Raw genomic sequence first — 144,179 nt, 5'->3', positions numbered from 1 at the left:
TATATGAATTATTATAGCTACATTGGAGACAAAGGGATAGATCATAGGAATTGCAGTAATTTACAACCGTGAATATAAATTTGTCTGTCCTGATACCATCAGCAAAGAACCAGCTGAGACTCAAACAGAGGGATGGATCTGACACTGTGATGCTGCTGGAAACCTGCCAGTTATTCTCCAATTTCTCTGGATCTGCCAACTGACTCCATCTCTAGCATGAGTGCTCTCAGGACAGGGATCTTACAAGGATACCTCACTACTGTAGAAAGAGAGAATGGTAAATCAACAAATACAAAAGTTTGCTTCACATTCAATTGCGGGAATAAAACCCAAGAACAATAGGCTAACGCAGCTACTCCTGGCCAGCCTGCAAACACCTCATACCCGCAGACAAGTGCTTATGCAAGAAAGCATTTCTTTTTGGAGACAGTACTGTCAGTAAATAAGGATACTTTGGCAGGGGGTGGGGAGAGTCTCTTTTGGATAAAAATCTCACGGGCAGCTTAAAATAAATATATTTAAAAGTATTAAAAATATGCCAGTATTTTAGAGTGTGCTTGTGTGCATGTGTAAAGTCTTGTTCCGATTTTTTTTTTTTTAGAGTAAGGCTCTCCCTGTTTGAAATGTTACTGAGTTTTTCTGCAGTTTTTGAAAAGCTTACTCAAAATTACTCTAAAACTGTCTGGTTGAACTGTGCAAGTCATCCACCTTGAAATGTTTCACAGCCATAAATTCAACGCAGCTCTGATGACAGCCAAGGAGGATTTGAGTTCTATCCAGCCTCCTGCCCATCTAGGTGCTCAGCCAAGCAGCAGCACAGCGAGCAGGCTTCTGGGGTCACCAGGGTACTTGCTCCTCGTCAGCCACTCCAGCATCCCCAAAGCAGGGGAATGCCTCTCTAACAGCACAGCCAGCATCCGAGATGCCAGAACCAGAAAGATGAAATCGGACGTACAAAAAGTAACAAGATCTGGTGATGATTCAAGATTCCCCTCAAGAAAGTGAAAGCAGCCGAAGTAAGCAAAAAGAACCAAGGAGGGTATGCAGCAATTTGATTATCTAAAATATTTTACAGCAATAAAATGCCACGCTTTTTATAGTTTTCAGTAGAAAACAAACTCAGTATCACCATCTGAGAAAATATTGCAAATATTTTAAAACAGCTATACTTTATAGTGCCTATAGAACAGAAGTATTTGCCAAATTTTATCTGCCCACGTACTTATACTTAATCGAGCATCTTTTAATACCTATCAACGTGTGAAAACATGCTTTACAATGAAAGCAAAATCAGAGCAAACACTTGGGATATAATAGGCCAGGCCATCACTAAACCTTTAAAGAGCCTTGATAAAAAGTTCATCAGGTTATTTCAAAAAAATTTCATTGTCTTTGTCAAAGTAGATACAGATATCCCTATGGTACAAGCTAATACTAACCATAGTGGCATTACAGTTAATAAAGAGAAGTTATTATTCATTGTTATTGATTAAATACAAAATGTATCTATTACAGCTATATTAGGCAGGCTGTGACCACCATAAATGCACAATTACCTGCTAAATATAAACCTTATTAGAAGAGTTTCCTACAAACAGCTCTAAGGGTAGATTTACTTTTCCTTCAATTATCTTAGGTATGAAGTTGAGAGTTCAGAGAGGCTTTCAATAGGAAATATTGCTTAAAATTCTCCACCAGTCCTACACAGCTATTCATTTTAAAACTGTCATTTTCACCGCTCTTGTCTTTAAATTATTTTATTCTCTTTTGCCTAAGAGACTTTTCATACTAATTTAGAGCTCTACTTCTAGAGGTATTTTTTTAATGGAAAAGTATTTTCAGGAGTTTATTGTCCTATATTTAGAAAGACTGTATTTGTAGTCGTATGTTTACATATTGCTACTACTAAAACTACCATTTTACGCACACCCTCACAATCGTGTCATATAGTTAAGTATAAAAATAAGTGTAAAAAATGACATTCAGTAATAAAGAACATTTATCTGTGTATATATCCTTTTGAGGAAGGTAGTTTCTCCACTGTTTAAGTGTGATTATTGTATGTTCATGATTTCAAAGGCAAGTTAAAGAAGCATCCACGGCTTTCCCAACCAGCCACCTTTCTAGTCTTCAGAGTTTACAAGACGGAGGCCTTTATAGCTTCCTCCATGACAATTCTGTTGTACAAGGCATACCTGCTTTCCCTGAACAATGAATCCTCAGAGATTTTAAGTATGATCTGCTCCAAGAAATCAAACTGGGTTTTAATCTTTTACCATAAATGGCTATTATGCCATATATATGCATACAAATGTGTGCATATCTAACACGTATATACCTGGATGTGTGTATAAAACATACGAGTCATACATCCTACATGCGTACCTAAACATACATATTACAGCAGCTACAAAGGAGCTCAAGGACTGAGCTACAGGCAGGCTTGTGGACTGCCTGTACCTTCCATAGCTTGTTGGCTCCAAGGACTGCTTTTGGTGTGATGGCAGCCCCAAACCAAATGAGGGTGGACTGAACGATGTTACCATTCTCCACCATTCTGAGCTGACCTGTATTTGAAGCACTGAAAATCATTTTGGGAATGTCATTCTTTTAGCTGGCCAGCCTAGATTCCACACAAAGAACCAGGCCATCCCGGAGCTGCAGAGAGGGGAAGAAGGGTGCAGGGTGGGCAGGCAGCAGGCCCCCGAGCCCAGGGGTCTGGTGGCACTTGGATAACTGAAGGCACCAAGGGTGCATAGGTTTGAGTGCTCAGAGAGGAGGAGCTGCAGTTCCGTCCTGCCAGAAACATCAGCACTCAGCACAATGAGAGGTAACAGCTTGGAAGATCCAGCTAGTGTAACAAAATGGAAAATGCCAAAATGTTCTTGGGGATGGCTGCTCAGGCTGACTTGCAAAAACACTGGACAGTCACAAAGAGATTTCCAGCTGTCCAAGGAAGATTTTATCAAGGGCTTTAAGTCAAAAAGAGGAGGAAAGGAAAGAACCAATTGTTAAAGCTGAAGCTATACGAATTCAGATTAGAAATAAGGCATGTGCTACTAACAGTGAGGTTAATTAATCATGGGAGAAACTTGCCCATGTTGTGATGTATTTCTCAACATTGCATAATTTAAAAAACAACATGCACTGTTTTTCTAAAGCATATGGTCTCATTCCAACAATAAGCAAAGTTAGTGGATATGAAGCAAAATAGAAGGGAGTTGTATGACCTGTGTTATGCGGGAGACTAAACTTGCTGATCCAAGCAGCCATTCTTAATTTAAACTTTGTGGGAAAAGGGATGGTTTCATAATGTGCAATTAATCAACATCTATTTACTGACTTGACATAAAACCTTTCTATACAAATGCCATAAAATAATGTTACTGAATTGTTTTCCATCTAGGAAGTTTCTCTTTACTGAAATGTATTGGATTCTTTTTCATTAAACTTTAAAGAAACAGCAGGAAGTTCACGACACAAGAAAATTCTCCATCAAGTTAAGAGGTGGATTTTCAGCAGGATGATACAAGACTTTTTTTTTTCTTTTTTAAAAAAAGATAATTTCTTTTACAAATGAAGTTAAATTTTACCAGAGAAAAATATGAATGAATAATGGAGCAATACTTGATTAAATCCAGTAGAATAAAGAAACATTGGAATGGGCAGAATAATATATTCGGGATCAGAGCATATGTATGCCATATTGTAATAAATATGGCAAGATATTAAAGGGGCAATGGAAGTGGTTGAAGAAGCGTGAAAGACAATCTGTGATAATTTTTTTTTTTTTTCAGGAGTTATAGTACATATAAAACATCAGCTCTACTGACCGACAGAAGAGATTCAGACTGGAGTTATGTGCAGAGGGAAATTACAAAATGCAGGAGGCACAAATGGCAGGAAAGGCTGCAGCCTAAGGGCTTAAGACAGGTGAAATGTTATCAAGCAGATAAAAGAGATGGGTGAAAGGCAAACATCTGAGAGGTTTACAGCATAATTTGCTGCAAGGGTTGGTAACATATGAAATGAGGCAGCAAGCCTACTACCGTTAGTACCGTGTCCTAATTGTCAGTATGTTGTTTGGTTTGGAAAAGAAAGAAAATAGGTTTTTAACAATTGATTTTGCATTACATCAATCAAACAACAAAGTCCATGGAGAGGTCATTTAATAGATCTTTCAATAACACTCGGCCATCCTGAGTGAGCATCTACTGGAGGAGCATCCACACTGGTTTTCACAACACCAAAGAAGGACAAAACTGTTCACCACTTTTAGTTAGCTCTACTCAGCTAGTAACCACAGCTGTGGAGGGAGAGTGCAGGCTACGCACTCAAAAGTGTCCTGCTGCAACTTATGCTACAACGTGGACAACAAAATTTTCTCTTGTTATCTAAGCTAGCTGCTGCATGAAGGGATTCATGAAGGGATTAAGTATTCTACTTCTCTAGGACAAAGGAAGGAATCAGGATTTAATCCTGTGCCTCAAGCAGCACTTATACTGGGACGGACTATAAAGTTATAGCCTGGTCCTACCCAGTGGCAAATGAATTTTATTTTTTTTTATGGTGGAAAAAAACCCCACCTTGCTTCACGTTTCTAGCTTCTCATTAAATACAGTCCACTTGTCAGAATAATAAAGTTTAGTAAATTACCACTAACCATGTTATCTGAACAGTTTCATTTTATGGCACAAGGAACACTTGCATCTGCTGATTAAGATCTGCCATTCCCCCTTAGAACCTCATGACAGAAGTTACCTGGAGCTATACGACAGGCTGAGAACTTCTTTTAATAAAATATGAATATGAATTAATTCAGTGGTAGTAATAATTGTTACTGAGTTCATTCTTCAGAATTCCAGTTTTAATTCACTGACCCAGTGCTTTATTACTGACTTTTTACAAACCTTGTGAAATGAATTATAGCAAAATCTCCACAGGACAAAAAGATGTACTGTGTGAATTACTTCTCATCATTGTAAAAAAATGCTCTGTTTACAAAATTGTACCTGATGCTTCCCTGTGTCATCTATAAGCCAAGTAAATATGTACTGTAGTTTGAAATAAGATTTCCTGTTATAATGTGAACATGAGTAACAACCAGTAAACACTGCAGTTTTGCATAATTTTTAAAAAACTAAAGAAATCATATAGTAGGTTAGGGTTTTTTAAGTATGTTGCACATGGCACTGACCTCCTTCAGGCAGCAACGGACTTGTCCTTGACACTCATTCCCTCCTCCATCTCTTCCCTTCTCCCATCATCCAGGTATGCACACATCAAGAAGGGCAGTTCAGGGCAGGTTATATGCAGAGAGGTGACTCAGTGACTCACTGATACTGATTCCAAACCACCACACAGGCTGATGGCTAGAAGCAGCAATCAGATTTGGCTAGCAACAGCTTCTGCTACATTAATGAGTCCCAGTTGAAGTTAGTTGGAGAAAGGGTGACCAGACCAGTGCATTTAAGTAATCTGCATCTGTGTTGTGTTTGCTGTTATGTCTGTAAAAGTCCTGAACCACAGCTTTTGCTCAGTCTGTCTTATCAGAACTGGTGGTTTCTTTTATCAGTTCTGTCACTGACTCATTGTCTGACTGTGGAAAATTAATTTAGTTTTTGTCTGTACTTCAGTTTTCTCAGTTGCAAAACAGCAATAAACTCCTTTATATATGTGTGTATACCAAACACATGCACACGCTTCTACCACTTAAAGAAGGTTTTTCAGCATGTCTCGCATGTTGACATCCTAGCATCAGCATTTTACAACGAATGCAATATTTTAAACTTCTTGGCATACTTTTCCATATACTGAAAAGTTGTCCGATAGCAGCGGTCTGACCTTTTAAAAGCATCATCAGATTCTAAGCTAAAATAAAGGTTATTTGAACACTAGTTTAAGTACAAAAGTGACTAGGATATGAGGTATATCCAGATCTAAATAATCATACATGTAATGTTTTTGTTAAATGTAACATCATGTTATGTACGCATCCCCAGGCACTCTGAAGACAGAGTACCACATTTAGTCTTTCAGCTACATATAAATAGAAACTTTATGCAAAATGTTCAGTAGGAGAATTATGGTTACCACTGCTATTTCTTCTTTTAAAAAAGTAATTAACCCTTTTTCCAAGCTAAATGTTTTATTCATTGGCCATGCTGTTTTGCAGCTTGTAATAGAGGTTAGAGAAGAGATGCTACACTAAACTCTTGTTTTTTCTCAAATTATGGAAATAATTTAGAGACACTGTTTCTAAACTAACTGATCTCATCACAACTTCTCAATTTTTACATATTTCTTGCATGTCAGATCTGAGGGCAATTATTCTGTGTTGCATATGCATTTGGTGGAAACTTGAGAAGTGATTAAAAAAATTCTAGACATTCCTTACAACTTAAATTATTCTACGATAATGTGAATTTAAAGTCAATTAGAAACACGTTCTGAAAAGTCAATAATTAATGATCCTGAGAAAGCCAGATAGCCAGGCAAATTCTTAGATAATACTTGCCTAATCTATTTTATTTATTTGGGTATTTATATGGCAGTGATTAACCCTGACATCATTAATCTTGAATGAGCAAGGAAATGTTTAATTTTCATTATTTTGCTTTCAGTATTTGCTTCTGCTTCTACAAACATCTCAAGACATTCAGCATCCTGCAAATGCTTTGGAAAATAATTTGTTGCTAATGACTTAGATTTTTTGATTTGTCTCCATTAATGAACATTGAAGCTACAAAACAAGGGCATCTTTTCAATGTCACTGGCAGTGCTATGTCACCTAAAGCACCTCCCATTTGAGTTCACAATTGGAGAAACCCAGATATCCTTCAGGAAATACTGCAATCTGATGAGTACTCTAAAATGCACCCATCCCAGATAAACAGGCAGTGCCCTACGCGTAAACTGTACCACCAGGTACCTTCATCAGCTACACTACCTGAATAACCTTTGAGCCTTCCAAGACAGCTGCTTTCCGCTGGCCTTTGGCTTCAGCCCAGTATTTTTTTCTGATTATTATTACTTCACATTATGTACTGTGTATTATAAAGCTTCCTGTCTGAAGGGGATGGGTCTGTAAGTATTCTCAATAGATTTGATGAAAATCCCACTGAAATCAACCAAGAAATTCCCATTGACTCTGTACTGGATGAAGGCCAGGAAAACTGCTCTGTGCTGTTATTTTTGGTTACTATCCATGTTGCTTCACCTTTTATTAAACTGCATATTATTCATTCACCCAGGAACTTTAACTACAGAATTCAGTCTCACAAACAACTCCAGGTGTCCATGAAACTCAAAGACAAGAACTGACACCCTGACTTTTCACAGGAACTTGTACAAGATACTAAACTGCTTAAAATAAAACACAGATGCAGCAAACTTTCAGCTCTGCAGTTTTCATGAGAGCCAGTTGTTGACATGTGTAGACCTAATTGCACTGGGATTCACCTTCCTAGTATGGTGGTAAGGAAAAAAAAATCCTGTTAAGTAAGGAATGCAGCTTGCAGAAATGCTGCCTCATGGGACAGGAGTATGAAGGAGAAGCTAGAGTCTGTATATGCACAGAGGAAGGGGTAACCAGAAAGAAAGGAATAAGAAAGAGCAAAGCTGGAAGTGATGAACATTTGAGAGAGAAGATAGGGACTGAATGTGAATGAGTAAAAAGTACCTGTAAGAATAAATGGAGTATTACTCCATTTGATCTTCATCCAAATGCTCCCCACCTCCCTCCCCAACTAACAGGACTAGGCTTTGTGAAACCAGTCCTGTCATTCTATGCAGGTTGAAAACTCTGGGAGTAGTTCAGTTGTTGTATCTTCCTGGTAGAGCTCACACACAGCTGTGTTTGGTCCCAACTGCATTGGATCCAGGCATGTTCAGCAGACTTGCCAGCTCTCCCAGCGTGGATACTAGTCTGTTGCTTACAGCAGGAAATCTCTTCTCTGCTGCTTTGAGCAGTGAATGAATAGATTTGTCCAAATGCTGGATGTCTGGATATCCTGAACAAATGGCCATTCCACAAGAATGCTGAATCACATATGCAGAGAGACGGTTGCATCAACTTCATTGCCCATACATTATAGCGTCTGTGTGCAAATGTGCAGTGTGTCTGACCCAGCTGGGATGTGTCAGGTTTGCTCTGCACAGATACATCAGCTGTGCAGCAACCGTCACTGAACCTAATGCTTTTGGACCTGCCAGCTTTGGCAGGTACATCCAAGCTTTGCTTGGCCTAAGGGGACTCTGGTATTGCTTTTACCTTGGCCTTTCTGTAGCATGTGACTCCTCCTCTGTATATACTTTCACCTCTGATTCACAAACCCTCTTCTTCTGCTGTCTAGGCAAGCGTTTTCCCCCTTTTTCAGCTGGCCCTACAGCTGAAAATACCCCTTCTACCAACAAGGTACAGCCCTCTGTGTCTGCTCCCTTTCTCAGAGACTATGTGCATTCCCATCTAGAAGGCATCTGTGGTACTGAAGACCAAGTCTTAACACACAGCCTTGTAATCTAGTTTCCAGGGAAATTCCCACCTTCTGAACAGCTGACAAAGCTGACAGTCGTTTATTTAACAGTCGGCTATTGCACTGTCCATTGCTCAGACTGGAGTAGGTTCTATTGTTTACTGAACCCCCGATATCACCAGCCTGGTGATATCAGTGCATAGCCTGTGGATGATTACACACCCACGCAGGAAAATACCATCAGACAGTAGCTTCATAAACTCAGACAGAACTCATAAGTAAATGCAACCCTGAAAATACCATGCTATCATTACACAAAACACCAAATGTCAGATTATCATTACCCTATTATAATAATTCCTCCTAGCATGAGATCTTGTCCCACATAAGCCAATTTGAGTTTTGCTATTGAATTCAACGAGTGGAAGATACAAGCCAGAGAGGGAACACAACAACAGAAGGAAGGGGAAGACAATTTACCACTGAACACATAGGAAACCCTTACTTTTTCCTCTGTTTATGTGTAAATGCTCAGGATGGATATTCAAAAAACACATATGACCTCACGGAACTTCCAAACTCTCTGGATGCCAGAAGGATGCTGGTGACCAACTGGAACATCCCAACTGCTCCGTGGGTGTTTGCAGGAGTTCTGTTCCAGCCTTCTCACACTCCCCTTGAGATTCATCTGTCTCTGACATTAGCAACAAGGGAGACAGAGCAGCTGGGGAATCAATAGGGACAAGCTGAAAGTTATTTACAGATGTTAGCAGAGAAAATGGGAAACCCACAGAGCAGGGTAGCGTACGCAACTCTGTATCTCAGAGAAAGTGTTCTCCTATAATTAGAACCAGAAATGTTTTCTACTCATTCTCAGTTTTTGCTGTGAGCAACAGCACCTAATCTCAGCAACTGCTGTCCCAATATTCTAATATGCCTGACATGGAGACTGTAAACTCTCAAACAAAAAGCAAGGAAAAAGCACTATGGCACAGTTCCAGTTATCCACAGAGACAAAACCCACAGCATTTTCTGCATGTCAGTTTGCCATAGCACCACAACAATGGTTTCAGACAAATATAGGATGTTTATGAAGATTGGAAGAGGGCAACTGAGTTACATTAGCCTTAATGCCATCTTTAGCAAGCTCAATTAAATCCTGATTTTTTTTTTAATTTACTGATGAGTCTGTCAAATATCTATCCTTGCTTCCCCCATTCCACTGGACTCCAGCCAGCCTGTGATCATTTAACCTCCTCACAAATAAACAAGCAGAACTGAATCATAATTATACTAACCATCATTATCACCATCCCATCCTTGATGTCAAGTTTGGGAGTATGACATACCAACACAGTCCACAGATGTCTATTTGTTCCTAATCTTATAATTTAAATTGATCACTTGAGTAAAAGAACATGAGAAAAAACAAGAACATATTGTACTTGCAGAATGAAAGAAGCACTCAGCAAATCTATGAATACTATATCCTCAAAAAATTGCCTATCAATTAGATTTGTAACATCACACTTCTTACTACAGCCCATAATTGAATTCACACTTTGGAAAAATACTCCCTGTTATCCAGTTCACAAAACCTAGTGTAATTTCTATTTTAATAGTTCTTCTCCTGCTCGTAGAAAATAATTAACTCAAAAAATTATGACTCCTTTCTTCCGACAGGTTGAAACAGATCATCTTTTAAATTTATCCCCCAACTACTTGCTGGTATATTCCAAATGCAGTTTGTTCATATATACCATAAATCTGCACTGGTTTCATAATGACCAAACTGAAGAACAATTTTGACTAAAGGAGACAGCAAAACATAAAAACATGTCAGAAAAACAAAACTTAACATTTCCATAGAAACAGGCCTAATTTTTAAGGGAGTTGTGTATAAAACTGGTGTGATTAACTGATCTTAACACAGAAAGTAAAATTCAAGTATCAATTGCAAGTCAGAAATCTACTGGCCTCTGGTACACACCTTTCCTTTGTATATGTGGTTGCATAACTCCATGCTAGGTTTCTGCACCAGCATTTTCACATGTCATTAAAAGAAAAAAATTTTTTTTTGTTAAGTGTTCTGTTTCCAAGACTGGCCTTAATCAGCCCTGTAATGCCTTCACAGCAGGCTCTTGCTCTCAGCCTTCTATTAAGGCTATAATTAATTCTTCAGTTCTAAATGTTCCATAGCTATAATTTATTTATGGGTCCAACATTTTCCTCATATCTGAAATTAGATTTTCAGCTCTTTACTTTTTCCTAAACCTTTCCTTGATCCTTCTCAGTATATATGGCTACTACATTTAGTATTTTTCTCCTTCTGACATCTTCAGAAAAGGCCTCTGGTAGAGTACTTTTCTAGTCAAGTGCGTTGTGATAGTGTCACCCAGAGTAAAGGTCTGTACTAGTTATTTGCTCTGAAAGGCTGACTCACCGCTATCATTTGCCTTTCCCTGTTTTAACTTGTCTTGAACAACACACTAGTATTTCTATTATCACCAGACACTGCTCATTTTCATGAGTCTCTTTTCTAAAAATCAGAAAACAATGTCAGAAATGCACCTTATGGCTTCTTGAACTTTCTAAGCAAGGGAACACCAGGACCCTGATATTAAAAAAAAAAAAAAATCAGTAAAGAATTACTGTGGTGGTGTAGATATATTTATTTTAGACACTACATAAACCAATCATGGTAAGTGGTTTAGGACTTTATACACACTCACAAAAAGCCAACGTATCATGACCAAGCTGTCCACACACACACATCCCGACACAGCTCAAAGGCATTGCTGCAGCCCTCACTGCTAACCAGGATACTCACAGTGAAATAATCCCCTCAGATAATCTACTAACAAAATGAGTCTTAACTGGTGGGATTTTTTTAAGATTAAGAGTGTGTATGTCTATCAGTGTTTCAAAAATACTTATTTTGCAAACAGTTTTAAAGATGTAGGAATGGGAACCATCTATTTTTCAGGCGTTCATTTCTGCAGCCACTGTTTACATGCAAAGATAGCATGGCTCAGGGGAGACATGAGGCAAAAAGCCTGCTTTCTCTTTTCAGTTCCCTCTCTGGCATGTTGTGTGAAACAGCACGTTTTGCTTTAACTTGGTCATTTGTGCAGTGCCTAGCACAATTACAGCTGGAGACTCTGGTAACCGTTCTTATCTTATTATCTGTATAACTGTTATAGCCCATCTAGCAAATGCTGCTTGTATCCTGCGTTCCTGTGACAGGTACACTAATGCTGATCCATTACTATCTGCTCAATGCAGTTGATACTGGAAAGCTAAAATGACCGAAGAAACAGAGGAAGAAACATCATGACCTTTTTTTTACCTGATAATAGGTATTATTCAACTCCATCTGAAGCATTTCCTTGGAAGTCTCTCTTGTCTCCATACATGCTTTCTCTGTTCTGAGAATGGAGAACAGCATCTCCTCTGGTGTTCTACCCTACCTAAAAACCACCCATCCAAAACACCCATACAAGCACAGCTTCTTCCGTTTCAAGGGTGGGGAAAAGAGATCTAGTATGCCAGTGCCTGGCTGTCAGAATACCTCTCATCCTCACCAGCTTACATCTACTGAAGAAATGATCCGCTGTGTCTTTACACATTATGTCAGGGCACAACTGACAATATTATGGGAATTATGTATGTACTGTAACAAGAGTTATGTTTGCTGATCATGTGTGAAGAAAACAGGAAAGTCACTTGGTTCAGTTTCAAGTGTGTAGGCAAACCAAAAACCTATTCCTAACTGTCAAGGAACCATATCATAAGCAGTCTGCCACACTAACAAAACCATGCAATGCCACAATGATCTGGAGTCTCCTTTCCAGGTTTATGTCACATTTATTCTCTCAGCTCAGAAACACATTTGGTTCACAGAAAAAAACAAGGAATGGCTTTAAATGACTCACTTATACCTCATCCAAATTGCGCTGCTCTGCAATGTACTGCAATGCTTCTTTTTCCTAAACGCAGCCACTCCACTCGACTCAGCCTGTTTTATTCACGGCCCTGCTACAGCTATTTTCCTCAGTGAGAGCAGAGCTCCTGCAGTACATTTGTGTCTTCAATCTGAGCAGACATTTCCATGATGAGTGAACCACAGTGAAGGAGCGGGAGTAGTAGGTGGGTGTCAAAGCAAACCAACGAGCTATCTTGAATGCACACTGAGGCCAGGAAATGGAGTTGGCTGTTCCTCAGCTACGAGACCTCGTTCGTGACACAGTGGTGAAAAGGAAATGAAATGAGAGTGTTGGAGGAAAAGGAACATGATACTGTGATCCAAAATTAAATGACTTTATTGGAAATTCCACTCAGTGAATGGGATCAAGAAACCAACCCAATGAGGGCACAGGAGTCTCTGAGGAACAGGGCTGATTTAGCTAACAAGCCAGTAAAAAAAGGCTCCAAGACAAATTCAAAAGAGAACAGGTAGAGTGGTAAGAGTTTCTAGATACCTGTGTGTAACACATGTAGCGGGATCAATGAAAACACCGAGTGCTTTGAAATGCTGAATCACCTCTGATGGTCAAGCTCCAAGTCCCATGCTTACTTCAAAAGGAAATGGAAAAGGAATAACTTATTGAAAAAAAAACTAGAACTAGACTATGGGTAAATATTGGCTTCAAATAAATAAGTCTATTCATAGATTTAGAGAGGAAAGCATATCTAAAGATAAAAACACCCTCAAGTTCAGCCTTGGTTCAGGAAGTTGTAGGGAACCACAACATGATTTCTAGATACTTATCAGTTCTGTACCTGAATGTCCTGCCGGGTTCTCCCAACCGAACCTCTCTGCGACCCCAGCACCTGAGGCAGGTGAGTTCCTACAAAAGAAAAAGGAAAACAGACTAAATCTTTCATATTTTTTTCATTTATTTCAATGTTATTCAGTTCTTTAAACATCTGTGATTGAAACTCCTCACAATCACTTTAAATTCAAGTAGCAAGAAAATGATACTTCTGCTTAGAAAACTAACTTGAAATACAATTAAAATAATTAAATGTGAAAACATGTATTAACTATAGTTATTTTTCACATGGGAAAAATCAGTGCCACCTGAGAACTAGTGTATCCAGCCATTCAGAATACATCAATTCTCCAAGCCAGGAATGTCAAAAATAATCTCCCCACACAACTCAGCTACACAGACTTTTACATAAATCACTGAAGATATCACCCCAAGGGAACTGAGGATGAGTTGCCAATTTAATTCTGTAGGCTCACAACAAAACTGTCTCAAAACTAATTTTGTCAAATCATCAGATCAAGGGATGCTTTGAAAAAGCATAGAATTTTACTGTATTCCTCTTTTTCCACTTGTGCCAAAAGAGGTTTCCAGAGAATACAAGTTAGATAATAGTTGCACCTGAATTGATTATCAATGCCAAAGCCCACTGAATTAATCTGACCCGTGACAACTAAATCAAATAATTTTGCTACCCACACAGACACATGGACTCAATCAGGAACCAGATTATCTAGTGCAACATCGTGCTGTCAAATCAAAGCAAACAGGTTTTGTTACATACACTACAAGAAAAGCCAAACTACTTCAGCTAACAAGTTTTAAAGGACTGATTTTCAGGATGCTCAGTAACACATGTTAACACCAGAATAAGCAGCCTAAGAGTAACTCAACATGCCAAAGAATAGCAGAATGGGGGAATTTACCACAGTGCATCAGTGAGTGAGGAAAAAGCACTCAGCAAAGAATCCCAAACAAATGCCACTGAACTTTCAAACAAATCTGCTGTGACTGCATTGCAACCTTCTGTGATTACTTTCCATTAATATTGTATCAAATGAAGATTGCTCACTGGAACACTGAATTTTAAAGGAATCTTGCACAGTATCTGAGGAAAGCGAACTATGAATTTTTAATTTAAGTATTCACATCAGAAAGAAGTCTCTAAAAGTTTTCGGTCTTCCAATGAGATAGACATTTGGTGTGGCCTGTGCATGCAAGTCATAGAGTTTTAATTTCAAATGCCAAATAAGAACAATGAATCCTGACAAGCATCAGACCCGGGATTAATGACACGTGGCTTGCATTTTTCCTGGCACTAATATATTTGAATTTTAATAGCATAGTATTTTGTAATCTTTTTATTTAGTTTTCAGAGGAAAAAAATACAAAGAGAATTAAAATTCTATCCTCCACTGTCATCCACATGTAGCAATTAATGCAACTCCAACCCACTCTAACTCCTACTTACACCAAAAGAAGTTGATCCAGCTGATTCAAGCCAGCTGACTGAAGAGGAGGGGGATCCAGCTGATAGCATTCTTGGAAAAATAACAGAACTGCAGCTCCTCGGCTAAATCCAGTAACAGGGACTTTTTTCATTCTACTGAGCCACAAATGATGTCCAAATTTCACTAGGCCTTAATAAATCCTACTGAGTCATAAACTTACATGATAGCAAGTGTATCAGTTTTTCCCTATTTTGAACTTTGCAAGTTATTTTTGTGACAGAAAATTATTGTGTATCACACACTACAAAAAATATGTATTAACTAGATATTGCTTAGAACTTCCCTAACAAGTCACATTTTAGGTTTCTGCAGAAGTTTCAGCAGAAGAGCAATTTAATAAAGAATGCTAAGCATCTAAAGCCAGGGAGCTATTACAAAAGCATCAATGAGGCACTGAAGACAGCCATTACTAATTAAGAAAATAATTAAGAGAACATGCGTGCAGAACATAATATTTCCATACATTGTACAACTGATACAAGAACATATTATAAGCTCGATACCACTCCTGTTAATAATAATGGCTTACTATTTTATCAAGTACAGCCAAGCCCATTAAGTTACTGTATAGCTCACTGAAAGTGTTCTTCTCCACCACCAAGACAAGACAAAAAAGAACAAGAGGAGAAGATGACAGAGAAGGGGAAAAGGAATTGCTTTTTTGGTTTTCCTTACTTTTATTAATTTATTTTTGCCTTCTAGTTTTAACTACCAAGTAGTTCTGTGTAATGGGAGGGGAGCAGGAATCCCCTGGGAACTAACTGATAACCACAGTCCCATCATACACTGGCATCATTGGTGGCAGCTGTAGTTGAGGTCAGCTTACAAGGATGCAAAAAGACACGTAGGAGCAACCACCACCTATGCTCTAAACAGCTCAGACAGAAGCCATGCTTCATGACCAAGCCATGGAGCTGTTCTTGCAGAGGTTCTGCTGAGCTGGTAAGCCCTGCTCCACATCACTCCAGAGAAGTGATCCTTGTGCCCTACTGGGGCAGAACAGCACATTTTAAATAAAACATAGGGGCAAGTTAAGTTTCAGTTACTTTTTGCAGCTGTGTCTCCAAAATAACATGCTCTGTAGACAACAGCACCATGGCATAGGGAGGAGGAAGGGTTAACAGTGATCCAGCCAGCCAGAGTTGAAGCCAGTAATCTGTAAAACCCCAAAGGGGTATCAGCTGCAAAAAAGACCAAAAACCACTGTGACAAAATGTGTGGAAAATCTAGGCCAGAAAAGGGGGGAAATGAATTGTCCATGTGCCAATCCTCATAAGTGCAGTCTGCTCTTCAAGTCTGGGCTCCTACAGGCACTAGTAAGTTGGACAGCAGCTTTTACATCATTTAGTGATTAAAAAATTAGATGGATTGTCAGTGGCTGGACAGGTATGAATCAGTGCATAAACAAGAAAAAGTCCTGGTGAAAATCTCATACCCTACCAGGCTTCAAGATTATTTAACATACCAAGACATATGTCATAGACTTCCAGATTAAAGCTTTCATGACCTTTACTAAATACCAGCTTTTGTTCTCTTCCTTTATTCATGTGGTGACCCATGAAAACATCAGACCTTTCTTCCGTAAACAGCAAGTGTATAATACCTGCTTTCCATTGCCATGAATGTCTTCTTTAACTGTCCCTCTTAAAAAAATAACTAAATCATCTTTTCTCTTCCTCAATCTCCTACAATATATAGCCTGAAAAATTGTTTGCTAAGAGCTACAATAATCAAAACCATTTCATGCTAATACTTCATGCTCTGATTATCTTTTTTTCCAATGCATTACCTTAAAAAAAAATAAAATAACCTTTTCAACAATACTATATACAGTCCATTTCTGTTCTGTGAATGTTTTGTGCTTATTCATGATACTGTTCTTTATTTCTTTGGTTGATGACACTGTCATCTGTCACCTCATCTGTCATTTACATCTCATTAATATCAATTGTGCCCTCGGGGATCAGTTTTGTCATCAGAAAATGGCACAGAGGGTCTGCAAATGGAAGAAATACCCAGAATCAGTGCCAAAAATAGTAAAGAGACATCTCATCTCTCTTTCTCAGACCCCACAGATGCTCCTGTATATAATCACAGCATGTTGACATTGTTCTAGTCACTAAGGTATAAGGAAGTTGTATTTAATGATCACATTGTTTTTAATGGAAAATTAGCTAACTAGCAGAACAGCAAGCTGGCACTGACAGCAACCCACAGTTTCCTGCTGCCCAGGACCTTGCCTACGCTGAAAGAGCAGCTACTGAAGATAAGGCTTGATGATGCACACTGGGTGAGAAGCACCAGGACAGAACCACTGGGGCTACTATTTAGGTCTTTATTTCCCAAGAAAAGATGAGCGGCCTGTGATATAAGTAAATTTTCAGCAGGGCAGTAAGGGTAGGCAGAAATACCATTTCTCTGAATACCACACACACACACACACACTTTTCATTTTTACAAGCCATGAAAGTCTCTACAGTGTTATATAGTCATGCTCTTTGGAAAGAACCTAAAAACTAATCTTCCAACCATGCCATCACAGCAGTGCTGCCAATCCCACCCACTGGAAAAAGTATGGGACAGGCTGCCAGGATCATTGGACTGGCTCAAGTCTCATGACAGATATCTCATGGGCTGAACACTGCAAGTTTCTCTAGAGAAGAATTTGGTCAACTTTCCTGTAGGTTAAAGCTTTGGGGTTTGTGCATCTGTATGACTTTGGAAGACAAGGATTTAAGTAAACACTGTGAAACATCCGATAAAACTTTGCAGCCTGCTGAGTTCTCGTACTTGTATGCTCTTCTTCAGTGTATTCTGCTGTGCAGGCGTAGATCTATCAGCATGTTCAGCTCCTCCTTTCTGCTGATTTCTGTTGTTGAAACATAGATCACAGATGATTTTCTGTTTCTCTCTGACCCTTCTCCTGGAAGCAAGTCATTCTTTTCTTTTTAGGCAACCACCAGTTGCCTTTTCTGTGATTAAAAATCTCATTTACCTTATGTATTAAAAATTCCATCAGCTTGCACCCACATAGATATTTTTTCCAAATTACACATTAAGGTTCAGTATATGGACATTTTAAAAGTTCTGATACTATTTACTTGTTCTTTGCAGTAGGCTCTGCCTTTCCTAAGACAGCAAATTCCCAAATCAATGTCCATAAATGTGGCTTGTAGGCCTCTCTAAAAATCACAGCTGTAATGGAAATATTTCATGTTCTATCAAATCTACTGTAATGCCACCCTCATTTCAAGTTGGACAATGCTACACTCACTATTGCCACATAATAAACTAACTTTTAAACTATTTACATGCTTGGTTCATTTGCTCGCAAATATATTTAGGAAAAGATCTCATAGTGTCGGCTGCTCAGTCACTTGATTAGTCTTAGCACTGGGAGAATCCTCCACTGATACACACATAATGCTGAACAGCAGTCTGTACAGACACCTGCCTAACTGCATAAAAATGAACTTCCATCCTATTTTACTGCAAATAATCTCTATCAGATTTTCCAAGAGGTATGTATTTCATACATACTCTGCTACACTTACCTACACCCCCAAAACCTTTATCCTAATTTCACTCGTCAGCTTCTGATGTCTTTATATATCACATTAGCATCTAGTCTGCCTCATCTTTCCACTTCAGCAGCTGTATATCTCCTTGTACTGTTGCAGTTTATCCAAGAGGCCCACACCTTCCATGCTGCAACATCAAGATGACCGCTCATCCAGATAATCCTGGTCAGTACTGTCACAGCTTTGACAACAGACGACTGTACCTGTCACATTAGATAAGCTATCCCATTTGCTTCCCATTAAACAGCAGGGCAATACATAGATATCATCTGTCACACGAGAAGCCTTGGTGAAAAGACAGCTCTATCACACACAAAAAACACGAAGAGCAGAAAAAGCCTGGCAGCTGGAGGCACAGTATTTTAATATTTAAAAGATTCCCCTTCTGAATGAAAATAAATTACGAGGGAAAATCACACACATGTATATAGACGAAGTCACTTTGCTAAGAGATGGCCTATTCTTACCCTTGATCTCTATCAGCCACCTTGTTTCCATCAGAAACACTCTTAATATGATAAGAAGTTAAAAAAAGGCAAGGAATTAGATGCAAATCTTCAACCAAATGACAGGCTGTGCTCCTTACATTGTTTTTAACAGAAAATGGAATGATAAGGGTTTGAAAGTCTGTAAGCGTACTCAGAGGAAAGATGCATTAGAAACACTCTCTGAAATATGAACATTATTCACCTTTGCAGGAAATAAATTGTATGGCGGTGATACCATTTATGATGTTTTATCCAAACAGACTGATGTGAACGGTATGTATGTAAATTGTCATCTAGTTGCAGCTTTTCATTACCTAAGTAGACAGGATCCTATTACCTTAGACACTGGAAACACAGGAGCTCTTCCAGCAAAAGTCTCTGTAGCAAATGCCTGAAATAAACAGGCAAAGGCAACCAGGTAGGGTGGTGGACATCTTATTGAACAATAAGTATTCACCTATTTAATTTTGGTTTTGTTTTGATATTTTAAAACTGATTTATGTTGTGAAATATATGGATTATTATCAAATTCCAAATGAGGTGCTAAAATCATTCCTTGTGTGCAAGCAGCAATGAATTTGGGATATTTATTCTACACTTAGGAGACCTTACTATGTAAACTCACCTCCTCTACTACGTGACCTGTCCTTACAAAGGATCAGATAAAGGAAGTTTACAGTCAATTAGTAACAATAGTGATTATTAAGGTCTGATGGCACTGTCCACCTGGTTGAAAATCTAGAAATAAAGTTCATTTTTAGAAAGCAAAACCTGTGAAGGTCTCAACACCACCACACATTTTTTCAAAATTCTTCTGGGTGAATTTGGCCTGCAGTCCATAGCTGATTCCACTCCAGCTCTCTAACCAAGGGCTGCAGGATCAGCTCAGGATCTCAGATTTTATAAGTGGTCCAAAACTGCATGTATCAGTTTATATGGCTGAAAATACCATGAGAATTTATGGCTCAGAATATTAAGTATTCTTTAAAGAGAAGTTAGTTAGAAAGTGTCAGAATTGCTATATTCTCTCTCTCTCCCCTGGTCACTAAAACTGTAAACTTTTGTCAAAAAAAATGAGAACTCTCAAGTTATTCCCTTCATTTTACCTATTTTGATAATTTTGCTTGCAGTTATTTTACTGCATTAAAGCTGTAACATTTTCACTTAGTAAAAAAATCAATTTTATATCTAGAAAAGTATTTGATATAAAATTTTCAAGAAGTTCTTTCAAGGTTTAGTTTATATTCACTTGTTAATGAGGATAAAAACAACTAAAAAAGTCCTAGGAGAACAACAAGCTTAGATTCAGGAAGTGCAATCTTCAACCCAGATTGCAGCAGCCTGCCTCAAACCAAATGTGAGTTACTAGCTTTAGTGAAGTTCTGTGCTACCACATCTGAAATGCTTTTCCATTCATGCTACGCAGATTATTAGCAATCATACATTTGACTGGAGTGTGTACATACACAAAGCCACTTAGCTTTTAACCCAAGCAATAATATCATCTCAGCAGGAAGCTGAGAGGATAGAAACATTCAAGATCCTGCAGCATCCATATATTATAGCAGCAAAAGAAATACAAGAATCTCAACAGAAATCTCTGCCTAACACCAACATATTTACCCATTAACTCTGGGAATGCAGTGAGCCCCACAGGTACAGGGCAGCATTTTCAAAACCCTCAAAGTGGTTTAGGAATTCCCACAGAATTTGGGCTGAGTCACTAAGGAGTGTTAAAAATTGCATGCAAAAAAATTTAGCCCAGGAGCATGTTTCCCACACAAAGGACTTCAGCTGGGTTCCAGCCCAGAAAAGACAGAGACAGACAGGAGTATGTGTCCTGGGAGGTAAGTGGTGACGCTCGGAAGAGAAGGCCTTAGATAAACTGAAAGATACTGCTGCCCAACTCCAGAACAGAGCAGAGAGGCAGTTGGTGTATTCAGCTGCGTTATCCTGCTTGGCTAGTGCAGCTCTTGCTGCAGTGGCCCCAGTGTTCGTTGTTTTTCGATGCCTGGAAGCAAGATGTACCTGCTTTTCCAACAGCCCTTTAAAAAAGATCCGTTGTTTTGTTTGTGCAAATACCAAAAATCATGTATACATATCATGACTCTAGGTGTGCTAATGACCAGCTAGATACTAATAACTGTGACCAATTACAGATCCAGTAGAAAACTAGATCGAGATGGTAGAATTCACAGTAAAAAGTGAATATCTGAACAAGGGTTGTTTTTTGCTTTGACTTGATATTTTGATTAATCTTAACAGATTAGCATCCTCTTCTGTGAATTGGGGGGCATTCTGTGATATATCTGTGATGGTAGTTATTACCCGCTCTACAGGAGAACTGTCAGATTCATTCCGTTTATACTTAAACGTTCTAGAGATGGAAATCCTATGTCAGACCAAAGTATTACTATTGCTTAAGTACTGTAAAGCAGGTACAGCCCTCCAAATCTCAGATGACTAGAAAAGACGCACTTTAAAAGCATAATACAAACATTTCATGGTTGGGGCTTCTGCTGCTATGCTGCTGTTATTATTTTCTCTCATTATGTAAATTCAGTGTTGATAAAAAGTTCATACTGGAAATTTCTGCTTAATATTTTAGGAACTTCACGGGTTTTTATCTTTTTTTGCTCCTTTGTTTATGTACTTGGAGTAACCGTTGTCTTTTTAAAAGGATGGATTAATTTTTAAATATGAATCACACAGTATTCTTACAAGGGAGAAGAGAAATTAGTCATAAAAACAACTGTTGAATGTGTAGAGCAGGATAGCGGGGGGTGGAAGGCTGAGGTAGACACAAAGCTGCCATAGCTATTTTAATCAGCAAAAATAATACTGTGGTGGAAAAAAAAAAAGTTAAGCCAGCTTCATAGCCAGCTTCATAGCCAGCAGAGGGAGCCAGGAAAAACCCTTAGTATCCAGAGTTAAAAGAATAAAGACAAATTAAAAAAAGATGATGCATCTTTTTTCACATCTTTTCTCCCATCTTCATCTTTGTTGAAAGTGACACACTCTTGACACAATACACATGATCAGTTTCCACTACTGCAGAGGCATACTAAACGGGATGAACTGTCTTTAAATGTTTCAGACTTACTTTCCATCAGAGACCAACAGGATTTACACAACCGACAGAGAAAATGGAGAGCTCCGCATGGACTTGGATGACTTGCCTTCTGTGCGCTTCAATCCTGACATCAGAGACAAAAGCTCCCCTGCAGTATTCTGCAGAGCTGAGCCACAAAGAGGACGCATGCACTGATCCATGGCTTGCGCTTCTCCCAAAATACCTTTCCATAGACATTTAACCCTGAATCAAGTAACCAAGACACTATACTGCACCTGAGTGGAGAAAAGATTAATATTGGATTAGCAACGGACTCCAACATTGCTGGTATTCATCAAAGAAGAGAGCAGACAATTTTAAGCCTTATTCAGCCAGCAACATAAATGATGGAAGAAGTTACTGGATAGATTAATAATATCACATAAATCACTTTTTTTTCTAAGTGAACAGACTAGATCACCATGTGTTGTAGGAAAACCCAGCCACACTTTTTTCACTGCAAGTTGTCTTGTTTACGCATCTTGGAAAATCCCACCTAGAGCTGGGGAAATACTCCTTCACAACAAAATTCAGAAAAATTCCTTGGAGGGAGGAGTGGATGTCCCCTATATTGCATCACTTCAGCATTTCTTGGGTGCTCATTTTGGGCCCTGCTCTTCAGCTACATAATCACACTGGTAACTTTATGTAAGTGAGTAATCCAGAGTCCAAATGGTCTGGTCTTTCAAAGAGATGCATCAGCACTTTCTGCAAGTAAGAATCAGGACTGACTTTGGGCAAATTGTACATAACTCCTTTTTTTCCAAAAAAGCAAAATACTTGTTCCAGAACATCTTAATTTTCATTTAGACCATCAGAGTAGCTCCACTAGTTCCAGTTTCACTATCACTTTATCTTGGCTGGTCAAAGACAAAGGTTTTGCAGGGAACAAGTGATGTCACAGGCATTTTTCAAATTAAGTTTTTCAGGGTTTCTGAAAACATGTCTTTCTCTAATACTGACAGGAAGGTATATTCACATTCATAACCCCACAGGTTTACAAAAAGCATTTGAAACATACCATAATATTCAGGATAGCATCGCTTGACTTATCCCGTCTGAAGGACTTTGATCAACATTAGGCACTCACAATGCATTGGCTATAGTAAGCCATGGAGCAGGATTTTTTGGGGAAACTATTATGTTATAAACAATTCTGAAGTGCCACTAGAATCAAGGAAATATCAGTGTATTCATGAAAAGGCTGTTAACAGAAAAAGTTGAAATATGATTAATAAAACCTAACTCCTCCTAAAGTGACCATATTCTTCTGTGCCCTTTGGACTGCCAGTACAAAAAGTAGAAACAGGCATTTTAAAAGTCTGTAACTTGGTTATGAGTGCACTTTGGACAAAAATGATTTACTGAAGCTTACGTCATGTTATTTTCCACTATGACACAGAATCATAGTTGTTCGCCCCATAACAGTGATATGCAAACATCTTCTGTCCCAAGCATTTGCTCCGTGGCAAGGAATACAGAGCACATTATGTTCTCAGCTCTCAGAGCAACAATAGGGGAGTATTCTGCTGGCTGAGCAGATAAGAAGGGAAGAAAACTATGATCAGGAGCTTGTATTTATAGTCTTCTGTAATGATATAAATGTTGCACGTTCAGCTGCACACCTTGAATTGCAAATGCTGCTTGATCTACCAGGCTTACCCTGAATGCGAAGGTATTTCACTTAGCCCTTGCTGTTGCATATTAGTATTTCTCTTTGGTTTTTTTTCCTGAATATTAGCTAAAAGTCTTGTTAAAATGCTTTCCAATGCTGTAACAATGGTGATAAAACTAAATTATAAAGAAATACTTAGCAAATAGGTCTGAACTTCTTCTTTTACAAATTCAATGATTATAATAGTTGTGGTGGTTTTCCCCTTCACAAAGTGTACTTGTTCCTAAGAGATACTGATATGTGTGCCTTACCAATGTTCTTTATCTTAAAAATAGCATTAGTAATACACAATATAGCAGTTGCTTTGGTAACTGATTTTTCCCCTTTTAAAGTCTGAATAAATAGTTGTGTAATACACATGTAAATTATCAGCGTGTATGTGATTGCACTTGGTCTGAAGCAACCATAATTTTTTCTTTGTTTCCATGAATATGCATAAATGTGGAGGTATGACATGCTTACTAAGTAAATAACTTGTGTCAACATAGCATGTTGTGATTAAAGGAGAGTATTTGGAAAACCATGATTTTGAGTAGAAACTCCAAAATTAAAAAGTGTTGTGGGAAATAAAACTTTAACTACTTTCACTCTACTGATAACCTTCACCTTAATGAGAGTCCCAACTGTACAGGTACTTGGGAATGAAACAATTACATCATGTGTATCTTGAGCCGATATCAGTAGCAGAATCCAAGCCTGTTGCTTTGTGATGCTGAGGCAAAGCAACAAAAAGAACCAAACTTCTTAAACTGCACAAACTATCCCTGTCTGGCCTGCAGTCTGCTTACATTGCAGACCACTGATCTTTTACAGCAGCCACAGCTCCTAGCAGTGCATCCTGCACTGCACCAGGTATACGGGACATTCACACTGCAATATCCCCAGAAAGCAGATGAATCTCCCTCCAGTCAGATACAGGGACAAACTAATCATGGGTCAAGCAATTCCAACTGACTTCATTACCAAAGTTCAAATGATCTCAGTGAGAGGGAAGAAGACAATGTGTGAGCCCTGGCAAAATGAAACACATGACACTAAGCAATAACACTTCCACTGAAAAAGCACTTGTGACTAATTTAGAAATGCAAATTATGTTTACATATGTATGGGCACTTGGACATAGTACAGAAAAACTGATAAATCATGCACCTATGTTATACCTGGAAACAAGATCATTTCTCTCCCTAGCATGAATGCAAATATATTTGATCTCAACTATTATAACATCTTTCTAGCGACTTACTTAAAATAAAATACTATTTTATTACTGACATTAAAATGCCATGTTTGTATAGGAAAGATTTAATTAAAATTCAGATTATAATAATTTAACAATTGAAGCATAGAACTGAATTTCTTTTACTATAAATTGAAAAGGATACATTAGCACAGACATATGTGTCAGGAATATGCCACATTATCACACTTGTGACTTAAGTACAGATTAGAGCAGATGACCTTGTTCTCGTGTCTGTTATTGAATGGCCAAGTATACCCATCCAAACACAGTGAATGCTGCCTGGCAGTACCAGAGAATGACTAAGTAAGGGTAAATATTTTCTAAGAATGATTCCTTACAAAGATGTACTCAACAGATCTAATGTTTCTAAAACCAGATGCATGGGCTACAGAGGTCAACTGAACAATTCTTATTAATTTTGGCATTAAACCCTAAGAAAAGAGGTTGCTTTTGAAAAGAGATAGTCCTGCTTTAAGTATTTTAGGCATATAAGGACAGCGGGGTAAGGAGCAACTTCAGCCTTGAAAGTCTCAGAGGCCCTTCAAGAGTGACAACACGGTAAAAAAAAAACACAAAACAGGCATAAAATTGTATAAAAAGAGGCCTATAAAAATGCTATGTTTTATCAGTGTCATTTGTAAATTGGACACAAGTAGTAGCCGATACAGCTGACAGGAGTGACATTGGGCATCAGCTCCAGAAGATTTTTAATCCTCCTGCATTGCTTAATACTAAGAATTGACTTTTTTCTTCAATCTCTGAAAAAGGCTGCCATTGACACCTGAACAGGCAATACTTCAAAATGAAAAGAATCACAGTTTACTGTCTCCAAATGCATAACCAGATATCATCAAATATCATCCTTTCTGTGGTCACTTTAGAGGAAATATGCAAATTGGTTTTCAAGGTGCTTAATTTTCTCCTTACAGGTCCATACTTACACCTTGGTCTGCGCAGGAATTTAAAAAGAATTTTATTCACTGTCATCAATTATTTCTCGTGTGTGTGTGTGTGTGACAGTGCATCTTTTTTTAATTGGTTTCACACTTCCAGGCACCTATGATAAAGATTTTGATGTTTTCAAACAGCCACTTCATGCAACCTGATGTCCAGTGGGACCTGCGCTCATTTAATGCTTGTTACATGTGATTGTCATGTCTCCTCAACTCCTGTTTCTAACATTCCAAACTAATTTAAAACACGCAGTGTCACCAAACTGCTCTGATGCCTTCACGTAACTAGCAGTTTTACCAAGTGAAGTACTTCCCTTTTATCACTATAGGCAGTGAGTTTCATGTGATCTTATTTTCAACAGCAAATTACTTCCTGTTGTGATTTCAACTGTTTGAAACACTCTGCAAAGAATCCTACACTGCAGGAAATAGTCCTGTTCTATTTAAATATTTGCTAGTTATACAAATTATTTCCTTTCCAAATTGCTTTGCTTTTTTTACTTTTTAAATTGTTCAGTTTAATTATCAAACTGCTTTCAAGTACAGGGTAGCTTGGGTTTTTTTCAGAATACTATTAGTTTTAAGTTATTTCTGCAAGTAATACATGTTTTTACTACATGCTTTTCAGCTCTCACAGAAGTAATTTGAAAATAACTACAGCATCAGAAAAAGTAACACCGGGATATTTAAAGTTTAAAGGATAAGGTTTAAGTGACAACTAAACAGTGATTTTTCCATTCTGATGAAGAGACCTTGTCATTTCAACCCTTAAAAAATCAAAATAGCTAAACATTTCCTTTCTTTTTTTTCACACCAAAGCCAAAGTATATTATGATTTTATTTTAAATGAGAAAGAAGATAGTCTCATGTTAGGTTACGTGCATTAAACAAGTACTAGGAATATACTTGATCAAATGTTTTGGAGGCAAATGCACAGTGACATGAGCCTAATGAACTACCAACAGCTCTGATTTGATCCAAATGACACCACTTTCAGGTTATTTAGAAAGGTCACTGTAAAAATAACGATGCATTTTTAGGATTAGCTTTGATACCTGCTTGCTCAGTAGACCAACACGCATCAAGCAATGACAAAAGCAGTTTTAGGAAAGTTGAGTAGTTACGGCTTAACTCTGTCGTTTACATCAGGATCTAATTATAGAAGGCTGGGTCATGCCGCTGGCTCTGCCTGCTTCCTCCAGCACACCAGCCTGCGGGGCTGCGTCAGGGCAGTGAAGAGGGAGGCCAGTCTACCGCTGATAGAGGCTCTCCACCTGGCAGAGGCCATGACTCCACTCCTGCTCACAAAAGGAGGTACATTCATGTCTAATTTCAAGTGCAAACATATCTAATACACCCCGGCTCCAAAAAGAAACCAAAGAAAAATTGAAAGGAATTATGGGAAGTGTAACAATCGTTCGGCATTATTTTAATCTTTAACTATTCAAAGCCCCAAACACAGACTTTGTTCACAAATACATTTAAAGAAATGCAATTAAACGTGTGAAATAAACTATTTCTAGGGTTGCCAGGTTTTTTAACACCATCTACTTGATCATCTCATTGCCAAATAAGGGAAAAGTCCACAAACAATTTTCATCCACAAGAAGTCAAATCTTCACAGAGGCTAAAAGTTCAGACTTCCAGGCTGCTTTCTAAATTACACCAAAGACCTGCATTATTTGTCAATTTATAGCAAGTTTGTCTGCTGTGCAATACAACTGTGAAACAACTAAATTGTGTAGGAGGAAGACAGCATTTTGTAAAAGAGGAGGATAGCTCTGAAAATGAATATAGAAACCTACATTCCAGAATGCAGGAAACTCCTTAATTTTCTTGTGCAGAAATTGATATATTAAATTATAGCTTCTTGAGAAGCCAATGCCCAAAATGTCATAGTAGTGTCAATACAATTCACCTTCTATTTTTTATTTACTAAGCTTCAAAAATTTAGTCTACCCCCGTTAGCTAATCTTTTAACTTCAGTCCATTTATCGAGTTTTAATCTCACAAGGGCAACAGAGAGAAGGCTCTGGTCAAATGGAATTTTCTACAAAATGGTTGGTAATTATTGATAGCAGAACTGCCATGTGGTTTTGGTATATTTTTTGTAGGCATCACCACCAACCTTTCCCAAGACTATTTGTTCCTGACTTATGGCATACTGGGACTTTTACGATCATGCTAAATGTTGCTTTTTGTATAGCTGTCAGTTAAAGATTACAATTGAAACAGTTTCTATAGATGGAATGTGAAGCCAAATCTTCATTAAGAAAGAAGTACGCAATCATAGCTAGAGGAAGGAAGTGTAATGAATTTATAAAATCCATGTTTACTGATGAGTGAGCTCTAATTCTGACTGTGATAAATAATTCCAGTCAGAAGGAACGGGAAGGGTTACTAAACTGACTATAGTGCAGTATGAAAGAAAACACAGTATCTTCATTCAACAAACCAGGGAACAAGAGGGTCCTCAAAATTAAGCAAAAGGCCAAGTGATTACAGTTTTCCCTTTAATTAAGGTGATAATTTTATATGGCTGTATTAAAAACAAAAGAAGGTGCCTAGTCATTGCTGAGAAAATACTGCTTGAAGGTCAGATTCCTCTGCGGCTGCACAGAGGTCACCTGCATTTCACATAAAGGGCAGAACTGGCCCTGTGGTAGGAAAAGAAAATACCTCTAACATTTAATCTGATTTTTCCTCAGCTTCAAGATACTTAGTACATGATTATACTGAAGTTATTCCATACATTTATAAATCTGATGGGCTCAGTCTTTGAATAGACAGTCTTCCAGAAGAACTACTATATAACCAAAAAAGAAGGCAAGCATTTAGAAATGTTAGCAAGCTTTGTCCATACAGGTATTTTCTGGCAAATAAGTCACTTCATTATTTTAAAGGCTGATGAAGTTAAATGATGGCAAAAGCTAAATATCTCAAATACACAATGATTCTCCATATGTTCAGTGCAGGATTACCAGTCCTGCATCAGTCAGCTGAATGGTCTCATCATGCTGCCAAATTCTTGTAGGTTAATATTTACAACAGCAAATACCCTTGCAAAAGGATACATCTTCTACTGGTATAAATGATGAGACTGACTCCAAAGGAGTTACTCCTTCAAATGGAGTCATCTCATTCCGTCGACACTGGGCCAAAGTGAACTTTATTTCTTTCTAATAAAGGATATTAAAGTAAGCTTTGCATCTTTCCCTCTTCAAATACATGTTAATAGTGCAGTCATGTTTAACTGCAGAAACTGATAGCTTAATACAAGTTGGAAGAGTCACATTAATGGTACTGTCCACAAAATAAGTTCCAGAGAGCTTAGGTGAACAGCATTATACCAGTGAAGGAAGGAATTTTTATCTGCTTTTTAAAATACAGTAATGGAGTATTTAATAACTAATGGAGATAATGACTTTTTAGTGCTATATCTGCTAGGTATCTAGCTCAGGAATATTTTGAAAACCATCTTGCCTTGTTGTTTATAATTAACTACAATCCAAAACAATCTCTAAAAAACCACCATGTTGCTTCAGCTTACTGGAAAGAAGAATGACAAGTTGACTCAACATCAATATTATTACCAGACAATGCAATACAGTTTAGCATTCTCTCTCATTTTTCCAGAAAGCTGCTAACGTGAAATATTTACACAAACATTTCCATCACTAGTACAAACAGCAGAAACTAGTCTTGTTATAAGATTTTTGGACCCCAATTTTCATACACTGAATATAAAGTTCACCTTTGGGGCTTGTCTCATGCCTCTTCATTGCAATCTCACTACTACATGCCTCTTCATTGCAATCTCACTACTACGTACATTTTCAGGTCAATGTCACTGCCTTTTTCCTGCTCCAGGATCCCATAATTCAGCCAAAAGTGGCTAGATCCTTTTTTAGTTTTCAGCCACATTTGGTATATGGGATTCTGGAGCAGGAGGGTGGCCGTGGCAGTGCACCCAAGCAGGTTGCCATACGTCCTAGCACCAGGCTGTTGGTGTAGGCCTTCTCTGCCACGCCACCCAGCATAGCCAGGTGTGGTCAGGATGTGATTAAGCATTGCTGTCACATCACCCAGCAGGCTGGCACACTGGGATCCGCAACTGCTACCTGGTCTGACATGTGAAGTGTCATGATTCCGGTGGGGACACTGAATTCTGGTTCCTTAACAGATCTGGGCTTCATGCCAAGTTCTTAATAAATCGTAATTAGGAGCTCAGATGTTGGGAATTGGTATGACGATCAGATCCAAGCAGGGAATTTGGTTCCAATCCCATCACTTCATCATGCGACTAGAAGAATGACCACCCAGCACTGAGAAATGCTCAATTTAGCAATGCATATTGCTCAGTTTAACAAAGTGAATTGCACTTAATAATCTTCTGCTCTCAGAGCAATCTGTCTCCTGAACAATTCTACTTCATCATAGTAAACTAGTTCAAGAAGAAATTATTTTAACCTTGGCATTAGAATTCTGGATAAGATATTTAATACTCACAACTGGACAAAGAATAAGGTCACAGGAGACGTACTGTTCTGAATGTTACTTTTCCCTTTTTACAGATTTGCAATCGTATTGGAGACCTAGAAATGTAATAAGGAAACTATTGGACAAAAACGGATCCTCTCCTTCATTAGAGTTCTCCTTGGTGCAGAAGACAGAGCAGATATTAGTAAGGATAGAGCTCCTGGGCTTAGCTCCAGCTTTGAAGCCCCAGCAGGGTGTCCTCCTACAGTAAAGGATTTCTCTTCCAGCCGGCTGTGACCAAACCCCATGCCCTTTGTATAATGGAACATACAGACCAGAATGTCAGAATCCATTCCAAGAATTGTGCCAGATATCAGTTAACAACGAGACTTATTTTTACGTCTTTTATAAATGCTTATGGCATTTATATGAAGGCTTTGGGCTTTGCTGGAGAAAAGTATGAAAGAGCCTACTTTACTTTCTCCACTCAGGTTCCTTTTCTAGTCCCAAGCAGCAGGACTGCAGCAGAGTCAAGATAAAAGAGTAGGTTGTGCAGAATTAAATATTAATTTCTACCAAGTTTTTAGAAACGCCAACAATATTATTCTCAGTATGTTTGAGAAATGGACTATTTCACCACTTTTTTTCTTGCTTTACTTACACTAACCTCTTAGTGATATTTTCAATTATATACATTTATTTTTACTTTTTATAATTAATAGATTATCTACATAAGATACTACTGTTCTTAAGCTGAGTAATTTTCCTTACAAAGTTAGTCTAATATTAAAAGTAATTTTAGACTGACTGCATATTTTGGGGGAGTTAACGTTTTCTTTTGGTAACTTTTTTAAAGGAATTCCATGTTTGGATGCATTCTGCTAACACTGAAATCAGTGTATCCTACCACTGACTTAGGTGGGGGAAATTAAAGCAGAAACGGTATTTTTGGCAAATGCCATCCTCTATGCTTGGTTTTGAGCAGGCATCTAATTTTTTTATCGGTTATAAATAGATGTGATATCTAGCAGAATCACATTCCTTGTTGTTAGCCAGCTCTTTAATAGCAAAATATTTGACCACTGCAACATTCTTCTACTGGAGAACTTAATAGAAACCTTAGTATAGTTCCTATTATGTATTCAAACTATTTGCCAATTTCTTCTCAGCATGTGAAAACCCTGATTTGTGAGCAACGTGCTTCATATTCTGGGAGTATCCTAAAGAAGGCAATTACTGGGTAAACCGTGGTTACGGTGTAACGTTTTCCAAAGTATAAAAGCATTAGGCAAAACAGATGAGAATAGCTTTTATTGCTACCAGAGTCTGCAAAGAGCTACCCTTTAAAACCAACTGCACCAAAGGCTGACCTTTCTTAAGGTAACTCAGTCACATTCCAGTTGGCAACACAGTGATTTTATCAAAACACCTTCTGTTTTCATAATGAGCCTCATGAATTTTGGCTGAATTTGTTTAAGTTAAATTTTAAGTCCAGGTATAGCTTCTCTTTTAGGAAATAGAGAATACTGAATCATTGGTTCTTTAGAGTAGAAATGTTCAGGAACAGATTTGCACATATCAGTGATGTTTCCCTAAGTTTTATGGACATCTACTTTTCTTTAAAATACCTAGCAGATGGCTCACAATCTTCCAGAAACGATCACAAAAGTCAAGCTTATAGGTCAAACCATGTTCTCTGAATATTAACAATAGAAGTAGCTGTTATTTAAAAACCAAAACCCCACAGTCCTATTGAAGTACTCCAATACAAAAATAACATGGGCAAATTAAAATACACTAACACCTCCTCAGAATTCAAACCGTTCATAGAAAGAGTGGGAAAACCAAAAACTCTTACAAAGGGAAAGGAAAAGGTGTTAGGGTTATACAAAAAGGAGTTCAGGAACAGTTGTTCAAGCACCTTTCAAAGCAGGGATATGGAAAAAAATAGGAAATAAAATTTATGTTCTCAAACACAACATAATCATCTTGCAAACTAAAAACATGATGGCAAAATTCATGTCATATGATCAATGTTTATATACAAAACTCAGGAGATGAAGCTAAAATAAATCAGTGCATCTACGATTCCTGTAATGCCAAGACAACACCTTCAGCCGAAACTCAAAACTTATTAACAATCATTCCTATCAAACACTGAAAGCAACATTTTAGAAGTCAAGTTCAAAATGACTCTCTATGTTTTGGAAGTGTTTTGCGTGATCAAACTCCATAATTCACTTACAGAAACAACTTCACAGAGCTTCTCAGTTCATCAGAAATTGTGCCTGAGTTTAAGGTCAGAGGCAGTTTTCCACACCCAGCTGTGTGATTCATCCCAGCTCCACCAGGCAATAGAAAGTTTTTTGTTTTGCTTTCTTATTCACGTCTTCAGTGCTTCTCGCATCACAAAGCGCAGTATATGCTCAGCTAGAGAGAAGTGGTTCTTCATTGTACTAGATTTCAGCTGAGGAGTGGAGCGCTCTGTCATCAGGACTAAACATCATTGTACTGGTGGAGCCTGCACTGTCAGCTGCCCTACAAAGGAAGGTACAAACGTTTCTTCATCTTTGGAGCTGACCCTTTCTAGGTAAGTAACTTTCTCACACTGCATCTCCTTCTTTCTTTTCCTATTGAAACCTTCTTACTCCTTAAACGATTTCTAAATTAATTGGCCTAATCATATGTAAAGGATGGGCTGGGTACTGGAATCTTCCTGCATACAGGGAAATATCTCAAACAGAAGTGATAAGCATCACATTTTTTTTCTGAAGGCTCAGCTGAAACCAGAAGTGAGTTCAACATTTCAAGCTGGCCACAAGGTGTGGCACCCATTTTAAACTAGATGGCAATGCTTGGAATGTAAAAACAACTGATGCAGACTAAAAGACACTGTATTCTACCTGGGTTTTTTCCATTATAGATCTGATTTCTTAATGATTGGTTAGACGTTAATATTGCTGTATGGAAACATTATTTTGGAAATTTAAAAAAGTCTTTTGATGCTTTTACAGTTTTTCCCCAAAAAATCCTACATAATTTTCTTGAAAGTTATATCACTGCTACACAATTTTATGAGCTATTTCAAAAGTCTATCTAAGGTATCACTTACTGTTTAGTTCTAGGGGTAATTTTAAAAGTTTCTGTGGGACTTTGTTTAATTCTCCTAGAATCTTACTATTCTTGTTCCTGTTAAATTTCATAGGATTTTTCCACAGAGGGTTGCAGCAAAAGCCTGGAGTCAGTATAATCTAATTTGGACACTCTGATGAATGAATTTAAAGGGAAAAATTGAGTCATTATTAATTTATAACACAGTGCCAGACTTAACAGAAAATACTGATCACCATAGTTTTGGAAATATCTATCACAAAGCTTATGCTTCAAGTCTTTTACTAACTGGTTTGCTATCACAAACAAGCAATCTCAACAATTTCATGCTGATGTAGACTGCTAGGTATTTGCAATGATCCTAAAACTTTATTCTTGAAAAGATAATTTTAAAAGTCAAAATAGTTTAGCTTCTTCCCTCAAATATTTTTATAGAAATAAACAAGCAAGCAGAAAATACTTTACTGTTATCTAATTGGAAGGCATAGACTTCAGTCTGAAACAAACACGTTTCATGACTATCCAAGATGAACAAACAAATTGGGGCAGAAAGCTAATAACTTATGCCAGCATTGCTCCATGCATCAAGGATCTTATATGCTCATGGGAGGGCATTACAAAAATTAGACTAATGTAGCAGAAAGAATGAGTTTGATCTTCCATTACAGCATTATTCTATCACCATTGTTTTGCATTTCAGGCAACTTCACAACGAACATCTTCTCAAACAGTGAGAAAAGTATACCTGCTGATTGGAATTCACCAGGCTTACGTCAGACCGTAAGACATTTGAAAAATATGTAGCACATGAGCAAAGCTGTATTTCCTCTGTGCTTGCTCCTTTTCGTGCAGATGGCTGTATATTTGATGAGAGCATTTAAAATCTTCTCCAACCTCTTTGATCACATTGCTAATCATTGTTAATCAGCTCCATCCCTACCTCAAGAGCATTTATAGGATTCTCTCCCCGGCATATGAGCATCATAAGGGGACCAACCTGAAGAATCTTAACTGGCAGGTGGGAAGATACTGTGAAAATACTGCGACAAGCAGCGAGAGGTCATGAAAGTGAACTCAGGATTCACAGTTTGGACTAACTCACTGCTTATGCATTCATTATTATTAACAGAAAAGTAACTAGGCAGAACCCAACTTACAGGCATTATGCATAATCTGTTTTGCAGTGACCACAGAAGTTAGCCACCTTCAGCAAAATAACCCAAGAAATGCCAGGGATGATTTACAGTACTCTTCTTCAGATATCAGGATCACAGTTTCCAAAGATGGTAAGAAATCAAAATAAGAAGTGGTCTGCAATGTAAATATTGTACTACACTCAAGGCAAGCCATATCCTGTATCTCTATCTAAAAATAAGACTATCTGCAGAAGTCTACCAGAATATGGAACAGCAGTGTTTTGTAGGAGATGTTGCAGTAGAAACTTTTCTGCAAAGTCTCCCCTTGACAACACAAGATTAGGAAAGACTTCAAGAAACTGCTCTTTGAAAACAACAGAAAGTCTTCTAGTGACCACCAGTTTCTTTCATTACCTGCTAACTCAGCTGAAAATAGGCATATTTACTGCAAAATAATAAGCAATGACAAACTGGAGGAAGTTCTATTACTGAAAAATCCCACGCAGATTTGCCTTTCCATTTGACAAGAAAGTTCACTGGTTGAGTAGTCACTTCACAATACTTTTTTTTTAACGTGTCTATATATATCAATATATAATAAAAGCAACTTCTCACATATGTGATACAGAAGCAAATATAAAAATTTTGTACTTCATACATTTTCTCCATTCAGTGTATATTTTGCGGACAAACCCCTGAGACGCAAACCCTAGTAATTCATTAGCATAACAACAGTGTATTAATAACATCAATCACATAATAAAACAATAATAGCTTAAGGAACATCAACATTTTGTCACCCATGTATCTCCCACGAAAAAGAATACTAATATAAATGCCACTGATAAAAGCATGACTTCATTCTTCTGTCACACACAAAATATCACTACCATATAATTAATGCCAGTAAACTCACAGGCTGCACTCATGCATTGCTTTTATTCCCCTTGGAAGGAAATAATTCCAATGGTTTTCATCATATGCAAGTCAGTTTTACTACAAGTCTTTTCAATCCACAAGAAAAGCATTGTTTAAAAATTCATTAAATACTGTACTTTCAGTCCAGACTCCTGTACACAAAAGCAAGGGGATTCACTGTAAGGGAAGGAGAGCTCCTGCATCAAAGGGATCCTTGCCTGTGGTTGGTTTGCTGTCACTCTGTGACGGACTGAATTCACACTATCACTTGCTCTGGCTGATGAACTGCTACTGCTTAGCAAGGGCCTAAAAAATATGCATGGAACAACCATGGGCCATCATTCATGCACACTGATATGGGAGTCTACATAAAAAATCCTTTGAAGAGGATTTTAAAAACCATAACCCAAAAACTTTCAAGAGAGTAAATAAATTCTTCTTTATATATGTCTCCAGGAAGTTATCTGGCTTCTTAAAACAGTCTTTATGCTTATGGAAGTGTCAAAATCCAACTAGAAGTCTAGAACATCAATTACAACTGAGTCCTTGTGCTTGGTCTACAGATCAGCACAGGTTTGGACAGCACATAAACAAATATAAAAATATGTTCATAAATATATTCTAGTTTTCCTCTCTCCTTCCTCTTTCATTTTCATTTGAGTGTGGAATTTAAACCTTAAACAGGAAAAAAAAAAAAAAAACAAACCACCCACCAAAATACAAAAATTCTGCATTTGGTGAAACACAAAATTGCAACAAGTATTATGAATAACAACACCTTTTTTCCTGTTAATACAGCAATGTAAACTACTGTTTCTCCTTCATTTAGTAATTTATTTAAATGTCTTTTCTCTCCAGTACTGGATATAAACTGTAGGTTAAAGTTTTCATGCTGTTTTTCTACCTATCTCTTTCAATATTTTACAGATTCAGAATGAGTCAAGTTTGGATATTCTCCCATAGACTATGCAATTTAATGTCAGATGGTTTGGTACAAATAAGCACTTCTAATCATTTTACTGATACTGTATTTCTCACAGGTTGTGAAAGGAAGATTGATATTGCATTTTTGAGTCATCAAGGAAGTGTGACAAAATTAGCTCATGATAAAAATTATATTCAACAATCAAATGTCACTTCTGAGTGCAAGCTCATGCATTTAAAAGCTCTGACCTTACACTAAAACAGATGTGTTTATTAAGATACCTTCTACGTTTCATTATCAATTCTAGAGAACAACTGTGTTTCCTGAACAGAAAACCATCATTATTCATGGCTTTTTACTTGCAAACACCTTGCTTCTATTTGCATATGGGTGGAGTCCTGCTTCTTAAACGAAGGGAAGGAAGAAACTATGTAGTATTGTTACTTGTGAACACCAGTTCCAATATTCATTGCTGGGTACGAGGCCTCATTAAAAAAGATCTTGCAAAGCTGAGCTATTCTTTGTGTTCTTCTGCACAGTTAAGACCATGCATCAAAAGACAGTCCCATATCAGAATGTGTTTCGCTGGAAGAAAAAACTCTTTTCCATACAGAAGAGAATATGGGAAACTTAAAACTCTGTGATAATTGCAAAAAAATCTTCAAGAGTAAAAAAGAAAGAAATACAAGCTACTGTAGCCCCTAAACTCTGCAGCAGCGCTCTGTTCTAACAGTGTGAAAGGAGGAGGTGGAGTAGACAAATTATGGTAAATTGAATGAAGTAGAAGGTTGTAAGGGAAGAAAAAAGGTTGTACGTCTTCTGGAAGTAAAATTGCAGGAAAAGACCAGAAAGTTGGAAACTGAAAACAGAAGTGGAATGAAACCTTTATATGCTGTGTGAATCACCATTTGGCTAGAAACCAGGAAATAATTGCTGGAACAGGCAAACAGTGAAAAGCCATTATAAGACCCTCAGCAGGAAACAAGCACGATGACTTGGGAGAAGCTGCTGGACCGGCTCCGGACCATTTCCATTGACTACGCAGGTTAACAGAAAACAGTGAAAACAGTAATTAAGGAGTAGACCACAGCTCATTGTGAGGTGTCATAGGACAATGGTCTGATCTGATAAGCAACAGGAAACACTGCAGGCAAAGAATCACAAATTAACTTGGTAGGAATGAATCTGCCTAAGTTCAAAGGGTTAAAATACCTAGAACAAAAGCAGAAGATTTTCCTCCAAGCTTCCATAAAGTCGATGGTTGCATCTGGGTTTTAAAAGGGGTACATTTTTTTCTGCTAAAAAAAAAAAAAGTGTTGGCTTTCCTTGAAAAAATGCTGATTCATTAAAAAAAACAAATATCACTAAGAAATACACAGAAGGCTTTAAGTTTTATTATGGTTGTGGATCACAGCTGTAGTTTGAGTGTATTGTACTTCCATGAGAGGAAGACTGAAGTGTAGCTCTAAGAAGGCGACAGCAGAAATAAGGTACACTGGAAGCATTTCCAAATTCAAAACTTGTGGTTTTAAAACAAAAATTTTGGCTGAGCATTTTTGGGTTTTCACAGTTTACTTTTCAGGTTTTTTTACAAAACAAAATCAAAAATATTCCCAGTAGGTTTAAAGGCAAACTTTTAGAATAAACAGCAGTAGATACTTACTTAGCTTGATAAGTACAGTTGAGTAGGACATTTCTTTGAGAAAGAGCAGGAGGATCAGATTGTGTTATCCTGGTTTTAGTCAAAAAAATGTTATTCTCTCCCACAAGATTATCAAAAGGTTAAAGCTGAAGACATTACTCCACTATATTTACAAAAGTATAATGCATAAACTTTTGCTGAAAATATCGTTTCTGTGAGGTTAGATATCAAGTTACTAGTCAGAAAATGGCTGTGATTAGGAGCCTATTGCAATGTGAATGAGCCAGCATTCCTGTCCAGTCCCAGCGCGTGGTCCCAGTAAACCCTCTTTGAAAAGACTCTGGGTGACCAGAGGTACATCTGACTGCTTGTGCAATTAATAAAAACATTCAGTCCTCACTTTTCACAAGTCTGACTTCTGGGTGGTCATTAAATATTACAGTATTCAGCCTTTGTAACACCCATGAAGACATACTCATATGAAAGAGAATTTAGCCCTCAGCCATTAACTTAATTAGTTTTTATTCTGTTTTTTCAGAACACTACCAGCATGTACAATTTTCCCATTTCTTATGGATGACACTGATCTGAGCAAATTGAAGGATCTCAGAAAACATGTATCTTTTGGTGGAAATATACATTTCTTGTGTCTACTGATGTCTTTATAATTTCACCCTCTGAAGCGATAATAGTGGTCTCTTTCTTTTCCCCAATGTAAATTAGAAGTACCCTTATTAACTCAATAAAATAATAACGGTGAAAGAGAACAAGTATCAGGCCCATCATACTATCATACTCTTGCATTACCTAAAAATTCTTCAAAAGAACCTTTCACTGTGACTGGTCTCTAGAAATTAAAGGTCTAAGGAGAAATAATATTTACACAGGATTTCAAGATTTTGAAATCTCACTTCATTCTAACTGAAAAACAAAAGCTTTGAAAAACTGTGCACATTATCACACAAAGAGTGCAAAGAAGAAGGTTAGTAGGAAATTGTATTTTCCCAGAACACTCTTTCAGACACCCAAGACTGAGTCTCTTATTAAATAGCTGTTTTGAACGTATGAAAACTTTTGTTATCCACAGCATCCTGTGGCAGAGAGTTCCACAGCTAAATCCCTTGGGTTTAAAGGAGCATCTTCTTTTGCTTTTCTGAACCGGCCTGCTACTACTTCCATTTCATGCCCCAATCTCCTCCTCACTTTTTCCATGCCATTCTGATTTTATGGACTTCTATCATATCCTTCATTTACAGGCTAAAAAGTCCTACTCTTCATTCATTCTTCAAGAGGAAGCAGTTTCATTCCTTTGACTTGGCATGCTGTTTCCATGATTTTCCATCTTCTGGAGTTCTACTGTATTTCCTTTGAGGCACAGAACCGAAACTTTATATACAGTGTTACAGATTAAAGTGCACAACTGTGTCTTTATGCATGCAGTGACATTATATTGCTTTCTGTTTGTTTATATTTTTTCCTGATTTTTCTCAATATCCAATTATTATTTTTTTTGGACCACTACTGAGTATTAAGCTGACATACTGTGCTGACAGATATCCAACTGACTGATACTCTGACCCTGCTTTGAGCAGAGGGGTTGGAGTATAATTTCTCCAGACGTCTCTTCCAATTTCAACAATTCAGTGAGTCTGTGATTCAAGCTTAGGGGACAGCAGGTGAAATATTTCTATTTTGCCACTATGCAAGATACTGGAATCACTCCTGTCCCAGTGTTATGCACAGCCTCAGCAACTCCCATTCAAGAAAAATGAACACAAACTGGATCAAGCACAGAAAATCATTACTAAGATGAATGGGAAAGGCAGAGCTTATCTTCCACAAGAAAACTAAATGAACTTAGGTTCAGCCTAAGACACTGAAGCCTGAAAAGATTTATGATTGATGTCAGTAGTACATTAGAGAGCTAAATAGGGTGGATGTCTATTTAAGCTATATGATAGCATCGAATTAACAACAAACTGTCCAGGTGTATTAACCATTCTTGAAAAAATTCAAGCTAGAAAACAGGAGAAAGATTCTACAAAGGTTTTAAACAACATTTCCATCTGCCAGTGATTCTGGCAGTACCGAAGCCAAAAGCTCATTATATTTAATATGGAGTTTACTGAGTTTTGACATTTTTGTGAGCTCTTTCTTTCTTGAAACTAAATGATGGAGAAGACAATGCAATTTTTCAATGTGCTTTAGCTTTCATGGAATTTCACACTGTAATGGAATATGACACTTTTGAAATTTCTCTATCCACATTTATCTCAAAGGCAATATATGCAGTTTGAAACCATTAGTTATAGCAACAAGTATGAGATAGGCTTTCCACCAAGCCCAGATAAAACTCTTAACAATTTAATGAGGAAAGACTTCAAAACTCTGAGAACTGTCTATACTGAAAAAGAAAGCCAAGCCCACAGAAATACAGCTCTTGGAAAAAGCGATTAACGACTTAGAAACTACAGTTGCTAAATCTTTCTAAGGAGACGTGACAAATCTTTACAGCGCTAAAGCAGCAATTGTTCCATCACCTCACATGAAGTCCCTTATTAATGACTGGGAACATCAACAAATTGCTTGTCTATCAGGTCAGAAGATTAAAGACAACAGCTTGTATTTTGCCTATTAAAACAGAAGAAGAAAGTACGATCAGATTTACAAAACTAAACAGGCTTCTAAACTTGCTTTTTAAAACCTTATGTTCTTTGACCTCCCTGTTCATGACGCATTTAAGCTATACAACGGTGGGGTGAGCCTGGAAACACACTGGTCTCAGCCTTTTAGAGATGTTTAGCTGCTGATGTGTCAGAAGACCCAGTATGTCAGATTTTATTTGAGTTGCAAAAGTCAATCTGGTAGTTAGGAAGCACAAAGCATGGGACATTATACACCTCATAAAATCTTTTAGTCAGAGTATTCTACACAAAGGATTTTAAGTCACTGGCTTTTTCAGGACTTGTTAAGAACATAAAGGCATATCTGGTGGATTGCTGCTGCAATGAAATGTCTGCCACTCCATTCAGATGGCTTACACCTACTCATAAAGAGCTTTGTGTAAGATGTCCTCTTCTTCCCAGGCACAATACCCATTTGGACACATATGTACATGATGTTTGGTAGAGCATGACATGCAGAGGCAAGTAGAGTAAGGTGAGAGACTTGTTCATTTTCTGAAGAAAAAGCAACAAGATTCTCTCTAACACTTCACAGCTGAAAAAAGTTCTTTAATTTTAAACAGGACAAAAATTTTGTTACTTCCACATTTTAGAAAAATAGTGTCTCTGAGGATCATTTTACTCTTCCTTTCACAGTGCAATGGTTACTGCATTATTTCTGGAGAGGACACAAGTCTCCCTACAATTCACATTGTAACTGTGATTTTAATCACTCTCTCTTACCAAGTCTTAACCCCACTAAGGGAAAGGGACACATGTCACCAGCCCCAGAGGAGTCAGTTTGAGACACTTTTTGTATGTAAATTATTTCTAGAATATTTATGTAAGACACATGAAAGTGTGTAACACTTAAATGTTTAATTACTATTATTGCAGATTAAAGGAATCTCCCTCTTATTAAGATGGTGAACTTCTGACAGGCTTTAAACAAATTACTCTTTGTGTGATGAAACAGATCGCATCCACCAGCAGTCCAGTAAATCACCATTCTGCCTAAGAAGCAATAGCAATGGCAGCTACCTTGCAAACCTTCCTGGGGATTAGAAAACCTGGGTGAACAGGTTCAAGGTAGGATAGGTTGTCAGTGTTCGCTCATGGGTCTTTTCTACTCTTTTAGTTTTATTGCTCAACAGATCTTGTTGGAGAGTCTTTTGGATACCTGAGCTGATTTAATGGGATAATTAGGTCATTTAAACTTTAGTTTTCTGATCAAAAATTTTAATTTGAAGGTGAATACATGTATCTGTCCCAAGTACATTCCCATGCCTTTTTTCTATGTAATTCTCCTGTCACTTATTGAAAATTAGTTCTTGAAGAATACACTTAAATATCCCAGCCAAAGCATCTGGCTCAATCCCATCTCATTTGATGGGAAGTCTTTCAAAGACAGCTGGAAGTAGATGGGTTTGTAATGGTTCCCTGAACCAACACCAGGTCTAAGGGGCAGCCATAGTAATGCTAACTGGATGCCATCTCACTTTTTTTCACAAATATTTAACCATGTAGCAATGCATGTTTTATATTCTTCCTCAGTGTCAACAAACCTTGAACATTAAACAACAGTCTACAAACTAATACAAGTTAAAGAAAACTTCCCTGGACTTTCCTGGCATTCTGGATTGTATTGGGTTTGCGTGGCAAGGTTTCAGTAGCAGGGGGGCTACAGGGGTGGCTCCTGTGAGAAGCTGCCAGAAGTTTCCCCCATGTCCGATGGAGCCAATGCCAGCTGGCTCCAAGATAGACCCGCCACTGGCCACTGCTGAGCCCATCAGCAACAGTGGTAGCGCCTCTGGGACAGCGTATTTAGGAAGGGGGGAAAGTTGCTGCACAACAGCAACTGTAGCCAAAGAGCAATGGCTCTGCAGACACCCCAGTCAGTGCAGGAGGGGGCAGGAGGGGCTCCAGGCGCTGGAGAAAAGATTCTCTTGCAGCCCCTGGTGAAGCCCATGGTGAGGCAGGCTGTGCCCTCAGCCCACGGAGCTCACCACTCCATGGTGGAGCAGTTCATGAAGAAACGTAGCCTGTGGAAAAGGACTTATGTCGAAGTTTGTGGAAGGGACCCCACACTGGAGCAGGGGAAGAGTGTGAGAAGTCCTTCCCATGAGGAGGAAGAAGCAGCAGAGACACCATGCCATGAACTGACTGCAATCCCAATTCCCTGCACCGCTGGCAGGGATGAGGTAGAGAAATTGGGAATGAAGTTAAGGTCAGGAAGAAGGCAGGGGGTGTGGGGGTGTTAGGGGGTGTGTGGGGGTGCGTTTTTAAGATTTGGTTTCATTTCTCATTTTCCTACTCGAATTTGATTGGTAATAAATTAAACTAATTTCCCCAAGTCAAGTCTGTTTTGCCCATGACGGTAATTGGTGAGTGATGTCCCTGTCCTTGTCTCAACCCACGAGCTTTCCATTATATTTTCTCTCCCTTGTTCTGCTGAGGAAGGGAGTGTTAGAGCGGCTTGGTGGGCACCTGCTGTCCAGCCAGGGTAGACCCACCACATGGTCGGGTGTACCTGAAGACTTCAGCTGCAGCTTCACTACACTGCCATTTTAACCATCCACCTTCTTTAGCTCAAAGATTTATGATGATCAGAGACCGTTCAAAGACCATAGCTATAATGCACATGTAATCCTCAGTAACATATATCTAATAATATAAAGATGATGAATCTTAATTAACTTAGATTCTACAATTTTAATATTCTGCAGCCAAGATTTACTGACATCTTGCAACCATTAACTAGTTATTCTTGTACTAGCCTGTATGGAAGAACTAAGAGAAATTATATATATTAGCCTTGTCTCTGCAATGTACAAGAACTTCCCTTTATACATAAACGGAATCATCAGGACTCCATCATCCTAAATACTAAAGTAAATGTGGAGCTAACACTATCATCTAGATGCAACTCTACATATAGCTATAACAATATGTGCCATATTCTACTTACAATAAATAGCTCTTCTCTTTTCATGAGCCACATCTATAAAAGTCTGGTCTTAGATGAAACAAGCTTATTTCAGAGTTATCAGTTATGGAATATTAATTTACAAAGTTAAGATTTTCACCTTTTCTGTAACTTTCGAAGTTGACTTAAGCATTAGTGCATTAAATTGTGTCTATGGTCTAGATAATTGATCTAAACCTACTTTAGCTAAAGATTACTCTTATATTAACACAAAATTTTAATTGAGTTCTCATTCAAGTGATCAAAAGTCACAAGACTATAGCTGGTGCTGCATCCATCCTCTATTTTAGCATCATCACTTCAGTTTATACCATCAGTCACATCACTTAAGGTCAGACTGTGTTAAACATGATGGAGGATCGATTCTATATAATACAGACCTCTGTAACATAATTTAGATTTACTCTGATGCAATATTGTAAATTACTTTTTTTTATATGTTCAAATAATAAAATTAATGTAGCTTATAATAGGGTTTGATATTATTATTCTTATGTTAATATAATAGTGAACACATTAAAATGTGACAGGATGCAAAGAATCTAGCTTTTACTACTTCACTTCAGCAGGATTAAGATCTCTGTAACCAAGAGGCAGATCAAACCCAAACCATAAATTTTACTATCTACATAGTTTAGAAACGTAAGATAGGAATAAGTTCAGTAGGGCAAAAGAGTACAAAGTAAATTTAGTACTGAAATACATTTTCCATAGAACAGACTGACATTTCTTTGAAGGTTTGCAACAGACACTTTATGACCCATTAGGAATCAAATGTAATATTTGTGGTACAAGTGCCTATACTGTAACATTTATTGAGTCTATTTATCTGAGATAAAATACATAGGATACAAAATGTGAAAGCCATTATAATATTTCGTCCCCATTTATTTACCTGGCCAGGATACACTATTGAATTTCACAACTCATTTATGATGGAGTCATGGGAATATGGCTATTGCATAAATAACACCCCAAGTCAAAATGCAAAGCTGTTACCATTGAAAAAGTTCAATTGCTTTTGATAGCAGTTCTTAATCTGCTCTTTCCTCACCACGGAAATATAACACATGAACCATTTATTGATCTTTGATGTCATCATGTGACCTTTAAAATGAAAAGGCGTGGACTTAAACAAAAATTCTGTTCCATAACAGATTAATGCCGTTGGCCTTTCTTGTGACATTGTTATAGCTTCCAGAGCAAGTGTTTGTGACACTGGATGCCAAGTGCTATAATCATAGCAAGCACAAAAGGAAAGAGAGGCACCACGGCTCAGAATCATTGGTTTAGCCTGTGTAACGAGAAGTAACTCTAAACAGAAAATCCTAGGATACATCTAAAATAAATTATGCTGTTGTCGGAACCAATGATTAAAATACATGAAACTAGTCATGAAATTAGTTTCCAACTTCCAGCTAGGCCATACCCAGATCATACACAACACATACAAATATATTCTAGTATACACACATCTCATAGCCAAATCACTTCAAGCTAGGAGTGATGGAACCTCCATACACAAGTGATTAAACGGACAGGCATGAACTCCATTTGGGTGCACGAGTCTTCCCGTCTTGTGCAGACAAATGAACAATAATGCTCCCAAACACGCCTGACATTTGTTTTTGAGAATTTGCGTGTGTGACCCAGGCTGAGCTGTTTGGCAGAAAGCAGTGCTGCAGGAACTGTCACTAGAGATACAACATGGCAGATCGCAATCAAAGAATCAGTACCGTGAGATCGGAGCTGGAAACACCCAAATAACTGATTCCTCTCAGTATTTTGTGAATGCAGAGGACATAACAAATTATGGATGACATGTTACCTGCGCTGAGGAGATGAGTCCTAATAATGAAGTCATATACTTTCATTTTTGCCGCCTTTTCTTTTTAATTGCACCAGTTATGTTAGAATATCCCCAGTCAGGTAACTGCTGAGTCATGCAGGATGCACTGCTGACTCATGACTGTTTCAGTTTAGTTGTATGAAAGAAAGGCCTGACAAAAATTGTTTTGGTTAAAGCTGCAGCTGAATTAAAATTTTCTACCCTAGTACTACTCACATAGAAATAACCACAATATTTAAGTGCATAACTAACTTCTTGCCTGCCCAAAAGCTCAATGAGAGATTTACTTGCTAACGGGGAAAAAGAAAAAAAGGAAAGGTATTCAGCATATCCTCAAACAACAGTCTTCTGAAACAGAAAAGGTGAGATAAATTTCACAATTTTAGAAAGGAAAGTTAAGGTTTTTTGTCAGGAAACAAACAATGTCTACCATTTATTTGGTCTCAGAATTTTACCACCATTTGGAAAGCTGGAGCAACCAATGTAGAGAGCTGTTCTTCAGGTTGCAGATGCCTCCCCAGCCATTACACTCTCCCCCAACAACTGTAGTTGACGTTCTACATCTACTTGATATTTCCACAACAGAAATAATGGGACATATGTTTTCCAGTTACAATAAGAACAATGTGCAGAGAGATGAGACTCTCAGACAACGCAGTGCCAAATACTTTTCTGTTGCAACGATGTGGCCCCACTGATTTCAAGATGTGGCTTTAAGGATAAAAGAAAGAATGGAAATGCAACTACATCACAGGCCAGCTTTTGAATGGAGACAGAATATAGCGGAGTATAAGCAGCATTATGAGTAACACATAATTATGTTTTAAAGCAAAACTATGAATCAAGATACTTATTAATGGAACCCCTGAATTTATTAATTTTGCTAAAGAGGTAAGCCACTAAACTGTCTTCAAAGTGGTGTTAATATAAAGGTCAGTCGGCCATTAACAGCATAAAGTATCCTCCTGCACTTTGGAGAATTCGAATATTTAGTAATGGATGTTAAAAGACAAGCCAGAATTCTTTCAGCACATTTTAGCTGAAAATTGGAATATTCTTCACATAGAAACATAACATACAAAAAAGGTAACCTTTTCACTACAGAAAATGCCAGTACTATACTACAAAACAACAGAAACATTAAATTTCTATTGCTTTTTTTGAAATGTGACTTTGTAAGCGTTGGCTAACACTGAGCAAGGATAGACACTCAGCAAATATTACAAGTACTTTTTACCCTATTTATTGCAGCTGTAAGGGATTCAAAATTCTCCCAGACAGACTCCACCTGTGAAAACCCAAACAGTATAGAGCACAGGCAGATGGGAAGCCGTATTTTTTCTTCCATGGAAAGTTTTAATCAGAGACGAAAATATTTTATTAAATTTGGGAAGGGGGTCTGTGTAAAACATGCTTTTGATTATCGGAATTGAGAACATTTGTATGTTTTCAGATTTTAAGTAAAGAAATAAATGTACCAACAAAAGTTCTTCTTCCATCCCAAAAGTGCTATTTAATTGAAAAGCTATTTTCTTTCCAGAAAAGAAGAAAAAGTTTCAATGAAAAAAGTTTAGATGAAGAATGTCCTGCTCGCAACTTACTAGTTTTAATGTTCAGACAAAGAGTCTGGAAACCATTGACACTGATAAATTTGCTAGCAGTAGCAGAGCAATGCTGCAAGCTTCCTGCAATCCCCACTCCCTTCAGGGACCCAGAAATAGCTGCTGAAGTCCCAGAGTGGGTTTAGCTGATTCACAAGAAATGCAATTAGGCCAGGAAAAAAATGCACTGATTAGTTATTTCTCAGACAGGTTTTGCTGCTAAGATTGCAGGTGAGAACTGCAGCCTTGGACAGGCTTTTGGCTTGTAAGAAACTCAGCCACACTAAAGAGGCAATACCAACTGTCCTCATTAACTGACTCTTAATCCACACGTATAAAGTAATTCGTGTTCTGCTTGAACGGATTAATCTAGGCCAAAGCAAGAGTTTCTACTGAGCCTAGAGCACAATAAAACCCCAAATACCAAGAGAAGCCTGCAAACAAGAACATGGTTTAATACGCATTACCCTCTCCCGATTTTTGCAGCCTTACTATAGAGTTCTACAGCATTCCCAAACAATAACAAGCTATAAGTGTTAATAAAGGAAGTTTGCGTAATGGGAATGGAGAATTTAGTTACTGAACCGATGGTCTGGACCTAGTAAACATAACAAAATTCTCTGTAAAACATATGAAGCATTTTACCAACAAATTGATGAAGAACATTTCATACAACTTCTTCTCCAGTTATGTGCATCCACAACGCTTGTGTACTGCACATGTAATTACAGACCAGTCTTGGGCCACAGATAATTCACACTAGCATAATAATTTTCTGTTAGATGGAGTATACCAATTTTTCCCTCTACTCATGATGAAAATGGAGCTTGTTCTTCCTCCTCCCCTAGGTTACAGGGGAGGATTCAGAAAGTTTTAAAAAGACATTAAATGTTATTGTTATTGGAAGGTCCCAGATTTAGAATGTTTAAACCCTTGTATTTTAAAAGATTCTTACGACTGTTTTGACAAGCTACCATGGTTGCCACAGGCCTTTGAAATGCAGAAGGCAGAATGCCCTTAAGCTAAAAAAGTGCCTTTTATTTATCCCATTGAATTGTAGTCAGGCTGAGCCGAGTTACAAATTGTTTAAATTTGACATTTTCTTCATTCACTTGAATTGCTCGGGAAAATTTAGGAATATAGGACTGGAAGGGATCTCCTGAGTCATCAGATGCAGTCTGTAGACACCATGTTATATAATACTTTTCATGAAAAATTGAGCTCCACCTTAAAAGCTGATGTTTTTTCTGAACCCACTGCCTCATTTGTAGGCTGTTCCAGAATCCCTTATAATTAAAAAAACTTCTTCTGATTGCCAGCCAGAATATATTCAAGGCCAGTTTAGACCCATTTTTTTCATAAGCAAATACTGCCCTTTAGGTTAAATAGCTCTTTTCTGTGTCTTGTGTTTATTGCCTCATGCATTCATGCTGTCTCTCAGGTTTTGTCCTCCTATGCTGAACAAGCCAAGTCTTTTTTAGTTCCTTACCCTAAAATAGGTCCTCCACTCCCCTAATGAGCTTCAGGAGCACAGCAAAAATTAACTGTCCATGGGCATCCTAAAGGGCCAGATCTGCATCGCTGCAAAAGTAAAGGCACAGGACACACTGGCAACTCCTGAGACCTACCAGGGACCCATGACTAACCTAGAGCTGCCACATCATGCTTCCTAACCCTAATCCCATCGAGTATTCATCAATAATCTCAGTTAAGAAAAGGACAAAGCAAAAGTCCTGCAGATGTGCTTGTTTTTGGAGCTCACCAGCACCACGGAACAGGGGGACAACACTGATGCAAGCTTAGATTTTTTTATTATTCAGGTATTTTTGGAATTTATAATTCTTGAAGTATTTGATCTAAGAATAAAACCAGAAAACATCAAGAAAGGTTCTTAAACATCCAATAAAAAGCCACTGAAATCAGCCTGAATTTTCCAGAAGCTCTCAAAAGGCTTTTAACCAAGTCCAATGGGGGTGTAGGTTTTAAAAGTTTAGTGACAGCCTATACAACAAAATTAACGAGACATATGTCCACACAAAAATATATTATGCAAAGATCAGTGTAATCATATCACCCATGGACTTCATGATGGATACAATAACAATACTTCTGGAAAAGAAGTGCGAAAAATACAGTATCAGTGATGAGAAAGAAAAAAAACAGAGACTATGTAATCACATTTGGTAAGTCAGTGTTGATTTTGATGTAAAAAAAACACACAAAGAAAATTAGCTTGAGTATTAGAAAAAGCTGCTTATTTGGTAGAGCCTGGAATCTGCAAAACAGCAAATGTCTGAAAGTTAGTAACACAAAGCACTGGATGAACAAGCCAGCGTTGATCTGAGAGAAGGAATTTTAATTCTATATCTTTGCTATCTTTTATTTCTCAGGGTTTGGCTTGTGGTTGTTGGGGTTTTTTTGTATTCTAACCAATTGCTTTCCTTATAAATTCTACTTGAATTCCACGTCTCTCTTCAAAGGAATTTCAGGATGATAGATCAGAAAGGCACCGTATCTCTTTCTCACATAGTGAAGATGTCTGATGCCCTTGAGCATGGTGAGAAGCCTCAGTGCTGTTCCGCCATTTCTCATCTAAGTCCATTGCTGAGAAGCACTGGAGAAAGACCATGAGATCAAGGGAATCAGTGCATTTGCCAACCTGAAAGGTGAATACTCGTCAACAGCATTTATGAATGATATAGTATTCAGAGCGCACTTGGGACTCTTGTCATGTCATCTATCGTGGACACACACAAAGAAAGACACATAAACTAGAAAATTAATCCTTTATATCTATTTTTATCAAGTACAATGTGTCATTGCTGTGGTTCAGCCTAACTTTACAAAATACATTTTGAAGACACCACAGTAGAACAGCAATACATTTTTCCTAGGCAGAGACTTGTTGCTTAAATACTACATTCCAAAGATTAACCTAGGTGAAGGATAAAGTTGGTACATCTCTTCAACATACACTCACTTTTCTTTCCTCCTTGGCTAGTTCTGAAATCCACAGCAATGAATTACCTCTTAAAAAAAGAAAAAAAAAAAAAAAAAACCACAACAGAAAAAGAGTAATGTCTACTGAAAACAGAGCTGAGAGTATGTAACAAGAGCCTTTAAGGCCACCAGGTCTTGCACAGCTTTCAAGACCAATCACAGGTCAAAGGAGCAGTAGTTAATGTAGCTGATTATTCATTTGATTTAGAACTCCTCCTGAGTTAGAAGCTGTATTTGTTAATTGCTCAGTTTTGCTGTAAGCCCCAGCAATGACTACTCAGATCTGTAGTCTCTGTCCTCTGACAAAAAATGCAGTTTCTTTTTGTAACTTCACATTTTCTCTGCTGTCCTGGTATCTGCTGGGATAGACCTACTAGCATGTACAGTGCTGTCTTTTGGATTAGGTTGAGAATAATGTTGATTACACATTGATGCTTTCAGTTATTGCTAAGTTTTGTTTATACTAAGACAAGGACTTCTCAGCGCCTCATGCCCTGCCAGCGAGGAGGCTGGAGGGGCACAAGAAGCTGTGAGGGGACACAGCCAGGACTGACCCGAACTCTTCAAAAAGATATTCCATACCATATCGTGCTCATCATGCTCAGTATCAAAACTGGGGGAAAACTGGCTGGGGGGTGCTACTTGGGAACTAGCTGGGCATTGGCTGATGAGTGCCGAGCAATTGCATTGCTTTTATCATCATCATCAATCATCATTATTATTATTACCATTATTATCTTCCTTCTCTGTCCCATTAAACTGTCCTTGTCTCAACCCATGAGTTTTCTTACTTTCACCCTTCTGATTCTCTCCCCATCCCACTGCAGGGCAGGGATTAAGCGAGCGGCTGTGTGGTGCTTAGTTGCCAGCTGGGGTTAAACTATGACATCTGTACATATATGAAATTTCCCTCATGCCAGCCTTTACTCGTGAGATACTATTGAGAGAAAAGACTATTCTTTGATCTGAAAGGAGATAGCTGAATGTATCTACTACATTTGAAATTAATCTTCCTTGCTACGTTTTTGTAAAGTACGTTTTCTAACTGTCAAGTGGAGATACTGCTTTTAAGGGTGCCACCGTCCAACACAGTTAAAATCAGTAGCATGTTCTCAGGGCTGTGTAAGGCCAGCTCATGAGTTACTTCTGTTCTATTAATCCTGTGAAAGTAGGGGCAAGATTTGCCCTGTTAGGAATTTTACTGTCCAAGAAGGTTACAGTTAATGACAATACTGAGGCATAATCATGGATTTTTCAAGAGTAGACAGCTGATACACATAACTTTTGGGCTAAGCAGACCACCACTTAAGATGACAGAGAAGTTCTGGTTTTATATCCACCAGTATTAGTCTTTTGAGACTGCCAGAAAATGCGGCTGGTTTTGTGACATGGGTAACAGTTCATCTAGATCTGAAACTCAAGACTTCAAACATATTTCACAGGCATATTTTCCTTTTCTAGTTGGGAGCAGACTACTTTTTTTATGAGCCTTCCTCCACGTTAACTGCTTTTTCAGTCTTTCAATTGATCGCATGGGTAGTCAGCGAGGAGGCAGCTACTGAGCACAACTGGCTGCATCAGAAGGAGGCAAGGGCAGCTCTGTCTCTGCCACTGTCACCACGTGACAGCAGAGCCACGGAAGCAATCACATGATTTACACAGCAGAGTCCACAGCCCAGCTTGTCCGTCACCTCCAAGAAGTACATCAGAGCAACCAGCACCATACCCACGTGCGCTGCTGGCCACAGTGAGACATCACGGGCGGGTCAGCGCAGCGTTTACAGACAGGGCGGCACGGGGGTGATACTTGAGGACAGGAAAGAGGTGTTTTGGGGCAGATGGCACGTGTACGAAGAGACAACTGTGTTTTGGCCACTGCTGCTAGCCACTGTGCACAGCTATGGCTCTGACCCGGAAGCAAAGCAGCATTTTTGCCATAGGTATGGCTCAATCAGTGCTGGCACTCAGCATCTGACCACAACTCAACGCTTGTGCAGATGCATGGGAAGGTGGCACACAGTATGGTTCAGGTTGTGTGGGACAGTAAGTACAGCTCTCAGTTCAAGCACTGTCTCTGCTGCTTTGAGGAACCAAGGAAACTACCCCTTGTAAGAGGCCTACCAAGTACTGAACCCTCCAAGAAACTCTTGGTCAGATTGCAGCTGGTGCTAACCAAACAGCGCCAAGATTGCTAAGACAGAAAGAGTGACCAGGCACATTAGCCAACTCTACCACTTTCTGAATATAAAATGTTGGCAGGTACATACAAGAATCATCAAGTAGCCATCAAACAATCATGTCCTTGGGTTACATTGCCCTGTAATGGACTTGTATTGCTGACATTTTGGAAAAGTTCAAGAGTCAGACTTTGAAATAGCCTGAAACCTAAATACAACGGCGTATGAATGAACACAAAGATGTGGAAACCAGACTTTGTCCTCTCAGAAATGAAAAATACCCAACTGCAGGTGTGTTTTACTAGCTGAAAATCACATTTCAGGAGTACACCAGGACCGTAACAACCACAGGCAGTCCATGATTGTCTCATAAGTTTACTTGCCTCCTGCCTTCCTTCAGCTGAAGGTGCCCTGGTATTTGTACACAGCCCGGTGAAGAAAGAACATACAGCAATGCAGATAGCAGAAGTTCTAGCACAGGATACATTCTGCTACCACCCTTTTTAATTACTATTTGCAGTTCAAGGCTGCACAGATTACCTCCACCCACACAAGGTAATTTGAACACTTTTATTTTGTATAACTATGTACTGACATGATGTTAACAGTTGCAATTTCAAGGAGTAAAATCCTTAGAACTGCAGTTACAGATCAAGCAGAAAAATCTTACATCTTTCCCTCTGGTTTCCTACAGTCACAGAATAGCTGAGCATTGAAAGGACCTCGGGAGGTCATTCAGTCCAACCTCCTTCTCAAAGAAGGGCTAATTTCAAAGTTAGATAAGGCAGCCCAGGGCCTTATCCAGGTGATTCTTGAAAATCTCCAATGCTGGAGATTCCACAGCCTCTCTGGGCATCTGCTCCAGCACTTAACCTCTCTCATTATGTTTGGTTTTTTCTTTCTGTCCAGTCAAAGTCACCCTTCTTGCAGCCTGTGACCATTGCCCCTCATCCTTTTGCTGTGCACCACCTAGAAAATTGGGCACATTCTCCCTATTACCACCTCATAGTTCCACTTTTAGACCCACCTTATGCTTCTCTTCCCTGGACTAAACAAACCTTTGTCCCTCAGCCCCTTCTTCCATGAGGTTCTCAGTCCCCCAGCCATCTTAATGGCTCAACAGCTATCACATCGTATCCCTTAGCATGTAGACAAACTGTACTGCTTTCCATCAACAAGGCTGAAAGGGTTGAAAATGATCCCTACGTAGCATAGTGACATCAGGTGCAAGGTCCCAGTCTCTAAGCCAATTTAAAATTTGCATTAACCTCACTGAGGCCAGGTGCTCACCTAAGACATCTGCCCTTACTGCCAGAACAGAACTAAAATTCAGTTCAAGGGACTAATAGGGTGGAGACCACCTGACAAAGATTTCTGCATTATAGAGGAAAACAAAACAAAAACAGTGATAGGGAATTGGGCAGCCATTTTCACAGGGATACTTAGCTGACACATGCTCCGAAACTGTGTTATTAAAACTAGAACAGATAATTATATGTTTCATTAGCCAGAATTAGAATGAGAATGGACTGGTTTGTGCACAAAAAAAGTGTAACTCAGAGGCTGTCCAAGATAACAAAAAACAAACCAAGATTGTTATCCAATGATATCAATACCAATATTCTGCACTATGCCTTGTATGAAAAATTATCTGTATCATATACTTATAAACAGTATGTTGGATGAGCTTACAAGTAAACAAAATTCAGCTCTTATTTCCATACAGTAAGCTTAGATAGGCTTATGTGGTTTGGTCCCACTGTTTAACAATAGAGGGGAACACCGAGTGACACAAGTCAATGAGAATTACAGCTACAACTGACCAGAATGCCAAGCTGAAACAAAGACACAATTTCTGCTTTCAGGAAACTCTGAACCAGAAGTAACATGTTGCCAAGAGAGCAGATGAAGAAGTAAAATTAATGCACTATTACAGAACTAAAATAACCCAGAGTAAGACTAAGTGGTGAGAGGTGAGATGGGAGTAAGTCCTTCGGTTCCTACCGATACGTGCTCTACCTCCAGTTAAAGACTCCAGGCCAGAATTTCAGGCAAGGTGAATTGCTGTTGCTATACTGAAGTCATTACTTTAAATCCACTGAATTGTGGCTTTTAATATGCTCCAACTTGCTTTGCTCCAGCCAGACTGTGAGGAAATCTGGATTTGAGTGAAAAGGTACAGACCTGATTCTCATCTCTACACAGGCTTTACAATCCCCCATTTTTCAAGAATGTATTTCGATTCACACTGATAAATGAATTAGTCTTTCAAATTAAAACTAGGCTTTTTCATTTGGTTCTTTTAACTTACACTCTAAGTCAGTTCATTTCGGTTTAAGAAAGCCCTATTGTGGAGGCTGTGGACCAGTCCATGCCTACCACAGGTGGGCTGGCTGCCATCTCATCTCTACGCTATATGCCATCTGATACACTCTGTTAGAGACACTAAAGAAAAGTTTAATGGTTCATTATTGGTAAATCAGTATTGCAAAGGGATTCAAATTTTTTAAGTCATTCTGGTGCAAAAACTAAATAGTGTTACATTCCTGACAATTCTGAAGTTGAGAATGGTTAATTTCTAAAAATAAAAACGAGAGTATAAAAATTAGAATAATGTCTAAAACCAAGTTATTATCGTTTTGCAAGTTCTTTGTCAAAAAATGTGTAAGTATGCTTTTGAAGCACACTTTTCCTGGAAATAAATGCAATGCAAATACTAGGTCCCACAAGGCCTAGTTTATAGCCCTTACGCTAAAAAGTAGTCCTAAGGATTAGCATAGTTAAGTATGTACTATAATGTAGAGCCTGTTGTATATTCATTCACAGTGGGTATCATTCTTTTCTTAGAGACATTACCAAAGCCAGCAACAGCCCTTGTATGTAAATGGAGAGCTCCACTAGCTTGTATTTAAAGGCATCTATAATAACAAGTAATTAACATGCATGATACACTTACATATTTTTAAAATGCAGACTGTATGATAAGGCACTATATGACACATATTATTTCAAAACATAAAACATCTTAGCAAAATAAATAAATATCCTTTTAAAATTTAGCTCCCGTGCTCCTAAAGAAAACCCTTGTAAACACATACATCTTTAAAAAAGGGTGCCATTAGTAACTCTAGCTAACTCGGCACAGAAGGAATTTCTGAATGCCCACCAGAAAAAATTCATGCTGCTTCTCCCTGAACTAAAACTGGCTTTTCCCATTATGTCAAGATCTAAAAGCTCTTTGTTTTAAACTTCTGGGCAAAAAGTAGCTAATCCTTTACTAGTTCATAATAATATTTTGAGCTGTGTTATGATACTGAAACACAATATACATGCATTTTTTTTGAGTGAAATCTAACATAATTTGCCAGGGACCAAGAATCTTGTAACTGCAAAAGGAAGTCTCTCCTTAAAGAAGGTAATCAGAAAAAATGCCACAGGTAATCCAATTAATCGCTGGAGCAAGGGCCTGAGAGTTGCAGTATGGATTTCATACCTAACTCTGCAATTTGTCATGACCTTTAGAATCATCAAGTCGTAATATAGTTCAGTTTTCAGATCACCATGTTCAAGATACTAATAAATTTCTAGAAAGTATTTTGAAAATCTCATAAAAAATAAACTGATCAAATTTAGCTTTATGAAATTAATTTAAATATCCATTTAAACATAAACAAAAGGGTTTTTGCTGTAAGGGTGGTTGACCACTGGAACAGGTTGGAGAGGTTGTGGAATCTCCATCTTTGGAGATATTCAAAACCCAACTGGAGATGGCCAGGAGCAAATGCGCTCTAGATGGCAATGCTTTGAGCTGCAGGGTTGGACTAGATGATCTGCAGAGGTCTTCTCCAGACACCACCCTTCTGAGCTTTTCTAATAATTGTATGTTTTTAAAACACTTTCAGTGTATTCCAGGGTTTTAGCTTGTAAGCCCAGAAAAATAGACTTGGAGGCACTTTCCGGCTTCAGGCTCCCCATCCTCGCAAGTATTGACATTGTGTAATCCCTTCCACAGGTGGATCAGGCTCCATATCACCTCTTACTAGTAAGGAATAATTCTTTTCATTTTCTGAAACATTATGTGTCCTTGTGTAGTTTCGCAGTCATTGTTATAATCATGCAGTGGTGTTCCATTTCATCATGCAACCCTCGTGAGCAGCCTAGCTTTACAGAAGTGGTTTGTGAGCAGCAAATAGAGACATACAAGCTGAGTCCTTCATTAAAAGCCACAAAACATTAACATATAAAATTATACACCTAGGTGTTAAGACCCTGCATATTTGTGTACTTGTAGATATTGCTAGTTCGGTGCATTTTTACAGAGCACAGTTTCAGGGAAAAAAATCCATTAGCTTACTAATGTGCTGCAATATACTGTGATCACTCTGAATATTACATACACTCTTATGCGTAAACTCTACTGAATTAATCAGATGTCTTCCCTTAAGGTAATCTTTCAGTCAGCTAAATCTAACAGTGTTTTCTATCGTCTTGCTATTTATGGATTCTTCATAATGACTCTAATACATCTTGTCCAGATAGTACTAATAAAACGTATCCTGACTTCCTTTAATTGGCACTTTCAAGTTGGCAAGTTTCAAATCCCATGTTGCATTACAACTTGTATCGTTCTTAGGTGTTCACACACCGTCATTTGCTGCTTAACAGAAGAAACCACTTAAGCTATCCACTTCACACTTCTATTTCTACCCACATAAAAATAAGGCCACAAACCAGTCTCTTAATACTGGACTCTTACCTGATGTTCAAGATATACAGGAATATAAGACAATAACATGTGCAATTTGCTCCTGCCTGATGTACATCATGATTTCCTAAATCTGTTGAAAATTCAGCTGTTGAGCCATCAATTTTGAAAGCTCTGTATACACAAGAGTTCCCATATGAAATTGACTTCTACATGATCTACGTTTTCCCGTTGTTTTTTTTTTTTTGCCTTAGTCAGAAAGTTCGCAAATCTTTCAGCAGGAATGTTTTGGCACCTTCCTATTATCTATGACAACATGTCAGGTGGAAAAATGGCATTTGCAAACAAGAGGGAGCAGAATATGGAAAGATGTTATTTTTGGTGTCATTGGGAGGTACTGTCAAAAGAATAAATGTGCTCAGTCAAAGACAAAGCTATCTTAATTTTCAACATAAGAAAAGACATAACGAAGATTAGCTTCAATCCCTGTTGCCAGACACAGTTCTAGTTTCATAAAATAAGATGGTGAATGATACAACTGTATAGCAAGAGGCAAAAGGAACCAGAAAAAGGAGAGATGAACAGGTGTGGAAGGCACCTAAATTCACAGAAGTTAAAAGAATACTTCCAATCATTGCCATGTTTTTTGAGTGAGGCCCTACATATATCATTTATGTTCCAGAACAAGTATGTGTCCTGGTAAAGCATTTTCTATAATGGCTGCTATGTGGCTGTGGTAATAATCCACAGAAAACATACCTTTGCTGACTCACACCAGAAACCAATTCTGAGCCACTTCTGTCTGATGCAAAGTCTTAGTCACTACCAGGTTTTCTTCAGTGACTGCTCTTTGGGAACACTGCTTGTACAATTTCAGGGAAACATTTTTTTGACAGTGAAGCCTCCTCTTGCAGGTTAACTTCTGTACTGGCCTTTTCTGCTTGTGGTGGTGTACACAATCTCTGTTTCCTTCTGTGACACACCATTCTGTGCTTTAATTTTTAAGGCAGATTTTCCTCCATCTCTCTTTCTCATGTGATCTCAGTCTGTTAAAATGACTGCAGTAAGTTGATCTTCATACTTGCATGGAGACCTGTTAAAAACAATAGATCACATGAATCAACTCACAAAATCACACCACACATTACACTTAATATGAAATATTTCCCATGGAAAGTAACTGACCAGCGAATATGAACTAAGCAATGGGACTTCCTTATTTTCTAAGTCTAGATGAATAATGACAAGTATATACAACTACATCATATGGATTCCCATATGAAGTATTAACATACTGATGTCTTCCTCCATATATCTTAGTTGTCATCCATTTCTTCATGCATCCTTGGTCAAAGTTTCATTTTCCCCCTTCCCGAAATAAGGCAAAACTATATTTGCCATACTTAATAGAACAGAACAGAATCATAAAGTTGTAAGAAGTACAGATGATTTTCAGAACAGCTGCCACTTTCAACCCTAGAAAAGTTCTGTTCCATGGCATACGCTGGACACCAACAAACAAACATTTCTTTGTTTTTTATATATTATTGTTTCATTATACTGTGGTATTTCAGTTTCTATTTCAAAAGCTTCCTCTTGATGATAAGTAATTGCATGTTTTAAGATCCAAAGAAGGGTTTGGAGGAAGACATTAATTTAGCATCAGAATCAAGCAATCACAACTACTTGTTTGCTTTCAAAGACAGCGTGGCACAGAGTAAAGCATATTGGGCTTTTCCCAAGTCTACTTCTTCTTGCCACAAAACAATGTAAATTAATTCTTTTTAAAAAATGGCACCTTCCTATTTTCCTTTCATGTTCATTTATTCTCTAATTTTTAGATACTATATGTATGCTAAGGACATCCTCATCTTGTTTTGCAACTCCTAGTTGACTTACATCTTGGATAATTTCTCCGACAAGTTTCCTGGGGTATTTCAGTGCTCTCTGAGACCTAACAGGTGAGTATACAGACATCACAGCACCAAGCCCTAGGAAATCCATTATCCTGCCTATCACCCCGCCAGAACAGTGGCGTCATTAGTGACTCTCCTCTTCCTGCTGCAGCTCCGCACCATTTCCTGTCAACTCTCTCTTTATGAACACACTAAACCACTTTCTTTCATTTTTACCCTCACTGACTTTTTCCACATTCTGGTCATCCTCCCTTCTTTGGTAAGGGATAGACATCTTGTTATTTTGTTCCCTGCTTTCACTTCCAGTTGCTGCTGCTGCTAAAATACTCTCTTTTGCCACTCATTTCACACAGCCAAGGCTTTGCACAGCTTTCCCCTTGCATTCACCTTTAGTTCCTTGTCCTTCTCTCCTTCCTCTTACTCGTGCCTCATTTTCACCCTTTTCGCATTTAATTTTCATACCTTAGTAAAGGAATTCTCTCAATTTCTCCATCTACCAATTTACTCTCACCCGTCATTTAGCTTCCTCTTCAAGAGACAATGCAGTCTTTTACAGTGACTTTTCATAGAGCTTGCTGCCAAAATGCACTACTCAACTGTACACTCCTTGGGGGAACTGTATTATTGACTGTACAGTATCTACAGTAGTTGCATAGCACTGGACAGACTGACTAAACAATCAATAACAAATCAATGGTACAGCTATGACAACAGTATTTTAGCTCTCCGAAATATAATCGTTTCAATTTTAAGTTTCTTCAGTCTGAGAGATAATTCCTGTAATTAAAGTAGTGGAAACCAGAGCATCCACCAGACCAAAAGAAGTGTTCAAATGTGACGTATCACACTTGGAATGCCTCCCTTGCTTGCATTGCTCTCTTGGGATGGGAAATAGGAGAAGGCGGCAAAACAATAAGAGTAATGAATAATCACATATTTAGCAAAAACATTCAGTTTAGAGTTTGTAATTTGTACAAAAACTGGATTTTGCAGCAATTTCATTTCAAAGTGAAGATATTTCCATTTTCAAGGCAATTGCAATTGGAAAAATATGTATTTCCAGAAAATCTGTTATTGGAAACTTAAAAAAAAATGGTAGTAAGTTTAAATATTTCTATTTTTTCCAAAAGATTGAAAGGTATATCGCATGAATTTGTGAGTTACAACAGAGACCTGCTGGGCAAATGAAGGTCACTTCGATTTTTTAAAACATAAAACCTTGTTTTCTGCTAAATGACAGTGAAACACACAGAAACCACAATCAACTTTTCCTCGGTTTGACAATCACAAAAGTCCTCTTTCTGCTCCTCACTATTGACTCACACACCACTGCATCCCAAGAGACTGTGTACTCTAAAACAAGGAATGAGTAATCAGGAAAAAGATGTTTCCCCTCTTCAAAGTATTCACTAAAGCATTCACCCTTTCAAAACCTCCAAACTAATATTTGTTTGGGTTGTGAATCTTACAGCAACAATATTGACCATGTTAACATGATTTAAACACTTTACAATGCAAATGAAAATTCCTAAAATATAGATCAGGTCATGGAGATGTCTTCCAATATGGTGGAGGGTGGGTTGTTCTAATTTAAGCTGCCTGAGAGCAGGATAACAGCAAAGCCCAGAAAGAACAGTCAGATTATCAGACCTGTCTCAAAAGAAAGGACATATATTCTTCTACAGCTTGGGAAGGGATGTTTTCTAATTCATTCAAGGCACCTTTGGGAAGAGTTGATACTATGAAGAAAGCCAAGGGTTTCAGAGGAGGAGTGTTTTAGAATGCATCTGAAAAATGACTCACTGGTTTTCACTGTCTTTTTTTCACTGTTGTGGAAAGCAGCAAATTAGTAGGTGTAATAAAGCGAACTTTGAAGATAAATGTATTAAAATGTCTACTTATCGATGGCATATTCTGCTCAATGAGAACTCCAAAGAGCTGATTTGCTACTGTAAACAATAAAAGTCACTTTACAATAAGACAAAATAATTGATTTATGAAGAAGAAACCATGGGGTGTGATTATTAAGTAACGTTATTTCTTGGGAATTAAGAAATTTTTGCTGCACTAATTACTAAAATTGCTAAAGGCTTGGGTAGTTTACAGTATTTCTTAATCCTTTCAACATTTTACTCTTCAAATATCAAATCCCAACAATCCAAATATCACTGGCAAATTGAAAAGCAGGGAACAACCCTCCAGTTACTTAAGATAAAAAAATAAAAAACAACAGTTACATTTTATGTAAGCAGAACGGCTTGTCCTTAGGAATTCAACATTATCACACCACCCAGCAGCCCACACAAACCATAAACATCTTTGGGCTCCAAACTACCATAGGATAGTTTTTATTGAACTGTAAGTCAATACTAAGCTGGTTAGCTGGCAAGCTCATAATCACTAGAGGTAATATTTACAGTTCAGGAGATGGGGTCAATCAAGAGCTGGATGTGCATGTGTTATTTCCTACTTTCATGATAAAAAGGGACAGTGTTCAAAATACCCAATATCGATATTTCAAACAGGAAACCTCTGAGTCAGAAGACTCTTCGGCCTCACTCCGCTCGGCCCGCACCAGGATTTTTGCCATAAATGAAATTTCAGAAATAATTCAGCGCTTGATACCAGCGATATTCATTAACCATGCCAAGACTCACTGTATCACACTCAATAACCGGCTCCAACTTGCCCCTCAGGTAACAGTCTGGGCAGTGCCAAGTTCCATGTTAACACGGAGTGTGGTGTTACACAAAGGATGGAAATCAAGAGATGAAAAATGCCAACATGATGAAGACAAACGAAAGCCACCACCACGGCAAAGCCAGACTGCGCAGCACCCAGCATTACTCCCAGACTCCAGGGGAATGACGACCACTTGCCAGCCATGAGGGGAGAACACGGCGTCTAAAGGCCAGTAACAACTATGGCAGGCTGGCTGCGAAGCCAAGGTGGGAAGGGCTGGTCAGAGCAAACCCTAACGGCGCATTTCGTATCAAGAAAGAGTATCAAGAGAATGCTCAATGCTTCACCGGGAGAAACAAATCCTTCACAAACACGACTTGATATTCCAGCAGCCTCCAGAGAGCACAGCCCTTTGCTTCATGGTGGCTGTGGCGGCACGCTGAGGGCCCTTTGCCTCAAGACTCCATCATGGCCGGCGGGGAGAGGGGCTTCCTGTCACGATGAGCTGGTTTGTTTTCACTCATGGCCAAGTTGGTGGGAGAAAACCTTCTCAACCTGGGACCTCCTGGGCAGGAGCCGTTCGACAGTAACGGTGGCTAAAGGCAGGTGGGAGGTCTAGACGCTGCCCAGCTTACTTGGTGCCATCTTCACATGGTGCTGCTTGCTCAGGTAAGCCGCCGTGCTGGGCCGTGAGGATGCCAGCGGCCATGGGGCGGCCCTTCTCCTCAGAGAAAAGGCCCAGAAGGCTCTAACGGGGTAATGGCTGACGGCTCCGCACCGCCCCGCATCCCACAGCCACTTCAACACGCCGCTGCCTCCCCATGAAGGCCAGGTGGCGGGAGGCCGGTGGCTTCCATTTCCTGGAGAGGGCTGGCTAATTTGCAAAATGGCTGCAAAGGGAGCGGGAGAGACCTTCCCTCGCCAGGCGGAGGGTGGGCACTGGCGGGGGCCAGAGGTGGCCCCGAAACCCACCACCTGCCCCGGGCTGCGCCTCCTCGGGGGGCTGGCGGCAGGCTTCCCGCCACCTCCACTTCCTCGGCGATGGCCATGGGGTGGGTGGGGCGGCCATGCGGCGCCGGGGGGGCGGGAAGGTGGCCGGCAGGGCCGCCCGAGGCCGGCGGCGGGGAGCCAGCCCCGCGCCCGCCTCTCCCCGCGGTGACCTTGGGCGGGCGGCGCGGCCCTCCCCGCCGCGCGGCCGCTCCTTCCCCCCCTCCCCCCCCCCCTTTTTTTTTATATTTTATTATTATTATTATTATTTTATTTTTATTTATTTATTTTGGCCGCGGAAAGAGTTTGAAGCGCTCCCGGCTTGGAGCGGGGAAGGAGGGGGGGGGCGAGGAGGCCGCCCTCCGAACGGCCCCGGGACTTTCCCTGCCGGAGGGCGTGAGGGGACCCGTCCCGGTGCCCGTCTGCCCCCCGGGGCGGGGAGGGTGGCGGCGGGAGGGCGGGGGGGCGCCGGCCCCGCCGCCGCGGGGGAGACGCGGCTCTCGGCGCTGTGCGCCCGAGCTGCTGCTGGTTACGCCAGCCCCGCCGCCTGCCTCTCTGCCTCTCCTCGCCTCTGATTCTGCGCACAGCCAGCCCCAAAGCCTGTCATTCTGCAAAACACAGTTTACTCAACAGAGAGAGCGAGTGGGGGAGCGGGAGAGGTGGAGAGAGGGAGACGGCGCGGAGGAGCTCAGTCCCGCAACCCAGCATGGCTTCAGGGGACCTTTACGAGGTAGCGGGGGGCCGCGGGGCGCCGCGGGGCGGGAGGGCGGCGGTGGGGTGCCGGCCGGGGCGCCGCGGAGGGCAGCGGTGGCGCCCCGGGGAGCCGCTCCGCGGAGCCTTTTTAGTTGCCGAAGAGCGGAGGAAATCGCCGAGGGAAGGGCTGGGGTGGGGGGAAAAGGGCTGGCGTGTGTGCCGGCGGGGGAGGGAGGGATGGAGCGGCTCCCCTCCCTTCCCTCTGCCTCTCTCTTTCTTTCTCTCTCTACTTTCCATCGGGCTTGATCTTAGCAGGCCTTGCAAGAGAGAAGGAGGAAGGAGTGAAGGAGAGCGAGAGTTAGCGGTAGGATGGGGAGGCGATCGCAGTGTGATGAGCCCGGAGAGTGGAGAAAGTCCAGGTAAAGTCATAGGCGCTCTGGACGTGCTGAATGTGCAGATTAGTGCGAAAAAATGCGCCTTAGCGCTGCCGGGAGGCGCAGGGATGGAGGCGGCTCTGCGCCCGCTGTGCAAAGTGCAGGAGCCGGCGCCAGGTTGCTTCACCTCGCGCCCGGGGGGCGGCGGGGGCGGCGGCCGGGCCGGGCCGGGCCGGGAGGGGGGGGGGCCGCGCTGCGCCCCGCCACCATGGCGGACGGCAAAGTTTGGCGGGGGCCGCGCTCCGGCGGGGCCGGCGGCCCGGGGTGCGAGGTGAGGCGGGCGCCGGCCCCCCGCAGCCCGGCGTGCTGCCGTGCCCCGGCCGCAGCGGCGGGGAGAGCGGCGATGCGGCGGGCGACGGCAGCCCGGGTTCCAGGTCGGGGGGGAGGGAGGGAGAAAGGAGCTGGCAGGCGGGCGGCGAGACCCAGCCAAATTTTGACCTCAGGCACCCAGTTCTAATGCCCGAACTGCGAACAAGTCTAGCCACTCTTGCCGTGCCAGGGCAGGAGGTGGGAGGGAGCAGAAATGAACAGTAAGAAGGACTGGACCCAGCCAGCCCCGGTAAGCAGAACCAGGGTGGCTGTCTACCATCCGGGATAAAAAAATGCCTAACACAACTGGCCATCCTGCGCTTCTTGGTCTGGAACATCTCCTCGGGCTCCGCGTTGCCTGGTGAAATGGCCAGTTGCATTGTGCTTGCCCAGAGCACACAGTTGGAGGGCTAGGGCAGAACCGTCGCTTTCCAGTTGGAACTGGGTGCCGATGATTAGGCACGGCACAACCATCGGGGTGTGCCTGGGTGTGGAGCTGCTGCTGCTGTTGGTTGGACATGGTTGGACTTACTCTCGGTTTGATGATCTTGATGATCAGCTGTAGGGTCTTACGTGCAAGAAGTGGAGGATCTGGCAGGTTGCACGTCGACAGTTTTTACTTTGTCATGGTCTTTCAAAGTCTTTAACAAAGGTCGTAGATAAGCGATGATGTTGCGCTGTTAGGACTGTATTTTGCTGTGTGGGACACAGACCTCCACTGAAGTGAACGGCAGTTGCGCCTTCCTACGTTGTGTACATGATGATTTGAATAGTATCATTGACCTTTTTGCGATATCTGTCATTCATATTACTTTGCAACTGTAAGGATACTGCATGTCAGCTGTGTTGCTGTTGCGACTCTGGAGTAACCAGTGGGACTTCCGTGAAGAACAACTTTGACCCAAAAAAGTTAGCAATACGATTTTGTATTAGTCATTTCTGGGATGCATAGGGGTTCTTTGTCTGCTGTTGTCCAGGTTTTCTTTAGATGTTTGGATTAGTTCTAGAAAGAAGTAAAACTAGTACCTCTTGGGCTAATGGTAGCCATGCTGGTTTAGCTCCTACTCATCATTTACAAATTCTACTTTTTTGTGATCTTTGTGTTACTATAAGATGACAATGTTTGGCAGTTGGATGTGGGCTGTGCGTTGAGTACTACTGCGCAGCATACAAGAGATGTTCCTCAAGTAGTAACCTGGCATGTAGCTGTTCTGTGAGAGAGCAGACTTACAACCCAGTTTGCAGCCAGTTTTAGGCCCAGTCACTTGGCAGGCATTTGCATGGATGAATGTGAATTGTTAGTGCTGCAGTTCAAAGCCTCTGAATCACTTCCTTTCTTTCTTAATCCATTCAAACTACTTTTGCTTATCATTGTAAAATATGGAAGAATTGTATCCACCAGAACAGGTAGGGGGAAGAAGGGTGGCTCTTCATTGCTTGCTGTGTGAGGTGTTTCGAATATGGCCTTCTCATGAGGCCGGTCGTGGTGTAAAATTTTCATCTGCATGTTGGACATGTTGGCAAAGAGTATGTGCAGGGCTTTGGTTATCAATCGTCTGCATTTTGCATCTCTACTGCAAAGTTCTCCATGACAGAGGTCAGAAGAAATGTCTAGAAAGCTGAAGAGTTTGTATGTCTAGTAGGTAGCAAGTGTGTAGATGGTAGCAGCTTCATTTAGAACATGGCTCAGCTTTGCTTTCCGGCTCTTTCCCATCCCAGAAAACCAACCGTATCAAAGGGACCTTTAGAAGGAAGCTCTTACAGCTCTGATGTCCCACACCAGTGAGCACATGAGATGAAGCACTTTATACTTTCAGAGCCGACACCTTTGTTCTTACTTGGATACGTCATTCCTTTTTGTCCTCCTGAACAAGTAAAACTTTATGCAGATGGCAGGATGGCCATTAAAAAGTTTCAGGATTTTAGCTTGAAATAGTTTGGGGCTGTTTGTGTAAATAAATAATTTGGGGCTTATTGTGACATTCCAAAGGTATACTACGCTCCTGATTCCCCTTTGACTCCATTAGTAATAACTGAGTCCTTCAAGGATTCTTACTGAACTTCAGTAGATAAGACAATAATTACCTCTGCAATTTGGAGTGTTTAATATTGGCTGCAAAATTATTTTTGTTAGAGCAAATCATGATCTAGGAGCCATGATAAAGCACATTTAAAAGTACAGTGTGTATTACCTACACTAACTACTCATGTTTTGGTGGCATTCAAGAAATTTAAGTATAAAATTGTAAGTTATGGAAACAGATGTGCATATTTACCCTGTCAGTTCCTTCACTGACAGTCAAGTTATTTTAAAAGGCTTTTCAACCTTTTAAAGTCAATTAATTTATCTTTATATTGAAGCAAAATAAGATCACAGACAAAATAACCACAGCGTTTGGTTAACTAGGTACCTTTTTCTATTTAGAAATGGCTTCTAATAATCTGAAATACCTCCTTTCTTTTAGGACTGTGAAACAGGTACCGATTTATTCTAGAAGCAAAAGAATATCCACTGGGAATTCTGTGTTTACTGGTAGTCAGTTCTAGATTTGTGTATTAGAACCAAGAGACTTTACATCAAAAGAGTTACTTCCATTATATGATAGAAGGTTGGTGTTAGTTTTGAAGGTTTTTTTTTAAGTAAATTTTTTTCCCTTTAACAGTAAGGAACACTTTATATATTTCAGTGTAATTCTCAGCCTATATAAAATACTAGTTTGGCTTTGCTTGACTTCCATGTGCTTATGACTTCAAATTTTTCTGAGTGGGTGAAAGAGTCATGGAATATTCCTTTTTTTTTTTTTTTTTCTCATAAGAGGGAACCTGTTAAATATTAAAGAACTATGGTGCATATTCCTTAGAGATAACAAACTGAAAATAAAGGACTGGCAAAGGAGTGTTCACAGTGGCCTTCAGTAATTTTTTATATACTCAAATACTCTGTTGGATGTGTTGATAGGAAATCCTCATTAATTTTGGTAACAAATATAAAGGGTAATGTATTTACTCTTAAATGCCAAGTTTGTGGATTCACATTAAAGTTGTTGTCTGCCATTTGAAGTAATATTTTGTATTTTCCATGCACAACTTAGTTCTCAAGTTATCTGAACCCAAATAGTTCTCTCACAAAAGCTCTGGTATTAAAAGTGTATGAGATGGCTTTAGAGGGGAGAAAAATTCAATATGAACAGTGTACCTAACTTTATTTTTCCTAGCACAGGGCATCCCATTGACTGCAATAAAATCCTCCTTTATTGATGAATATATGAATCAGTTATCAGTATCACAGAGATGCTCATGAAGCTGACTGATGCTTTTTTTTTATTTAATATTTTGGGGGTTTATATACAATGAACACAATTAGACATTCAGGAACGATGATGTTGACATCTAAAGTCTTATTTTAACATTGTGTCAGATTATATTACAACACCTTAGGTAAGTGATCTAAAGATTATAGCTAAATCTCTGGAGGGGACTGTCACATGCATGTAGTTCTGGATCACAACAATAAAATCAGTCTTTAAAACTCAGCAGTTTTTGCATTGAAGTGTTGCTCTTTGTGGAAAAGTGACATTTTAAAAAATGGCATCTTCTCACTGAAATGATACAATGCCCATGGATAGGAGGCTTGCTCACCATAGTGACAGGTTTCAATTAAATCTTAGTCTGTTTATGCAGCTGTGTAAGAATGAGCTACAGTTTATTTTAGCTCACGTAACCTACCAGAAAGATAATGTATTTCCAGATGAGTTACAACATCTCCCATTTATACCTGCACTCAGGTACCAGCAAAGTCAAAACTTGAAGATAATAATGGCGCTGTTTGGCCTGCCGAATCCTTATTACATGTGGAGACATGCAAATGGGAGAGAACATGACTGAACTTTTGGATGCTAGTTTTGGTTTGCAGATGCAGTTAAGAGAATCTTTGTTTTACAAAGTGAGGAAATGCATTTTTGAGCATTGTGGCTTTCCATCTTGCATCTCTTTCAATGAAGTCACTTTTTAGAAAAGACTTACTTAAACCTGCTTATTGAACTGGAAAGCAGAAATTATTTTTAAAGTATTTCACACATGTATCTTCTAAGACAGAGGTCACTTGCAAGAAGATGGTATGTCTAAGTAAACGTTTCCTATTTCTTAACTTAAATCAACCTCTATTGATATAACAGTTCCATGGTGAAGGAACAAAACTGATTTCACAAGCAGAAAATAGTGACTGGAAGGAGGATCTGGGGAATATAGAACAGAATTAAGCACCTACTCCTGTAGCATGGCAAGGCATGGATGCAATGCTGATTTCAGTAGTACCGGGCTTGTGCCCACCAGCTAAGCAGCTGGTCATCTGTAAGTAACATCTTCTTTATTTGGATTTTTTAGTGGAAAAGCTTTACTAACAGCTGTTTTGAAGAATCAACTATTTATCTATAAATTGTCGTTGATCTATTATCAAGATCAGTATTTAGAAGACACCTTATTTTGAGGACAGTTGACCTGTAAGCATATTACCCTTAGTCAGTAGAATCTAGAAGTCTGGTTGCTTGATGGAAGTTTTCAGGACTCTATTCTAAATGAGGTGTGATTTGCCACACAGACAATATTCTTCAATCCTAAACTGGGCAATCATCTGGACAATAGATTAAACTGAGATATAGACCGATATCAAAGAGTTAACCCCAGGACCCTTCTGCCCAGGTCTTTCTAGATTAGAGATACTGAGTGAGTTTCAAAAGTGTAACTGGATAACTCTGGCAATATTCATTATCTTGCTAAGAAATTCCAGTGTCCAGCCGCATATGGAACGTTACAGTGCACATAATGACTGTCTTGTTTACCTACAACGTCACTCTGTTACCACGATTCCAACTTCCTCATTACATTGTAAACTCTTTGGCATTTGGGGGGATACTGAAAACCCATTGATTCTTATGGATGTAACAGTTTTGTTACAATCTTGATTGTTTTATCTGGATCAAGTGTAGTTTTACCTCAAGGTACATGTCATAAGCATAGTCCTGCTTGGAAGGGCTACTAAAAATATACTCTGTATCACACTTGAAGGCCTAAGCATTTGCGGTGAAGACTTTTCCACCACCAAAGACACTGAACTGAACATGCTTCCCTTTATTGTTCCAGGTTTAGTGTTCATGCCTATCCAAAGATTAAAATGACCTAAGTTTTTGTAACGCTTTCTGAATGACAAATACAGTGCTCTACTTTGGGCTGGTCTTTGATTCAAAATGAAAACCCAGCAATAAAGTCATTGTTTAGTAATTGTTTCTGAAAGCTAAAATATTTGGAGAGAGACAGTTCAAATAATGGCAAAATTTAAATGTGGTCTAATATTGAAAGAAATTGGCTAATTATTTTTTTTAAATCAATGGAGTAATTGTGATGGCCAGCTATGTTGTAAATAGCATTTCTTTGTCCATTCATTTGACTTTTAGCAGTATTACAGTTTCTTGGCTCTGTACATTTACATCAGTGCAATTCCTTTTTGTTGTTCCTCCTTTCCCATATATTTTTCAGACAATTTCTGCAGAACATTTTATGACACTGGCAAAAAAAATATTAATTAAATAGTTAACTGTCCCTTGAGATTAAACTATTAGAATATAATACATTAAACAATTTAAAGTGACATATTTGCAATGTAGGGGCAATTAGTAGTGAGGTATGTGAATGCTGGCTTGCTTTACAGTCATGCGAGTAAGAATATTCCATTTTTGACAAAAGGCAAATCATCCTTTTGGCGTGTTGAATAACAATGTCACACTCATTGTTATTATCAAAACTTTAGGCTGGTAATATTGCAAAGCTGAAGGGAAATACACTTCAATTGGTTTTCTTCTATTACATAGAGAAAATGTAGACTCCAATACTATTTCAATACTATCTCATTATGAGTCATAATATAAAATATTGTTGCAAATCTATTGGGTCTCTCAAAACTTTCACAATGTTTTGGATTTCACAATGTGTAGGAAAAAATTTATCTTGTTGCAGCTTACTAAAGAAGGTGAAATAGGTTGACTCCTGCAAAATTATACCAGTAGCATCATGATCAGTAATCTACAACAAAACACTAAACCAAAAACAGCGTGAACACATCTGTCAGAAAGACACTTTTCTTTGAAAATACCAGTTGCCCCACTTGGGCTGTGCTAGATTTCTCACAGACCAGCCAAAAAACTCACAGCCCATTCCTTCAGAGGGGCAAAACAGGAACAATGAGGATACTTTCTTCCATAAGGCACTTCATTTATTTAGATTTTGTGGGGTTTATGTGATATCATCTTACAATAATGTAATCATTAACATGTGCTCTGCACCCAGTGGATTAAGAAGGGATACAAGGGACTACACACCATGAAGTCTGAGTTCTATTGGATGCAAATCAGTAGCACCTATAAAAAGACACAGAATTAGAAGATATCTGTGAAAATGTCTTGGTTTTGAGAAGGGTTAACATGAATTTTCAGTGGAAAGGCACATCTCACAGAACTGTTAGTCACTATCTGGATAAGAATGGCTCTGCCTGGTGTAAATGGATTTTCAAAAAACCTTCTTATATGATCCCACAGGAGCAGCTGCTAATGAAACAAAGCAGTGGTCCAGAAGGTCGGGTCATCTCTTAGACTGCCTGGTTCACAGCAAGGAAGCAATGAAGGGTGGCTATGATAGAATTTCCAAACATCAGTACTGGGACCTGTGTTGTCATCAATTATTGGAAAATAATCACATTTATTGCTGCTAAGTTATAGATGATTATTAGCATTGTCAAGAGAAAGGTTGACAGTGAAGACCTGGATGACAGCAGCTGAAATTCAGTGTTTATAAATGCAAGCTAATGATCAAAGGAAAAAGAATCCTGATTATGCATGCATAACAATGAGCCCTGAAGAAGGCATTACTATTCAGGAGAGATCTTGGAATCTTTATGGAAAGTTTTTGGGTGTGTCCACATTAGTATTTTATTTTGGATCAGTTGTGTGCTTTTGAAGTGTATCTCCCTGTGATCCCCATTTACCGCAGCTCTGTTGGCATCACAGAACTGTCTTGGAGACCAGTGACCACACTCCCTTCAGATGAAACTAGACAAGAAGATGTGTTGCAGCTCCTAAAGGGTGTCCGGTCCATGGGACCAGATTAGTGCTTATCAGAGGTAAACCTCAGGCAAACAGAATTTTGTGTGTTATTAAAAAAGCAATTGAGAATGAAACAGAAGATGATGATCATCATCATGTTGCAGGGGAATACTGTTGTGCTTCCACATCTGCAGTACTGCACCCATTTCAAGAAGAACACCGAGGTAGAAGTAATGCAGAGAAGGGCCAACAGGGTGTTGCACGGTATGGAATGGCTGTCAGTGAAGAGACACCTCATAATAACTTTCTGGCTGGCAGAAGAACTGATCAAGGAAGATATGAATGGTATGGAAAAGACAAATGGGGGATGATTAGTTAATTCTGCGCTGAATGCTATTTCTCATTGCGCAAGAAAAGGCATGCTGCAAATGAAATGATTAGGCAAATGAAGTACTTCTTCACAGTATTTAAATCTTGGAACTCGCCGCCATGGGATGTTGTGGAAGTCAGAACTGTAAATGGTTTCAAAGAATGGTAAAACAGCTTCTTGAAGGACAGATCTCTTTATACCTTTCTGCACAAAAAAAAATCTTTAAACTGTTAATCACCAGAACCTAGGGGTATAGAGCAAGGGCAGCCCTTACTCTACAGATGCTGTTTACTAAGCACCCAGTACTAATTTCTACTAGATTATACAACATAGTGAGCTAAATGGACCTTTAGTCTGACCTCGTATGGCAGTTCTTAGTTTTGTACTTACTACAGTCATTAAACAAACATAGGTATTGACTAAGATGTTGATACGGTCTGCAGGGATCACAAACATACTTGCCTTACAAGTTGTATTCTGGTATTCTAATTCCTAATCACTGTCAATTAGTATCTTTGCAAAGTAAAGGACAAATCAGAATAGTGGGTTCAGATTCCAACACACAAAAAGTCAGTCTCTGTTTCAGAGACCTCACAATCTAGACTTCTAACAAGATGCAACAGGTGGTAGAAGCAAACAAAAAAAGCAGAAGAAGGAAGAAGGTGATGAAGTAACATTGGATCAAACATGCATAATAAAAATGAAGTTTTGGCTCATTGCTGTAGCCCTGGCTAGTAACTGGGGTTAAAGGGATGAAGGTAAACTAGAAAACATTTGAGTAAATATATGGAATGAGGCAAATGATTGTCAGTAATATTAGAAAGTTATATTAATGTAATAAAATGTTTCTAATGAACAAACCCAGCTTTCTCCTACTTCTATGAGAAAAGCATTTCAGCATCTAAAAGGGTTTATCCACAGCCTTTCTATATTTACATTTTTTTATGGTCTTCATAGGCTTCCTTAATGCTGTACAGGGTTGTTAATACACATTTATCAATCTTGAAAGGCCTTTCCTGAATATACATTAAAAAGCCACTAACTTTTAACAAACGCATCAAGTTGCCATCATGTTGGGGTTTTTTCCAGAAATCATGTCTACTAAACAGTCTAATTTCTAACTAACCAGCTCAACTTGTCAATTTCTTTCACACATACAAAATTTACTTTTTTTTACATCACCTTGCAGTCACTGCAATGAGTAGCGCTATTGTAAACTGTTCTCAGATGTCAGGCGAACTACAAAGGAGAGGGCTTTGCTAACGTATCTTATTAGTCGTAGTAATAGAAGAGATACTACAGAATAGTTTTTTAAAAAAAATACTTTTTTTAAAGGTTTTTTGAAAGACAAAAACTTGTTTGTCTATGCTAATGGATATTCCTTTAAATGTTACGCAGTTGAAATTTGCTCTAATAGTATTTTTGAAACCACTAAATCATTTCCCTTTTTGGAGAAGGGACTGTTTTGCAAAATATAAAAGCACATTATCACATTAATACACCTGATGAGTTTGTCTTTCATAAATCTTTTTGTGATAGGTTTCAGGTGTTTTAGCACAGGAAATCTGACAGGAAAGGTGCAGGGGAATTGCTGCTAAATATGGTTCACGTGGAAAGAAAATGCACGGTAGTGCTTGCTAGGCTCCTAAATGGAGCCTGAGACTTAGACTGCAGAGATGTTGATCACAAAGTTTTCTGGTGATTAATGTAAGGGAGGAATAGTGGACTCCAGTGCAAATGCGAGCGCATGAATTTAGGATGACAGAGCATGAGAAGACCTTCGTGGATGAGAATTGATTGAACTTACCTCTACCTAAGCAGAGGAAGTTGCAACGTTTTAGGTTTAGCAATGGTACAATGTAACAGTATAGCTTCAAATTAAATCAGAGTGTGATTAAGTATCAAAATCCATACAAGGAGGATGATGGAAACTTTCTGGATCTCAAATTATGCACTAGGAATTATAGGGAAAACTGCATTTATGTACTAAAATGCCTTCACGTGACTCAAGGGGAAATAGCCCAGAAGTTCTTGAAGGGGTAAAGAGTGGCTGATGATGAGCAATTAAAACTTGGTGATTCGACTGCAGTAACTGGAAGCAAGACTGTAATAGGGTCCGGGTGCACAAACTCAAGCTTGTCACAATCCAAAAATATGAAAAGTTGAAAAGCAGCTTCCACTCCTGTGTAATTAAACATTGCCACTGGTTCAGCATTTTCATCTGTGCTGAAAAGTCAGAACTGATGTACTGTAACAGTCAAAAAAGGAGATGGTAGGAGGTGATGAGGCATCAGACAACAGATTAAAGGGGGAGTGCCAAGGTGGCCTTGTCATCTCTCCCTGCTGACTGAGGCCTATGCAAGGAGTATGTTGTACAGCATTTATTAAGTGGATCAAGATAACAAAAATTCCAAGCTCCAAGGAAGACATGCTCCTCTTTTTTTTTTTTTTTTTTTTTCATTGTACTTGTCACAAGCTTTGGATTATTATTTTCATCCATCTCTCATTATACTGATAGAACACTGAAGAACAGCATGGCTCAGCACATGGACTGCCTGATGTAGCTCATAATCTCGTATGAACTGTTCTTGCTGCCTCAGAAAGTTTCAAGGACTAGCTAAAAGAATTGGTGGAAGACTGCTGCTTCTTCCAATTGAATAGCGCGGCCCCTAGCTTGGTCATGAGCGCCACAAAAGATGCCGCATCTTTTTCCTGGATTGTTTGACCATCCTACACATTGGCTTTCTGACATGACATTACTTACAGTATTTCTAGTGAGTGCCGGTGATACCACATTTCTCGCCCTTAGAAGTAGTATCAAGTATTGCAGTGTGTGCATGGTTACCGCTTATTGACAAGCTACAGTGGGCAGTGATTTGAATTGTTCTGCAGCTGTGCTGCTGTTATTTTTTGTGCTTCATCCGCTCATATCAAATACCACTGACAACCTGCCCTGTTCAGAAGAGAAAGGCAAGTCTCCTTTTAATGTGAACTGGACCTTCTATTTGTACCATGACAGATGCAGTTTTCCTCTGCAGCTATTAACTGCTGCTCTTGTAGCCTATTTAGTATAAAGGGAAAAAAAGTCTTGCTTACTGGTCAATTAAGATGTGTAAACTACTCTTTTATTTAGGAGATGTAATCTGCATTACTGTTACATCTTAGAGTATCTGCCCTTTGATTTTCTATGGTCTGTTTCAAGATATGTGTCCAAAGTACTGTTGACAAACCAAGGACAGCATTCTATAATGCTGCTTAACCTGCAAGCCACAAGGCAGAATTCCTTGGGTAACTGAAATAATTTCTGTCTTAACATAATGCTTTCTGTAAAATTTTTAGATTCCTTTATTAATTCTAGGGTTTTGTGCAGCTCAGAACAGCTCTAGCAGAACTGTCCCTAAACATCTTTCTTTCTTTGTGTCCAGCTGCTATTGCTCCTATTTCCACCAAAAGGCAGCCATTCTAAGATCACAAGCATCTCCAGTAATCAAAAGTTGCAGTCCAGTGGCAGTTGGTCTTTCAAAGTGCAGGGTTACATGCCGAGGATGTTGTTTAAAACTGAGAATCACAAAGGTATGTTTTGGATGTGTATTTTAATGCATACACTTTTACAGGCATCGAAGGGATATCTGGGGATTGCCTACAGATATTTAGTATTTGATATATCACTTATTCAAGATTTGGAAAGTACTTGAGTAGTAAGCCTCAGGGTTAGCAGAGGAACTGCGTGATAAGCCTTAGATCTCACAGAAGAACTGATAGAAAGACCTACCTTTTCATTCCCCCTCTGATTATACAGCAGTGTAATAGGGCTTTGCAGCGACAAACGCAGTGTAACTGGGGGAGACAGAGGCTAAACCAAGGATGGTTTACAGTCACTTCTCTGGGTGTGGGTTTTTTTTCTTTCTAAGTGACTAGTCTTCAGCTCCATTTCTGAGAAGGTTACTTGAACCTCTGACTCAAACAGAGACATCTCTGAATGGGGTAAACCAGTAGCACTTCTGGGACAGAAACTGCAGACTGTTAGGAGCATGTTCCCCTTTGCAAACATGGTGGCAGCTGCTTTCGATCTGTGGTTTCTTGCTGCTATTGTGTGAGGGAATCACACTCTCTGAGTTTCAAGAGCCACAACAGAGAGTAAGTAAAGCTGTGGCTCATTTAGGACTGGGTGTTATTTTAATGAGCTTAATAAATCCTATATAGGACTGAGAGTTTCTTTAGAGTTGCCAGTCCTGCAAAGCGGCGCTCTCAGGCTGACCTTTAAGTCATATGCACTATAGAGCTCTGAAAAGCTGCACCAGTTCTATGCTGCACCAATTTCAGTAACATCAGCATCCCTAGTGCAAGTAGCTCACCTGCTTTAGCAGCCTTTTTTGGCATCAAGTTGATCTGACTTCTCTGAACAGAGTTTAAATGACATGGTGCCGCAAATGGCTCCCACTGCCCTGGGTCACCATGTTTGCAGCTGTGCACAGAAGTCTGGGAGGTCCATACTCATACAGAAAAAAACGGATTTGCTTGGTGAAATAAGAACTCACGGAAGCTAAGGAGTTGGCATTTTTGTCAACCAGACTCATCACATGATTAAAGCTGAAACATTCATGAATGTTAATATTGTTCTTGTAAACCACGAATGGCAAAGATTCGTTTCATGTGCAGAAGGGACACTGACCTTCAAAGGGCAAAATTCAGTGCAGCACCATTTATCTCATTTCTAGCAAAGCAGGGTGGAAGGAGATCTCCCAAGTTATTAATTCTACAGTCGTGGCTATCAACTCCTCATCAGCCACGTCATATAATCACTGTCATCAAAAGAAATGGGTGTCTGTAACGGATTCAGTCTGACAATAAGCAGTGTTCTCACCCTGTCCTCCTAAAGTTAAAGGTTGCTTCTGGAAACTATTTCTAACACCTATGTCCCATAGTGGTTAGGACTGAAAATGCACTGGAGGAAAGACTCAGCCAGCCAGCAAACTCTCAGGCCTTCTCTGCAGAAAAAACATTCACCATAGAAACCTAAAAATTACTCAGAGCGATGAACTGGCATCATTTTAAAAATACTATCACACCTATTTTCTGGCTACAGTGCAGTTTTATTAATGGGCATATATCGTAAATTATATATTCTTGGACAGTCTATTTTGGAATCCTTAAACTGTAAAAGTACTTCTATAAAATTATTCCAGTGCGCTTAAGTTCCGAAAGCTGATAAATATGGTAGATATACCAATAAAATTAAAAGCCCTAGGGCTAAATATTTTTATAAAAGTCATTTTAAAAACAGAACTTCAACTAACCAAGTTGACCTTGCTCGTTACAGTCCTGGAGGTTTGGTTGTGCATAGCTATGATATAGCACTGCTTAAATAATGTATCAGAATCTACCAGTGGTGTAATGCTTTGTGACTTCTGTTAAGACAAAATCTATAGCTTTTGACTCAGATGGTTAGGGTAATGTCTGATGTGCTAGGTTCTGCTTTCACTTGCAGGAACATAGTTTAGGTATATTAAAAATATTAATGCTCTCCTACTATTCGGTAAAACTATCTTTCCCTTCCTTTTTTATGAAGCCTTTTGAAAAGGTTTTCAGATATTTAAAACCAAAGGATACCTGAGGGTCTGGCCCTTAAGTGAAAATATTCACAACTTGCTGGAATGCTCATAGTGCAGAAGGCTGTGGCTCTTTCAGGAAAATGAAGGCATCCTAGAACATGACAGGGTTGCTGTACCTTTCCTTATGATAGATCTATGCTGCTCATTTTTGTGTGTGTGTAGCTCAAGAAAGTAGTAAATCTCCCATGCGACATACAGATAAGGCAGTCACGCTACCAGCAGGGACACAGAATGTAAGCAATATGTACAGTGATTTCAAGATCATTCCTAATCCCAAACTGCTTGTTCCACTCGAAGGCGCTAAGGCACTTCTGTGTGCTCAGCCCTGCTCCATGCTCTTCCCATCCCACCCCCTCGTGCTGCTAGTGGAATTTGCAGGATGTTGCTGGCTTTGTCTTTGGAAAGTCCTTTGGCAGCCCTGCAGCCCCACCGCCCATCTCCGGCTCTCTGGTACCCCGGCTGCCTGGAGTAAGACAGGTTGTCCACAGCTGAGTCCACGGAAAGCTTTGCTTCAAAATTAACCACAATATGTACAACTTTCATGTAGGCTACAAAAGTATTACAAGGACAGGGAAGTGTAGCTTATGTACTTAAATCAGTGAATGAAAATCTCACTCCTACTCAGCTGCCCTGGACCACTGAGCTCATGTACCACTAATGCAAACTGCTGACTGAATTTACCCCACGGAGTTCCCTGATCTCTGAAATGCAGAACTGCGTTATTTTAGTAGGAATTGATTCAGTAGTCATGAATTTCATTTGAGAAAATCATGTAATTTTGGGTTCACTGTCTGCTCTAAAGTGACAGCAGTTCTTTTACATACCCCAACAGTCTCAACAAATTATTTAGTAAGTTTGAGGTTGAGAAGAAAATACAGTTACTTCTTCATTTCCCACAAGGCAGTTTATGCTGAATCACTTGTGCCTAGTGAATGGTTTCTCAGGTCAGCAAAGTTAACTCCTTTCTTGGTTTTGGGCACATGCATCCAAAAGATACCGATCCTTTGGAGAGAAAGACTTGAATGTACTTTATTATGGTAAAAACATATACAAACCAGTAAACTCAAAGTATTTAAACTCTTCCTTTACATTTGGTTAGCACTTTATATGTCTGCTTTCAGAACATTCCTGAATGTTCTGTTTTAATTTGCTTTATTAGTATTTTTGAATTCATAGCATGTGGTTTAAAAAAACGCAAATGCTGAAAAATTAATTTTTTTAAAGGTAGAATATTATTTTTTTACAGCATGTGTAACTTCCATATATGACTTCTTTTTAAAGTTTTGTACTTGTACAGTATTATTACTCTAAATAAATTCAAATAAATACTTAGCACTTGAATTTTTCACAAACAATAGAGGATGTTGTTGTCCTGTTTCAGAAAGGGCACAGATTTATGCGGATGTAAAGCAGTTTGGAGACAGATGTGGGTAATTATATAGTTGTATGCAGTGATCCAGTATAGCACAAGGAAAGACTGTTCTTTTTGTCCATATGACTGAACACAGGGGTACAGATTTAAGACAATAAGTAGTAAACTTTTTGCATAGCAGGAATAAAACTGAGGCACAGAACTGAACACTGCACAACTTCCTTACATCTAGTTTTTCGTTCTGCTCTAGTCAAAATTGTGCCACCTTTAAAAGATGCATTATTTTTCTAAGCAATAAACCAAAGAAAATAAGTGACTTACATTCGTCTGGTGAATGCGGTTGTTATAGTTCTGCACTTCATAAAAATGTTCTCCCTGAAAATGATATGAAAAAACGTGAATTCAAACTTTCAAACACAAGTGATGAACCCTAACACTTAGGATGAAGTTTTAGAATATGGCTTCTGTAGCAGCTACAAATTTTAGACAGAGCCATCACATTAGCACCCAAATTTTACAAAACTTAAATATGGAGACCATCTGTTCAGTTAGCTGCAATCTACTTAGCTAATTTCATTTTCCAAACCTTAAATCCTGCAAACAGATATAAAAGGCACCAGTGGCTGGAAGTTTACCCTTCATAAAGTAGAAACGAGATGCACTTTTTAACATTAAGGTTATAGCACAGTGCTATTTATAGCACTGAGAAAGACTCACTAACAGCAATGGTGCACTTTCTGTGAATCACTTCAAATTAAGATGCAGTGATCTTCTAATAGGTGTGGTTTAACTAAATCGGAATTTGGGGCCTGGTGTGGAACTGCTGAATGAGAAACATGCCTGTGTAACCCAAGACATGCTAGATGGATATAATTGTCCATTCTGGCCTTCCAATCTGCGAATCTGAGCCTGTAAGTAATGTCAAGAAAGACAAACAAGCCTGGGCCACGATACTGGAAAGGAACATACGTTCCTCATAAATGGAAGTGGCGCTGGTACTTCTTCGGGTGCCATAGTAATAAAACTTACTCTAGATCTGTATTCTAGTTTTATTCTAATTTTTTTTCAAAATGTTATCAAGACACTAAAAAGTTTTAGAGCCACAGAACAATTATTTGTCAAATGGGTGACACTGAAAGAAATTTTGTCGTATCCTATGTCATTCACCCTAGAAGGTCACTTTTAGTTTACTAGTTTTGTATTTTTCATTTTTAGACTATACTATGCAATAAACACCTAAAATGCTAGAAAGCTCAAGCTCAAACATGCAGTCTCTTTCACCATTATTATTAGAACATCTGATGAACAGGATCTTACTAGCTTTTTATTTTAAACAGTGGTTAAAAATCTATAGTTTTGAGAAAGGCATGGGGATGAACTGTTCGAGAATGAGTTCTAGTGTGTGAGTGCGTATCACTCATGTAGTAGTACTTTTCAGTACTTTTTACTGTTACAAATAAATTATTTCAGACTCTAATTCTTTAGAATTATAAATTTTCTCACTGTACAGGCAGTGTATTTAGATTATCATTGGATGCCATTCATTGAACAAAGCCCACAGTTACTTACCTAACTAGATCTCATGTTCCTGACTTATGGGTCCTGTAACTAGACAGGCATTAGACAGGGGAAAGAACCTAGATCCTAAAATACTAACTCTAGGGTAGAAGAAAGCCTAAAAAATGTCTTTGCTCTCTAAATGTCTACCATAAAAAACCTGAAGCCAAATAGCTTTTTATGTTGAAGAAAAAATGCAATTATGTTCCTTACGCAATGCTGAAGTAGCTTATTTATTAACTTGGACAGGGCTCTCCATTGCTAATACGTATAGTATTATGAAGTGTTTAAAAAATAAGAAAGTACATCATCAAACAACTGAAAGTGGAAAATTTCAGACGTTTTCATTATCTTGAATAAAACATACTTGATATTATATGGCCATCAGAGGAATTTACTAAACACCTCAGAGTGCTCATCTGAGTAAGGAGAATTTCCAACAACAAGTAGGAGATGTACAGGTGGTTCATGTACTTTGTTCTCCCTTACCGTCATCTTCAGAAGACTTGCCATTTAGAGAGAAACTGAAGAACGATCCATTCATTTTCCCCCAGTGGCTGTCATCTAACTAGCATATATCCTTGCATGTGTTGTAAAATACTTGATTTCCTTTAGAAGTAATTCACAGGTGTGAACTTGCCTCTTAAAATCTGCACTGTTTGAAATTGTGTGCATTAAAGGAATCAACAAGGCACAAATTGTAAAGATACTGTAGCATACAGTACTGCATGTGTTGTATTTGCCCTGTACTGCACAGTGCCTATTCTGAATACCGCATGTGGCGTTCAGCAGCGAAGGGCAAGGTCTTTCCCAGAATAACGTTGAATTTCTCTACTGCAAAACTAACATATTTGTCTTTCGGGTGCACTAAGCAGTCATTAGCCCTTACCTGACACACACTCTATACTAGATTTTGGTATTAACATATTCTGACCATTTAATTGTAAGAACAAGTAAAACATTATGGCACACTACATATTAAAGGAAAGTGCTCGCTGCTCCAAACTCTACCTGTTACACTGTTAAATAATAGTAATGATCATTAGTATCCATTTAGTAGGATAGATTTGCATGGTGCTTTGTAACTATGAAAATAACATTTCAGAGTAGTAATTGGAGAAGTACATACTCTCTAGGGAAATTCTCTGATTATTTAAAGGCAAATTGTCAGGTTTTTTAAATCCTTCTTTCATGACCGCCTGAAGTTTCTTGGTTTTTTAGAATTAAAGTAAAACCTTTAACCACGTGAATATCTTCTTGAAACCTTCAAAGCATCAAGACATAAAATAGTTCCTTATTATTATTATCTAGAAGGCAAGTTCAGTTGCATTCTAGATACCCTATTAATCCCTAAAAAGTTAATATCCCTAAAAATAGTCCAAAAGGATGAGGTTTATGTTCCTTCATTAGGCTACAGCTGGCAAGCACAATAAAAGTAATATTTATGAGTATTTCTGTTGAAGTAGTATATAACACTCCTCCATCATGTGTATTACTATTTATTTCTATGTTATTTTTTTCTATGTATGCCTTTGTACACAGCTGCTCTTTGGGGAAAAAGAAAGGTGGAAGTGTGATCAGAAAATGATTATGTAATTCCAGAGCCACCTAATCCAGGTGGATACTTTTTCCCAGCACAAGGAAATGTGTATTCAGCTTAGGAGTCTCTTACCCCTCCCTAGCATGCTAGGAACCTCTCTGTCTTGTCGGGACATTATACTGCAGAATCTGCTACAGAACTGCTAAATACAAGCAGCAGCTAGCGCAAATACTAAATGCAGATATACAGCACAAGTTAGTCTTGCAGTTTTTTCCTATTTTTATATTGCTCACTTGGCTTCAAAACACATTTGCTTCATCAAAATTTTCATTTTGGAGACTGCTGTACATAAAAATTATTTCAATGCACCTTTCCCATCTTCAACACCAGGTCTGAAATCACTTTACAGACAGGGTGTTCTTTTCAGATAAGGCACATAAAAATGAAGAGAACAGCTGAGGTGGTGAGAACTAGAAACAGAAACTCAGACTTTGAAGCCCCATCTAAGCATCCTGTCCTGTGGACCATTCTGTTACTCTTTTAGCACAAACCTCCAGGATAGGTACAAGAACTACAAGTACATTTTTATTAGCATGTTTCCTCTTATCTTTGTGGTAAATGTATGCTGAGTTAGCCATCTTATCCCTGTCTTTAATTCCTTCATATTGGATGAAGAACAACTCCATAGCTGCTATCATGGAGCATACACCAACTGGTTCGTACCAGTTCATATAATGGTTCATACCCCAACTTGTCACATGCCTTGCTCTGCTTATACCATAAATACTGAATGTTCATAGAAGCACTGAAAATACGCTGAATAATCACTTCACAATGTATCTCATATCAAAAAACGTCCATTTGATGACTAAGACAATCTTTTTAACCTTGTGATTGGCTGACCTTGGTCATCCAACCCCTCTCTCCCTTGTACATCTCAGAGAGTAGGTTGCTCTTGCCCTATGACCTGAAAGTCAAGAAACCCTGACGGTATCGGGACAAGGAAAGAAGGAAATTCAGTACTGCTTGTGGGAAGCTCCCTTCCAGCTGCCTGGCAAATCTAAGCTCAGCTTAATTCAGTCAGTTCATACACCCACTTCCACAGATTGCATAGAGCTCGGTTTTCCAAATGGAGCTGCTTTTGCAAGTGGGAAAGAATTAATAAAGATTTTTTAGTAAATACTTTAGGCACAAGTTACGCATCGTAGAATCATAGAATAATGGTGGTTGGAAAGGACTTTTGGAGATCACCTGATCCAACCCCTGGCTTAAAGCAGCACCAACTTAATTAGGTTAGTCAGGGTTTTGTTAAGTAAGGTTCTGAGTGTCTCCAAGGGTAGATATTCCACAGCCTCTCTGGACACTTGTTCCAGCATTTGACTACATGTATAGTTTGTGCTAGGGATGATAGTGAGGACATCAGAAGATTATTATGGATTCCTTAGAACCAGAAGAGTAATTGGGTGAGAGATTGATAAAGGTCTCTATCAACTTATTAGCTATTTGTTAAAACTCCTGTTTGTAATTTCATAAACCATTTGCCAGTGGGATCTTAGTATTAAATGTGACTCAGAGGTTTCTTATCGTAAAGTGTGAATTTAAGGTTCCATTCGTAAAGTATCTGGAAAGCAGCATGGGTGCTGGAGCACCAATGTGTGTTGGTCTCTGCACTAACCCTCAATTAATAACAAGCAGACAGCTGCAGCCTTCCACAGCTTCAGTTTGTGACTGGCATAGTGCCATGCAGGGAAGGTACACTACCCTAGTCCCAGTAAGACAAATGTGGGGAATAAATCTCAGAAATCCTACGTTTATTAAAATATAGTGCCTCATCCTACAGAGGCACATGGATCAAAGCCCTCTGCCACATCATTGCTGTAAATGCATCCAGGAGCAGCTGAGGTATTAACACAACCGCCAAGTTAGGAATCTGACTAACAAATACATGGAAAATTTCCTCAGTAATATATTCACTACTTACATATTCAATACTGCTTCGAGTACAGACATTTCTAAATGGTTCCTCAGCTTCATCAGAGTTCCAGTCTCGGTCTGATGCTTGATGCATCTGCATCACCTATCCAACAGAAAGAGAAGATAGCCATCAGCATGGAGATGCGGCACATGCTTCCACGGTAACCCTTGGAGTGATCTGGCAGGCATTTTTAGCAGGATGGCAAGATCTGTACCTGTCCACCAGAGAAACCCCAGTGTGTTCCTTGGGACCCCCCTGAAAGGAGTAATGGATTCCAGTCGATAGCAACCCCTACAACTGGAAGTACCGCCAACACTTGGCTGAAAGCCTATCATCAGGAATAAGAGCGATCTAAAAGAACTATGGATTCAACATTTAACACTTCCTTAGCTTGTGTGCATTACCAAGCTGAAACAGGACTTACTGAGGTCAAGGAATGGTGACCATCTGTTGCCAAAGTCAGCTTTCAAGAGGACTTAGAGCCTAAGGACAGCAGAAGGGCAACCTGTGGTTGTCCCCTCCGCAGCATGCTGTTCTGCTAGCAGCTCCCAGGGGACTCTGCCATTGCCAGAGGAGTTTCATGGTAGCGTGCGGCTGGAGCCTGCCGGCAGTGTGGTGTAGTCAGTCTGACTCACTGCAGCCATTTATACAAGCACAAATGTGTTAGTGCCTTTCATCCACACTGTAAGCAAACATCCTCCTCACACACAGTCCATCTAATTGCTGCAAAACACAGTCTTATGTTAAATCAATGAATATGCTCTTATGCCTTTGCATCTACGGTTTAGAGCACTGTCCCCACTTTTTAAATGCAGATTTCTAACTGGCTGCAGCTCTCAGATACCTGATTTGAAATGCATCTGCCTAATGAAGGCTTACAGCTTGCTTAACTGCCTTTACTACTGTCTTTAAGAGAGTTTGTTCCTTCCAGGCACCAGTAGTAAATTGGTTTCATACTGGACAGAATTTGGATCTCAAACACAAATCTGCAGTGGAAACCAATGCAGTAACTGAGGCCAGAATCTGGGCTACTGACCCTGCTCATCTGAATGCTATTTTTGAGGGGATAATGATGTATTATTCTTCCTTTTGGACAATTATTCCTTCACAGATAATTTTTGAAATTTCATGTGCCATTTTTCTGTGATGTTGCACTGGTATCCTGGATACTTCCTTATAAAATTCTGTGCTCCTATCATGCCATTATAGTTGCCTAAAGCATGTTTCTTTATTCTTTTTTTCTGCTCTACCTTTCTTTTTGGCTCGTTCCCATATTCTGCCATCACATTAGCTTCATTTGTGTAACCAAGAAAATGAAGAATTCTACTGAATTCTGAAAGAAACCTTTGTGTTTCATGACTTCTCTTATTATCCCACTACTTTACAAACTGCTACTTCAGCTTTTCACTTAAAGGATCACCCCTCAACCTTCTATATTGTAAAAAGTTACCTATTTTTAGCCCTTTCCTTCTAAAACCTATCCCTGCGTGGTATTATTCACAAATTTGACTGTTACTACCTTTGCTATATGGATGCTCCAAACCAATTGCTTCCTATTCTAGTTTGGATAGAAAGCATGAAATGGATATAGGATTTATCCTTCTGACATTTCCTTATCCCTGTCCAGGCATTAATGTAACACAGCGAGTTCATTTTCTTCTCCCTCCTCTCAGTGGTGCGGGAGAGATTACCATCCTTCTTCACGTTCGGGTGTGTAAGCTGGGAATTCTTTCTGACTTGCTGCTCTGTCAAATGTGTATTGATCATTTCAAAAATACTTGCATCTCCCTGTGTTACAGTAGCTAGAAAACACATAACTTTCACCGGAGATTCTTCACATACCATACCCAAAAATTGCTATTCCACATCCCTTATCTTGGAGTAACTACCTAATACATGCTGTAATTGTCCATTTGTCCTGTTTTCTAATACAGAGCCTTACTTTTATCAAGCTATCGTTTCAATCCAGGGCAGGCTCCTTGAAAATACCTGCAAAGCCATTACATTGTCCTCTTGCAAAGACCCCTGTAAAACTGAGTGCAAAGACTTTGTTAAGGAGAGCTGTTGTACAATGGCCACTTAGGCTGACCATTAGCGCCTTGTTAGCCCTCTGAGTGGGCTGTATCCGCCTGGATCTCCCTGGCCTGTAAGCTTTGCAAAGCCAGCGAGCTGCCCTCGGACAGTTCTCAGTTGTCACGCTAAGTTGGTAAAGCCTCTCTGAACAGCTGAAAGCTCGTGCTTACATAGCAATCCTAAGTCCTCAGCACCCAGGGAAACCACCAAGTGACGAACAGCTCCCCAAAACCTAGGCTTGCACTCTTTCTGTTCAAGTTTACCACTTTGCTGTAAAAGGGTTAAGCAAATATTTTTCTACCTACCACACAAGAACATGTGGTTTATTTTATGACAGTTGTACCAGTAGCATTTGTAAAGCAATGAGTCACTGAGTGGTAGTTCAGCAGAGTAATTCAAATATTTATTTATACTGTATTATAGCTGAACCTTTGTATTTTTTTAATGTGGAATCTTCACTTCTGGCTAAGCTTTGGGATGGATGTAAAAGTGTTGCACTGAAGTCCTGGCCTTAAGTTGAATCTGAATGAGGCCCATATGGTGGAGAAAAAGACTGAGGGCAGTGTACAACAGAACACAAAATAAGCTAGAACTGAACAAGGTAAACAGGAACAAACTGTAAATGAACGTAAAAGAAAACAGCAGGTTTTTTCCTAATGATTTCAGGTGCAGCTTTTATGTAAATTAGTAATTGCTTCCCACATTTCTGGACTTGCTTTAATGTTGGTGAAAATCACCTTTAGTGATAGTCATATTTTTATTTATTCACTACTGCTTACACATTTCACATCTGTTTGGAAACATGAGTATTTTTAACAAATTCCAGGGCAGTTTTACTAAAAGAACTGTGATATGTTCCCATAAACACTGGTTTGCTTAGAAGCCTCTTCAAGTCCTGCTCCCATTCCTATAAACTGCTTTTAAAATAAAAGTAAAAAACCTCACGGTTTAAGTCCCGGGGACTCCCACTTGGATTTTACTTGCATCTAAGTAAAGGGGGAATAACTCTGCTGAATTGCAGTACTGTGAAGGAAGCATAGGCAGAATCAGGTCCTTAACAGGTTGTGCTGAACTTTGCTTTTCTGATAAACATACATGTTTCCCCTACACATTCTTTCAGACAGTATAAAATTCAGACAGTATAAAATTCAGATTCAAACGGGAGAATCCCATTGAACTGAGCCGAGAAACACGTGAGGAAGAAGTCCATGGTATTAGAAAGCTGAGAGCCATACATGTGTCCAAAACAGCCAGCTCTTTGTAGAGCTTAGCAAAATATTTTGTCTCCTTGAATTTAGATTTCTCGTTCATCTTTTAGTCTTCTGTGCTTGTCACAGAGACAGACTGTACAAGTACAGTTCTGCTTACAGCAAACTTCATGCATGTGTCAATTCTCTTAGATTAGCAGCATACACTAACTGTGTTTTTAAATTTCGCTTATGATAGTAAATAGGAATAGCATTTATTTTTTACTTTCTTGGTCGTCAAACCAAGAAAATTTCTGTTGTTTCTAAATTTAAACTGTGCATTATAATGTGCAAAACAAATCTAGCAGTATAGTAAAATCTACCAGCTGTACTTTAGTACTGAAATAAAAGTAAGCATTCATCATCAAATTCAAATGTTTGAGAGAGCATTCTAACAGATTCATTCTGAAATAAGTGGCACTAGCAAGTTTGTAGAGGGTGTGTGGAGACCTGACCACTTTTTAACATAAAGGACACCAAGAATTTGGTATGCCCTGCTTCTTGCTTTCCTTTCCTTACGGAATATCAGCATGGAAATATAATAATGAACTGGTTTATTTTACAAAAGAAAACACAGATTTGATAAATGAAATGCATCATTATGCTTTAAAATCAATAGACCCCACCCCGTGTTCTTTGGATTTCCACATAAGTTGTACGTGTTGATTAATGTTTGTAAGTGAAAGGGTTAAACCATGTACGGAGGAACAGCCCTAAAGAGATGGCTCCCACATTGCATTCCCAGCTCTTTTGATGACAGGGGTGCACACGTGGACTGCAAAGGGAAAAATCCTGTGCTTCCTCTGTATAAAGAACATTGTCAAGATTACTTTAACCCACTGCTAAAGAATGCCTTTATTTTTTAGTGCGCATTTCTTGCACCTTTGAAAACTGCCTTGCTTTCCAAATGAAAACCTAAAATATTTTTTACAAAATGGTTACATTGAAGAATGAACAGCTGTTTGCTATGCAACCTATCAGCAATGAGCCTGGGGAAGAAATATGTTCTGTATTATGAACATAGCCAATATGAAAGTGTTTATATGATGTAATTGCCTACAGTGACGGGGACTATACATGTTGACCAAGAAGTCCCTTCCCCCTATGTCATCTTGTCAATTTTCCTTTTCCAGCCCTTTCCCAAGGGACAGTATCAGTCTATACAAAAATGCCCTTCTTCCAGTGCAAGATTCTTGTGTCTATTAGTATTATTATTCCAGTTTGCTCCAAAACCCACAATGATTGAGGCACTTCCACCACAGGTATTATTTACATACATACACTTAAATATCCTAATAAAAGTTAGTTATTTAGATTACATCTTTAAATCTATAGCAAGAGAGGGAAATGGCTTTAACAGAGTTCTGACCAGGTGAAAGCTGCTGTAAACAAAATGGGAGAAGGGCACAAAACCAGGTTCTGTTAGTAGAATCAGCAACAGGGACAGATGACATCAAGGGGAAAACACAGCCCTCGTGTGGAACCAGGCAGTTGATGTGGCATCAGGGCAGTTTTCAGCTAGTAAGGAACAACAGAGACCAGACCAGAATTCCAGGTTCAATGAGACTGAATTTCAGAGAAAGGCGGGACTTCCAAGAAAAATGATGTGAGGTCATCAGAGATGAGTCTACATGGAAGCTGCGGCTGGCTCTTTTTCTGCAAGCTTTCAGCTAGGGCTTCATTTGATCTGGACTGCTAATAAAGGCAAGCTCCTTCTTCCAGAAGACTCCTTACACAAAGAGGAAATCACGTTGCTTGCCTAAGTGCCTCAACTGAATCTTTCAGTTTCTTTAAAACACCTGAATGCCAGAGAAGGTAACTAGCAGTGTGTACTCATGCAGGCAAAATGCTGCGTCCGGAGAAGTCTCAGGAATGTGAAAACACCACTTTTAGCAGTAGTTTCTAATTGCCACGTCACTACTGTAACATACAACTAACTTGCAGTGGTTTCTGGGTTTCTACATAAACCTGGACCATGGAGTCATGTAGCTGGAAGCCTCTACAGCGTTGCTGCCTGTCAGGAGCGGAAGATCAAAGATCCAGCCTTACGTACAGTGAGCAGCAGGAGCTTTTACAGCACACAGTTGTTCTGTTGTAAGTCTTCGCAGTTGTTCTGTTGTAAGTCTTCGTATGTATGTGTTGGAGGACGTACACCTAATGCGGTGGTTTGCAACCATGCGTAATATAAGGCTTGATGAGCTTTTTCCAGTGAAAATGCGGAACTTTGGGGATTTCCCTAGCAAGTTTAAGACCTCTTTTGATTCTAAGAAGGTTGTAGAAAATTAAAAATCTATATGCTTAAGAAGAGAAAAAAGGAACTGAATAAAAAGCAGTGTCTTCTTGACATTAATGGGGTGTTCACTGAAATTCCTGCGAAGATGTCATTTGATGTTTTCCCTGTGAATAATTCAGATGAGGAATGTCTTCTCTTTCATTTTTATTACTATCTAGCCCTTTCACTTTCATTTTGACCTTCCAGGTAACTACACAGATTTGCTGCTGGGAGGGGGTGGGTGTCACTAGCTGGCACATTGATTGGCCCTACGTTTTAAACTGTGGGTCAGATTCTGAAGAGAGACCCAGCATCCATTCCAGTATTATTTTTCTAATGTGAATACTGACTGCTTCACAAGATACAGTGCCATATTTTTTGTACATCTGGAACAAATGCTCCAATTACCAGATTTTGAGAATTTAAATACAAATAGAAGAGGAACACAAATAACTTACAAATGCAAGCAAGCAAGAGTGTTGCAACTAATGAGACACATTATTTCTAAGCAGAGGTAACAAAAAGGAGGAAGTTAGGGCAGTCATGAATTTTTAGAAGACAGACATGTTGAATCAGATGGCCTTTATCTCTCTCAGAAATCTTACTGCCTTTCTTTCCTTGGCACTTCCTTCAAATACCCTTCCAACACCCTGAGGCACAACATGGGACAAAGGCCTCCAATGAAAAAAACACATAAACCAGTGCAAGTCCTGTAATTTATAGTAATGAAAAGCAGTTTTTCTAGTGTATGTCATGAAATCAGTCTGCTGCCCTGTACAGTACACTAACAGAGACCATCTGAGCATCACAGATTACAGTTTAAATTGTTTACATAGGTGCACATGGCAAGAAGAGGAGATGACATGTACTTATTTTGGAAATCACTAAGTAGACAGGCAGTCCTCCAAACCTTTCTGGAGGTTAACTGATCTCCTGGAAGCTGTCTTCTAGGAACGTAAGGATTTTTATTTATGCTCTTTAGAACTGTGAACTGTAAGATACGCTGTTCTGACTTTACAGTTATACCTGTAGAAAAAATTCAATAGGAATTACCCTCTTTTAACTTAGCCTAGGTGGACGGTTGTTTGGTGTTTTGGTGGGTTTTGTAGGGTTTTTTTATAAGTGGACAGTAACACTGCACTGTTAAATGAGTGATTTTGACCCTGAATCTTCTGTGAAGGAAGATGTGTATTGTACCTGCATATATAAGCACAACACTAAGTTTATTAAGCTCTACATATTTGTACTGTAATTGATTATTATTTTTTTTTTATTTCACATTGTTCAGAATACAATTATTTTTCTTTTTTAAAAAATAGGCTTTTATTATGATTTTCATCCTAGTTTGTGCAGCTGTGTATAGAGCTAGGTTTAAGGCTAGTTGGAAGATAAAAACTGTGTTTGTTGCAAGTGCATTTGCACAGATGCCATGGTCTCATTCTATCGGTTCTCTTTAAACACATTTATATGGTGATATATCAGCACCTCAACTCATCCGAAATTAGACAAGAGGGGCATATAGAAAGAATGTAGAAAAAAGGCAAGTAATGGTGTATGTCAATCCTAACACTCTCTTAACTGTTGATACACCTGCAAACTTTGTTTGCAGTCATTTCACTTTTAATAAATTTAATTACTTAGTTTTCCAAACCAAATATAGTGAATTCAAGGATGTGGCAAACTGCATCTACTAAGGTCACTTTTGGAAGATGTCATTCGGTTCTTGTTAAAGGCAGAACTGAGGGGACAAATGGAAAATCAGACATTGAAACCATAGATATTTTTCTGCGTATTCTCAGGACTGTGTTTTGCTTATTCTAGGGAAGGAATGAAAGTATTATTTCTATTAATCACTAGCTGTCACAGAAATATTTCTCATTAAGAAAGCTTATATGAATCTGTGTAACCTTAAGTAAATGCGAAATATTATTACTTTATATACTACCCGTTAAAACAAATATTCATCATTAAAAAAACAAAGTAGTGATGTTTGTTATTACTGTGGACTGTGAATAGAAGGAGACTGGGACAGAAAGTACCAGGTGTGGGTAAAACCCTGATATTTATGCCTACACTGAAGCACTTCACTGTATGTGGTGAAGGAGCACAGTGGCACTTTGCGGGGAATAAGTATCAGTGAAGAACTTAAAGCCCCGAGAAAGAAAAGGGACCATGTTGAGAGGTCAAGTACATTCGATGCTACCCTCAAATGCATTCAGTAATGAACAATGAGGCAGTAATGAGGATGAGGCAAATATCTACTCAGACTTTTTATGCATCATTAGTCAAGACAGTGGGTATGATGGCTGAACCAAAATACTCAAGGAAAACAACTAATTTTGGATCAAGCCACATTTTTTTCATTTTCTCCCCAGCAAAACAATAAATTGAAAAGAGGGTTGACCAGAAACAAAACATTGTCTTCAGCTTATTTAGTCCCTCTTCATCTTAGTTTTGCTACATAAATTAGAAGTGAAACATTGACAGTTTTGTTCTGAAAATCTTGTAATGAAATGCTTAGTCTCTCCTAAATATATTTCCTTTCTGAACGTTTTTTCTAAAACCATTTATGAAATTTGACCCAATTTCATAAATACTTTTATTCTCCCTTCATGATGTGTTGAACTGGTTAATCACATTCTCCATTGCCAGTATTTTGTTTCCCGGGAATAAAGACCACTCATGTTTTTATCCTCTTAATTGAAATGCGTAATGCCTCATCACCAAAATATTTGAATGTTTTCCATATTAAAAAAACGCTCTCCACAAAACCTCTTCCCTTCACTTTTCCTGCATGTAGTAGAACAACAATGCAAAAATGAGAAATCAGTATAGTTAAATTTAAAGATATGTGCATGAGTGACAAAAGCTGAGGTTGAAGAGATGGTTTTTGTACATGGTTCTGAGAATGGCAAAGTATTTGTCCTTCCTCAGGTTCTTCCTTCACTGAGCAGGTGGAGGAATGCAACTGGTGTAATCCCTCAAAAGGAAGACAAATTACTCCAAGGTAGCATCAGCCTGACACAGTCTGTGTTCCAAGTCCAAATTCCTGAATGAAAAAGGGAGGGGAAGGCATGTGTTGTTTAGCTACTACAGACGGAATAGCACTAAACCAAATTCTCTACAGTAATGATAGCTGTGGTCTACTGAATTTAGCAGCAATTTCTTTTTTTCCTCAGGACACATACATATATATGTGTGTGTGTGTGTATATATACGTATGTTTTGCTCCTTGGTAGAGTAAGCTGCAGTAATTAAAGCAACAAATCCACCAACAATCCACACACCTCTACAGAGTTCCATGGTTCAAATGTACAGTCTTTCTGGCTAGCCCCAGACGGGAGGATGAGAAGTATTTTAAAGCCAGAGATAATTTGGATAGCTGCTCTCTATAAAGTCAACAAAATCATAAGTCTATTAGTTTGACATTTGAAAGCCACACACCCCAAATGAAGACCAAAAAAAAAAAAAAAAAAAAAAGCTGGTCAGTTGTTTGTTTTTGGTTTTTTTTGTGAGGACTTTTCCCTCTTTTTAGACAAACGATTTCAGACTTGCCTGGACTGAGCTGCAGCTAATTGTTTTGCCATGCTGAGCAATCCTGAAGGGGACTGTGCTAAATTCAGAGTAAAGAGGATGCCTTGTTTTGCTTCTCTGGTGGTTCTATGCAGATATTTGATAAGACAAAGCACAGGAACGAGCTGTTTGGGATGCTGCAGTCGAGTGCCCTGGAGATGGAGTAAAGCTGTCCACTATGACTTAGACACAGATATCTTAGCACAGTTCCCACATAAATGAATTGAGATAGAAGTATAATGTTTAGTTGCTAATTACATTTAGACTCCTTTGGGGAACCCACCAAGATTTCTATGAATGTACAGTTCCAGCCAGTGAGCAGACAGAATTAATCCATTGGTTTGCTCTAACAGGGGACCTAAAAAGAACAATTACTTACACTGCTGTGATTGCCCTTCTTCAAGGTTAAATTCTCCATACAGATTCCACTGTTGTTCACATCAGATGATTTTTATTTGAAGAGCCCTGAAAGCTATTACATTAGCTATCCACTTATTTATTTTTGCTAAATTAACAATAGTGCTTTTGGTTAATGATAACGATTTATATTTTTTTCATTGGTGGCATCTTTATCCTTTATAAGCCACATTTTAAAAATATAAAAACATTAAAAAAATCGGAAAATAAAACTTGGGAGAGACTTCAAAAGGTTTTCTCATCATAACCCGATTTTCCAGCAATGACTTTTGATGACAGATGTTTGTCTAACAAAACCTGTTTGTTCTAAAAACGCTCCATACCTGCCACACATTACCTATTCCAATGCTTAATTCTTACTGCCTTTACAACATTTTTCTTAATGACTTGATCTGAATTTCACTTGATGCAATTTAAACTCATGATGTGCGTCCCCTGATTGTGCTCGGGTTTTCATACGCCGTCTCCTTCTAGTTGAGACGTTGCCAGTGCTGAGACAGCACAAAGATTTCTTCAGTTGTACCGTCCATTTTCCACAACAGCATGATACTGTTAATTCTCATTCAGTTTGTAGTCCCAATACAGTCCCTTATCCCTTGGTGCGGAAATGTGCCTTAAACTGACATTCTCTGGCATAGGTTCATCAAATTCATTACTTCTGCGTAAGAATCCTGCCTTTATGCCTTTCGTTTCCTTTTTTTTAATTAGTGCACTTGCAATTTTTGTGTATTTACCCAAATACTGCATTCATATACATATACATGTACAAATATACATATTTGTAAGTTGGAAGTAGCAAAGTGGATGCACACTAATGCAAGTAAGATCTCTGGTGTGAAATACTGTCATTTGTTATAGTGAGTTCTCTGTTCAAGAGAGTTTCCAAGACATGAAGAAATATGGGGATGTTCATAGGGAAACCATGTGTGGATTGAGGAGAATGATCAGGAACTGACGATGTAGCAAAAGATGCAATATTTAGCTCTTTCAGACAAGAGGTAGCTGAGGAATGTAACAGTAATAATCTCGTTTTGCAACCTGATTCTCAAAAAAATCATACATTCATTAACACTATGGCTATTGCAGGTTCCCCGATTAGACTTGACCAGGTGTTTATGTCTCTTCCTAATGTTTTCAGAAGGGGAAATGGCCTTGCTGTCAAAATACCGCGTTCCTCTCCTGCACCGCCAGGTCTGTTCATGGGAATTTTTTGTCGAACAGACACATGTAACACTGATTCCTAAACGTTACGTCAAGCAGTTTGTACACACATCAAGTAGGTTCTCCTCAGCAGTCAGCATGGTCTATATACATCCAATGGGACTGCATCCTATGAAAATAAGGTAAATTTAAATCTGTAAAATAGATTGCCACATTTTGGCTAGCTTGGTTAGGCTTTCCATGTCAGTGCATATCTTAGGCATTGTATTTCAGGAGAATCTTACTAATACTAAGGTGCCTTTACAGTGTCAGGGAGGCCTTCCTAGCTGTAAATGAAGAACATAATTTTCATGACCAAACTATTTTTCTTTCTAATACAGTATTTTTGTTTTTTTCTTTTAGGTAGAGAGGATTGTAGACAAAAGGAAGAACAAGAAGGGCAAATGGGAATATCTCATCAGGTGGAAAGGGTACGGAAGCAATGAAGACACCTGGGAACCTGAACATCATCTATTACATTGTGAGGAATTTATTGATGAGTTCAATGGACTACATGTTACTAGAGAAAAGCGATCGAGACATGGGAAACAGGCCAGCGCTCCAAAATTTTTGCGGGAAAGCCGAGGGACATCTGTTGAGAAAATGTCACATAGACCTTCTGAATCTGGGAAGTCTAAAGGGTCAACACACAAAAGAAAGAGAATTAATCCATCTCTTCAAAAACAGAAAAGAGGATACGCAGCAAAGCCAGCATCTGCTAATGACAGGGCTGCTAAAACTGTGACTTACCGAACTACTCCCAGCGGTTTACAGATCATGCCACTGAAAAAGCCACATAATGGTCTGCAGAATGGAGATGGCAGTCATGAAAAAGATTCTAGGCATTTTGGGAATGGCTCACAACAGCAAAACGTGGATTTAAATGATCACGAAGGAGAACAAAATTTGCCCAGTGTGTTGGAAGTTAGTAATGATTCACCTGTTGTGAATGGAATTGGTATGTGATTTAAACAGCTACGGTCTTGCGGGGGGCGGGGGGGGGGGGGTGTGTTTAATTGCGGCAACTGCAAATAGAGAGGCCACTCATGGAAAAATCATTGTCACGCTCCACAAGTGATATGGAGAGAGCGTGAGGTTTCACACTCTTTCCCAATGTGTTATACCATTTTTTTATCAGTTGGCTGCCCTCCTTCTGTTTCCCAAGGAGTGACATGAAGCAGTGGGGTTTGTTACCTGCCTTTGCAGTATAAAGTCCTTGTGAGGAAATGATGACAAGGCACCGAGTAGGAATGACAACTGAGATATGTATAATACTGCAGCTTTGATTTTGCGTATGACCAAGTCACAAATCACTTCTCAGTTACTTGTGGGCTCAGACCCAGTGGTCTAGAAAGATCAGGATGATTTTAAAAGCAAAATCCATACTGCTGTTGCTAAAGTATCCTAGTGGAATGGCTGAATACCATTCCAGTTCCTCAGTATTAATGCTCGTCATATTCAGGAGTACTCAGAACTGCCAGGTCCTTGTCTCTGACTGTGACTGGATACATCAGTAGTTGCAAGACATACTTGATGGGAAGTTACAAACAGCCTCAAAATAAACAAGAAGAAAGAGGAGAAATTTCTTTCTGATCCTCATAGTTACCCAATAGCTTAGTTGTCAAAGAATAAAGGTTTATGTTCTTTATAGGTGCTGTTCAGCTTAATGCAACTAAGTAGCTCCTCATTATCTATGTGTGTCCAATTCTTTGAGGTTTGGGGGTTTTTTTCCAATTTTTTCCAATTCAAAATTCCAATGCAAAATTTAAAGCCTCAGTGGTGCTTTGTGGCAGTAATTTCAGGAGTTAACAATGAGGTGTACATTTTATTTGATCAGGTTTTGGGGTTTGTGGGTTTGTTTGGGCTTTTTTTTTTTTTTTTGACCTTTACTTTCATTGAAGAAGTTCTTGTCCCTATACGAAGGGATAAAGTGGAAGGTATCCTGTCAATCATTAGGCAGCCCTAGCTTTTTTAGCCTTCCTACCATGTGGAAGTCTTTCCAGATTCCTAGTAGTTTTCCGTATCCTCTTGTGCCTTTGGTGTGTGTGGGTTTTTTAATACCTTTTAAAAACAGCGGGAGCTGTTCCAAATGGTTTCCTACTGCTTACTGATATAGTGGCGATACAACCTTTTGAGTATTATTTTTTTCTGCTGTTACACACTGCATAAAGGTTTGCATTGAGGATACACAGTTGCTCTTAGGGTTTTTTTCTTTGCTGGTTACAGTTAATTTAGAACACAGCTATATGTATGATTCTTTTCATTATGCATTTAATCTGCTTTACTGTTGCCAATTCACCTTTTTCTTATGACTCAGTGAAGCTCTTCAAAATTTTGTTCTGGTTTTTACTCTACTTATTTTGTATTCCCTTCAAATTTTCCTCTCATACTTCTCTTCCCAGTTCATTAATACGTACATTAAATAAACTAATCCTTCTGCAGGTCCTTGGGGCAGCCAACTACTACTCATTTGACATGATGAAAAGTAACCATTTGTTCCAATTATTTATTTTTATTAGCCACTTTCCATAGCCCATGATAGCACTCATTTCCTTAACAGCTTCTTGTGAATTGCTCTGCCAAAAACTTTTCAAAAGTCAATATAAATCGTATCTCTTTGCTTTCCATTTTCCACCCTACTGGCAACCTAGCAAATGCTACTTGATTTGGGAAGTAGGACTGACCTTGCCCAGTCTAGTTGATTACATTCTATAACTACCGGGATCTTTCAAGCCAGGCATCAAATATCTTCTTACAGACTCCCAAACCAGCAAAATGCGTGGTCAGCTTTAAATGCCTACGTAGCCCTGCTGATGTCAATGACACCTCAAACTGAGAGCGCAGGCTTCTGTATTTTGATGACTCTGAGCTCATACAGGAGTGCTGACAAAGTTACCTGCTTCTTTAAAAAGACTTGCGTATCTAGTTACAGATGTGTATAAAGTTATTTTTCTTTGCTTTCTTACTGTTTCTAATGAAGTTTTTTTATCATTTGTTTTATGTTATTCGTTGGGGAAGTTCTTAGACAAAATGCGTCTTTAAAATGCATTAATTCCCATATTTTAGAATCTCTTTTTTTAAAACAAAAAACAAAGGGCCACAAAGAACTATGAAGTCAAATAAGTCTTTCATTTCTCCCCACGAGAGCTAATGAATGGCATCCATCAGCCCCTGTTTGAATAATCCCTGTAAGAGAGCTCTATTTCAGTAGAAAGCTGCTTTGCGTAAGCACCCAGGTGTTCTGCCATGCACAGAGGGCTCCTGGTCTAACAGCTGATGTCTGCAGCTCCTTGAAAAAGTTCCTTTATGGCTGTTTTTGCATTCTCCAAATCCACCACTTCTGTATTTTGCTGTCCTTTCTCCCTTGCATTCTGACCTCCCTGTAAGCAAAAGCAAGCAATCTTTAAATCTCTACCTGGTTCTCATCTGAAAAACCCATAGTCAGCAGCACTCCCAAGGTCAGAAATCCCTCCGGTCTTGCTTTGTGATACCCAGCGCATTCACAGTGGAGAAAACCACAAAGAGGAGAGATGAGGCTACCAAAGTAAGAGCAGGCAGAAACTGATGAAGAAGGGTCAAAATAAAAATACTAGCTTTTTTTCCTAATATTGCCCTATAAGTTTGAGAGAAGTCACATTTTCTGATACAGGATTTTACATCATTTGAAATGTCAGATTGAAGAAACTTACACTACTCTTCAGCAAGTCCAGCAATTTACTGAACTCCATCAGTATTCACACTCACAGGGAAGCAGCCCAGAAGATGCCAATGTGATTCTGCCATGTGTCCTGTTATATCCCAAACTCATTTTAATTGGGATAGATGTCACATGAAAACTGGTCTGAAATTTTACAAATTCCAAATAAAGAAAGTTTCAGGGGAAAAAAAATGCCAATTTGTTGTATAACAGAAGTTTTGTTCCAAACATCTTGCGTTTCAAAACTTTCTCCAAATCTGAGCCAGGGTCCCAAGGCTTTGTCCCTTGAGACCGGGAGCAATGTGGCAGTCTGCTTGGCAGCGCTCCCACGTTTAGCTTCGAGGCGGCCAGCTATGCCAGAGGTTTCAGGCAGTCTGCCACAGAGTCTGCGAGTCGAAAGCGCGGCATGCCCCATCAGCGCCCGCAGGGCTCCCGGGCACTATATGCAGAACACAGAGGGAACACGGAGGACCTGGGTTTGGCTCCCAGAAGCTGTGGCTCCTGGGCAGCCCCATGCAGAATCCAGTGAAGCTGGCATTTGTGTCAGCTTTGAGATTGCCTGTACGGAGCCCAAATGAATGTCAGACTCATTTCACAGTGAAGCGTAAGGGTGCACCAGTCGTGTGTGTAGAAAGTTTAAGCTGGGCTTGAGATGAAGCCTAGGTTCAGAAAACTCAAAAATTCCTCACAACTTGAAAACTCATTTATAGGCCCAGCTCTGCTGCCAGTGTTGGCCTGTAGTTGAAGGCCTTCAAAACCCATCAACTTGAACCAGTATTCTTTCATATCATAATAATGTTTAGCTACCAGCATACTGAACCAAGCAATATAATTAGTAACTTATAAACTATAACTAATCAAAAAGTATCTTCATTTGTTTGTCTGTGGCATGCCATTTCTATTGAAACAAATAATAGCTATTTGAAAATTAGGTTTTGATGACTCCTTGAATGGAGTTCCACCAGCCTGTGTTTCGTTTTGTGTAGACATTCACTCGGGTACCAGCGTTTCCTGATCAACCTATAGGTAAAACTCTCACCAGTAAGCTATTTACCCCAGAAGGATGGCTGTATACCTACAGATGTATGCACAAAATCATATATGCACCCCTGTGGAGGCCTGGAGCCTTGCTGAAGTTGGGAAAGACCTTTCCCACCAAAACCTCTCCTCTACCTTCCACACATCCTGTCATAAGGAGAGTAGAGTCATCTTCACTGACAGTTATTTAAGGGTCTGCAAATTGGAAAATGTTGAAAAAGTCTGTGGGACAACATCCAGTGATGCTCTCAGGAGTTAACAGTACCATTCTTTCTGATTACATATATCGTCTTCTATTACCACATTTCTCTTTCTCTCCAGATATTGTAATTGAGAGTGATTGTTTTGTCAAGTTTCTTGACAGCATCAAAAAACATTCCCTTTTAATTTTGTCGTTCCTTTTTCTACATCACTCTGTTTCTGTACCATCTGCTGAAGAATTTTTGCTTGTCACGTATCACTAACCACTGTTTTTCTCCATTAGGAAAATCTTTGTAGTCTCATGGTGCCCTTAATTTAAATACTCTCTGTGAACTTAGTCACTGCTTCCTCTTGTTTTTTTAGCTTGTTCTGTTTTATTTATTCTGGAGCAATACTGGCAGTAAAAGACAACCAAATATGCTTGCTTTCTCGGTTTGGATAAAAACTCATTGCTTTTAGATATCTTACAGATGCTCCTTTAGTGAAGAAGTCTGAAATTATTAGTAAATTATCAACAGATCACTGCTTTTAAGTATGCACAGTATTAACCATTACCCACAAGAAAGACAGAAAGGAGACAGAAAAAGGCTATGGGGAAGACTGAGGAATGCCAAGCTGTTTTACCAGGAAGAGTAAGGCAGCATGGTTTATTTCACCTAGAAAAATTAAAGCCCTAACTCCATGATCTTTTTCATTCAGCTTAAATGCATGCTGCTCACAAAAGGAACAGTCCCACTCTCCTTCCCAGGATATCCTGATCGTTATTCCCATCCCTTCCCCTGCACCTGTTTTAGTACTCTTGAGGCTACAAGGCAAACCTGATCTGTTTGAAAATTAACAGTTTGGCTGGGTGAGTTTCCAGCCAGAAGAGTTCATCTGGTCAGTTGACTACCTGCATGCTAGTACCAGCACAAGGATCACTAGGTAGAGTGGTGGCACAGAGCCACTGAAACTGTGATGAAACACTAAGACAAGATATATCTGAAAATAACAGTAGCTTGAGGTGTCCTCTTGTATTGGATAGCAGCAGTGGAAGGAGATGGGGACATCTGAATCCTCCAAAGCGCTGAGTGATCTGAGGCTCATTGCGATCTTTTCTCTCTTCCCTTTCCTACTCTCTGACTGCCTCATCTTTTTAGACTATAAATTTCTAATGTTTTCTGCAGTGCCTAGTATAATGGAGCCCCAGTCTCAGACTCAATCTGGAGTCTTTAAGCACTTTCTGGTACCAACAGCAGCAGCAGTAACATCATTGCAAGTTGTCCCCTTTGACAGTAGTGGAGTGCTAGAGAAGACCCAGGGACAGGCAACTAAACCGCAGAGGATTACAAGAATAAAAGAAGGCTCCAGTATGGAGAAGGGGAGGCTGAGGGGGAGTATGATCAAAGTTTACAAAATCGTCAAGGCCTCAGATAAAGTGAATGCAGAACTGTCGTTCACTAAACCCCTCAACAACAGAACTAGGGACCACTCACTGAAACTGGTAGAACATCAGATAAAAGCACAGATGAAAGAAAATTCTTCTCTGTGTAGTGGCTACACAACTTCTCCAACTCATACCATAGGAAGCTGTGGAGACAGGCAGCATCAACAGGCTCAAAAGGGGATTAGAGAAAGCCTTGAAAAGGTCCACAAGCAAATACCGAAGGAAACAGGAAGGTTGAAGCCTCTCATATTCCTATACAACACTTAGGGATGATACTAGGGCAGACTGCAGAAAGTGGCCCAGTTTGCATTTTCTCCTTAAGTAGCATCCTTTACTGCCATTCCTGGAGGATGATTAATAGATGCACCAGTGGTCTGGGAATATCTCAAGTTCCCTTAAAAAATATTGAAAGTGCTGATTAAAAACAAGGTGATAATTAAACTCCCACTAAGGAAGAAGTATTTTCTCCCCTTCTGCTTTCTTTTTGTACTTAGACTGAGCATCAAATACTCACTACTAAGCCAGTAAACCACATTTAGAGGTACTGTAAGCTTACGTAATTTGTGACATCCTTCATTTGTTTTACATGCAGCAAGATTGCTTTGAGAATGTCTCTTTTTTCCTACGTCACAGTCATTTTTCATCTTGATATATTAAGGCAGTGTTACCCTTGTGTGCATTAAGCAGGTGCTAACTACTAACCCTCATGCAGAGAAAATCTGGGTGCTTTGGTGGCTCCAGAGCAAAGCTTCAGTAGCTCCATTACATCCATGCAGCGGGCATGCAAAATTGGCCTGGTTTCACATGAGTGTTGTCTTTAGATTTTGCTGATCATTTTTTCCAGTTTATCAGATTAAACAAGATTACAGGGCTGTGCTGTATATACTACTGAAACAACAATTTACCCGCTATATGTTGCTCTGTTAATCATCTATTCTTGGAAATTACACTTTTTCGTTTCTGTTTCTCTTATATGTAATTTAGATCTTTCCTCTGGTTAAATTTATGTCTGCTGGCGTGCAGATAGTTAAAATACAGTGGTAAGATCTTTAGTTTCTTACATCATGTATTTAATTTACATCCTGGATACATTATTCAAACAAAGGAATACAACAAAAACATAAACAAAATTATTACTATGAGGCTTTTTGTTGAGCTTGATAATTTGTGTGAATTAATCTTCTGCTATTCTCTTAGCATCTGTATTTAAAATAGATGAGGCATAATCTTCAACACTAGGTTGATAATCAGTACAGGTAGTCTGACACTTCTTCCATTCAATGTTCATTTGTGCCTCTGATTTTGTAAGCTTTTTGCACTTTTTTGTGAGACTGAACTCTTCACATCTTAGTAGTTTATTGCTGGGTCAAGCAACATAGTAAGGACTGAATAGATAAAAATGTAATATTTAAAAGTCTGTCTCAGTCAAATAAGTAATTTGTTGCAGTGTATTATTCCCAATGACACTAGTTTTCCATTAGTAATTTCTTAAGTTGATTTTTGTTTGTAAGAATACATGTCAAAATATATGCAGTTGCAAAACCTTATTCATAATTTTTAAGATACAAGCACATGGTAATTTCTGCACTTGTAGATAAATCTTGTCAAGAAAACAAATTTCAAATTCTGCTGGCTTCAAATTACTTCTTTTCAAATTGATGATCTAATGTAATTTGTCAGTGTTTGCATTGCACCAGTTGAATCCTCCATTCAATATAATAAGGTGATGCTTTAGGTATCTCTTAATTTAACATAAAAAGAGGTTTATGATTGACTGAAATAGCTGACTTTTTAACAAACATGCATTTCTGTGTGTTTGTACACATAGATATATGTGTACACGCATGCACACATTACATGACAAGGCCCAATGATGCACCAGTTAAATACTATTAAGCACTCTACATATCTTAACATTATGTATCGTAACTGCAGGGTATATATACAGGCATTTCACACACTATGAACAATCCTACAGGTCACTTCCAGCTGTGGGGTATCAGGCAATTCAGTTACCAGCATAAACGTTAAGTAGAAACATAGCTAATCCAGAGTGAAGGTAAGTGGTTTTGGTTTGGAGAATAATCTGTTACGAATTCACCATTCAATTCTGTTCCAACAGAGCACTTTTAATTGGATAGTGGTCATTTAAACGATACAATTTAAATCTATGTTCTAATAGTCATGTCATCTGCCCTTTAAAAATTCCTGGCTATTTGATACCAGAAGCTGGAACAGGTCAGCTTTGGCAGGAGTAAAGAACAGAACAAACAAAGGTGTTTTCATTCAGCTCTTTCTTGGCCTTTCTTAAATACACCGTATTGTGGGCTCATGTCTATTTAAACAAAAAACAGATTTGGAAACTATTCCAGTGAACAGAGTGACTTTAATCTCTGTTCCTCAGGAGCCTGTCTCTGCTTTACTTTCAATGGCAATAGTGTGAAACATCTGCAATTAGAAAAGGAGTATTGCATAAAAATCTTGTACAGATATTTCCACCATTCTGGCTCAGCATTGTTACCAATCATAATATATTGCCTATTACAGAAGAACTGTAAATATAAACAAAGTAATAGTTTACAGTTCATACACAGTGTAAGTCAGAATAAACCGTCTTTTAAAACTGACATACTTTTAGCCTCATTTGTTTTTAAGGAGGAACTGTATCGTGTCAGTTCCCTTTCTTTCCTAAGCTGGATAGCCTCCAAAATGGCATCAGCATTACTATTTCCTATGTACAAAGTCCAATATTAATATCATACCTGTTTGTCAAAAGGCAGTAATTACTGTTCCTGTAAAAGGTAATGCGCCGACGCTCGGGATCAGAGCAGGGGACAGCTAACTGCTACTTCTAACACCAGCCACAAGGATACGTGGAAGAAAATGCCAGTTGTGGCAGCTTAGTAAGAACTCCCCTGACTTACTGTCACATAGAGGTGTGCACCAGGTGTGTAGTCACGTTGTCCTTGGAATCTGGTCATGACTTTCTGGTCACCATAAAAGGAAGAAAATGTAACTTCAAAAGATGGGATTTGGAATAAACCTGTCATGTCAAGTTTTTCCAAAGCTGAATCAGAACCTTCCTATGAATTCATGGATCACCCCAAATGCATGTGAAAGACTGCGGTGCAGTTGTTTTCATCTTCAAAGCAAAACTGATCCCATTAGGAGTACCAGTCCTACGTGCTACAGTTCATTAGATCTAGAGGTTGTCTGATCAAAGAAGAAAAAGTACTGCGTGTTGGAATATAGAATAGGAAGGATGGCTTGAGGCCAAATTTGGCTAGCCAGGCATATTTCTGATTTACCAAATTTATCACATAGAGGCTGTTGTAAATACTGAGCTAGAAAGTATCACTCTATTTCTTTGAAGGCATAGACATAATTGTGCTTTGATTCTTTCCATCTGAAAGGTTCTTCTCTGGCCAATGGAAGCTTGAATCTACACAGCACTGTGAAAAGGAAACTGGATGGAGAGAAAGATTATGTCTTTGATAAGAGACTGAGATACAGTGTGCGTCAAAACGAAAGTAACTGCCGGTTCAGGGACATTGTAGTCCGGAAAGAAGATGGTTTCACACATATTTTGCTGTCGAGTCAGACTTCAGATAACAATGCACTGACCCCAGAGGTAAGCATGTAGCCATAAAAGCCAAAGAAAGCCATCCTAATGTGTGGGTTATCTTGGAAACACTACACTTGAACTGGATTTTATGTATTTTTTTTCCTAACTGATTTTCTTAGAAAAGAAATATAGAGTTCAGATATATCTAGCTTTTTCACACTTGGGATTCCTGTCAAAAAGAATGCAATAGAAATTAATTTTTAATTTACATGTCTGAAACTGAAAATTAGAAGTAAAGAAAGGAATGGCAGAATCGGTATTTCCAGCATGGATTGTGTGAGTCAGTTTTTCACATGTTGAAGTTACTGATATTACTATCCTTAGGAGAAATCTGGTCCCTTTCATTTTATTAATTTAAACAGTGCTCCAGTTGTTGCATATGGAGAATTTCAGGCTATATCCCGAGACAGTAATTCTAAAAGTACATCTTGATCCCTAATTGCTTTTTCTCTGAATCACTTTATGAGTCCTTATTTATGAAACCTTAACCAATTAGGGGCTCTGTTCTCAGCTGAATTGCTTAGTTGTGCAACATATAGATTATATTGATGAATTCCCTTGTTCCAAACATCATACACTTAAGGTCAGACTTGGACTCGTAGCTTGTACTACTCCAGTACATACATGAGTCGCTGGAAGGGCTGAGAAGCTTTTCCTTCCATTCTCTGTGATCCCAGCATAGTGGACGGCAATACCCTGGTATACCTTTCCCATGTCAGAACAAAAGGGGTGTCAATAAATGCCTGCATCAGGATGCATGTCCTGGAGAGCAGAGAACATGCCTGAGCCCTGTTCCACATGGGCACTACTGGCCTGATGGAAAGGGGCTACCATAGACCAGAGAGGAAGCACCAGGAGCTGCCTCCCGGCCCCAGTTTTGCCTGTCGGAGCATCCTGCAGGCAGAGTTCCGCCACGAGCTGCCCACAGTGTGGCAGATCTCTGCCTTTTTCTGCCCTGCAGACACGCCAGTGCAGCTCTGTCTTACACAGTAACTTCAACATAAGAACGTATGAAATATCAGTTTGAGCACCATCTGAGGGAAAAGTAGATTGTAGCTTTGAGGAACTATTTCATTCAGTAAGAAACTGAGTAACTTTGAAATTAATTACATGTAATGAGCGTCAGATAAAACCACGGTCAGGTATGATGGGCCCTAAATTTGACTCCCCTTCCCAAATGCACACCTACACATGGACATTAATACACAGAATGATACTAAATAGTTAAAACTGATGGTACATACATTTATCACTCCTAGTTTTAAAACTATATAATATTTAAAAGGACTGTCTTGTAAATTAACACAGAACACCAAACACCTGCTTTTAATACCAATTCCTTAAAACACATTCAATTACCTGAAATCCATCATTCCATCCATGTATTAATTACCACTAATTGACCCTGCAGGTAATTTAACTGAAGAGCTCAAGGGCCTGAAAAAGTATAAAATCAAGGCCTTACTATGCTCAGGGTGAACAGACATACCTTTACGTTGCTGGCTGTGCTGTTCCGCATCAGCAGTGTTCAAATGCTCTAACCAGTGAATTAATTCAGGTTCTTCAGGTCAGCCAAGCCAATCCGTTTCATTCTTTGAAAACTTCCAATATGCTGGGAACCCACCTCTGTGGAAGAATAAATGATAAGCATATAACAGTTCTTTTCTTGCATCACCAGTATAGACTATTTCTAGAACCTTTACTGAAGCTTACTCAAAAATACATTTTAGAAAACCACATTACTGACCAGGATCTGGATGGTCAGGAATTAATCAAGGTAATGAGTTCTCCACACTGAGATTGTCTGTTTAAAACTCATCCAGGCTGAGAGCAATTGAAAGCTCTTGCCCTCCAAAGGCTGCTTGCTGGCAAACATGAAACAACTTCTTTGGCCTCGCTCCAGGCTGCTGCCCATGATCATTCACACCACAAAACCCAGCACCTCCAATATTGGCAATTCCACATCCTTGCTGGCAATTACAGCTAAAAATCCAAGGAACTGAAAGGACTATGTTGAATGCCTTGTTCCTGCAGTTTGTCACCCATAGCCATAGGTGAGACAAACTGACAGAGTATTTTAGGGACATTTACAACTTTGTCAGTTTTGATGCCTTTTATCACCAGTGAATAGAAAGTACAAATATGAAATTCCTACAGAATGAAGAAAGTGTGTTTCACTTTGTCAAAAGAAATGCTGACTTTGAGCTTTATTAAACATTCAGTAAATTATGTTTGCCAAATAGTAAATGATTAATTTATTCAGAACAGGTCTACTTGGTGTGGTTAAAATAGTGGTCTGGTTATTCTCAGCCATCTATGTTAGGAAAAAACCAAAAGGTGTGCGCTGCCTGCCATCATTACAAAATTAAGTTTATACAAAATCATTCTCACCCCTAAACAGCCCTTTGTGCTTTATCTTAATCTTCAGATAAAATTTAATAGTTTAGTTCAACCATTGGCCTCTGCTATTTATGCCAATTTAATTAACATAACAAAGAACTTATTTATACCAAAAAGAAACACTTGAGAAGTCTACCTGAATCTTCATCCTATGTTTTTTGGTAGCCACATCACACCTGTGGGTTTATGCAGGCGATTTTGGCATGAAATGTGCTGATGCGCCTTCCAGCACCATTTGCACTGATTGAACTTGGCTGAGTGCCACTGTACTAATGGAGGTTTTTCTACAAAAATGTTCAGGGCACTACAGAAATTCTTTCTTATGTTTTACAAGACCTTATAAAACTTCCAAGCCAGTGTCACTAAACAGCACAGCTTGTTTTTATTCCAGTGGCTTAGGCTTGCTACTTTTAAAATTCATTTTAAAAATAGATAGGTAAAATATTTCATCATTGTAAATTCCATTAGGGCGTTTTCTCTCATGGGTCCTTTGCTGCTTCTGAAATTTGTTCTCCAATGCTGCTGCTGCTGTTTTAACTCAGAACATTTCAAGGATCCAAATTCTGTTTTAAACTTAAGATTAAATGGATCCATCCACTGGTTTTACTTTATACTATTAATGGAGCTAGGAATTAATATTACTCTGAAATAAAAGCAAAACATTCCCTAAACAGCTAATGTTTCCATTGAGGACCTATACAACTACTTCAAGTACACTTCTTATACAAAAGAACCAGGTTTCAAATTTCCAGCCGTGAGAATTACAGGGTTTGAAGTTCTGCCAGGCGCATTTTGGAGCACTGGGTTGCTTTCAGTTTTTCCACTTACAACTTTTCCTAACTTAAAGAGAAAAAAAAAAAAAAAAGGCAGGTACAAGTTTACTGCTATCTGTACTTTTGCTCTCATACAAAGACAAACTGTGGGTCTTGGCCAGTTCTGCCTGAAGCCAGCCTTATAGGTTCCCAAGTCCGTCCTTTATCAAACAGAATCTGCTTGCACAAAGTCAGTAAGTAACAAAAAGCACATTTATGTAAAAATGGGCAAGTGTGGAAGACATTCTAAGAACAACTGAATGGCTTTAAAATTCTGTTTTACTGTAATTAATATTTACAGATTATTTACCTTTAAGAATATCAACAGAGATTCAGAGAAGTTACCTTTTTAAACTACTATTTCTATTTATATGAACAAGTGACTTCTGTTCAAGACACTTTGTGTAATTACTGTGATCAATTCCCAGCTCTCTGACTTCCCCAGAATGTAAGCAATATTAAAAGCAAAGGGCACCAAATGCCTTTTAAAATTTCCTACATCCAGTGAAAGGCATTAAAATAAGCTCTTAGAAGTTTAATGAAGTTTTAAAACATTTTATGTGTATTTTGCAATATAAGGTGTCCTGTTAAAGAACGAACCAGCTTATTTTCTTGACAGGATTAGAAAAATAAGCAACTTTGGAGCAAGTGATAATTTTATTATATATTTGGGTTTCAATAAAACAGTAAGTGAAGCATTAGGCCTGTTCTAAATTTGTAATTTGATTATCATGAGCTAAATAACTGGCCCATTCTGTTTTGTAAATGCTTCCTCAGAAATTTTAGTCAAACGCACTGGAATAGAAATACTGTCCCCACAACTGAAAATTAACTAAAAGACCATGAAAAAGCTAATTTAAAAAAGGATGGAACTGGAGAATACTGCAGTGGAGCCCTGCAAATAGTAATATTAGATCTGGTCCACTAGAGAAAGTAAAATTTAATTGGACAAATGCCACAGTTGTACCAAAATGAGGGAAGGTTTAAGGGTTGTGGAAGAGAGAAAAAGAATATGGAATCTGACAAAGAACTGTAACTAAGGACACATAGTATCTCTGTATTTGCAAACGGAATTCACTACTGCATTAAATGGAAATTTGTGCTCTGAACCAAAATTATATTTACTTTACAGTACTGCAGTTTAATACAGTTCTGCAGCCCTACAGACAAAGCATCTTTTTAATTTTTATTTTATTGTTAGTAGCTTTTCTATAAGCGTATAAACACCTGTAGAGAAATACCCATACCCAGATAATCAATGAGGAAAGGCGTGACACCAAGACATTTGGAAGCAACAGTGGACAGCGGGTTGGCTACAACTGTGCTGAGTGACAAGGTGACCAAGTGAATTTTGGTCTGCACCAGCAAAAGAATCATTGCATAGAACAAGGGAGTGAGAATTGACTTGGCTGGCACTGGTGTATTCCAATGAGCCTCTGAGTACCTTTGGATGATAAAGTTAGTTCACAAATATTAAAAAAAAAAAATAGCTCTTTGGAGCCTGACAACACCGATACATTATCGTTTCATGGTTTCTGATACTGTTTTATTTTGCTAGAAACCAGTGGAGCAGTGGAACTAAATTTCCACTCCTGCTCAAAAATAATATCTGAAATACTGTCAAAGCCTTCCCATTTTCAACCGTAGCTAAGAAATCGATTCCTAATAACGGACTTTTAATGTCACCCTCTTCAAAACATTGGAAAAACAGTGATAGCAGAATCTTGTTTTTTCCTACAAGTAGTATAACCTCTGCTTAAAAGTTTGGTGTGCTTTTCCATGGCTTTAGCCATCCAAATCAGTGAGGGATAAGATAAAAAAGAGACAGGTTTGTCATGGTAATGACGCGTTTGAAGGGTAGCAGTGGTAACATGAAAGAGTAGGTACATATGCAGATATCACTGGAGAAAGGGGAATGGTAAAGAAACTTGCAGAATGGAGTATTATACCATGGCATCATATTTAAAGCAACACTCCTCATATTGTATAAAAAAGTTTGACTGGTATTCCCTGATATTATTTATACATCCTCCCTAAGAAAAAGCAGATTTTGAGAACATTTAAAATAAACTAAGAGGACAATCTTGTATCCCCATGGAACTAAGAAAATCAAAATACTGTATCTTTTTCTTATTCTAACATCCACCACCTTCAGAAGTTTCTTTTTTAACTTTGAACAGAGGCTTTAGGGGTTTATTTCCATTGTTTCCTGTTTACAAAATGTGCAGGTTTGCTATGTTTTTACCGAGGACAGAGACAGCCTCTGAGACTCTGAGAATGAACAGTACTCCTAAAATCACTGATGACATTTTTGTACCTGCAGAAGAATTTCAAATATACGTCCAAATTCTGCTGCTTTTAATTACTTCACTTCCACCCACTGTCACATACTCTGTATTACAGGCGTTCTGAAGTGCACTTGTAAAAGTGAAGCATCGAAAAGTTCACCACCTGCTTTCTCATGTCTTGGTCTCAGCAGCCAGTAACAACCATTTTTTATGCAAACACATATGGAAAACACACAGGTAGTGTTGCACTGCATGGTTTGAATATACAAGCTCAAGCCTGGTCTCACAAACCACAGGATTTCAAATAAAAGGCTACCTAGAATGGTATAAACAAAACTTCTGTTCTGTATTTAGGGACACTTCTTAAATAGGGCACTTCAGAGATCTGAAGAATTTTTGGAAACAGAAAGTAGTGAACGAAAACAATCACAAGCTAAAAATCTTGGGTTTCTCTCATGTCAAAACCATATTTAATCCCCCAGCCACATTTTGCTTTTACCTAAATTTACACTAACAGCAAATCTTTCAGTACAAAAGAGAAAAATGTGACTCAACAGAACCCTGTCTATAGGAAATACTTTGACACATGAGTATGTTTAAGCATGGGAGGTGTCACACCAGATGAAATCACAGCCCTTGAAGTGAGGAACAAATCACTAAAGAGAAGAGGGGAAGCTGAAACGGCTGAAATGAATTACAGCTTACAATCTACACTGAATTGTGACCAAACAAGAAGTTACCCATCAGGAATTAATAATATTTCCTTTTAAAAATTATTAGGGAAACGATTCTCTGCTCGGGTGAAGGGCCATTTTCTTATAATACCAGCAGCTCAATTCTATACAGATTTTGATTAGGTTTGATTTATGGTGCAATTAATAGTTTGATCCAGTTGTAAATCAGAGGCAAAATGTCTCTTTCAAGTGGCTTTTTTGCTTTAACATTTGTAGACTTTAACGATATCACTGAGCATAGAAAAATGAATAATATGTTTGTCATGTTGATGTATATGATGTCCTCTTGTCCTGCTTTGCTGTGGTTGAAGTCATTTAAACCAAAGTAGTTGAAGAACTGAAAACTGGGGTTTGTAGATTTTGCTTACAATCTGTTGAGGTTAATAGGCTGTTGTTGTGATAACTGTGTTACTGAGGATGCAGTGATGTACACTGAATATACACGATGAAAATAAAAAAGTGATATTTGAAATTATTAAATTGAAACCAAAAATCATATGCTGGCTAGAATTGCCCATAGAACAGCCGACTCCTAAAAACCTTTTGAATTAGTAAGCATCCACAAAGCACTTCCAAATATAAAATATTTTGTAAACTCTCAGTGTTACCATTCTAAGTATATTAAAATTATATAAATACATATAATTGATGTAAGTATTAATAGTGCCCAAAATTTAAGTCTCTCAAAATCAATAAGGTTTGTAAAACTAGGGAAATGATATTGCAACGGCATGCATGTCGAATTGTTTACTTTTCTTTATCCACAGATCATGAAGGAAGTTCGGAGAGCATTGTGCAATGCATCAGCTGATGACAGTAAACTCTTACTTCTCAGCGCAGTGGGAAGTGTATTCTGTAGTGGCCTAGATTACTCATATTTAATTGGCAGGTTATCCAATGACAGAAGAAAGGAAAGCACTAGGATTGCAGAAGCTATAAGGTGACCCAAGCTTACCTATGATCTCTAAATTATGAAATGCAGTGTGTGATTATAAAGATATTTATCAGGTCCAAAAATGTTGTATATTTAAGTGTTGATTGCATTCTAATTACAGTCCTACAAATTTATTTAGTAAGAAGAACCTTGGACCTTTCCTTACTAGAAAAGAAAGCACATTTATTCCAATGCTAATATCCATAGGGATTTATTTTATTCCAGTTCTCTGTATTTAATATTTCAAATCATTCCTCCAAATTCAAATACAACTTTGTTGTTCTTTTTCCAAATTAGCTATTGTCATGTTCTACAGTGGTTCCTGAAAAGCAGATATTTTACTTGTTTTAATGTTCATCATTTTAATGAATTTCAGTACAAATGGGAATCCATGGCTTACTCATATTCTGTTGAAATAGCAGTCTGCCACTGTATTTCAGAACTTTATTAGAAGGGTCTCCACTCTTTTTCTTAAATTTAAATTACTTAATATATATGTAAATGTAGTTTTATTTTCATAACTAAAATGTGACTTTCCTTGTATATATCACATTATCTTAATAGAAATCCAGGGTTTATGACATGCAGTCTACAAATCAATCTGCACAATACATCACCAAATATTTCCATTATCCACAAGGTATACTTTATACATATTTGGCAGATTTTCCAGTATAAATCAACATTACCCCATTAAAGCCAATGGTATTTCACTGGTGTACCAGGAGAGGGTTTGGTCCCTTCCCCCCCCAATTCCTAAAAATAAGTATTCTTCTTCTGAGAGCTTTAAAATTTTATGTAACAATTCTATGAACAAATATTACAGAATTTGTTTTACAACAGATCAATATTTTTTCTATATTAATATAACATAAGATCAGCTCTACTTATTACATTATTTGTATTAATCACCGATTATCTTTGTTACAACTACTGCAGATCAGTTTGGATTCTCAGTTTAATACTTCTGAAATTCTCAAAGTAGCAATTATTTTGAAAGAATTTAAAATGCACCTCTTAAACATAATAAATTATGACATGTTTTTAAGACCCTAGCTATGCTTGAGTATCATGTAGTGATATTTAAAAAAAAGAAAAACCCTTTGAAGGACACATCCTGATTTATTATATTTTTTTAACATAAGGGATTTTTAATAACGTGGAACAAAAAAAAAATGTGACAGAAGAAAATCAGTATTCTTGTTTGAAAACATGTGCACACTCACACTCCATTAGAAGATACAATTTTAATATTATTCATGTAAATAATGTGTAGATAGGTATTGTTATATATGTATACGTTTATCTACACACATTTAATACACAGGTGTACTTACCAATTCAACATTTACATGAGTATAAGCCAGACTATGACACTCAGTTTTTCCATCCTTGGGCTCACAGAGCACTCTTGAAATACTGGTACAGTGTACTGCTCCTTGTCAAGAATGTCGGCTTCAGGCCCACTGGAAATAAGATTTTTATTGTACTTCTGGAAACAATACTCTACGTTTTCCATTTAGCACTCTCTGTGCTTTCTGTGAACAAAGGACTCAACTCATGGAAAATATACCGTAATAAGAGTAGAAAAAAATGTACACTTCGCTTTTTCAGTGGTTAGGATGTCCTAAAACACATGAACAGATCTCTGCTTCCACTGCTTTACATCATTAGACTTGTATCAAAATGAAATTAAAACTTTGATTACCGTGTCTTTCCACTTTCTGAAGTGTGGATCTCGTATACTGGTCACAAGTTAAAACTGAAGTTTAAATATCCGTCAAGTCTCATCTCATGCGAATGATTTATTCTTTCGGCCTCCGTCCTTATCCGCTGCCTTTGGGGCTTGCAGCTAACGGATGTGTGACACTGTAGCTTCTCTCCAGGTACTGGACATAGATCCATCGGCCTGAGCTGCCATCATCCAGGCGTGCGTCCGGCATTGCACTCCGGGAGCAGGGAAAGGGCGGACGGACAGACTGCACTGCAGCTGTGCACGTGGCCTACGGAGCCCTGCAATCAAGAAACTCGGTGGAAGGCACTCCCGGCATCTGTCTCACATCATCGGATACATAAAATTCTGGATGTGCTCAGAAGAAAACAAAGAAGGACGACCTGACTTGCTCAACTTCTTTATAGCCTTTGATGTACTTAAAAGCCCCGACCTGCAGCAAGACCTCTGCAACAACGCAGAGGTATCTGAGCATCCCGAAGTGTATCTGCTGGTCAGCTTCCCAGATACCCTCTAGCAAAACAAGAAGCCTTCTGCATGGGACACTTTTTCCTGTCTTTGAGCTTCTGGCTGTACTTTGCAAATAGTTACAATTTTAAGTCCTTTCCAAAGAACTGCCTTGAAGTGGAACAAGGAGCTTCTAGGCCAGGAACTGCTGTGAGAAATTCAGAGAAACAGAAACGTGCCAGGTTCCAGGTACAAAGACAACTCACTGAAACAAATAACGTACCAAACAGGGAACACAGCTAAGTGCTGGACACTGCAGGTTCTGTAGACCAAATGCAGACATTTGTTCCCCTCGTAAGCTCCCAAATTTGTAGCCTTCCACTCCATCCTGCAGGTGGCATGTCCCATACCCATCCATTGTACCGTCCTCTGTGCTCCTCATCCTTCCCTCATGACAGAGACTCATTGTGTCTTCTCAGTGTTCTGTTCCACTCTCCCCCCATCTCCAGGTCCTCCCTTCCCTCCTCACTCATGAAGACTTCACATTTCTTTGAACACCTCCCCTCCATTAATGTGTTCTGCTTTGTTCTTCCTCTCCATCATCTAACCGTTTCCTCTCCACATCCCTAATTGCTTTTCCATATTCACTTCCAGTCCCATTTATCACCACGTGCTTCCTGCTTTTCCCCATAATGCTGTTTTCTTCTGCCTCCACATGGTCCTCAGATCTGCTGCCACCATTTATGCATAGTTTGTTCTTTTACCTATCATTCATCACATCCCTGTTCCCATCTGTAGTTCTACTTGGAAGGCTTAATTGCTCAACCATGAACATTCTCAGAATTCTGGAATTAATCAGGTGTAGTGATCCACAGTCATTAATCAACCATAAACAACCGAAGAAATAATGAGATAAGGGAACAGCATTGCTTCTGCAAACAAAAATGAACCACAATTCTCTTTAACCCCGCTATCCTCTAGAAAGAAATGGTCTTGAAGAGACAAATACAATGTTACTTACTTCGCTCTCTTTGTCTGACTGCTGATATTCTGGTTTATTACTCACTGTGTGAACAGAATGGCATCAATTCCCACGAGCCTCTTATTTTCCCATGGTCAAAACTCAACTCATTACTAGACAGCCTGAAAAACAGAACTCATTCATTGAACATTTAATGCTGGGTCACCTCAGACTCTTCATTTTCATTTAAAATATAGCCAATGCCCTTGCACTTCAGTCCAATAAAATACTTCTCTTCAGGATGTTCTCCATTTTTTGCCAAGTCGGCACTCTGACCTGCACGGCGCACCTCCTGTTCTCAGGTACAGAAGTCTGGCTCTTTTTAACCTCAGTGGGAGACCTGCAGCTCATCAAAGGGCACATTTGACAACATGTTCTTTACTAAACTCTGTCAGCAAAGATGCACTCTGGATCTAACAAATACCTAGTGCAGGAACAGAACCTCTTATTTTGTTTTGAATTTGATTTATACATGTCTCTTTTCTAAAGTAATTGAGCATTTCGTTTGCCTCCATATACTGCTGCACACTGAGCTGCTGGAGCCCATAATTTGCCCCCAATTACACTCATGCTTTTTCCTAATTGGTGTATAGGCTGTTCTGTTCAACAGATGTCTTTCCACAGTTGCTGGTAGGTAACTTATTTAAAATAGCTTCTCATTGCACCGAATTTATCATGTTCTAATTCATTCATCCAGATGAATCCAATCACGTTTGCTTCCCTGTTATTTCCCCTGGCTTCACGTTTACTGTTACGGGCACCCAAGGGCATTTACTTTGTTACATCTTTGCCGAAGACGTTGCAACGAAGGCCCAACAGATCACTCACGTTAAGTCTTGCCCTGTTCAAACATTTCTCTCTCCCTCTGACTCCCCTTTGTAGGTCTTGTTCTTTCCGCTGGTGTGCCATAAATGTTTACGATCTCCCAATCCATTGATGGGACTTGCAGTAACCTTTGACCCAGGATCTTAAGAGAACTTTTTGGAACAAAATAAATATCCAGCAATCCACCTGTGAGCTTCCTGTCTGTCACGCCACAGTATGTTCATCGAGTTAGCCAAACCAGATCATCAGAATCCACAGTAGCCATTGTGGAGCAAACTGAGAAGCACTATGTGTACAATGAGTTACTGGTCCAGAACTAAAACCAAACCTAAACAAACCATTCTGCAAAAAGTACAAGAATCAGTGCATTCCAATTAATCAGTTCATATACAACATATACAAAACTATTTAATAACCCAGCTATTTGGAGAGATTAAATGACTAAATACGAGCAAAATTTTCCATGTGCAAACTAGAAAGCATCTTGCAATTCTAACCTCATAAAACTGGGCCGTGGTATTTATTGTGTTCATCTGTGGTTCTAATTTGTTTTCAGATTAAGTACTTTAAGCTTGGGTATCTATCTAAGTGTTTCTTCTGTATTCAAGATCTTTCTTCTATTTTTTATTTTAGGGATTTTGTAAAAGCTTTTATTCAGTTTAAGAAGCCAATTGTGGTTGCTATCAACGGCCCTGCTCTTGGGTTAGGAGCTTCTATTTTACCACTATGTGATATCGTTTGGGCAAGTGAGAAGGCATGGTTTCAGACACCATACGCAACAATCCGACTCACTCCAGCTGGCTGCTCATCATACACATTCCCACAAATTCTGGGTGTTGCACTGGTAAGGTTTTCCACCTCAAATTGCTGAAGAACTTTTCTTAAACTCATGCTCTTCTTTCTCTCTTTAAAAAGTAAGACAGAAAACAACTGTTTCTCTTAATTGCCATGGATGGAAATGAACCCTGTGGAACGTTCATCTAATCCCATCCAATTTTTTAATCACAAAATGACCTCAGAATTCAATATATTACACCTGCTATACACCAAAAAGATTGAACACAGGTTGAAAAAAGCAAACATTGTCAAGGTCATGCTAGAAAAGGGAAGAAATGCATTAGTGGAATAATGTTGCAGAGTGCTTGTCTGTATTGTGTTAGGATTGTGCAGTAACTGACCAAGATACTGCTCTCTGCTCTCTAAAGGCAATCCATAATAATTCCAGTAAGGTTGCTTAGTTTTGGCCAGTATAACAAAGCAGAATTTGCCCCACAAAATATTTCATACTAGGTTCCATGACTCTTGGCACAGTATCACTGACAGTTACTCTTGTAAAATCAGCAATACAGATTCATCATGCATGCCAGCACATTTCTCTTAAATGAAATCCATGCTGTGCTCTGGCCACCTGCACAATCCTTAAATAGCTACTGAAACTCCTTTTAAAGTGTTTTGCAGCATGGAAAGATACAAGAGACCATTTGTAAATTTAATTTTGAAAATAGCAGACAACTATGGAAATTTTTTAAGGTAATTATAACCCAAGATCACAAGTAATCTTTTGGTTTCACAGGCAAATGAAATGTTGTTCTGTGGGAGAAAGCTGACAGCACAGGAAGCCTGCAGCAGAGGACTAGTGTCACAAGTATTTTGGCCAACAACATTTAGCCAAGAAGTGATGCTACGAGTGAAAGAAATGGCATCCTGCAGTGCAGTGGTAAGAAATCAAACTCCTTTGTAATTAAATTACATTTCACAGAGGTAAAGTGTGTTCCCAAGGCTTATCACATGGTGGGTCCTCAGTTTCCACAACCATACCTGTGAGAGAAGGCTAACACAGAAAATCTCGGTAGGGATCAGTGAGGTCGTGGAGTTTCTTGTTTTTCAGGGGCAGGGAGGATTACTTCCTTTCCCCATCTTTACAAGTATTCAACATGAGTGGAACCTCCTTGCCCCAGATTTTGAAAGATGGTTTAAGCACAGGTTTCCCTCATGAAGGTGGAAGAATCTGAAGCTATGTAACTGTGCTGGGAAATCTCTGCAGGGCCAGTAAGAAAATGTATTTGCCTTTCCATTGTCCTGGCCTACTGTGTTGCAGCTGAGTCTCACTTCTCTTTTTTGCACCTGCATAGTTCCTGATTCTGCAACATGTTCTGCACAGTGCACCAGAAGGGTAGGATAGTGCCAGCTAACCTCTACTGTGAAGGAGAGGTGAGATGCAGACACAGAGGGATTTGAACACAGTCTGGTCACAGTGTATTAGAACTTTCCTTTTGTGTACATAAGAGTTGAAAGAAAATCCTTTCCTATTTTAACTTCCTAAGATTTTTTCCCTTCAGGCAGATATACTGCCATTCTGGGCACATCCTCATTTAACAAAAAATGCAGTGAAGAAAGTGATCGTGGCTGCAGTAAAACTGCACTAACTAAAGTGAAAATTGTTGCAGTTTCTTGCTGTACTTCCTATACCTGAAACTGTCTTAGCATCCCTCAGTTTCATTTAAAAGATCCTTTGTAAAAGAGAAGGTAGAGACACAGGCGATTTTTAATTAAATGAAGCGTAGATTAGATCTCACAGAAGACATTCAGAATGAAACTCTGGAAATGCAGCATAAGCTTATTTGATCATGCTGATATAAAGTGTATTATATGAGTTAGGAAAACCTCTGGGCCTTACTGTGAATTCTTCCTTCCTTCCCCGTTGTTGGCTGTCAATGAAATTTTCTCTTGAGAACTGTTAGAAAAAGTGGTGATGACTTGTGGACAAAGATGAGAGTTAAAACTGTCGAAGACTAGATTTACTCTCTGAGATCCTAAATGGAAATCGGGCTGAAGTCACAACAGCAATGAATATGATGAGCTCATCCAAGTTCACTGGAGATACCTGTTCACAAACGGACCACAAAGCCACACAGGCCCCACAATTTGCAATTAACACCATTTACTTGAGTTAAAGAGAAATACTGCTTTGGAATAGCAAAATAGTAAAAGTTACAACAGGTGTAAAACCTGTAACCCAGACAGGAACGGGGCTTAACGTGTTGACAAAGCTAAGTAGTGAGTATGTGTCTCCCTTACCATAAGCACTGTATTAGTTTACATTAAACGTTCTGCCCTCAGAAAATCAGTAATGTATGAATTATTAATGGGTTTGTTTGACTAGTTGGGTCCTTGTGAGATACATAGTGGTGTTACATATTTCAAAAAGAATTTTAAAGGATGCAATCTCAACGTGTTTAAAAATGTGTCTAGGAAAAACGAACCGAACTATGGGAGCAACCATGGACCTTCTGTTCATGCCTTTAAGAACCTGCAGCACTTACTAAGGGCTTGAGATTGGGCTTTCCATTGCAAAAACCTTAGGCGATTTGTTATGACTACTTGTATAGGCTAAGCAGATCTAATTCCAGAGCACAGTCAGAGGATGCTTGTTTTGCTTAACACATTTTATAAAATATTTAACTTTTATAAAAATGTACATAAATAAACTTTAAAAGATATTTGCAGTAAAGGCTCCTTCCTATTAATTTCTGTTTTGATAAAGAAATGATGCATGAGGGGAAAATTGTTAAAGATGATGGACATCCACATTTGGGTTTCTAGCCTCTGTAATCTTCAAGACTATCTTCCAGAAAACAGGTAGCCACTATATCACGCCTCACACATTTTCATTTCAAGAGATCACATTTTCAACAGGGGCAAGTTCAGCTCCTTCTAGTGCTTCATGGCAGACCGTCAATAAAGTAAGGTACTTCAGAATCCCTCATTTCTTTTAAAAATGTTGGCACTAACACATAAACTTCAGAAGTCCCTAATTCTGAAAGATGCTGACTATCAGCAAGTGGAGTTATGGCTGTAATTCGATTCTAATTTCTGTGCTCAGAGTGTTAGATGGCAAAACAGAGTTAGTAGTGTAAAAATGCTGTTCATGCCATTATCTACAGTAATTCTTTCAGATTCAAAATAAAATACTGAGTGATATTTTGGCTTTAGGTATTGGAAGAGTCCAAATGTCTTGTGCGGAGCTTCCTGAAATCCGGACTTGAAGATGTGAATGAGAAAGAGTGTCAGATGTTAAAACAGCTGTGGAGTTCTTCCAAAGGACTGGATTCATTGTTCAGCTACTTGCAAGACAAAATTTATGAAGTCTGATGTCTTGGCCTAACTTAAAGAGAAAATGCTCCACTTGTGAACCGAGTCAAACATTACCTGTGTTTGAAAAGCAGAGGCAATGCATCAGTGAGGAGTTTGTGACGGTGTATCCTAATACATATGGTTGTGTCAATTTCCTTGTGAGCTACACAGCTGCTTGTAGCTGGTTTGATTTTGTGTAACCGAGAAGTAGGCAGGCTTGTTCAGTGCACGTAATCTCTGCAGAGGGCTGCATCTTTCACATTGCTCATCCAGATAAAAGTATACATTCCATGTGCTGAGAAGCACCACTGAGGCCCAATAAGGCATACCATCTGTAATGATTTATTTTGTCTGTCCTTCTTAACTTATTCTTGCTGTTGCAACACATCTGGGCTGACACAGAGGGCTCAATCTAAAAACTGGGTCGGCACGATATTTTGTAGACCCAAACACCATGCTTTAGAAATATTTTAATTATTTTTTTCTAAGTTCTAACAGTGTAATGGAAAAATTTGATAATTTATATGTATAATATGTAAAGTTAGCTTTACAAAAACTACTAGGATTTTTTTCTTTGTTGAATTTATTTAACTTATTTATTTTGTGTTCATATTCAGCTGTTTATTGATCACAGATCTTATTTTCATACTTCCCTTGACTGAATTAATGGCATCACATGAGAATGCAAACACATTTTTAGCAAAATGTGTAGAAAAATAAAGAATATATAGAAAACATACAGAATGCTGTGGAGAGTAAAAGAAGCAGCCATGTGCATGCTCCTCTATGTATAAAATTGTATGAAATAGATTCATTTGCCAGGGTTAAGGGAAAAAAAGTGGATTCTGAAACAGTGAGTCCCCCTTAAGTCTCTCTTCTCTTTCTGCCTTCTTGAGGAGCACTGAAGGGCTTGCCAACAAGATGCTTTATTTACGTTTACTATATTCCTGTTAGCCAGATATCAGTAACAGGGTGAGTGGTGCCGTTATGTGGCATCGTACTGTTTTTCAGGTTTAAACATCCCCTTTTGGTCTGAAGTCTAAAAGCAAATCCTTATGAGCCTTAGTCTAGTTGCCCGATTCCTCAGGTGTGAGATAATTTCTGCTCTGGAGGCCTTTGGGTGTGGGCCAACAGTTTATACAAGGTGCTAGGCATTGAACCAAGTGGAGGGAGAGGTTTTGTTTCGCTTTTCCCAGCTCTCCACATCTGGCCACCCCACCATCTGTTACAAGAACTTACGGCTATCCATAAAAGCAGTCCACAATAAACGACAAAAATCCAATCTGCTATTTTAGAATGTGATCCCAGTACTTTTCAGTGACACTGATTTCAGAACACTGGATCTTTTCTCAGTTCTTTCTTGCTAGTAAGGCAATTAATATGGAAATAACACAAGCATGCTCTGTGACTTCACCTGCCATTTAGTACGCCCAAATTAAAACCTCTTGAAGCAGAAGCTTTGCACATTTGTTTGCTTTGTAATTTGCGTACTTGCTCTCCATCCTTGAGCTCAGTGACTTGCTTCTTGGTTTAAACCTCTGCAAATGAGGCTGCTAGGTTTTCTCCCTCCTGGTCTTTCCATGAAGAGTTTTAACAAAGCCTTTGTGAAGTTAACAAACAGGTGATTATAGTAAACAGTAGCCTTCAACACATTAATGTAACATTTCTTTTTCCATAAATAATTAGAACAGCTGTTCTATGGCCTAATTGTACCACTGAATTTTAAGGAAATCATTACCCTAGAGGCAGAGGTTCTCATGGAAATTCTTCATTAAAAAGACAAAATCTGGCTTCTAATTAGCCTGTTTTGAATGTTTTCAAGAAAACCTTACCAAAACAAGTAACTTATTTTTAAAGAACTCTTTCGATAACTATTTGAAGTGATAGATGCACCACTTGTTTTATACGAAGACTTGCTTATTTCCACAACCTGCCAGCCGTGCCACAGAGCGCGTGCGCAAAGACTTGGTTGGCTCAAGGCCACAGGACCCCCTGCTATGCCAGTATGTGCACGTGAGTCACTTGTATGGCAGTCCCATTGAAAGGAGAGGGATTACTCAAGTGAAAACCACTCACATGCATACGTGTTTGCACAATCAGGCCTCCAGCATATGACTTCAGAAAAAAAAAGGAAAAAAAAAAGCAATGGAAAGTACCGTGATTCCTCAGTTTCCTTTATTTCCTTTATTCCCGTCCAGAGAGCCATAACTCCTAGTCATGTGTTAATAAGATATTAGGAAGTTTATTTCAATACTGTGCTTGGGTTTTGTAGATTAATATAGAAAATTGCTCAGCAATGTGAAGGTATGCTTTCCATATGAGATTTTCAAACAGAGAAGAATCGTAAGTTGTTAGACCTCTAAACTGCATCATTTCATCTGAATTTTCAGATATCTGTATCTTAGCATTTTTTATGACAAAGGAATGGTTGAAATACATTTTCTATAATTATTTTTCCATTAAAGCAAGCGCTAACCATAGTTAACATTTTTAATTATTCATATCTATACAGTTACAGTCTAGTTTTCATGGAATCTATTTTCCCTTCAAAAAAGAGTAATAACAATGTCAAAAGCTTCTTTTCCAGTATTTAAAGATCAGAATCAATTTTCTCTTGTGTTTCTGTCCTTGCTAGGTATTCAGATATCTAGATGTACTGTACATATTAGTCTGGGTACCTTTACTAATATTCACAGTATTTAAGAGTATAAATGCAATTTGTTGTTAAGTATGTTATTTTATCCGTGTAAATTGTTTTGTACAATCTTTAAAAATCTACAGTTTTGCATTTGTAGATATTAAAGGTAAGCAATTTATTTTGTGTTGTCCTGCATGTATATTTTTGCTGTAGATAAGTGTTGCTTAGTTTACTATTTCAGTACATTTCTGTTTAAATGAATAAGCTTACAAACTTTAATACAGTATATATTTTCAGAATATAAACTTTTATATTTCTGTCGTAGGTTAGGGTATGCGTTTTAGGCAATCTTTTTCACTACTATTAACTGTTCTTTTAACCTATAATATAATGGTTTTGTGCCAATAGTTTTTCATTAGAATAAAATGCTCTTTTAATGTTAGGGATGAAGAGACAATTTTGGTTGGGGTTTGTTTTATTTTGGTGGGGTTTTTTTATTATTTTGCCAGCCTGTACAGTTTTAAATGTAATTTATAAATGTATTGCATTTGTGAATAAGCCTTACCATTAGGTACAAGAAATCTTTAAAGCTACATAATTGCTTATGTAGTGCTAAGGACTTCCCCAAATAATTGCTGTAAGAAAGTTAGCAAATCAGAGTACAGGGCCTTAAGTTTTTCTTGTGAAAAGGATAATACGGGTTGTTTGTTTTGAACAACATAGGTAGACTTGTCAGCATGGGCTTTGTTATGTATAAACTGTGCATTTGTGCTCCCAACCACAGTAGTTTAATCTCAGGCTTTGTGTGGCTGGGTCTATAAAAGTCAAATCTGGCTAAAGCCAGCACTCTTTAGGAGACACTAAAGAAGTTTACATAAGAGACTTATAGACAATCTTATCATAGTACATTTGGGTACTCGGTATCCTAGATGTGTTCTCTGTGTCTGCCCAATTAACCGTATGTTTTAAGCCATATTAAATCTCTTTACTGCTATTTTAAATACTACAATGAAAGTCATTCACTAGCTTGCTTACTCACAGACAGAATTTCAATTTTTAGTGAATAAAAATATTATGCCTTCCATAAAAACAAAGGACCAAAGAATTGCATTATTCTAACAAAGCATTAGTTCCTTCGCCAGTGAACTAGTTTGACATTTGTACTGGAGATCAGATAGTCTCTTTCTGCTACAAACACTGCATTCTCATCCATGTCAAGTGTAAGGGGAAAAGAGGTATCCACTGACCTATTGGGAAAGGAGTGATGTTCAGCTAGGATGGCATGTCTATTGGTAAGGCTTATTACCAAACCTCTGAGATGAAGCAAAGAACCAAAAATTCACAAATTATGTCAATGTAAATTTATTTTCAGAACTTGCACAAATAATTAATTGTAGAACTTTGCAAATTAGGCCCTTAAGTTATTTTGTCAGAATGCCATGGAACAGACTAAAACAGTTTCTAATATTTGTAATGAGTACATATTATAATATTATAAGGGTACAGGCACCCCTATATCACAGTGTTGTAAATATTTTCTGAAACTGGTACAGTACTGAGGGACTTGTATCTTCTGATATATCAAATATTGACTGTCTAGATCAAATTGTACACAATTTATTTGTTGATGGTCCTGTAACTAGTGTATGGACACATTTCTGGGTGCCTTAGAAGTTGTATTTTTCATGTGTGTTAATATGCAGTATTTATACATTGTGAGAAGCTGCTTTGAATAAAAACATCGAAACTTCATTTCAATGCAGTGATTTTCAATTTTACATAATCAGAATGACAGACCCTTGTATGATATATGGTAAAGCTAATTCATGGACTCACGCCTTTTAAAAGAAAGCAGGCATACAGCAGGCTTTTTAAAAGAAATTAAACTTAAAACTGGTTTTGTTTTCAAATGGCAAAGAACAGGGCACTAAAAGACAGTGCAGTAAGAACTCTCTGAAATTATTCATCATGATACATCTCATTTATCATCTCATTATCAAATCCAAGAAAACTACCGAGAACTGTCTTATAAATACACTTCTAGGACATCTTCTCCACCGTTATTACTTCCACTATTTGATATGTGCATGTCACCTACAGCATATCTGCCCAGAACCAACTACTGCATACAGCATTTTGGCTCCACGTGAGGGAATTTGATTTTGAAGCGCTATTTGGCAGGGAGGCCAAGATTCAGCCCAGAACCCCCTTGGTGCAGTGTGAAGCTGGATCACCCCGAGGTCCTGCATGGTTATAGGTGGCAATCCTTCCATCGGGTCTCTTGTATACAAGGTGATCATTTCGCTGTAGCGTCCATGAATGCTGTTTCCAGTCATGTATCCATGATTAAAAGAGTAACTGTAAATTAATTCTGTAATTACTGTAAGGATATTTTTCCAGGGATCCAGTGTAACCCAAGCCACCTATACAACAAGGTCTGAAAAAACAACCTACACTTCATTCGAAGGACAACAGTTATGTTCTAGCAGTTATATTGGTTAGTTTTAAACTTGCAGACACTGTTAGTAAAAACTGTGGTTAGCTATTTAGAGCAGAGGATTGAGCACTTTAGTCTTGCTTCACCATCAACAAATCCAATTATTTATTACGGTGACTCTTGTCAGGAAACAACTTACCGTAGCCTGCACTGGACAGTAAGCAATGTGCATATGATAAACAGAGTATGATACCTTTCTTGTCTAACAGTTCTATTGATAAGTTTTGGTCTTAACATAAATCGCCAACATGTGAATTTTACTTCAAATAACTCATTTTTAAAGGAAAGCAAAAATTCTTTAAAATTTAAAGATTCACCCAAATATTTTGTCAAGTGAAGGTTTTTTAAAGCAAGATAAATGTTAGTCCTTGTTGCTGTAAATTAATATATGAACAAACTACATGGAAGAGGCATCCATTAAGTAGATATAAAGAAAATCTACAAATTTAAGCAGACAAAAGACTAGTCTATGAATTGCATGTATAAAAGAATGGGCAAGTATTAATACCACTTAGAATATAAAAAGTATTCAAACAGATCAAAGCCCTACATAAACTAACACATGCCCTTCCTCATTTTGAGTTTTGAATAACAGAAACATTATTGCATATGGAAAGAACAAGGAAAGGTTCTGAAACATGAACAGCAAATGAAAGCACGTGAGAAAACCAGGACACCATTTTAAAGACTCTGGGACTTTTAAGCAAATCAGGTCTCAGAAGTCAGACTGGGGACAGTTTGGTTGAGGAGGAAGAAGTCAGAGGGTGAAATTCTGGGCCCATTAACTTCAGGAATTCACCTCTCCCTGGTGCCTTATTTTTCATGAAACCACCTCAGAAGATTATAAAATTTAATAAAACATAATGCATCTGTTCACGACTCTGATGTCTAACTTATCCTCAATACCAATCTACAATCATAGCACGGAGTTTCAAATTGCTAAGAAAGCCAGACTAACAGCCCATTCTAGAATTCAAACCATTTGAATTGTGCTAGCACCACTTTGCTTTAATTTATACTTTTTCCTTGGTTTAACAAAATTTGCTTATTACAGCTGTAAAATAATAACAGAACCATGAAAAACCTTGTTGAATTCCAATTATTGAGTCCATCTGGCTTGACACAGTAATTTTCACCTGGAACTGTCAAAAGTACTATGGGAGAAGGAGATTTTCATTTTGGAAAGAGGAAAAAGTTTATTGTTTAATAACTTTAAAAATCCTAAGCTAAACTGTATCACCTTTCCTTATCCCTTCCTGGCACTAGTGTCACTTGAACAAACTCTGTGGATCTAAGTCAAAAGCCACTCAGATCAATGAAGATCCTCCTACTGACTCTGTTGTTTCTAGGTCAGCCTCAGTGGTTGACAGATGCCACAGCAAACTCCTTCACCATAATAGTACAGGGAATATCATGTAGCCACCTTCTTCGAAAAATAGTATGGCACTGATCAGAAAGACATAATTAGCACAGGAGACAGGGTTCTCTATCCTTAGTTGAAAATTTAACCACAGCGTCTAAGAAATTTTCAATAAAATTCAACATTTTCAATTTTATCCCTGACTGTTGTTACTAGAAAGACATGCTCTGCTGTGTTTTAACCTTCCCCAGCTCTTCAGACACATTTGTCGGCTTGGATTCTGGATGACTATGTAACATCTGTGAAACTTATTTTGTACATTGGTTATAGAAATGTGTTGGTGAACAACTATAAAGAGAAAAGTGAAAATGCTCTTTGCAACCAAGAGTCATGTTTGAAATGGGCTCAGATGTTAGATAAAAAGCTGCATCTAACATTAGGGTTTCTGTACTGAAAAATGATTTAAACACTAAGTGGCAATCTTGACTTGTTAGAATTAAGTTAATTACTGTCATCTAGACGTAAGTTATTCACAGTCATCCCAAAATGTGTTTGTGATGTGTCTGTAAATAAGTGCTACAAGTTCTATTATTCCAAAAAGATCCGCAATTTTACACCGCTGTCCTTCCAGCCCTCTGGTTAGCAATTACATATGCTGCCTACCAGGTTCTAGGGTATTCCCTTTGTACAAGGGGTTCATTAAATGGATAAAGGCATTCACAGAAAATTCTGCCTGTGCCTAATTATTCAAGATCTGCATTATCTTAGCCTCTCACTTGTTTATTTTGTATGCAGCTGCAGCGAGTTGTTTGTCAGGGACTCAGACTCCAAGTCCACTTCTTGCCCATTAGGCTCATAATGAGCAACAACTCAAAACTCCTGCCAGCTGAGCTGCCGAGGGATTCCCTACTGTTTCAAGGGTAAAGGTCAGATGAGCACGGCTTTGCTGATCAGCAGCAGCATGCCCACTGGTTGGAGTGCAGGATCTGGAGTCAACAATTGCTCGACCCTGATCCTCTATTTCTGAAAGCAAGCCTTAATAATATCAGTGGTCCAGCCCTCTGTGGGTTTTCCTGCCATAATGACCTTTCATCACGCCTTTGCATAGGGCTGCTCCCTGGAATGACACCTGAAAAAATGTAAGGTATTAACTATAAAGCAACCTGCATGTTCCTTACGCCAGTGACCAGACCATCTGAAAAAAGCAATGGACAAGGTGATTGTAATTCCCATACCAGCCTGAGCACTACGCTGTGCCTAGCTTAATCAGACCAGACAAACAAGACATTCTATTTTTCATGTATTTACATGTAACAGGATAAAACAGACTTATTTTCCCCAATGCTAATGTGATGCCAGTTGGAAAGAAATATCCCAAAACATATCAGACCTGATAGGATTGCTCTTCCATACATGGCTGTAACTGGTTTGAACACAAAGATACTCTCCCTCTCTAAATGACGTTTCTTAAATAAACCCACTTTCTCAAAAAACCTGTTGAAAGATTAAACTGAGCTTTAAAGAAGTAGGCTGCGATATAGCTAATTTGAAAGGCTAAAACTTTTCCCAACCGTTTCAAGTATGAGAAAATCCAACAGCACTCTATTTGCGATTCAAGCACTTGGTAAACATACTGCACAACTGTACCATGGCTGTGTGCCAACAAAATGGTGAGTCAGCAGGCAGGGTACGGAATCAAGTGTCAAGAATGCATTTAACCCTCACTCCAGAGAATGCTTTTCTTACAAACAGAATGAAAAATTCCATAAAAAAAAAAAAAAAAAAGGTGGAATTTTTTTCTCCATTAGTACAGGCAATTATCTCAATTTTCTTCCAACTTACAGAAGCTCTCAAATTTTACATTAGGACAAATGCTTAAGAAAATAGCAATCGGCAAACTGATAAGAAAGAGGTTCATAAACACGTTATCAGTCTGGTCCTATGATCCTTACTCTGACAAAGTAAGGCTGAGTGCAGAAGGGTTTCATGGGAGCATTAGATCTATAATACTAAAACCTGCACACGTATAAAAAGGAGTAGATTTCCTAAAGAAAATACAGCTCAAATGACCTGTCATACTCCCAAAGGAGTATCTGTGCATGCTACTTTGCTTCACAGTGTTATTGTGGAGTGTTTGATGAAATCATGAGATTTCCTAAATCATTTTAAAATTAATCCCTCTTAAGAAATTCCACACTGAAGCATCACTTTGCATGATGACCCTAGATATTCTATTCAGAATAACAAAAAAGGATGAAAAGATCAAGGATTAAAAAAAAAAAAAATATTTGAACAATATTTGAAAAAGGTCCCAGTCTTCCACCTGAAAATTTGAACACTCATTTACAATGTTGTTAAACACTGTCAAACCAGAATGGCAGCATTTTATACCTACTTTCTTAGGTACTCCTCACAGGTGTAAATAACCACATTGGACACCTGTGGAGGAGGGGAAAGGGAAAAAAAAAAAAAAGACTCTAGTTATTACTTCACAGTGTTAGTTAAGGGTAATTATAGACCAGCTGTGAATTTACAGCTTACCCCCATTAAGGAACAGCTACAGCTTCCAGTTAAAGGCTGAGAACAGCTAGCTCTGCCATACCTCTTGCTGCTCAGTCCTACAAACGCCTACACAAATGAATAATTCTTTTTATACATCTTGCCCCACTGAACTCCACAGCCTGAGCCGTCTTCTACAGGAGCTCAACTCACAGCCAGTAACGTCCCTTTAATGTTATTATTTGTCCTGCCCTGGATTAAGCCTGGGCTGTGAAACTATGGAGATAAGAATTAGTTTGTACAGACATCTAAAGTACAACCAGGGTAGAAATTCTAACAGTTTCCCTGCCCAAATCTATGAAAGAATTTTTCTCCCATCTAACAGCCCTCATAAAGCCTAAGCCCAAAGTTTAGACAAAACCAGTCACCTATGGCATTAAGACACAAGCCCTGCCAAACCCTGCTGCAGTGACTGAAAAGACTTTTACCCCAGCCTTCACCCCTGTCTTTCTGCCAGATGTCAGCAACCATAGCAGGGACTGCAGATTAGACAGCTGTCTCTGCAACAAAGAAGATAAATTTGAGCTACGAGCTCAAACGGTTGATCTAGGATACTTGAAAGATGGCAACCTCCCACAGAGGAACACAGCAGCAAGGAGGAGGTTATCTCTTCAAACACTGCATCCCCATTCACCATGATCTTACGGCCTGGAAATACAGAAGTATGACTGAAGAATAACTTTGATGCGAAACCAGTGTTGCTCACTGTGAGTGATTCTGTCATGGTTTACACTTGACTTACACAAGCATAAGAACAGAATAAAGTCCTACAGAACTTCAGTTCTGAACGCAAATTCCCCATGTATGCTGCTAAATTCCTCCATCTGACATTCATGAAGAAAGAGGAATGTAGAAGATTGTCAGCTTGCAGTATATGGAAGGAAATCATGACACATCTTTCCTGTATGCAGAAAGTTCTAAGTAATCTTCCATCATTATCCCAGCACTAATTCCCAGAAATCCTGCAGAGCTCCAGAACTCTCTAGAGCACTATTTCACTTTTTTTAAAAAAAATAAAAATCCAGTTACAAATAGAAAATTATTTGCCCATTCTTGCACTCCCATACCCAAACACCCTTTTGGTCTTCTGTGTGTACATTCCTGGGAAATGCTAACATCTGCAGGTTATACCAGTTTACGCTGCTTGCAAACATATTGAACAAATCAGAAGAGTAACAGACCAAATGAAAGGGGCACATGCAGTGGCACCACAAGACTAATACAGTTGTTGATTTAGCAGCAGAAAAATCTGAACACTTTACAACTTGGTGGTTCGTTGTATAAAGGCTCTTCAGCCATATAAGAATGTGAATTATTGTTGAGAATTTTATTTATATAGACTGCATTTTTTATACAGAAAGCATAAGCAGATACTGTTTTAAATAATTTCAGATACTCAGCACTAAATAAGTGGCTCACTTTCAGGAAACAACCAAGAAAAAACATTCCACAGAATGTCATATATTCCTTCAAATGTGGAGTTACATTTCATCAGGAGGGATGCTTAAGTGGAGTAAGTCTTAGTATGGGGACTGTTTTCAGCGATAGTTGTTAATTAAGTAGTAAAATACTAATAAAATGTTTAGTCAGCTTGCATTTAAGTAGCACTATAATGATACATAACTACTAAAAAAGAGTGCAAAAACTGTTCTGCAATCGGCTGCATTCAGTTTTCATGCACTGTGCAAATCCATTTAAAAACAGAAAGGATTCCAATGTCCACTATACAGTGGCCAGCATACAGGCAAGCTGTGAAACTTATGCTCTGAGTCACAGAGGAGGGGCTTTTATTTAAAAACATACTTTTAAGTTTCTTTAACAGGAGCTACAGAAGTTAAAATAAAAACATAAATTTAAAAAAATTGAAATATCCAAAGTGCTGAAAAAAAATGCAACAAGTACAAAGGCATGCCACCATAAATGGACTGGAATTCCATCATAAATGAAAAAAAAAATGAATCATATTCTCAACACATACAGGAACAAATAAACACACAGCAGCAGTGAGGCCAGCAGCTCTTCTGCACAGTCATAATTAAAAACCACCAGGAAAACAAGGAAGAGCCTGTCAGGAAGCACACACAATACAGGCTGGCCACGCCACGGGTGACACAGCAGAAACGTGTCCCCAGCACCACACAGCAAAGGGTTAGACATTCGATTCAGAAGTGAACCTGGTGGAAGAGGCACCAAAACGTTTTGCTGCAGCTAGGTATGGTGAGAGAGGTATAATGCTGTGTGTGTAAGCAAAAAGTGCAGTCAGCAAAAGAAACCCGGCACAGCCAGGATTAATTTCAACCGAAAGAAAATGCAAATATTTAAAACTGAAAAATGTGTCAATGAAGATAAAGGCTCAGGGGAAAAAAGCATAAGGATAAAGTTGAAATACAGTCCCACAAAACTGCCATCATAGCAGAAATTAAATGAAATGTACTGGAGAGAAAAATATTTCCAACTTAGATATAATTTATATTATTATCTTTAGAAGATAACAACCAATAACACCAAGTACAGAGACATTTTGATTTTCTAACAGCTCCTCTTACTGATGACAGTAGTTCTTTACTTGTGGTATAAATGCAGTAAGTAGCTGACAGTCCAGCATGTCCCAAAGTTGCTCACAGAATCTTTATACTCTTTATAGATCTTTATATTCCTCAGCAATAGCCATTGGTGTCTTTTAGACTAATTAACGATAGGCTGCTGCGAACATGGGCCCTTGTTCCAGAAAAGGTACTCTTTGTTCTTATATCAAATTTAAGTAACACTCATATAATTATCACAATGACAAATAGTTTATAAATATACCTAATAATTTTGAAAACTTATTTTTATTTTAATCTGTTAAACTAAAGCTTGGCAGGCCCTTCCAATCTAAATTATTTTATGATTTGCAAACTAACGTGGTACATCTCAGCACCATTAAAACCCTCAGATTTCCTGAGGCCATAGTTCCACTTGTTTTTAAGACAACCTGTGGAACGACCTGTTGCAACAGGGCTCCTTCCAAGTCAAAGAAAACAGGGTATCTCCTCATGCAATTCTTTCAAAATTTGCATCAATGGAAATCAAGTACCAAATTTACATAGCTGCCTTTGAGAACCTGTCTTTTGTGTCTTCACTGCCAAGTTTTCAGTGTTTAGGCAAAGTCTTTGCTCAGAATTGTGCCAATAATCCCTTTAAAAACACAAAAATGCCTGCTTTTATGAGCACTGGATAACTCCAGAATGTCCACCAAGGTAGCATTTTGAGCATGTGCTCAGTAATGCAGCTTTCAGGCAGTCATATTCTTAACATCTGTAACTGCCATATGTTTAAAAACATTCCTTCTTGAAAATAAGCCTTCATATCACTTTACAAAACAGAGGTAGGCTGAGATACAGGATTTGCAGAGGCTTGGATTACTTTTGCCTGTGTATTACTTGCATATGATCTACAAAAACACTAAATCACAGTTTTGGTTTTTTAATTAAAGCAGCTGACCACAGGTTATACACAAGAAAATAATTATGTTTTTAAAACAGGAGGAAGGCCTTGTTCATTTGACAAGAACAGTAGATTTTTCAGAGATTCAAATCTTACCACTAGAAAAATAGGTCATCTTCAACTGACATGAAAAGAATTACAACCAGCCAAGAACAAAAAGCCAAACCCACATGCTTGGGGTGAGGTTCTCACCCTGTAAGTCAATTAATGCTCTAAAATGTTCTCATTTCTATTCTGCAAGACCTCCCAATTTTCACTGTGTAAAACCTGTGCTTTGAACATTAAGGAAGATGACATTTATATTATGGGAGTATGATATGCAGCGGGTTAATGTTCTACTTTGTGAACAGATTACCAAGAAAGAACCTTCCCTTTTCATAAAAGCCACTTTTTTAATTTGGATTCAGAAAGCTGATTTCACCATGTAACTGAGTCATCAAGGAGACCGCTGAGCAGCAGCAGCAGCCAAGAAATTGATTAATTACATCTGCCGCTGCTCAGTCCTGCACCTTACTTTTGCTCAAACCCATTTGTACTTAGTCGCCATATTGTTCGGGACTTCCCTGGGACAACATGCACCACCGTTTGTTTTCCAGATGTTGTGCCGATCCACAAAGCGACACTGCTGAAGCAGGACAGGAACCTCATTCCCACCCTCCCAGACAAGTGCCCTGACATGTGCCCTCTCTCACTGGCTTTCTGAACATTTACCTGCTCTTTGCAAAGCAGAACAGTTTCAATGGGAGGCACTGAGAAAGCCTTCCTTCACTTCTAAGTATCCTGTTCATCATTTGGGATATACTTTGGGATGATGCAGGAGGTAGATTCAAATCCATCGAGTAGATGAGGGCATTACAGCTACACCGCCCACACTCCATATTCTGGAAAAAGGCTGTGACATTTGAAAGAAGCAGACAGCATCTCTTCATTGGCCATATATTTTTGTTGAGCTTTCCTGCTTCGTTACTGATCCTTCACTCTAACCTGGTTAGATACCTCAGCACCTAACTTGCTGTGTATCACGTAAACCCTCAGATTCAGGGATTGCAATGCTGGCCAATACAAGATCTACATTAAGTGTGTAGATTTAGTCCACAGACTCAGTTCTTCAAGTTTTACAGAAGGAAGCTTTGATTTGAGAGATTGTTGCAAGACAGGCCCCTAGAACCCAGAAGTTCATTTTCTGCAGAATTCTATGTTATATTTTTAGAAGAATTATGTCCTTCTTTATTTCATGTGGTATTATATATCCACTGCTTAGCTACAAAGCAGGATGTTACATGCTGTTAACAGCAGTGTAAGTTAAATTCAAGGAACCTTCCCAGACTGATTAGTAAATAACACTAAATCATGTAATAAAAATAAAACCAAAACCAAGTAGAAGCCTTATGGTACTGCATTGTCACTACAAACTGACAAATGGATCGTGATAATATGTATACAGTCAGAGATCAGACATAGTGCTCATATGTATATAATATAGCCAAGCAAAAAGGAAAAATTCTCTCACTTAAGAATTCCTAAAACTGAGTGCAGAGTGGGCAAATTCACTGGGTCCAATGTGGCAGCAAGGTGACCAGTAACACCCAAATCTTTTTGCCTTCTTTTTCTTTTTCTAGACTTTGGCATTGGTAGATGTGGTGCTAAGGGACATGGTTTAGTGGTTGACACGGCAGTGTTAGGTTTACAGGTGGACTTGATGATCTTAAAGGTCTTTTCCATTCTAAATGATCCTGTGATTCTATTACAATAGAGATGAGATCCCAAACACAGGTTTGGCTCAGTTGCCAAGATGCTGTGGTAAGACAAACAAAGACGTAACTCCTGTCCCAGAAGAAGGAAAATTCACCATCAGGAATGCAGAGTTATAAATACAGATACATGGAAATTTAATATTGACCTTGCTGTACTAAAATCAATGTGAGATTTTTCACCAACTTGAATGAAAATAAGATCAAGCCCACAGATGGGACATATGCCAGTTTTGCTCATTAGACTCTACCTAGCCTTTGCACAGTGCCATTTATTACAATGATCACACTAGAGGGAGGTCTTCAGGATCAATACAAAGCAGAAAGAGGCACAGTAAATTTGTATAAGATTTAAAAATGGGGTTTGAGGCTGGGGACCAAGAGACAAGGAGACAGAAGACAAGTAGCAGCTGATACAAATCATTACGACTCCAAGAGAACTGTGAAACAATGTCACAAACACAGGGCTTAGAAACTAACAGGGTAAAGCACAAAAAAAGAAGACATTGAAAATGAGGCTTTACTACAAGAAAAGAGGATGGCTGAGTGCATTTTCTTATTAAGGTAATAAGGGGAAATCAAATGTTTCTCAAAATCGAGACTTGGAATTACTCAATGCATCTATGGTTTTGTTGTCAGCCCGCAGAGTGAAAAGTATTAGATATGAGAGCTTTTAGTGATTTGAAGGGAAGTAGAAACTAGCCTAAACATGAGGCATGGAGTAATGCACTGATTAATTTACTTAGTATTTCAAAGTCCATAAACAACAATTGTTAAAATAACCACAGAAATTTAAGGATACTGAGAATTGAATGTTCTCAGAGTACACAATGACATTAAAAAGCAAACAAGCAGTTAGTGGGTATCACATGATTGACTTTTTTAGTTCATAGTTATGAACAACATTTGATTCAAAAAATATAAAGATACTTCCACTGTGACCGACAGCAAGACAAATGAATTAGGGGCTGCAAGCCAAAGAGTCTACTTTATCTCAAGAGAAGGGTTGCTTACTCATCTCTAGTCAACAGCCCCTTTTAAAAATACTGGAAGTATTGGGTGGAATTTAAATTATTTGTGAGGGTGGAAGACTGAGAGGTTTTCGTACACGACCAGTCATTTACCAGAAAAATATCAGATGCTCTATTGCATTGTTTCATTATATTTACAAGAAAATTATTTTTTCCCCAAATTAAACTCCAGCCGATACAGCTGAACTCAGACACATCACAGCAGATGGAATTTGCTCTCCCCTCTTTGCAATGTAAGTTTGTTGCAATTTACTATTTACTTTTCCTCTGGTCATATGTGCATTTCTGAATGAATTGGTACATTCCAATCATTCAAATGAATCAGTTCATACTTGAAGTTCAAATGAATTCAAGTGAATCAGCCAGCTTATAGAAAGAAAACAAGTAAGTAGGTTACGGTGGTAAGATTAGTTACACAAATTCTCTGCTCCAGCAAAACATACAGTGTGACCTATTAACTCCTTTTGGTCTCAATCTGCAAAGATATTTAAGTCCTCTTCACTGAAATCCCCTAAACCAGATTGTATCAATGAAGCACCTTACTGCACCATCAGTTTCCCCTTCCATCCAAATTATCACACTAACCTCCAAAACTGTGCTCAACTGATCAAGTCAAGAAAGAGACAATAAAAACATAAGGCTTTTTAAAAGCTCACATACCAGGGGGAAATGGAGACAAATTTTTGTTCTATACATGTGCACCACTCTACGCTTAAGTGTCTTTCAGAGATGCTAAGGTTCCTCTGAAAAATAAACAACATCACACAGGCTAACCATTCATCCACACATGAGACATACTCAGATTTCCAGCTCCACAGTTAAGTAAATGCCAAATAAAGTGGCTAAGAAATTAGTCATGGAGCAAGTATATTTGTAAATAAATAATACATATTGCATGAATGGTGTCAACAAATCTCTCTTTGGAAAGGGCATAACTCTATATGGACTGAGAGCAGTGATAAAACATAGGCTAATTTCCACAGGTCAGGATTAGACCCTTGGACCTTCTAATGAAAACCTAGATATTTTAACTTGCACTGGACCAGACCCTCAGCAGATACCAGTCAAGCAATCTCTACAGGAAATTTACCAAGGATATACAGAAAGAAAAATTAAAAAGAAAAGAGAAGTCCCAAAAGTCCTTTACTGTAAAGTCAGAAGCTATTTGTGGATGGTGGGCAAACCTCAGCATTTAGCTCCAATATAAGGCAGATAGGGAGTACATATTTTCATCTGGGCACAACTCCCATTTTACATTAATAAACTGGCTCTTTTTTTGTAAACAGAATCAATATCCTGTTTAAAAGTGATTCTCAGAAGAGCAGGAAATTAGAAAACATTAGTGTTAAATTCATCAGCGTTCTGTTCATGAAATATTGTTAATGTTAGTGGGATAAATTTTGGTTTGTTTTTTCAATGTATATACACATGTACACTGAAAACATTACCCTAAACACATGAACTATGTGCTCACTTGAGACATACAAAAGCTACTTATTTCCTTCTTATTAGTGGTGATTCCATGAACACTAAACAAGTGCAATTTCTCCTTTCAGGAATTATGAATTTAAAATATGATGTTGAATCATACAGAATAAGTTTCTTTTTGCTCTTTAGTATTTCTTAACAAATTGGATGTGCCTCTAAAAGTAAGGGTGGGGGGAAAAAACATATGGGGAAGCAGAGATTTCCTAAAACATTTTATTATTGGCATGCCAAATCCCCATTTCCCTGTCCTTGTCAAGAAACTTCAGAGATTCAAATGACTTCAATTACATCACTGAAGGCATTCTAGACCTTGGCTTGCATTTTTACATAGCTAAGGAATTTCTAAGCTCTCTACAGTTTTCCTTTTGCAGAAGGGTAAAAACTGTTCCCAGTTTAGAAGAAGATGTATCCAAGACCAAGAGAGGCCTCCCTGGGGAAAGAGCAATGAAAGCAGGGACAAGGAGGGAGGCCACAAAAGTAAAAGGGGGTGAAGTTTTGAGGAACAAAATGTCCAAAAAGATCAGCAATGTGGTTTGGCTTGTCACCCTGATTAATATTAAAACACTCGGAAATTATTATATGGTCTAAACATAGATAAGAAGTGTGGACAGAAGAGAGGAAAAGAAAGATTTTTCAGTCTTTCTCAAAATTTAAAATCCTACAAAATCATCTTCTAAGATGAGAAAAAAAAATTGCTGAAAAGAAATTACTTTATAAAACAGGCTTACTGTGCAAGCCTAAATTTAACTATAGCATTCATTACCAAACACATTTTAAAATACATCACACCCAGGGAAGGTTACTTCTAGAAGATATTACTTCTTCCATCTAGACTGTCATTCTCAACCTCAAAACTTTGCTTCCTTACTGCATCAAGCTATTTTAACTTTTGAACTGAAGAGCTTCAGGTTTTTTGGTATGATCTATGAGGGAAGATACACTTGAAAAGAATACGTCGGAAAATATCAACTGCATAAACCAAACACTGAATAACTCCAGAATTACTTGCAAGACTGAAGTGCCATTTTATTTACTGAGCTTTTTCCCTTCTGTGTTTGTACATTCACGAACAGTAACTTTTTACAAGGTCTACTGGAATGCCAGTGTGAGAGTTCAGAGTGATACCTTTGAAGCAATAAGCACATATTTTTAACTGTGAGTGTGCGAGATTAGCTGTGAACTTCACATCTACTGCCCTGCAGCTGAGATCGCTGCCAACAGTCCCTAACTGTGGATTCCACAAGCTGGTGAGTGGGAGAGAGATATGACAGTTCATTCAATTACTCATTCATCCCAACATACACTTGGTCTTTTATTACAACATACATAATTCACATGGGGGAAAGAAAGTAAAGCTGTTAACAGCCTTCAACATTTTTACCCTTCCAATAACATATATCAACAACTTCAAATCACCCTTCTTCTCTCTGTTACCTTTAAAAGGTTCAGGTATTCATACCATCAAAACCACATATATGTCTTCAAAACTGGTCATACGAATCTCTGAGCTCCCAGCTTATACACACGTGCAGAAATGACCACAAATTAAAACATAAGGACTACAGATGCTCAACTGTACTTGCACACTTTACAAGTGCACAAGTAAAGGCCATTTGTTCCAGAAAGGGGAAACACAAACTATCTGTTGAATGTACTGCAAACAAAACCACAGATCATGGACAAGGTTCTCTTCTATTGTGCTCTACCTTTCAAAAGTATCTTAAAATAAACACTAAATAGTTCCTGCTTAATGCATCTTAAATATGCCTTTAGGATGCTCTGTGGACAACTGCAGAAAGTCACTACTGCCACAATGGACTTAATACGTTTGAAACATTAACTTCCATTAAAGTATCATTATTTTCTATTGTTACATCTGTCAGCAATAATTTGAAAAAGATATTTGTATAGACAAATTCTCTCTGTCACCAAGTAAGGCTTCAATATAGCTCTTCCATCAATGCCATACAGCGGCCACAGATACACTGTATTTTTTCCACAGTGACAACCTACAGTAAAACCTCTGAATGGGTAGAGAACTTGCTGTTAAATAATAAAATGATAGGATGCCTGGTTATTCTTATTCATTGAAGAAAGTAGAGGGTTATAAGTATAGTTGAAGCTTAAATTAAACTTACTTTATACACATATGCACATAGTGGCATGTTTCTATGAAAATATGTACAACAACATATAACCACATAGACTTGGCCCTGAAGACTGGATTTTTCACATCCTGAAACAAAAATCAAACTTGTCTTCTGTACTCAAAGCTAAGAGCACCTTTGTTTAAGCAGTTAAATGTTCTTGACCAGGGCCAGCTGCTAGAACAAGATATGATCTCACAGAGCAAGCCTGTCTTATTACAGAAGTTTTATCACAAAAAAGTAGGAAGAGGTTATACAAGGTTACTTTGATTCCATTTAGGAATGGTACTCAGCCTGATTATTTGCTTTACACTTTAAATAAACAAATCATTACACATGAAGCCTAACAAAGCCCCTCTCACAAAAACATGCTTGGGTATTGCGTGGCAGCAACTCGGTAAGCTATGGCTATGGTACAGAAATCCTCCTGGCCTTGCAGCCCCACCAAGGTAAAGCCTAGCCCAGCAACTCTGCTTTCAGCTGATAACATCCTTGCCAGGCTTTAAACATCCATGCCTGTAGTCTGTCTAGGTGGAAGAGAACAGCAGGTAATTAGGGAAGAGAACTAAAACACATTTGGCAGGCTAAGACTTTGCAGGGGGGTGGGAGGGGGAAGGAGAGAACTTGAGAGGTGCCATGCAAGGTGTCAGCAGAACTAGTATTTGGGTAAACATCTACACATTGTGTAGCATCATATGGCCCTAGATTATGTAATGCCACAATAATCTTATCCACACTCCCTACTGCTCAGGATGGATACATGCTGGGCTTGGTTTGCTTAAGGAAAAAGGTTCCCATGTTATTGCTCAAGCTCACAAGCACATTTGAAGCAAAGTTGTATGCAGCAGGAAGAGAATGGCAAGCAAAAAGATGACAGTCTCATATTAGGCCATCTGAATATTGCGTGGTGGAATGGGATTTCATCCCCATCTCTGCTTTACTTTCTCAAAGCTGGTAAATCTTTTGAATCAAACCTGTTCCACAATTTCAGAGCTTCTGACTGGAGATCCTTGGGTACAACGTTTCTGAATACTGACCAGCTGCAATGGAAGCTGTTCCCTGATCATAGAGTGTGTGGTACCACATGGTGGTTGGAAAAAGGTAGCTTAGGTTCTAGGTGTCTCAATTTCGGCAACCAGCATTAGTATAAACTGTCATCCATTTTCCTTTGCTACAGTTTATTACCTGTAAAATAGGGATAGCACTCATCTCTCAGACTGCTTGGGAAAAAACCTGATGATTACAGAACAAACACATTCTACATGAAAGCCTCTGAAGGAATTAATCTCCTTGTCTACATCGTTAAGTGTGAACATAAGTCATGCATAAGTCACCTGAAAAATCAGAACAAAACATGAAGTTGCTGGCGATTTTAATGTACAGGAAGTTCATTCATAAATTTCACTGTTGAAATTGCTACCTTTCCAGCAAATCTGACAGCGTGCTTTCAGCAATTTGTACAAAACATTTATAGAAGGGATACCTCAACATTAAACTCATCTGACAATATAAACCTACAATAAACTGGAAACCAGCAATCAGAGTTTCAGCTTTTTGATGGAGGCATGCACATACTGAAGTTCACTCGTTATTTGAACATCACAAACAGGCTGCAGAGTATTTTACACAGCAGATCTTCCTCAGTGACATGACTTTTCTTAATGGAGCTTATTTTACCATTCCTCTCACTCACACTACATGTGGAGCAAGAACTACAGATGAATTCTTGCTGTTACAGAGAAGAAATTAATGATGAAGCAATACTAAAAACTCCAAAAATAAATTGCTCTTTTTGAACTCTGAAGTACACTACTGGATAAGCATGTGTTTATTACTGAAAGCCTTCTTACTACAGTCTTCATACATGGGTATTACCACCATCTGCAAGAACAGTTTTCAGTACTGCTGAAAGGAGGAGGAACAAGCACAATGTAGAACAGAAAAAGTATGTGCACTACTTATTACGTTAAAAAACTGCTGTGAATGCATGCATTTATATGCAAGGATTACTGTAGCAAAGCCTGTAACCACAGACAAAATTAAATTGTTTTGGGGTTTTTTTAACCTCCATAGTCCTCATGTAAGATTTTACTTTCTCTTTCTGACATGCCCTAAAGCTTCCTGTATTCCAATCTCATGGTCTTTTCAGCAGTACTTAGAACGAACCCAAAGCCTCTTGTTACAGTCAGTTGCACTTCATCAGATCTACTAGGAGGCACCAATATTCAAACAGTTATCTGAGCTGTCTGTAGCATTTACAGCTCAGTTTACATATTTCACTTATTTCGTTCCTTACTTTTTAATCCAGAATTTGAGAGATGGGGTAGATGAGAATGACATTACAGAAGGTAGTGTATTTGAGAGTAACTACAGTACTTTGTCATAACATTTTTATACAATGAAAGCCAAAGCACACTGTATTAAAAAAATGTTAACCCAACTTCTTGTTTCTTACTGATATGTAAGAAACAATACTAGATTTTTACCAGTCTGTACCATCTGCCAAAACCAATGCTAATCTATCCAAGCACATTGACACTCAATATCCTCTCACAGGTGTGAGTGAACACAGCAGGAAGCTGAGATCACATCAATTTCTCAAACTTCTCAGTTTTAAAACCAATACATGATCCCAGCTAAGACTTTGTCATATTCACTGCATGAACAAAGCATGAAGCTCAAATACAGTACCTGGATTGGCTATTTCACCTCTCACAAACCGCTCAAATAACATTTTTCTGGTTGGATGGGTTTTTTTAATGCAGACATTTGTAAGTTTAGTTTATCATGGATGCAAGATAGACATAAATATTGGTGGCATCAAATATTGTAAGGAATATCATTAAGAAGAAGATCCGCAAGTTGTATTTATATACCATGATCTACTAAAAGCAATGGAACTGTGATAATTTACATCCGTGGAGAATCTTGCTCATTATATACTTGTACTGAAATATTTTTTCCCTTGGTCATGATACAAATACCAAATCTAGGATGCTTTCATTTTGAAGGTCCTCTAGTGTGCACTACACTGCTGTAGGTACTGAACCCTATAAAAAACAAAGCAGTCAGATGAAATAGTGTTGCTAATTTCAGAACATGCATCTGATTTTTATCACATTTCAGTAACGCTTCTAATCTCCCATCATAAAATACAAACCAGCTCTCTGAAAGGCTAAATAACCAACTTCAGCTGCTATGATCTGCATAAAAGATTCTGCTTTGGTAAAAGATACTTGCTTCCATAAATTTTAATACCTCACTTTCTGCTGTACTAGATAATCAGTTATCTAAGTTTTCAGTTCCAGGCTCTGTGCTGTTGACATTTTACAGTATTTTCTGAGAAAGAAAACCAAGAACAAAACAGTGAAAACAAAGAGGATGAGGAAGATGAAGACCTATAAAAATCCTTCTGTCAATTTTTTTACCTCCCTTAACCATGTTTTATGTTGTGTGTACTGAACTCTCTCAATGACAGTTTTCATAATAACAATTTTCATAACAGATTGGCTACTGGTTTGCCTTCTAACAGGATCAAGAATTCAAAGTTTAAGTAGTACATGCTATACACCCACAGGCCATGCCACATAAAGGTATATGCTTCATTTATGGCTGTTTAAGGACACTGCTCCCAATCTTTAAAAATGGAACAGGTTTTTTATGCATGGAAGTGTCACAGAGCTGACTGGGATACCCAGACAGCTGTCCAACAACTGCCACTCCAGAGCAGAGGCAAATGGTAGCTTCAGTTAGCTTCTGGCTGAACAGCTCAGCACTGTGGAGAGACCTAGCATTCATTCATACCTCGGTTTCCTCCAAAACTTTCGGTGGTAGGGCTGGAGAAAAGAAGAGTTCGTGCTTTGCTATAATTTGAATTAATCTTTTCTGTTAAAATAATGCCATGGGTTGTTAAACAATACCTGATTAAGAATTAAGGACACCAGATCAGCAGAACCACAAAACACAGCTTCTGCCACCAGCTTTTCTCTGCTTTATCTTACTGCAGATCCTCAGCGGCCTAGATCAAGAGATGGGAAGAGAAGGAAGGTGGGGCTATTAATTCCTGAAGTAATCAGTCATTCAGCTAGTGGGGAAAAAAGAAAATAAAGAGCAATATATTCTCAAAATTTTCTTGACACTGTGAAGTAAGATCTCTGTCAGTCCTTTAACTGGCGGTATGTTCAAATATATTTTCCTGAGATGTGTCATAGTGAAACTTCCTTGTGCTCTTAATTCCGATAAACTAAAATACCGGCCAAACAGGAAAGGATAAGAGGTAACAAGAAATTAACAGGCAGAGCTTTCAGCACCAAATGGTATGGAAGGGTTTTGCGCGCAGCCATTTATTTTACTGGCTTCTTGGTTCAGCTCTGCAGAAAGAAGAAATTAAGGGTGTGGACAAACACCCAATTTGCAAATAGCTGTGTTAGCAGAAAAGGTTTATCCCCAGATGTTCATCACCAATTCAGCTGCAGAGGTTACCACCCCTTTCAGAGCAGCTCTCAGCTGTTCGCTTTAACTGGCACCAAACGCACTTCAGCCAAAACAAACCAGATTAGCACAGGCCTGCCTCTTCAATCTGTTAGAAAAAATTTAGACCGATGAAAGCTGGCAATGCATCCCCTGCCTTTCCCGCTCCAATCCACTCATCCTCTCCCTCATGCAAGCAACAGCACTTAACTGTCCCCTTTAGGCATCACAGGATGCTAAACAGACAAATAATGATTTTTTTATTGAACAGGGGAAAAACTGGGAGAAGCAGGAAAGTAGGAAGGCCCTCTTCAGCTGCAACCTTGGTGTACCCTGAAGTAACAAGAAAGCTATGGCTTTATCTTCAGTATGTAAATGGAAGAGAGAAGGAAGGTTAATTTATTTCACATGAGAAACATTTTGTTTCCTCTTTGACAGATAAAACACAGAAGAAAAGGTCCCAAAAAAGGATAAACTAAGGATACTGCAAGACAGTTTTAAACTATCCCAGGTCTTCCTCTCCTTTAGGATAAAGATCTCCTATCCTCATGGCAAGAAAATCTTTTATTACTGTGCAACCGTTTAGAAAGACTATCCAGATTGTTTTACTTTACATTTTCCAAACCAGAAACTCCAGAATGAATAATTACAAGAGCGTTCATCCTTGCTATTAGTTTTAGAGCCCTCTAGGGCAAGCTGTTTAATTCTTGTCTTCAAGGCTAAAAACTATTTCTCCTTCTCAAGAAGCAGTTCATAGAATGGCACGGGTTTGATCAAGAAAGATTTGAAATACAGAATAAAAAGAATCCTTCATTATGGGCAGATGCTTGGAATCTCTTCCTCCCACCTCTTTCTTATGTCTTTGACGAAGACAAATCGTGAAAAGTTTAGACATATAAAAAATAACAGCAGCATCAATTTTGAGGCAATGTATATTTCAGCAGACAGCACATCAGTCAGTTTGGTTTATAGGACTGAGAAATGATGTTTTAACTTTTACTATTGCTTCTGTCAGTGTAGAAAAGATGTAGTTTCTCTGCTTTGGAGCACAACAGATAATACTGCCACATTCAAAATTATGCTTATTGCTTATACGTATAATAACTACAACATTTGTCCT

The 144,179-nt window shown here is 38.6% G+C and overlaps 1 protein-coding gene and 2 long non-coding RNA genes across 6 annotated transcripts; 2 read left to right on the top strand and 1 right to left on the bottom strand.

Annotated features, from left to right (window-relative positions):
* Positions 1–32,722: 32,722 nt before the first annotated feature.
* LOC114013276 (uncharacterized) lies at positions 32,723–35,943 on the top strand. Its single transcript, XR_003556164.2, has 3 exons — positions 32,723–32,875; positions 34,097–34,176; positions 34,581–35,943. It is a non-coding gene; the product is annotated as an uncharacterized LOC114013276 (long non-coding RNA).
* A 26,080-nt stretch (positions 35,944–62,023) lies between these two features.
* On the top strand, positions 62,024–124,022 carry CDYL2 (chromodomain Y like 2). Of its 3 annotated transcripts, none has more exons than XM_055818595.1 (7): positions 62,024–62,265; positions 94,682–95,276; positions 104,094–104,311; positions 111,307–111,479; positions 116,132–116,342; positions 117,072–117,215; positions 119,492–124,022. In XM_055818595.1, the coding sequence occupies exons 1-7, from the start codon at positions 62,248–62,250 to the stop codon at positions 119,648–119,650; spliced, it is 1,518 nt and encodes a 505-aa protein (XP_055674570.1). In that variant the 5' UTR covers positions 62,024–62,247; the 3' UTR covers positions 119,651–124,022. The 3 variants fall into 3 exon arrangements, with proteins under 3 accessions (XP_055674570.1, XP_005241482.1, XP_055674571.1); XM_005241425.3 differs by lacking the exon at positions 62,024–62,265 and adding an exon at positions 62,862–63,313; XM_055818596.1 differs by lacking the exon at positions 62,024–62,265 and adding an exon at positions 63,567–63,695.
* LOC114013279 (uncharacterized) lies at positions 67,049–142,596 on the bottom strand. 2 transcript variants are annotated; one of them, XR_003556168.2, is made up of 4 exons: positions 142,510–142,596; positions 105,795–105,931; positions 83,543–83,638; positions 67,049–70,429 (listed from the first exon to the last, which is right to left on the bottom strand). It is a non-coding gene; the product is annotated as an uncharacterized LOC114013279 (long non-coding RNA). The 2 variants fall into 2 exon arrangements; XR_003556169.2 differs by lacking the exon at positions 142,510–142,596 and adding an exon at positions 113,182–116,125.
* Between the last annotated feature and the right edge of the window lie 1,583 nt (positions 142,597–144,179).

This window comes from Falco peregrinus, chromosome 14 (assembly GCF_023634155.1).
Source record: "Falco peregrinus isolate bFalPer1 chromosome 14, bFalPer1.pri, whole genome shotgun sequence".
Classification (NCBI taxonomy): Eukaryota; Metazoa; Chordata; class Aves; order Falconiformes; family Falconidae; genus Falco; species Falco peregrinus.
The sequence above is the reverse complement of the archived record's forward strand: the minus strand, read 5'-3'. Positions and strand labels throughout refer to the sequence as shown.

Coding starts and splice junctions, on each gene's coding strand:
- CDYL2 (XM_005241425.3), top strand. CDS start 63,290: ATGGCTTCAGGGGACCTTTACGAG. Junction 111,480..116,131: donor AGGATTGCAGAAGCTATAAG/GTGACCCAAGCT, acceptor TTTTTATTTTAG/GGATTTTGTAAAAGCTTTTA. Junction 117,216..119,491: donor TGGCATCCTGCAGTGCAGTG/GTAAGAAATCAA, acceptor TTTTGGCTTTAG/GTATTGGAAGAGTCCAAATG.